The sequence below is a fragment of the Phaenicophaeus curvirostris genome, chromosome 3 (genome assembly GCF_032191515.1).
Source record: "Phaenicophaeus curvirostris isolate KB17595 chromosome 3, BPBGC_Pcur_1.0, whole genome shotgun sequence".
In the NCBI taxonomy this organism is placed as follows: domain Eukaryota; kingdom Metazoa; phylum Chordata; class Aves; order Cuculiformes; family Cuculidae; genus Phaenicophaeus; species Phaenicophaeus curvirostris.
Window position 1 is genome coordinate 68,398,262 of NC_091394.1, and position 144,179 is coordinate 68,542,440.

A 144,179-nucleotide genomic window follows, 5' to 3' on the forward strand; every position below is an offset into this window, starting at 1 on the left:
GAGCAGTAGATGTTGCCAGGTAATTAAGCCTTACTGGTTAATTAAACAATGTAGAAACAGGAGAAAACTACGTAGCAATACCTTCATGCATTACTAAAAAGCTCTGAGAGTGGATGCCTCTGTTGTTTAATAAGTTATAACACTTTGTGTAAGAAGGAAAAGGAGTACTGTCTCAGGTCCTGCCTAGAATATTAGAAGGGTTGTTAGGTAAACAGCATTACTGGTTTTGAAACGGCATTTGACCACATCACTGTGTTTCACTCTTTACTCCTACTTATAAGTTTCCTAACTGAGCTGAACCTTCACAGCTTTATGAATTCATCTTTGAATAAAGCATAGGTGCATTTTTTCACAACTCCTTCAGGCAAAATGCTCTTTGAAGTGAAGGAGAGGTTTGCATAGTAAGGATAAGAAGAAAGAACAATGTAAGAGAGGGTAAGAATGTGAGGTCAGATCTCAGGCTGATTATTTTTAGAAGCACATACTGAAGACATGAAAGGATAAAAGAGTTTTAGCATCTACTAAAAACAAAGGGCCACATTTTTTCTACAGTGATTACGTGAATGTAATCTTGTTTAGTCAGAAAGTCATGCACTGAGGTTAACACATTTTAAAAACCAATACCACTCTTCCAGTTATTACTAAGTGAGGGAAAAAAACATCACAACTTGCAAAATGAAAGGCAGAGCAAAATAATAGTTCAGTCTTCTCATTTACTACTTTAGAAAGTGAAATAATAAAAAAAACCTCTAGCAAATACATTTACCAAACTGCAGCATTTTGGTATTACTCACAATACATATATAAACACCTTTGGTTCTTTTGTGCAGAACTACCATTACACAATTAAAAAAAGAGCTAACTTAAAGAGAAAGATTTCTCAGTTTGTTCTTCTGCTCAGTAGCAGATAGATGGGCAGCCATAAACAGAATGATCAAAATATATAAAACTGATATTTCTCACCTACCTTCAAGCATGAAGAAAAATTACTCTCTTATTGTTAATATTCTTGGAATTATTGAGTTGCTATGGGAAAAAGGTAGAATAAGCTTGTTTTATTATTTTTATATTCATTGACAGTGCATGCCTGTATTGAGTCAGCCAGTTTTTCTTCAAGGCTAGACAGTACTTCCTAGTCCTTATTAGCATCCATCTGGAGTAGGAAGTATTTTCTTACCTTTAAGAATATCCTCCCATTCACAAAAAAAATCTTTCTACTGGTCTGTAGAACTGCAGCTAAAAATGAGTACTGGGAAAGGAGGAATTTTTTTTTTTTCTGAAAATGAAGCCAAAATAGTTTCCTTGCAAATCCCTACAATCATCTTGCGTGGTGTCCTACACCTGTAGAAAGTCTTCTTTCTGCCAACATCACTCCTCAAAGAATGACTGATAGCAGGGTAAGGACATCAGTCATCTGCACCACAGCAGCATACAAATTCAGCCGTTTGCTGTTTTCATAGTGTTTCAATGATCTGTAGGAGTAATGGGGATGCTGCATAGATAAACAATGTTTTCTATTAAAATGATGTTTCCTCAAACTGAAAACAGATGGAGTTTTAGAGCTCCAAAGACAAATTTTGTGACGGCATCTAGAAAGAAATAAGTTTTCTTAAGCAAACAAAATAAGGGAAAATTCGTCTTGCAGGGTGTGAATATACTATTTTATTAGCAAGTACGGCTGTTTGAATTCAAATAGGAACAATGCAGAGATCCTGTAAATTACTGTATTAAGTAGAATACTTCATGTTGATCCATATCTCCACAGATACGAAATGGTCATCTCAGCCCTACTGCTAGAACTGAGGAATCTGTTATATACAAGAATAACTACACAGTAATTGCATGTGACTGGCAATTAAAAAACAATTACCTCAAAGAATGTCAGTGGCAGCATTTGCTTCTAAATTTTGTTTCTGTTTATGATGAAAATAATAATAATTTTGTTCACAATTATGAGATATTTATGCATCAACCATATTAACTGAGCTGGCATACACGCAACTATAGGCTAAAATGCACAAGAGATGACTGATTAAGATAATGGCGATTAAACACGTCAGTTGGTGGAAATAACATCTGAGATTTCTACAGAGGACTTATAGGGAAGCATAGAACTGAAAAGAACTAAAGTGGCAGTTCAAATCCAAGGTCCAAAAAGTTTATGGTCTGAATGTAGAGAAACTGAATGACCTAAGACAAATCTAATCATGCATAATACACTGTAGTTCTAACGTGGAAATACTAGTGCAAGGGAATGTTCGTGCTTTACCAGGAACTGTGCTGAACTCAAATGTTTGGAATGAATTATAGAATCACAGAATGGCTGAGGTAGGAAGGGACACCTGGAGGTCATCTGGTTCAAGACCCCGTTTAAGTACGGCCATTCAGCACTGGCTGCCTAGGGCCATGTCCGTCCAGACACCTTTTGAATATCCCCAGGGAAGGAGACTTCGTAGATTCTCTGAGCAACCTGTATCAGTGCTCAGTCACCCTCTCAGTGAAAACCTGTTTCCAGATGTTCGGAGGGAATCTCCTGTGTTTCAGTTTGTGTCCATTGCCCCTTGTCCTGTCACTGGGCAACACTAAAAAGAGCCTGGGTGGATCGTCTTTGTACCCTCCTTTCAGATATTTATAGGCATTCACAAGATCCTCCTGAGCCTTCTCCTCTCCATGCTGAACAGTTCCAGCTCTCAGCCTTTTTTAACAGGAGACACACTCCAGTCCCTTAACCATCTTTGTGGCCCTTCACCAGACAGGCCAGTATGTTCATGTCTCTCTTATACTGGGGGATCCAGAACTGGACCCAGCACTCCAGGAGTGGCCCCACCAGTGCTAAGTAGATAGGCAGGATCACTCCCTGACCTGCTGACAAAGCTTTGTTTAATGCAGCACAGGATGCCATTTGTCTTCTTTGCTGCAAGGGCAAGTGCACCAAACTTTGAGGTAACTCGATGCTGTAGGACTGGTCAGTAGGGAGGGTAGGATTAAGTTTAAAGTAAGATCTAAAGGTGGATATGCAGAGTGCTGGCTTGTAAGACACAAATGGGGCTTGCTTTACAGTGTCTCAGCCACAATTCCATAAGAAAAGTTCTGCCTTTGTCTGCATGTACTGCGGGCACTTTAAAGCCCATCTGGTCACATATTTATCTGAAATGCAAATAGTCCCAGCTCCCACAGTCTGGCTGAACAGACTCCACCTATTCCAACTGCTTATGTTGATTTTATGTGTGACACTGGATGGACATGAGAACTTCAAGTACTTTGAGGTGCCCAGGAATCTTCTTTTAGAAGGTCAAGTCACATTTGTATGCAACTTTATCTTAAGATGGTCTACGGGGGAAAGTAGGTACAACTAGTAAAGTCTCTACTGACTCTGCTCTCCCAATTTTTTTTTTATGGTGTGTAAAGTGTATACAAAGGATAATATAGTCATCCAAGCCATATCAGAGATGCAAACGAGGAGCTGGCCTCATTTCATTCTGCTTACAATACAGAAATCAGTGAGGGGAACCATAACCAGAAGGAAGCAACAATCAGAAACAGAAACTGTTGGTGGCAGGAGGAATTCTTGTAAGCAAGCCTTTGGAAAGAAAAGCTTGGAATTTGGGTGAAGAACATAGGAAATAGTACAATCTGAAAGATCCAGAGAAAGTCAGTCCAAGAGACTGAATTAAAGATATTCAAAGTGATGGAATTCAGTGGGTTTCCTAACTGAACTGTTAGTTGCAAGAATTTGCAACATCTTTCTGTTCTATTGCTAATTAATTTAGGTCCACAAAACCTGTAACAAATCAGTATCCTAGAACCATGAAAGATTTGTGTCGGCTTAGTGTCAGTTAGATGGAGACAAAAATCATATTAAATAATGCAAACATGGGCTTAAAGCTCAGTTTGCTTTCCTTGCTTTCTCCTTTTAACTAGGCCTTTCAAAGAATCAGTTCTCCAAAAGTACTTGAAGAAAAATCAAAGAAAGGAATCAATAAGGTAGGGGGAAACAGCAATGCCTGCCAGCAAAATACTCTTTCTCTCTCATTACTGCCTACAGTAAGTAACAACTTTGCTTTTTTTTTGACAAGACTTGCTACCACCTGATACATTTAAAATCTAAATGGCCTTCCCAAATGGACATAAATAACTACTGAACAGAGCATTTAAAATATGATCATGAGTTAAAGACTAAGAAGAGGCACATAAAAGATGTGGATGTCCACACATACAAAATAAAAAAACATTTATTTGAGGAACTTCTCCCCACCTATTTTATCTTAACCTTATTTTATATATTATCTGTTGAGAAAAGAAAATTGAATACACTTAAAATCAACAAACTCTGCAAGAATAATATGAAAGTGGTATAAGAAAGACAAAAAAAATATCCATCACACTGCAGTCATAAAGAGTCTTGTAATCAGTGTGGAATATTGTCTTCTTAAAACTTCCTTTGGTACCCAGAATTAAATGAAAGCCAATCTCACACATTTAAATTTTTATTTTGCAAGGGTTTATCTTTCTTCATGCAAAAGGAAGATTACAACTCAGGGGACACAATTTCAACTCTCCGTTCTACTTGGGAATTTTTGTGTGGTTTCATTTCCATTTTTCATGTCTTACACTGCCAGCATCAGAAAGTTTGAGATCAAAAGTTTTCCTTTCTTGCTGGCCATTATTTTCATAAGTAATAGATTCTATATCCAAATAGGTTTTTTTCAGACTGAGTATCTCAGAGCAAAGACCAGCTTAATTTAGGCTCTGAGTTCAAAGTGTATTATACTATTGGACAAAAGCAGAAACTTTCACTTAAGTTCAGTTTTGAGACCAATGTATGCAAATCTTTTACATCAATATGAAAATTCACAGTTAATGAAAGAAGACATCAAAACATTAAGTTCTGTCTAATCACATACTCTCCAGTGGATCAAATAATAGTCAAAGATTGTTACATTTCTAAATTCTACAATTTGATCACATAACACCAAGTATTTCATAATACATTGTGAAAATTATTCTAAGCTATCATTTGTTCCCTCTATTTTTGTAATTAGAAATGGAAGCATGCCACAGCCCAGCTGTTGAATTAGTTCAGTATGATGCCATCAGGATGATATGCTGATTCCTCGAAGTGAAAGCATCAACTAATACTTCTGCATTTCTTGTTAAAGCTCTTGTGTATTTGGCGACTTTTTATAAGGATGTGGAAAAGAAAACATCACATCAGATGGTAAATCCAAAATAAAAAATAAAATGCATTGTTTTATTTATTTTTTACATTATAACTCACAATAATTATTCAAGTCACTCATATGGAACTGTTCATTACCAAGAAAAACATGCTCTGGACAACAATCTAGTCTATGCCAAATGTGTTAAGACTTTTCCATACTTATTCACATGAATCTGGAAGTATCACTGAAGTTGTATCATATGGTGAAATGAATCTTTTATCCAAAGATCTAACTACATAGCAAAGCAAATTTGTACAGAGAAAGCCATCTCAGGATAGCCCAGACCAAGAGCTACCACATTTACCACAGTAACTTTCAGTTTGTTGGTGGTTTTCAGTAAGCTGATCTATACATATAAAGCCACTTATTATAATAGCCTGTTTGGGCGTTTGGAGGTTGAAGAGCTGATTTTCACCCCGTGTCATAAACAGACGTAATCACCAATCCTTCTTAAAATGGGAAAACAACATGGGACATGCAAATATTTGGCATTTGAGAAAAACAAACAAACAAACACAGCCTCACAAATCATTATGAGAAAGAGGGAATTCTCACCATGGCCATGCTCCAAAAGCTACTGGTAAGAGGAGATAGGTGGACATAGGGCAAAGACACAGACCATCAGGGGTTGTGGCTTTGGAAAGAAAAATACTAAGAAATAACTAGTGGGAGTACAGCTACAATTAGAACAGGCCTGGATGATTCATCGATTGAGGTCTTTTTGTTTAATTTAATGAAACACATCCAATTTAATGACACCTGGATTAGATGAAAATACATGTTCATCTAAAACTAGATGAAACTTAGAGTTTTCCCTCTTTGCCAAACTACTATGAAAAAATGCTTTGTATTATGAAGGATTTTTACTACCATGTCCATGGCTACATATTCCCAAAGAGAAGAACTGCAAAAATGCAAATTTATCACTTGCCAGCAGATAAGAGATGATATGCACTGCATAATTTGCCTAGGGTTTTGTTTAAGAATAGAATGCTCAAAAGATCATATTCAGGGATGGAAAATGGCAAGAAGATGAGTATTTTAAGTGGTAAATAAAAAAGGAAACAAATACATCAGAATATTTTATTCTGGAATAAAATCTACGTTATTAAATAAATACCACTGTTACTATGATTTAATATGACCTATTCCTCTGCATACTGAAGAAAACCATGATAAAATTACAATGTAAACATAGATTAAGTTGTAATGTCGTTTTAATTTCTCATTTTAAAAAAAATTCTCCTAAAAGGGTGAAACCACCTTAACCCCTCCACTGTACCATTGTACATACATGAAATTTTAATTTTAATTGCCATACAGGGCATTTGGAAAATTCCAGAAGTGTAGGATATTTCACCAGTGGTGTGTCAGTTTGTTTGTACAATAAATACACACAACCAATTTTTAAATGCCTACCTAGCAAAGTCCATCTTCTAAGCAAGCACTTATGGAAGAGAAACACATAGACTGCTTTGTGGAACTCTCATGTAAAATGGCTTTGCGAATCAGTTTTACAGCATTGGTTTGTTTTTCAGTAATCTCACAGCTTTGGCTTGCCCTATGCCTTAGAAAACAAGATCCTGTCCTATACCAACAAGCTAAAGAGCAGGCGTGTGTTGGAAATGAAACACAAACAGTGCAGGGGATTTACTAAAAGTCAATCTGTTTGGTTTACATATTCTTTACTCTGATTTTCCCACACATTTTTTAAGAATTAACCTGCTAGTAGAACCCTGAAAATTAACATCCCAACATTTGAAGATTGTTACATAGGTTGCAAATGCCAATATGTGGAAATAAGAAAATAGCAGAGGTACTACATGCAGTGAAACTCTAACCACATCTCTAATTAGGACATGGAAGCAGGTTATATAGAAGAACTGTGTGTACTGTTGTGCTGAGTTTGGCTGGTAGAGTTAACTCTCTTGATAATAGCTGGTATAGGGCCATGTTTTGGATTTATGCTGAAAACAGCATTGATAACACAGGGATGTTTTAGTTATTGCTCAGCAGTGCTTACACAGATCCAAGGCCTTTTCTGATTCTCACGCTACTGAACCAGCGAATAGACTGGAGCTGTACAAGAAGTTGGGTGAAGACACAGCTGGGACAACTGACCCCAACTGACCAAAGGGACCGTTGCACATGATGGAGCCCTGCTTCCCTGAACAGCCTGCCTGCTGATGGGAAGCAGTGATTGAATCCCTTATTTTGCTTTGCTTGTGTGTGTGGCTTTTGTTTTGCCTATTAAACTGTCTTTACTTCTGCTCACAAAATATCTCATTTTACCCCTGAAGTTCTCTACTCCATCCCACCATGGGGTAGTGAGTGAGGGGCTGTGTGGTGCTTAGTTGCCAGCAGGCATTAAACCATGACAATCGTGTAATTTGAAAGTTCAGCATAAAAATGCAGAGTCATAAAAGATCAGGATTTAATTCTTAGTGCATAGATTTGGAAGTACTGAATTTTTGAGACCTGAATCTTGCAAAGTAAATACATCTCCATTAGATGGAAAAGTGTAGCCGGGGCAGTGACATTACAAAAGTAATCCTGATTTAAAAGAGAAAATGTAAGCAAATACATAATTCTGTGAATATGTAAGCAAAGAACTTAACAATCGTCATGTTTCTTCGACTCTGAAACTTCAGCTTCTCAGTACTAGCTTTAGAGATACTACAAGCACACCTTAGTTTGTTAAAGAATGCTGTTTTGGTCCAGTGTCTAAACATTCACCTATGTGGATGAGCAAAATCTCAGGATTTCTTGAAAACACAAGCAAGAAGAAAGGGTAACATGCAACAGTTCATATTTCAGCCAGACTGAAAAGCAACAAACAGGAATGCTGGCTTTCATCCTTTTGTCCCTTCTAAATTTGAAGCAGCGGTTACAAAACCATGAAAGGATTTGAGTTCATTTAAATACTAAAAACTTCACTCCTGTGAGACTTGTATAACGGACCTGCTAGGATTTCATGTAGCACCTTAGAGGCAGCACAACCAAATTCTACAAACAGGGCTGTATCTTAAGTGACTCTTGATTTTATCTGCTTTTTCAACCAACACAGCCTACCGATTGAAATGTTAGTTCTGTCTTGTCTAAAGACTGGCTACCCATTCTGATTTTGATAGACACCCTTCCCTGTCCTGGCATAGCTGTTCATGTAGCCAGCAAGATGCATAAATAGGATAGGGGGGTTTAGGAGCTGAGTAAGTCCCCAAACCACCTGAGCACATGAATGTCTGGGGCAGCACAAGGAGGAGGAGAAGAAGAGAGTCAGAGTATAAAGGTGAGAAATCATGGTCATTGCATGAGGATTTCCAGAGCAAGCTCAAACATGTCGATGGAGAGAGAGAGGCCTTGGGAGAAGGACATTGTTATACTTGATGGAACAAAACTGTGGGATGAGGAGGCAAGAATTCTCACTCTATACACACAATGAAGTGCATAGACATTGCTTAGATAAGTGTTTAAATATGTAACTTCTAGCTTTTAGAAAGGGAAAGTTATTACTTCTTGTGAAACTTGCCTTGCCTGCTGATAGTAGTGGGAAAGTACTAAAACACTATGTCAAGAGTAAATAGGCGCATGATCAGCGCATGATCTGTTAGTTGACTGGTTTATAGGTACAAGCTAACAACTGTGATTGAACATAAGTTTTTTAGTTACTATATGATTTGTATAGAGAAATATTTGTATAGACCCAGGTTGAGAATAAAGTTGTCTCACTCTGCATCCTAGAATGAGTCTGTGCTATTACAAGATGCAACATCATTGAAGAAGGACAACTGTTTTTGATGGCAATGATGGTTTACTGATGATGAAGGTATGGCATTACTCTAGCAGCAGAATGTCTGGTGGAAAAAATAGTCTTTCTTTTGTTTTTTGCTATCTAAGTGAAGAATTACAGTCTCAGATTAAGTCACAGTCCCTGGCCTCCTCCTAATACTGGCTACTTGGCTTGAGAAACTATACTTAACATCATGGCATCCAAAAATTCAAACTATTCTTTTATTCGTGTTTCAGGCATTATTATATCTCATTTGCTCTAATGCTTCCACTTTAGACTCAGGTTTATGAATTGAGCAATTCCTGTTTAAGGAGAGCAAAAACTGTTCACTCCAGCGCTGCTCACCAATTTTCATGTGGCCCCCAGTCTTGTTCTGTCTAATGTGGGAGTCCCACAGCAAACAAACCTATAAAAGTCTACTGAAAAAACCTAGGTTGCTAAGAAGGTTGATAGCAAAAGCACAACACACCATCCTGATTATAAATTCAGACCATAACCCACGAAAGAACAAAAGATACTCTTGCAGTAATTCAGTTGAGGAATTATCTTAGAAGGAGAGTAATAATTCTTGTCTGCAGTCCTCAATTAATGTTAATTTTAAGAAAAAGCTTATTAGGAATATTTAAATTTTAAAGACCCCCTGTGCACATATATCTGAATTCCCAGAAGCTAGTTATAGTGTGAAATGTGTTAATTACAATGACACTGGGAAATACTTCTTTATCCAATGTTCATTATTAACATGAAAGACAGTGAAGGAGTTTCAATTTTCTATAAAGATTTTGATTCATATGGTGAAAAATAACATTAGAAATGTTAATGAAATTCTGATGATTTCACAGGACTTAGTACTTTTATGACACTTTTGCCCCAAGTGAAAGATTTGTACAGCTTTGCAAAGATTCAGGGCAATGGAGTCAAACTCTGGATCCCAGAGTCACTTTCTAAAGTAATTAAAGATTTGGAGCACTTCACTGTAGGGAATTTTCTATATTGATATAAACACTTAGTCACATTTATTCCACGGCTCCTATTGGCCTGTCTAAACTGTTTATATGGCTCTTAGCCCATTTCCTGCAGCAGCCCCCCTTACTTGGGAGCCCTCCTTACCTAAGACATAACTTCTATGTATGCCTACAAACCCCAGGCAAAATGGGTCGTTGTAATTTATGATAAACTTGTAACTAACTCATCACTCACTCATGTGGGCAGACTCCTCTTTTTTTTACCAGCTAAAACTGAAACACCCCATCTTTTCTGGACAGCAGAAAGAGACCCAAGTCTTTTGGAAACTGCCTGAGTCTTAGGTGCTATTTCTGTACTGGTAATGTCTGGACTTATCATATATATTACCTTTCACCTCTCTTCCTTGTAATTCCTTCTGGAATTTGGTCATGGGTAGTCATGTCTATGTTAGTGTTTGTGTTATATTTTAATTCCTTAAAACAAGCATGTGCAAGGAAGATGCAACTTTTGCAGTCAGGGCCATATTTTCTTGGTCCTTCACAGAAATAGTGGAGAGACTGAACAGCAAGTGTTTGGACTTTATTACTCTTTAGAGGCAAAAATTCCTACCATCATTGCTGCCTCTGCAAAACAACTGATATGGGAAAGGAGCTAAATATATCCTGGTGCCTACAAGCTTAGCATAACATAGCAAATGTAACCTAAGATGTATTAATAGAAATATTCCCAGCACAGGCAAAGAACTAAGTGATGCAGGAAGATCACCTCTCAGGGACAGTTTAAGATTCTGATCATGAAGAAATATCAACAAACATGGAATAGGTGCAAATAAAGGGCACCACAATAACTATAGAAATGGAAAGCATAGTTTCTGAAGACAGTTCAGAGGAGCCTTGTTCTGTTTAGGCTAACAAGCCAAATACTGAAACAGAATACATGCTAATTGCCTATATATATATCAAAGAGATATGAAATAAGGACAATATTTATGCGAGAAATCAATGTTGGTACAAGCACACATGGTGCAAACTAACAATTAATACATTGGGCATATAATTTGGAACAAAAAAATTCAAAATGTTGTGGGGATGTCTGCAGAACAGACTTGCATCTGGAGTAGTAGGTCTACAGCAGAATAACACAGACTCAGGCCTTTTTTTCAGTTTGGAGCCAAGGCAAATTTACGAAGGCATCCATGCAGCACAGCAGGTATGATAAGAGAGGACTAGTCCCCCGTTTCCCACACAGACGCCACAATTATAAGACAACTACTTTTCAGCATCAGGAGTCTTCTGAGGTATGCTGTCCATATGAATAATTATGCAATCAATGTTCACACACCAGCCGAAGAGCCATGAGAACCTTTTAGCTTTGCAGTAGAATGGCCACTCACCCATTCATTTTATAAGCCAGTTCTTGTATCTTTCACTTCTCAGATGAGTAATGGGATGGCAAAGTCAGTTGATGGAAAACTGAGTAGTATGTCTTTTTTCAGTACAAGATTCAGCTTGAAGAAATCTAGGATAGAACTTGACTACTCTAATGCAGGTGTTGACTGTTTACTTGTCTCTCATCTCAAAACAGGAGTTATATTTGGCCAGATGGATTGCATCCTCAGTCTTGTAGACTATATTAACTACTGAGACAAATCTCTATGGACTATACTTGGGAACTTGACAGGTAGCTCAGATGTGAGCACTGTGTTGCAGACACTTAAAGATGGGTGAGGTGAAATTCATAGAATCATTTAGGTTGGTAAAGACATATAAGATCATTGAGTCCAACCATACACCTAACACAGCCAAATTTAAATTACCTACTGCTCTAGTTTTTAACAAAAATAACCACAAATTGCGAAGAGAAACAACAAACTAAACCAAACCAAAAGTTTCTCTAATATGAAATCCTTCACAAACACAAGATAACAATTATGTCTATGGTTTTTTTTATAAAAGCTTTGCCTGCTGCAGATGAAATTATCCGACGACTCTCGTTTTGAACTTGCAGTCGAAGTACAGAAATACCAGCAAGAAAGTAGAGAACTGATACAGTATCATAAGTTAGGTAAAGATCAAATTCTTGCCAGCTGTAAGCTCATTCTAGTTACTCATGTTTTATGTTAAAGATTTAACCAAACTTAGGACTCTGCAACATGATGGCTATCTAGTTCTTCCTGGCATGGCCTCTAATGTTGTAAGCATAGGCTCGCTCTATAGATCAATGGTAAATTGGAAATGCATTTTTATTATGGTTCTAAACTACCTAGAAATATTGCAGCTAAAATTACCGTATATATTTGGCTTTTTGGACACAGGATGATTTTAATCATATATTAATAACGGTTTACATGTTGGATGTTTGGCATGCAGCATCTGGATCTATTTGTCCCATGCTAAGGGGATTCAGAGAAGACAGTATGATCATAATTTCCAATTTAATTTAGGTTTTATGTGTCTTTATTTCTTTGAGTTGCATTCCCAGGTGTGCTGGGATTGGGACAGGGACTGTGATTCTGCGGGTAAGCAAGTCTGTATCAACCAGTTGTCCAAAATAAGAACCAAATTATTTGCATGTGCCTGCAAAGTTCGTACTAATTTCTATGAGATTTATGGTAGTTTATATAGGAAAATTTTATTAGTTGCTCATGGCATATTGCCACAAGCAAGAAATGAAAGTTCTTAAGAATTAATTGTAAAATAATGCCCTGGAGGAAAAAAAATCATGAAACACTTTTGTTGCTAAAAATGTGGAGTGCTCTTGTAAAAGGAACAGAAGAATTCTATTATGTATCAAGGGAAAGGGCTCTTTATCAGGGAGTGCAGTGATAGGATGAGGGCTAACAGTTTTAAGCTGAAAGAGGGAAGACTTAGATTAGATTTTAGGATGAAATTTTAGACTCTTGAGAGTGGCGAGGCATGGGAACAGGTTGCCCACAGAAGTTGTGGATACCCCATCCATGGAGGTGCTCAAGGGCAGGGTAGATGAGCCTATGAACAACTTGATCTAGTGGAAGGCGTTCTTGCCTAAGGCAGGGGGGTTGGAACTGGGCGGTAATTTTTCGGTCCCTTCCAACCCAAACCATTCTATGATTCTATGCTAGAGTGGGCCAAGGCTGGATTTTGCAGGAAGCACATAGAACCACAGAAACTCCAGGCTGGAGAGAGAGGAAGAGAGAGGAGGGGAGGAGAGGGGAGGCAAGGGGAGGGGAAGGGATGGAGGGTGGGAGAGAGGGAGAAAGAGGGAGAAAGAGGGAGAAAGAGGGAGGGGGGGAGGGAGAAAGAGGGAGGGGGGGAGGGAGAAAGAGGGAGGGGGGTAGGGAGAAAGAGGGGGGGAGGGAGGGAGAAAGAGGGGGGGAGGGAGGGAGAAAGAGGGGGGGAGGGAGGGAGAAAGAGGGAGAGAGGGAGGGAAAGAGGGAGGGAGGGAGAAAGAGGGGGGGAGGGAGGGAGAAAGAGGGGGGGAGGGAGGGAGAAAGAGGGAGAGAGGGAGGGAAAGAGGGAGAGAGGGAGAGAGGGAAAGAGGGAGGGAGGGAGAAAGAGGGAGGGAGGAAGAGGGAGGGAGGGAGAGAGGGAAGAAGAGAAAGAGGGAGGGAGGGAGAGAGAGAGAGAAACAGGGAGAGAGAAACAGGGAGAGAGAGAGGGAAAGAGGGAGAGAGGGAAAGAGGGAGGGAGGGAGGGGGAAAGAGGGAGAGAGGGAAAGAGGGAGGGAGGGAGGGGGAAAGAGGGAGGGAGAGAGAAAGAGGGAGGGAGGGAGAGAGAGAGAGAGAAACAGGGAGAGAGAAAGAGGAGAGAGGGAGGGAGGGAGGAAGCGGGAGGGAAGGAGAAAGAAAGAGGGAGAGAGGGAGAAAGAGTGAGGGAGGGAGAAAGAGGGAGGCAGAAAGCTCCGAGAACCGGGGATCTGGGTGGGCGGCAGGCAGCCCTGGGGGCGGTGTCTGCGCGGCGCGGCCAATGGGAGCGGCCGTTGTTGGCGGGGCGGCGGTGGCGGCGTTGCCCCAGCAGCGGCGCTCGGGGCTGCGGCCGCGTTCGGGGCGCCATGGAGGGGCTGGAAGGTGAGGGGCAGGGGCGGCGGCGGGTCCCCGCAGTCCCAGCGCCGCGGCCGGGGGGTCGGGGCGGAGCCGCTTTGTCTCCGCGGGAGGTGCGGGGAGCCCCGGGTGGGTGCGGCGTGAGGGCGGGCGGGGGATCGTGGAGTGCTGCGGGCCGGACGGGACCTTAAACACCACCCAGTTCTAACCCCAGACATCCCACCAGACCAGGCTGCCCAAGGCCCCATCCAGCCTGGCCCTCAACACCTCCAGGGCCGGGTTAGCCACACCTTTCCTGGTTCCAGTGCCTCACGACCCTCATCGTGAAGAAATTCCTCCTTATGCCTAGTCTAAATCTGCCCCTCTCCAGTCACCACAAGCCTTTGTGAACAGTCCCTCTCCAGCTTTCCTGTAGCCCCTTCAGGTACTGGAAGGTCGCTATAAGATCTCCTCTCCCTCTCCTCAACAAGCCCACCTCTCTCAGCCTGTTCTCTATGGGAGGTGCCCCACCCCTCTGATCATCCTTGTAGTCCTTCTCTGGACCCATTCCCACAGCTCCATGTCCTTCTTATACCGAGAATTCCAGAACTGGACACAGTACTCCAGATGAGGTCTCACAAGAGAGGAATAGAGGAGCAGAATCCCCTCCCTCGACCTGCTGGCCACACTTCTTTTGCTGCAGCCCAGGACACAGTTGGCCTTCTGGGCTGCAAGCACATATTGCTGGCTCATGTTAGGCTTCTCATCGACCAGCACCCCCAAGTCCTTCTGTGCAGGGCAGCTCTCAATCACGTCATCCCCATCGTGTACTGAAATTGGGGATTGCACTGATCGAGGTGTAGGACCTTGCACTTGGCCTTATTGAACCTCATAAGGTTCACATCTTGGTTTTGAAACAGATGGCTAAGCTAGGTGTTAGAAAATGCTTAGAACCCTAAGAAAGTGTTCAGTGCAGTGAAGACATGTGAAGTGTGGTTATGTATCTGCTGACAAAGTATTTGCAACTCTGTCCTGTGGCAGCAGATGTGATGAAGGTATCATTGGCCTCCAGAGTGTCCATTATAGCATAGAGATCAGCTTGAATTTATGAAGTTAGCAGCTTGCTATCTGAGCATTTTGATAGGCCTGTCATTGCTGTATTGTGCAAACTGCTTTAACCATATTGCTCAAGAGAAAATACAGGCTTGTTCTGAGTAACTACCACAAAATAGTCGTTAAGCTTCTGTTTCACCAGAGGTAATCAAATGCTTGAATAGGACTGAGCACCATCTAGCCTTTTTTTCTTTATCTCTTCTAGTATAGTTGGGGAACAAAAGTAATTCTCACTGAATACCGATATTCAGTCTTTAGTAGATTTTACAGTCATCATGTTCTGTTCTTACGTCTAGTGACTTCATCAAGACAATAAATTTGGACATGATTTGACATTTGAGTACCTACAGGAGCTCTCTTATTTGATTTACTCATTATGCTTTTCTGAAAATGGCTTTTAAATTTGAAATGTGGTGTCCAGTGTTTAATCCTTTGTCTGGCACTACCAACTCTCATGACAATCCTGTGACAGTCGCGTCTTACCTGCTCAGAAGGGGAAAACTTGCTTTAATTTTGAGTCATCTGTGTGCTGGACTGCAGTTAGGACTGCGTATCATCCTCAGCCCCATCATCCATCAATTAATTTGGCTGTGAGGCAGCTTTGCAAGACCAGCTATACCAAGTGTTCTGTATAAGCTCTAGCACCTTCATAACAGAGGGTGAGAAGAAAGCAAATATACAGATAGCAGCAGAAGCCTGAAAAATGTCATTATTGAAGTAGAATTTGTTGAACTGTTCTGACTTCGCTGACTTACAATTCTTCTGGAAATGGTTTGCATCTTGTTTGTATTTCAGTAGGTGATGGGAGGAAGGACTGGAAAATCATAGGTGTAATTACTTGTTTACTCTGTAAACCTTTTCTTAAGAGTACATTCAAAAGCTGGAGCTTATCAAAGCATTTTTCCATGATGTGAAATGTTCCTTCTGAACACTTGAGATCAGTTTGAGAATAGCACAAATAATAAGCTGTTTCTAAAGCTTCAGATGTCCTTGCATTGATCCCATGCTGTTATCCAGCATCCTTGACTCCTGAAGTTTGTTAAACAGAATAATTTAGTGTTTTGTACTTTTGTGGGTCACTTTGTGATATGTTTTTCTTTCTCTACATATAATAATTCCTTTTTTGCTTAAAATGTTTTGAAGCAAGTGGTTTTGCTTTTATTTACGGTTTTTCAGTTTAAGCTGTCTCTTAGTGGACATTAGCTTAGGCTCACATGAAATTTCTGTAGAAAGGTTTTCTCAAGACAAGAAAAGTATAGGCAAAACCAGTGACAGTAGTAAATTATTTAATTGGGTATTACGCTTTTTTCCCAATCGTTGCTCCAGTTTCAACTCAGAAGAACATTGCTTGTTGCCATTTTAGATTAAATTTGTGTTTAGAAGCACAGTTGCACAGTCATATCTATCTGATGTGGAATTATGAGCTGCTTCTGAAATCTGGCACAGCCTGCTCCCTTTTTGTTGCTATGTAGCAAAATCAATTCCCAGAGCTGATTTGTACACTAGGTCCTGGCAGTTGCGTGTGCAATGGGACGTGACCGTGGTGGAGGTCAGGACTTCCTTCGGTAGCAGTCTGCCAGTGTATTTTTATGAATGTGGAAGACCCCCTTGATCTCAGGAAGCTTGACCTGCACTTTACACCCTCAGAAGCTAGTGCTTTGCTTTTCTGAAGCTCAGTGTAGTAGAAGATCTGTTTTATTTCTGTTTATTTAAGCATGCTATTAATAAGAAATAACTCTACCCAGTTTATAATGATTCCTTCCACAACATGGAGAGTTGAATATGTATTAGTTGACTTCTGGAGCTGCATTAGCACCATTTCAACAGCTTAATAATATTTCCAGTGTTGCAGTTGTATTTGCTCACTGTATGCAAATGTTCAATGAAATGGCAAAGTAGGTTTCTGTGACTTAAATGTCGGGGCTGGAAATAAAAGTTCAGCAGTTCTAGAACTGGAGTTGCTAATGACACAGAAAGAAGAATCAAGCTGGGAAGGTCTAAGGAAAGGTATTCACAGAGGCAGTCTGTTGTGTTATTATTTTATTTGCATATCAGTATTATTATATTATTAGACTGATACTTTAAGTAAAATATGTAACTTTCAAGTTTTGTAAAAGAAAGCAGTGTACCAACACCTTAACGTGTAACAAATTTCATGTATACGTTGAAGTTTAAACTATCTAGCTCAGCGTTTATTAATACCCCTGCTGTTTAGGTGTTAACTCAATTTAGTGGTGAAAATACTTAGAGCAATAGGCTGTGCCTTAAAATCCCTAAGGTGAGTTTAAAAATAATTTCCTGAGTAGTCAACCATGTGCTGAATCCCAGGACCATTTTTAAGGGGTTAACATATGATTATTGCTTTCACTGCTGGATGGCAAGAAAAAAGCTGTCACATTGTTGTTTGCTGCTTTCTGTTTTGCTTGAAGGAGGTGGAGGAGGGGCATACAAGCACTAAATTCCTGACATCATTTAAGCTGAAGCAGTCCAATGGTGGCGCTTGTTTGGCTTGTCTCCAGTCTGGTTTTTTTTTTCTGGGAGGATGCTGGCAACAGCTGCTTGAGCCGACTAAATGCCACTTCCCACACTTGTTCACAGTCCATCGCAGCAGGTCCAAACTGCTACTGCTTAAGGAGTAAAGGGCAGAGGGGCAGCTGTGTCTGAGGGCAAAAGTCCAGCTCTCTGTGGTAGGTAATGGACAGTCCCAGTGTTGTTCAGCCTGTGCTCTGGCAGCCAGGAATACTGGTTGTGGTTGGAAATGGATGGGTGGTTGCTTGCTCAGGAAATAGCCTGCAGTCTCAAACCCAGAGCTTTCCCTTGCAGATGCCAAGGACGGACTACGGTGATTAAGCATTTAGATTCAGCATAGTGTGGGTGTGTCCTCAAGACCTCATAAGAATAAGACTCACTGTGTAGCATCTTCTGCTGAGAGCTGAGATTTGTGCTGTAATAGCCTTTGTCTCTGGACCCCTCACTGGCGCTGATAATGTCTGAGACACCCCACTCCACCCCAAACAGTGCAAGCATTCTAGTTTGGGATTTTATATTAGTAACCTGCTGGCTTTGACAGAATTTCTGAATAAGCTTTTTTTTTCTCTAATAGTGTAGGAAATTATTTCTGTTTTGAAAACAAAAAGTAATATTATTGTGAGTGTTTCTTTCCCTTTAGTGTTCATTTTTGTCTTGCCTCACTGGGTACATGCAGCAGCTTTGTTACTTTGGTAGCCATTTTCTTAAGCTCCGTTTAAAAGTCTTCTGCCGTTTTGGATCCCTTCAGGGATTTTTTTGGGTTTTTTTCCAAGTATCTTTATTTGGCCAGCAGAAGGAAGAACAAATTGTTTGGTGCTGCTCTTAAATCAACAAGTTGGAGACTATTAAATATTTAAATTCAAAACTAATATTTATATATATATATATTTAAGAAGTTGTTTCTCTCTGGTAGCAATTAAAACACTGATAAATATAACTTTGCATTCAGCTGCTGTGTTTCAGTAGGCACACTTGCACCTCTGTTAAGTGACTGAATTTTGACATTTAATACACTTAATAATTTTGGTTAACGTATTTACTTGTTTTAAGGCAATTATATTTTTATTTTTGATAAATGTTTATGTTTTGTGAAGAAATTGAAATGTTTAACTTAAGGAAAAAATCTGAAAACTAAGTTTAGGCTGATATGATAAGGTAAGTGCACTATCAGAATATGTTTTACCTTTAAAGGAAAGGAAGCAATAGGCGTAGACAGGAATTTATGTGTCAGATTAGTTTCTTCAGCATTTTAGGACTAACAGATTTTACACCCTTTTCTGTACCTATTGTAGAATTCTTGCATTTTTATCTTGAATTGCAGAAACTAGACTGATCTATTCATTGAATTCTATTGGTTGAAAAAAGTGGGAAGATGAATGTATTTTAGCTGTGCACGCACTTGATGGAGTTATTATCAAAGGCAGTTGTTGCATTTCAGTGAAGTCTGGTTCCAGGAGTATGTTAAACAGTTGACTAAGGTCATGAGGAATCAGCGTACTTTTAAAAGAAATTTCAGGGTGGGAAAGCAAACCAGGAATCAATACATTATAAATGAAGTTTATTATCAAAACTATTTTTAACGCATTATTTTGTTGTTAGCCAAGTTATATTCTGATAATCAGGCAGATTTAGATTGTGATTTCTGTCCGATTACATTTGGGTAGTAGAGTATGTAAATCCAGGAATTGGTTGAGGGTCACTGGTGCAAAACAGTCTTGGTTTAAGACTGGCTTGAGAAGGCTAGGCTTAGCTTAACTGCCTGCTTACAGTCATCACAATGCTTGTAGCCTAATACAGGGAAATAGTGAGCTTATGATGCCAAAACATAATTGCGTAACATGTACATAGATTTAAAGTCACATGCTTTCTATTTGCTTTAATTGATCTTAAAACTTGTTAATAGAAGACCAGATAATGTATGGGCAAATCAAATCAAATCAATAAAATACTGCTGCTTAGTTGCCTCTTTTTTTTTTTTTTTTGTGGCTACACGCACATTACAGGGGAAGCTCTCATAGATTTTTCTAGATAATCAATAAGACTGAGTGCCTGTGTGAATTGCCTGTGCATCCACACTCAGTGTGGGAACAAATGGAGGGAATTGATTGGAGGTCTGCATGTAGTTGCAGGGCTATGATCTTGTTGGAGTTACATGTAAGTGGTAGATCAGCTCATGGGACTGCAGTGTCTTGGTGGATGAATACAGGCTCTTCAGGCAGAACCAGCTGGACAGCAAGGGCGGAAATTTCCCTTTATGTGGCAGAGCAGTGGGAATGCATGGACCTTTGTTGTGGAGCCACCTGAGAGCTTGTAGATCACAGTTAGCAGGCAGACCAATGTGGGAAGTGTTGTGGGTGTCTGCAACAAGCCACCTGATTGGGAAGAAGATGATGCCTCCATCAGTTAAGTAGAAGGAGCTTCATATTCATAGGCCCTGGTCAGTCAGCGTGACTTCAGCCACCCCAATACTGCTGGAGGGACAAATTGGCAAGGTACAAGCACTCTAGGAAGCTTCTGGTATTCATTGATGACAGTTTCCTGACCCAGATGATTGAGGAGCTCAGAAGGGGAGGCACTCCTGCTGGGCTTCATGCCTACAAACATGAGATGTGAAGGTGGAGGGCACCTTTACCTGCAGTGACCATGAAGGGATTGAATTCAGGATTCTGGGAGGAGGGTACTGGGCAAACAGCAGGATCTCAACCCTGGACTTCAGGAGACTTCAACCCTTTGTTTAGGGATCTGCTTGAAAGAATCCCATGATATGATCGTAGAGAGGAATCAGGAGAGCTGATTATTTTTATGGATGTGTAATGTGACTTTGGCATGTTTTCGTATTAGAAGTTACAGTTCATATGAGGAAGGGAGGCAAGAAGGACAGTTACTGGAAAGCAGAGTACACCACAATGAGTTGTGCATGCGCTGCTACTACAACTGTTCTTGACTGCATGTGATTCATTTCTCAGTCACAAAAAAAACCTTCACAGAATCCTCCTCCAAGTTGTCACATTGAGGCAGTTGGACTCTCCTTAATGTGTTATTTTCAAGGAATTAATACCAAACTCACCATCATCAGACTCATGTTACAGTGCAATTACAGTAATTTTGATAAATATAATGCACTTGCATTGTCAGGCTGAAGAGCCGATATAAAAGTGTGTAGAGGTCTTATTCAAGCTTTTCAGCTTAAAGGAACGGAAGTTACACTGCTTTTTGTTAACTTTTGGAAGCAGAAGTGACAGGTTTATACAAGATTAGACTGCACTGTCAGTACAGAAATAGAAAAGAATTCATGAGGCTTTCCTCTAAAATGAGGGGTATATAGATAAAATAGATATTTGCTCTTTCTTATACATTTGTGAATAACGTAATTGCATAAAAAATTCAAAGCATGTGAATGGTTGAGTAGTAGCTTACTATCATTTCCTCTTCCTTTCTCTAAGTCTTCCTGCAAACTGAGTAGCATAGGTGAGAAGGGATTTACTTGGGTAGAGTAAGTCATGCACGTTGTCAGTTATCCAGCAAACGTTAGCAAAGTGTGGCAAGTACTGCCTGTTGTTAAGCATTATGGTGTTTTTGTCCAACTTCCATTTGCATTTTGGAATTCGCTTTGGCAAAATAAAGAAAACTTGAAAAAACTTACAGCCTCTTTTTGTGTCTTTATTAATATTTTTTTCTGCTTTTATACATTAATGGTTTCATTATTTAATGCTTTCTAAAAATTATTCTTTAAAAATCATTGCTTTAAATTGTACTTGGCTAGTCAAAGAAGTGTTCCTTACCGATGTCATCAGTATCATTTTTAGGTGATATTTGTCATTAGTCTGAAAAGACTGTTGCTAGTTAACATGTTGATTAAAAAATGTAACCCAGTCAGTACTGATTAGGGAGCATATGTTGGAGACTGACAGTCCTCAAAGAACTAGATGTTGTGGTTTAATAATACAGGTTCCAACTAATGTGGGGAATGCACTGCATTTTTTTTTTCTTCATAACTGAAGTATATGGAACTCTTAAGTGGAAAATACTTCGGGTTTGGAGATAGTAAGGGAATTATGCTAAAAGCAATGAATTATTCTAAAAGCAATGAAATCTACAAGTAGTAATTTTCAGCAGTTGCAGATGATTTGCTCATTTCAAATAGGTACCTAGTGCTGAGGCTGGAAATTATACTAGGGACTTTCTGCAAGTTTAATGGTTCTAACTATCACAGTTGTCTGGCCCAAGTCATTGCAGCTGCAGATAAAGAAAAGTCTTTGCTTCGCAGTTAGATTTTGCAGTGTGACAAAATACTGTTACAGAGACAGTAACAGATACAGAAATGAGGTTTTGCAGACTTGTTTCTTTGAAGTGTTTTGTACTTTATATCTAAGTGCAGACACATAGGTGGGGATACAAAGCCCTCCAAAAGAGAAAACTGTAATAAAACTTCAGTTCAGCAGTACTGAAGACTTCTGCTCCATTTAGGTACGGATTCTATTTACACAACTACTTAATTCGTAAGCATGACAGCAAGAGCTTGCATTATGCCTGTGATTGTGTCAGATCAAACTTGTATGTATTGGTGTGTTCTCACATTGTACTTAGAAAGATAAATCTGAGAACTGGCACTTGCTACTGTAAATTAGTTGCTGTATTTGAACATGAGAGGAGAGAAAGAAAAACAAGTTGTTCCCTGGAAATCTCGGTTTTAAAGGAGCCTAAACTCATGTATAAGAGTATTGATAGCACTGTGCTATGTCTGTACAGCTATGCTGTCAGACTTCAATGCTGACCCAAACTTTACAGGTAAATTTCAAGAATAGAAAGTATGGGTGGTTAGACTGTGACCATATCCAAAAGGAATGTGCGCAATAACTTATGTGTCAGAAATAAAAAAAAAAAAAAAATATTTTGGAAGGTGTACTCTGGAAGTAGCTAGAGGAGGAGGAGCTCTGATAGGGACAGTTTAGAAACTCAAATGTTGAGATTATTGTAGTACTGCTAATGAAACTTCAAATCTAGTTGTTAATTCAGATATCCAGCATCTTACTAAGTTGAACTCTTGTTTTTATTTGAGATCTTGTCTCAGGCAGACAGTAGAATAGGATATAAAGCTATATATCATAGTTTTGGCATCACTTCAGCTGAAATACTTCTTCCTTTGGTAGTCACATAACCACTGTGAACATGTTTCTCTTCTGTAAGTGTGTTTAGATTAGATAACAGTAATAATTATGTCTGTCATTTGCCAAGTTAACAACATCCATGTTTAATACAAGTGCGTAAACTGCTGCTGCTTAATGGTATTAAAAATGGTAAAAGGAAAAGGAAGTGCAGCTGCTGAATCTTAGGTCTTCTGTGTTTCTATATAACTAAAATGGAGGTAATCCCTGTATTGTTGCTAGACTTAAAGAAGGCCGAAGAAAATTGCTAAGACACCATCTTACTACCAATCTCTATTCTCAGACTCATTTGCCAAGCAAATCCTTCTTCTGTCTTTTTTATTTCAGTGTTGCCTTTTTTTTTAACGTCATCCCCCAATACATCCCTATTTAAGAATCGTTTATGTTAACTGTTCTTGAGGAAAAAAAACAACCAGTCAGTCTTTGACTAACTGCATTAAGATATCATTCATGAAAGCATTAAAAAAAAAAAAAAAAAAACAAAACCCAACCAAACCCCCCCGAGATACTTCTTTTCCAATTTTCACATTTTTATTCCCATGTTTTATTTTAAAATTATCAGATTTCCTGTTCATGTCATTGCTAACCTTTCTGTAAGGGAGGGACTCCTAGAGAGATGGTTTTGTGGTTTGGTTTTGTTTATGGTGGGGATTTTGGGGTTGGGGTGGTGGTGTTTGGTTGTTTAGCATTTGTTTTTACTTTAAGAGTGAGGAAGGTCACTGAGGAATGATTAAGAAATTGGAGGGATAAGTTTACAAATCTCAAGGACTGTAGGCTTCCAGTTTTCAACAGAACTTAAGGAACTTTCATTTTTTTTAAATAACTTCGTTTTGTGTTTGGGGTCAGTGATTTGTATTATGGGGGAGGAGGTATTGGCAGTAGAAACAGCTCTTGGCAAATGTGATTGATTACCTACCAGCAGCAAAATAGTGTAGAAGTGCTGTAAGGATATCCAGCTCTGTAACTGTAGCTGGCATTCATTAAGCATTGGTATGTCCTATGTAAATACTGCTCAGTCAGGTGAGCAACTATCAACGTGAATTTAAACACAAGCTTGAATTCCAGAGTTCAGTGAACAAAAGAAAATGGTCAAAATGTAGCTTCTCTTCTTTTACTAAGGCAGTTATTTGAAAGCACTCATCTGTCCATAGTATAATTTTACACTATACACCTGATTTCAAGATCACAAATTCTGATTTATTTCACTAGATTTCTTAATATTTCTGTGAAGTGCTTCTCACTTGTTTCTCCAGAGCTGAGAGTTGTATTAGAATAATGTGATAAAAGGAAGTTGAACTCTTTAGCAGCAGTGGGTTTGCAGTGATGTCTGTTAGCATGAAGAGTGTTGAGAACACTGAAGAATGGAGTAATGAGACAAACAAAATAAATCTTTACATACCTCGTATTTTTGAGTGGGAGAACTGGGAAAAGCTTAGAATCATGCTGCTTCCCCTTGTGAAGGCCAGTTCCAGCCATCTAAGCTATGTATGGCCAGTATGCATATTATTATTTGTGGGTGATGTTATGCTCAGGCTTGTGGATTTAAGAAAACAGGCCTATGGAAAAAAACATAATCAGACATAATTGTTTAAAACAGAGAATGAAAAGATACAGTTAATGAAAAGTAAGTTTCTAGTAAATGTTGATAACATGCAAGCATAATTTAGATACAACAGTAGAAAAAAACCCCAACATTTCTCTGCACATTTTCTGTCTTTCCTACTTCCCTCTACTTGTGTATATCTGAACACCCATGCATTTAGATGGCATAAAATGAAGCTTAGTTATGACTTCAATTGTAGAACTTGGTTACTGTCAGTACAGTCCTGCTGTGTTATGACAAGGTGTTATTTATGTCTACATGGAACAGGTATATTAGTTAATTAAAGATAAGAGCATAAATGTCTTAAGCTGCAGATCACTTCACATGATTTCTGTATATTAAAATGGATTGTGCTCTGTAGAATATTAATACTATTAATACATTATATGTAATTACATACTGATGATGAATTTCAATTACTTGAAAAAGACAGAAGTAGACCTAGTAGTTACATACTAGAAATTTCAATCAATTTTAATCTTTGCATTTGGAAAAAAAAAAAGGTTTTCAGTGGGAACCGTGGCTGCCTGAATCTGCATTTGTTTGCCATGAAACATTTTGTTAAATTACTCATTTTTTTTAGGACTGGTCCTATAGTAATTGACAAATATGTACGTTTAGATGGAAAATTGTTTTCCACTGGGGAGGTGCGAACAAAAACTAATTAAATCATTGAAAGTTGCTATGTTCAGGACTTCATTAGTTTAAGCCACTATTTTGCCTAAGAAACAAATCAATTGAAAACGGTGCTTCTCTTAACTCTATAAATAGAGGGACCTGTATTGTCTGCAGTAGTCAGACTGAGTACAGAGAAAGTAACTAGTTAAGTCTCAATCCACACTTACTGCCTCAATATTGATGTATGTGTGATACAAAATCATCCCATTATCTCTGGTATTGTACTAAATAGAATAGATGCGTGTTATTGGGAAACCCTGTGGAATTTTTCATCTCTGCGTGACTCCATTGCATATTATGTACTATATGAATATATTTGATTGCACAGGGTTGGATAGTTTCGTTTGTTGGTCTTTCATCTGGTTCTGTGAATCTGTTGTATGTTAAGTATATTATTTACATTTTTGTTTCTAGTGCTTGAATAGTATCATCAGAAGGGCTTTTGTAAACCATTATTAATGATCTGAATAAAATATATAGTAAAAATAGCTTTAAAGATTTTTTTCTTTTCAAGAGAATGTAGAATAGTTGAATTTAGTAGAGAAAAGGAAGTGATGGGATATGCTTATATTTGCTACTATAACAGGTTATTCTCTGGTTCCAAAGATACAGAAATACCCACTAAATATCTTTATTCTTGATGTGTGTTTGGGCTGCCATTGTGACTTACAGTGAATCTGCCATTTGTGTGTAGACATACAGGCATCTCTTTAAAGGTGCAGAGTTTCATACTGTAAATTATCAGAGTTGATGCTGACATGTTACTGGGCCTGACTGCTTCCAAAAGTATATGGGGACTTATGTATCATCTTTTCCTTTCTCATCTGCACAGTTCTAAGAATGCATGCTTTTATAGTAACAACCATTAGTATTGCTAAGTATATGAGGTTAGCTATTCAGAATGAAATGTTTATCATTAATTTAAACAAATATTCTTACAGAAGTGTGTTGGTTTTTTTAAGGTGAGGTTACAGTGCAAACTGGAGATCTGTTGCCGTGTAGGATTTGTGGAAGGACTTTCTTTCCAGCAGCACTGGTAAGTGGTATGAGCGCTGTTGGCTTTTAGATCTTGTAAGCTGATATGAGAGTTAAGCAATGGTCACAAAAGTGAAATAAAGTAGATCTAGGTGCATGGTTTTGGTACGGTTTTTGTATTTTTCCCCCAAATAATTACAAATTCCACTTGTCTCAGTTTTGAAGCTCCTTAGAAGGAGTTTAATTTTATTTCAGCATCCAATCACTTTCTGAAAATATGTGCTTCTAAATGCATCTTCTCTAAGGTCACTGAATCATTCCTTTCCTCTGCAGATGTAAGCCCTAGCATTATGCAGTCTTAGCTGGCAAATGAAGTGATTTGTTAGCCATCTTCAAAATACTGTGTTCTCCAGTCTTAATAGAAATTGGTTTGTCCTTAAATATGAGTATGGTTTTCTGACAACTTTGATTTGTCTTGCCACTCAGTGCAAATGCTGCCTGACTGCCATAATTTATTATTTGCAAAGCGCAAATACAGATGCCTCTTATTTTTCTTCATCTCCCAAGTTTTTGTGACAATGTATATGCATTCATGAATTTCTATAGTTCCATTCTAAAAGTAACGGCTAGGATAACTGTTTGAGTGGAAACAATCTGATCTTATTCATCAACAGTTGGGCCTTGTTTGCTGATTGGCATATAAAGAAAGAGGGAAATAACATATTAATAACTTATGTTTTCAAGAGAGTTCTGTATTCTCCTTTTGTTTTTCTTCTGCTTGTAGAAAAAGCATGGACCCATTTGCCAAAAAACTTCTGCCAAGAAAAGGAAGACATTTGATTCCAGCCGACAGAGAGCAGAAGGAACTGACATTCCCACAGTAAAACCTCTTAAGCCACGGGTATGCTATAATTTACTCTACATATGAACTTTTTAGGCAAACTGTGTATGCATTATAGAAAGGCTTATTTCTGCTGGCAATTCATGATAATGAGATCAACTAGGATCTGGAAGAAATCTAACATAATATTGTGTACTAAAATAAGACACATGCTTAGCTCAGAGTAAGAGCTTCAAACATATGAAGTTCCTTCTTTTTTTGACTTCTTAGCCAGAACCACCCAAAAAACCTTCCAATTGGAGACGAAAGCATGAGGAATTTATAGCAACTATACGAGCAGCCAAAGGACTCAATCTTAAAGATGGTGGAAAACTCCCTCCACCACCCCCACCATCGTATGACCCTGGTACGTAAGACAATGAAGTTCTTCACAGATTTTTTTAACTTGATTTGTAAAAGTTAAAATTGGAAAGGATTTTATTAGGATTACAGTATTCACAAGTTTTAGAAGATTACTATCTGATTATCCCTGTGCAGATGCTGGCTTGTGACAATGGATCTGGCAGGTTAACATCCCACGTAGCTTTTACTGCCCATTACTTTGTTTTTAATGCATCGAAAGGTAGTTGTGGCTACTGTGTCATAAGCCGTAGACTGGACAAATTGTTTTCAAGACCTTGTTTCCGTACAGCACAGTGGAACCGCTTGGAAAGGGCAGACTGTCTTTTTAATTAGCTGCTGATGCTGGACACCCACAGCCTGTTTACAGTGTAGGAATGCAGGTTGATTATGTTCTAATGCAATCTCTCTCATTTCTTGCTGAATTCACATTTAGTTTCGTGTTTACAGTGTATACGCCAATGTGCATTTGATCCTTTCTCATGAGGTGGAGGTACTTGCAATTGGGTATGTGAGATGGGGGATTTGATTTAGAAAGGAGTGACCATCCTTGGGTGCCCTCAGAACTGAGGCTGGGTGAGGTGTTGAAGCAGTCTGATGTGACTGAGAAGGAAATTGACTTTTCAGTTAACATCTATGATCTGATAATAGGTTGGAGAATATATTTCTTTCTGTTGTCCTAAGAACTAAAACGTTTGATCAGCTCAATGGCAATTTTCAGAAAGATCAGGAAAAATGGAAAAGATCATATGTTTCTTTATGCTTGTCTGTGATCAAGTGGGGATTTGAGTGTCCCCTTCCTTGTTTCTATACAGGAAACATGTTAGTCCAGTATTAGGATTGTAATTGTGCATTCATAGTAGGAAGTGAAGTTGTATTATTCAGCATTCAGTGCACTCTGTCTTGAAACGCCATATGCATTTTAAAGTACAGTAAACCCAGTAGCTAGTGTTGCACTTGAGAAACATAAGGCTTGATTGTTAATAATTTAGTTGCATAGGTTCTGAATCACAAGCAGAAGAGCCCAGAACTAAATCTAGCTTGGAACAGCTGTGAAAATTGTGCTTCTTTGGTTCCAGACACTGCAAATGAGTTTCAAGCAAAGAAAGTTACTATTCAGCCTACTTGAAAGTAGATAGAAGGTAAATGGAAGAGAAAGCTATTAGACCCTGTTTCAATTTGTTCTGATTTTTAATTTTTCTAAGCTGAGTCTTACTGTCTGTAGTTTCTTGGCTTATATTTTTTTCAGTGTTTAAGACTTAAGAGGAGGGAACCAGGAGTGAAGAGAAGATGCATGCATTGGTACATGTATTCTCTTTTCACAAATATGAGAGAACAAAAAACAGAGCAGGGGCAGCTACTGTTGTTCCTTTTCCACTTTACGTGTAGAAGAGAGGGAGAATTGTGCATGGTATCAATGAGTATATCCATGCTCTCCTACTCAGCTCTGTCTTTAGCATACTTACTTCTAACTAGCTGCTGGTCTTTTTCCTTTAAAAGAAAAGAGTTCTGTAGTAGTATTTCCTACTTAATTGCATGCTTTGAGTTTGCAAGCAAGCAGAATTGCGGGTTCCTTGATCTCCTTTTCCACCTTTTCCTTAGAAGTGCAGATAGCTTTATGATATTAAGGATCTTGAGTCAATCCACTTGCATTGAACTCGACTGCGAATATGTACCACACACGTATTTTGGTTAGCTTGTATTTTATAAATCTTAAAAGGAATTCTAAAAGTTCTGGACAGTACAAACTGTACAACAGTACTTCTGGATAGTCAGGTAGCTGACAGGAGCTAAGCATTTTATGAAAGGATGAAGATACAACGCCTGATTCTCACAAGAGTGTACATTAATCCTCTAGCGTCTGATCCATCCACTTTGGTAAACTTTGACGGTCTTCTGTGGAAACTGAGCTGTATCCCAGCTAGAAAGGTCTTTGCTTGTTGTCTAGGGGCTTCTGTATTCATTTTTGGTTTTAATTTGTTTGATCGTATCTTGGTCTGAGGGTATAGATGATAGAGTTCTTTTTGTTCTGAGTTTCTTTCCCTTAAAGTACGTTTGAGTATTCTGACAGGAATGTAGTTTATGCAAAATAAGAGCAATATTTTTATTTTTTTTTAATCACAAGAGATTCCCATGCTGTCGCTTCACTGAAGGATTCCTGTATACATCCTATGCATTTCCAGCATGCAGATATGGGATTTTAATCCCTTATGTAGTCTTTCTGTTTTTTCTTCAATGTTAATAATAATAATGTTTCCTGGAAGTGGTACTCTTTGCAATATCACTAGACTAATCTTGTAAGATAATACAGCCACCAATTACCCTATTTTGCATATCTCTGTAGCTGTCTCCTAATTCTGACTGGATTTCCTCTCATTATTTTTTTGTAAAATTTTTGTTGTTTTTTTCTTCTTTTTTTTTTAAAAAAAGCAGTTTGTATTTCTCAGTCCTTTCAAAATTGCCAGGGGAAACCAATTTTGTTATCTTTTGCTATTATTATGGGAAAGGTTTTAATGCATTTTCATGTCTTGACCAAACTGAACTGTGTATGTGATATTTTTGTTTAGCCTTTTCTCTTCTCCATTTCCTCCCAGCTGTCATCCCTGCCACGTCCATATAATTCTTTGGCTACCTTCTATCCTGAATGGCGTCTCTGTTAGTGTTTCTGATTTCACTTAGGTTACTTCTGATCCTCAACCTTTCTTCTCATTCTTATCCAAACAAGAAATATCTTTTGTGTTACATGTGGACAATATTCTTCTTTCTAGCATTCTGTATTTCATTTTCAGATTCAAGAGGCCTTAATTTCCTCTGGGGTTGGGGCTGGGGCTGGCCTTCAAAAATATTTTAAAACATTTTATTTTTTAAAACACTTTATTAATGTTAGGTTTTTCTGTTTTTAAGATTACATTCAGTGCCCATACTGTCAGAGGAGATTTAATGAAAACGCAGCTGACAGACACATCAATTTCTGTAAGGAGCAAGCAGCACGTATTACTAATAAAGGGAAATTGGCAGCTGATACCAAAGGGAAGCTTCCAACTCGAACACAGGTGAACTACGTCATCTTTATTAACTTGTAATTTCATTCGATATCAAATGAAGCTTGTTAAATAGTATCTTGATCTTAAATGGAATTAACTGTTTTATTCTGTAATTTTATTATTTGTGCTAGACTGAAATTAGACACTAAGCATAGAAGAGGTTTTTTCTTTCTTACAAGAGCTGCAGAGATCCATAAATCAGGTGGCAGCAGGTGCAAAGCCAAAAGCCAATCATAAACGTAATTCAGATTTGTGAGAATGACGGGTAAGGGTAGCAGCATGAAGGAAAGATGTAGTGTTTGTAAAGAAAGTTGAATTTCTTTTGCTTAAGTCTTCTGAATCCAATGCAAATGGACAGACAAAGATAGGTGACTACAGGGCAACTGAGAGCAATATTTTGGCTAATTAGAGGCTTAGAGGAATTCAGACATATAAAGGTAAGAGCTGGAAACAAATGAAGGATTAAAGTGTGCATGTATTTTCATTTGGTCTTAATGTTTTGGTTTTTTTTTTTTCTGGAAGCTGTGATGAGTTAAATGTTTGCAGGACTGGTCCAGAATGCACAGATGAAGGAAAGGTGTGAAAGACAAAAATGATCTGTCCTTGAGTATTCTTTTTAAGATTAACTGTGAATGGAGTGATAATGTTAATCTCATGACAGAGTTGTGGAAAAGGATGAGAAAAGCTGTAGAGAAGTGGAAAATACACAAAGACATGCAGTTAAATGAAAAAATGTTTCATTACTGAGTAAAGTTAATCTTTCCTACTGGTGTCATCAGTATATATAAGAAAGCAGACCAGCAGAAACGTTTGTGTGATCTCATACCAGAAACCGTTTACCTAGTAGGTAATCATGGTCTGTTTTTCCACAGTACCTGAGATAATAACTACCTGTTGTGTTACATAGATAGTTTTATTTAATTGCTTAAATTTTTAGGTTGTATTTTATTACAGTACAAACCTGCTGCAGTTAAGAAGATGCCTTCCGTAGGATCAACACCACCATCATCATCATCACGCTTGCCACAGCCAAGTGGTGTTAGCAAAACTGTGTTAGGTATGAAATTAATGTTACAAATTTTCCATTTCCTTTCTAAATATTAGCTCTCAAACCATGCAGTAACAGTGGTATAATTTTAACAGGTGGACAGATTTCTACAGCATTGCCCAGTAATTTAAACCAATGAAGTAAAAAAAAATTCATAGGAGTTGTTCAGTGTTAGATTTGAGGCTAAGATATTGTCTGTTTCCGTAATACAATTTGGTTTTTAATCAATGTTTTTTTGACCTGTTTTTTTTTTGGTTTTTTACATATATGATGGCTATATACTTCATTGTTGAAATTGATATAGTGGTTTGTAAAAACCCATTTCAGGTTGGAAGGGGCACTGTTTGGCATCTATCTAACAAGACTCTTGAGCATATGGGATTCTCTATAGTTTTATATATTGAGTTAAATTAGGTTTTTTCTGAACTGAACCTGCAAAATCGTGCTGTTTAGTAATGCATAATTGTATCTAATACTGATTTTTTCTCTGACATTTTTATATTACTTAATTCTGTAACTAATTTACATGCTGAATATGATTGTGAATTGATGAAAATACATAGTCAAGCCATGTGTATTGTAATCATGCAAACACGGGTCTTACTCTGATTTCAGATATCATCAGATATCAAATGTATTCTACTTGTATGTACTTTGATGTTCTAGACTTAATTTCTTCAGAAAAAAAAAATTAATTGAGATCCAATGTGCTTTATTAGGCTGGGGAATTATGTCCCAATTGTGTATTTTCTGTAATTTTCTGGAAACATGCTTGCTTTTCCCTAGTATGGAATCATAGAATTATAGAATCATAGAATAGTTAGGGTTGGAAGGGTCCTTAAAGATCTTCTAGTTCCCACCCTCCTGACATAGGCAGGAACATCCCACAAGATCAGGCTGCACAAGGCCCCATCCAGCCTGGCCTTGTACACCTCCACAATGGGGCATCCACAACATCCCTGGGCAACCTGTTCCAGTGTCTCACCACAATCACGGTGAAGACATTCTTCCTAATGTCTAGTCTAAATCTGTCCCTCTCCAGTTTATACCCCTTCCCCGTTATCACCACAAGCCTTTATGAATAGTCCCTCTCCAGCTTTCTTGTAGGCCCCTTTCAGGTACCAGAAGGTCGCTATAAGATTTTATCTGAGCCTTCTCTTCTCCAGGCTGAACAACGCCAACTCTCTCAGCCTGTCCTCATATGGAAGGTGCTCCATCCCTCTGATCATCTTTGTAGCCCTCCTCTGGACCCATTCCAACAGTTCCGACCCGGGTGTGTAGGACCTTGCACTTGGCCTTGTTGAACCTCATGAGGTTCTTATGGGCCCACTTCTCCAGTCTGTCCAGGTCCCTCTGGATGACATCCCGTCCTTCCACTGTGGCAACTACACCACTCAGCTTGGTGTCCCTGCTTGCACTGCTGGTGCAGTGCCCTCTTCTTTAGTTTAACCAGCAGGTCTCGACTCAGCCACGCTGGTCTCTTCTGTTCCTTGTCTGATTTCTGACATACGGGGACTGAGCGCTCTTGCATTTTATGGAAAGCATCCTTAAATATTTGCCAGCTCTATTCTGCTCCCGTGTCCCTGAGGACAATGCTGCAGGGTGTCCTACCAAGTAATTCCTTGAAGAGCTGGAAGTCTGCTTTCCTGAAATTTAGGGTCCTGACTATACTCCTCACCTGTCCCATATCCCTCTGGGCCTTGAACTCCACCAGTGCCTGATCACTGCAGCACAGGCTGCCTCTGATCCTAATGTCACTGATGAGTTTACTTGTATTGGTGACTACCAGGTACAGTATTGCATTTCCTCGGATGGGGGTCTCTATCACCTGGACTAAGAAATTATCTTCAATGCACTCCAGGAGTCCCCCTACAGCTTTCCGTGCTACTTTTCCAGCATATGTTGGAATAGTTGAAGTCCCTGAGTATGATGAGAGCTTGGGAGCGTGAAGCTTCCTGTAACTGGAGGAAGAAGACTTCATCGGTTTGCTCTCCTTGATCGGGTGGCTGTAGTATACACCAACCACAAGGTTCCGTTTGGACTTCCTGTCTTTAATTTTGACCCACAAGCTTTTAACCTTTTTGTGGCTACTCTTCAATGCCAGCTCTTCCCATTCTATCCCTTTCCTGAGATAGAGGGCAATGCCTCCATCCCTCCTACCCAGTCTGTCCCTTCTGAATAGCCCGTATCCATCGATAGCCACACTTCAGTCATGGGATTCATCCGGCCAAGTTTCAGTGATGGCAACTAGATCATAGCTTTCTAGTAGCACAGTAGCTTCCAGCTCCTCCTGCTTGTTACCCAGGCTTTGTGCATTAGTTTAAAGTCACTTCAGCTGGGCTGCTGGTTGCATCACCTTTCTAGTGGGCCCTTTATTACCCATGAGGCGTTTTAGAGAAGTGTCCTCCCTGACACCTGTCCTCCCACCACTTGTTACAGGCTAGTCTAATGTTATCCCCCTCCCCCTTCACATCTAGTTTAAAGCCCTACCTACAAGCCCTGCAAGCTTCTGGGCAAAGACCCTCCTCCCACTCTAAGAAAAGTGGCTCCCATCTGAAGCCTGTAATCCCAGTGCCGTGTAGGCCATCCCATTATCAAAAACCACCAGCCACGGAGCCATGTATTTATTGACTGGATATGTCTGAACTCTGCTATGTCACCACCTGTAACTGGAAGGAGGGAAGAAAAAAAATCACCTGGGCCTCAGATTCCCTCATCCCAAGGCCCTAAAGTCTCTTCTAATCCCCCTGGGGATTCTTACTTGCTGCTTCATCCCCTCCCACACTGAGCAGGTAGTAGTCTGTAGATCTCACTAGGTTGGGAAGTTTCCTGGCTACATCCATTACCTGGACTCCTGGGAGGCAGCAAACTTCCCTGTGAGTGGGGTCTGCTCGACATACCAGACCCTCTGTCCCCTTCAGTAGAGTCTCCTACAACTATGGCTTTCCTATTGGTCCTTGTGGCAGTTGTGGCAATATAGTGTGTACGCTGTTTTGGTCTCTGACCCTGCACTGATGTGGGTGCGCCTTCCTCTGTGTTTTCCTCCACTCCATCCTCCACATCAAGAGCCTCAAATCTGTTGTGGAGCGACACCTGAGGTAGTGTGAGTAGGGGGTTGATTTTCTTCCTCGTTGGTGGACACGCTTCCACTCAGTACCTCCTTTTGAGCCCTCACCTACAACCGTGGGTGGGAGGGGGAAGCTACCAGATCCATTTGATCCTGGGCTTTTACCTGTGGCTGAGTCTTCTGTTGTGCCTTGGAGCTCAGGCACAGTGGTGATCCCACCAGTCTATCTCTAGCTTACTCCCCGTGATGCTCCTCAGCTTCTCTAGTTTCTCTTTCAGGTCTGCCATCAGACAGACACTTGATGCTTGTTCATAGCTTGATGTTTCTAAAATTTTTGTTTTGAATTTTACAATTGAAAAATATATAATGAATTCTGTCATTCTAGCAGCAAAATCTTATATTTTGTTATATTTCCATGCTTGCTTTCAACTGCAAGGTGCCTCTTCAAGTAAAGCACTGTCTTCGTCTGGATCCAGTGGGAGCAAAATTCAAACATTATCACCAGCTCATAAAAACTCCCTGGGAATGGTAAACCCACAAGCAGGGTAAGTTTCCATTTAGTGTTGTCATTTATGGTTTATTTCATATTTATGTTGTGATAGTAGTAGAATTCTCTGGTCTGTTCCCCTTGCATTTTTTTTTTACTGTGAGCTTCAGAAGTGCAGTGTTTTGAATTTATTCTTTATTAATAAGTACAATTAATATTTAAGGAACGTTGGTGTAGGCAAAGATGCATTAAAGTAAAAGCAAAGCAGGTCAAGTGATAAAAATGGATATAAAGTAGAATTAAAAATTATAGAATAAGCAGAAGTAGTTGGAGCCCTGATTTTTTTCTTTGTAAAATAAAAGTACTTAAAAAGGAGATAATTTTATTAATTACACAAAACTAGTGATTTTAATTTATTGTTCTTAAGTCCTACAAGTAACTCACAAGTATGAATTACAGCTGTGTCACACTTCCCTTCTAACACCATGTAGCATGAGGATGCAGTTCTGCCCCTCCTTCACTTACCCACTCATAGACTGTCTTTCAGACACAGACCGGAGGCAGAGTCTATAAGGTTATCCAACTTCTTTTTTGTAATTATTTCCTTCCCTGTGCCCCACCATTGTCCTTGTAGTCATTGGTCTGCAGGTCAGCTTCACTACTGTTTGTAGGCAACTATGCTTTGTCAGGCAATCCCAGCCTCTTATTCACTGACTGATATTTATGTCACATTTTTCTCCATTTTCAGAAGTTGAATTAACATCTACTGATGAGTGGCAAACAAGTAGGTCTGCAAACCACAGTAAAAAAGTCAGCTGGGATAATCTGAAGGCATGTTTCTGACCCCACTGGTGAATCCCTGCTGTTTGGGAAGGCTTTTTCCTGTGCAGAGTTTCTAATTGTGTGGTCTGTATCAGTTTGTGAGGGGGCACAGGCTTTGGTCTTCACTTCTTAACAAGTTCTATTTACTTTTACCAGCCAGTTGCTCACTGAACTTACTACTTTGTGTTCTGTTGTCTTCCATTTCCTTTTCTGAAGCTTGGCAGAAGAATTGTAAAGTGGCCAAGCCAGGTAGCTAATAATATATGGAGAGGTGTTTGCACTTGCTGTCTGTTCTCACATGCTGTTAACCACAAATAGGTAAATTCTGGTTGGCATAGTTCTCAGATAATGATCTCTGCTGAGAGACAGTGAATGTTAGCTTGGCTTATAACCTCACTTAATTGCCTACACAATTTCCAGTTTTTAAGAGTATGGGTGTGACAAATGTGTTTCTTTCCGCAGTCGTTCTCACTTCTCTGTTCTAAAAAACTCGTGTTCTCTTCTCATGTTTGCCATCCAGTCCTTATGATTTCTTCCTAGTCGTACTAATCAAATCTTCTTGCATATGGCTGTTAAATGTGCCTCTTTACTAAGCCAGATCTAACCTGAGGTCTAGCAATTCTTTTTCTTTTGGCTACTTTGCATTAATTTCTGAGAACAAGTTTTTCAGGCGTTATATTGAATCGAAGAGGTGTAGGAGCAGTTATATTATGGAAGAGTTGGGTTCCTCAGATTGGTCACTAGAGATAATTTTGGCCTTGATAATCTCAGCTTTAGTATTGGGATATAGGAGGGAAATATGTAGAGTTCTGATGAAATACCTGGAAAATGATTTTGGAGCAGAGACTGAGACACTTGCAGTCAACATCATAAGTCAGAGAGTGAGAATAATTGATATGATTATGACACAGATTTTAATGTTTTAAAACATCTTGTAATTTAGGCTATAGGTAATTGGGGATAGAATTATTTTATAATATGAAAATTATTTTAAAATTCCATTAAAAGATCATTCATTATGATGCTTTTTTTGCTACATTTAAGATTTAACTGGTAAAATGACAAGCCCATAGCATGAGATCTGGCATACTGATGTGCGTGCTTCAGGAGGAGGTCATCCTCTAAGATATCACGCTCTTCCTTCTGAGTTGTTAGTGAACTGACTCATTGAGCACAGCGTTACATATTTATTGTTTCAAGGCCAGTCTTTCAAATGAAATGTTAAGTGATCATCTGATATTTCCACCCTCCTCTCCCCCTTGGCAAATACGTAAGAGCCTACATACGTTTTTTGACCAGGTTAAATTCCAGTTTTTACTGTACAAAACAAGTTCCCACAGTTTGCATAATTATATTATGCAATATCAAGGATGAATTACATGGATACTGGAGAAGGGACAGTTTAATATGTCACTGCTTCTTTCTGTACCTGTTCTCTGTGATGAATATGTGAAGTGGCAAGAAACAGCTACCGGCTGGCTAATGTAACAGCCAGAAGTGGTTAAAATAAAAAAGCATGCAGTTTCCCTTTTACTCTTTAGGTGGCACTCTTGAACTGCCACCTGAAACCACTGTTACTCGAACGTGAAGCTGCTTTGTGCATTTGTGTTAAAGGTAAAAGCTAAAACGAACTGAGTCTCTAAGGTGTTTAGTTCTGTAAATCCAGGCATCTCGAACTTCATTTCATATCAGGTTCAACTTCAATATTGCAATATAAATTTTTATTTTGTATAAGCAGGAATGCAGCAAAATGTTATGAACTCACTTATTTTAAATCATTTTTGCTATACTATTTCTTTTTTTAATTTGAATTTTCTTCTGCTTCCCAAGTAGAGTACTGAGAAAGCACACCACAGTTTCATCTAAATAAGCTTGGTTAATGAGGCTTACTTTGTACTTGTAAATCAGGATGTGTCAGTTTAGTCTGCTGTAAGAGTTTTTCTGCCTGGACAGAGTAAATGCACAGCCAGTTATATGTATTACTGGAAGTGTAGCTTAAGGGCATCATTTCTGGGTCCTAGAGAAGCAAGTGGGAGTGCAAGAGTAGAGTGCAACTGTCTTGTAGTCAGGAGGAAAATCTCCATTCACTTGCTTGAAAATAGATTTAAACTTTTTGATGTTGAAGAGCTGGGGAAAGAAAAATTAATTATACAGGAATTGTAGTTAGGCTTTTATTTTGATAGTGAATAGTGTGAAGTTCCTAAGTTTGATACATATTTTGAAAGAGTACAGAGTTTAGTGCTGCCTTGCATTTCTCCAGGGGAAGGTTAGTTCTCACGAGCTGTCAGCAATAACCAAATCTTCAGGAGGAAAAACACGGGTAGGTTCCTCTTCCTATTTTGAGGCTAAACAAACTCCAGCACACATGCAAACTCTTTTGCTGAGTAGAACTTGACACCATTGTTTGTGGCCAGCCAGAGGTCTTTTTTATGTGCAGATTAATTGTCTGTACATGTTTCATTTATGAGCAGTAAGTTTTTTGTTTTACTACGATTTGGAAAATTACGTGATGTTTTTCAGTGCGGCAAACAAACCCTTAGAAATTACTTTTCAGTTTTTATTTTATTTTGGGGATAAAACATGCTATTTAATGTTAACATCATTAAAGTTATGCCTCCTAGGAATCGTGCCTGTTGGTGACACATCCAGTACTGCCTTACAGCTGTAATGTAGTATCAATAGCACTGCTAACTAGTATCAGTTAATTTAAAATTCCACTTATTTATTTGCCGTACAGCATACGTAGCCTTTAAAAACATTATCTTTTTAAAATAGCTTGTATCTTGTAACTTACGCAGCTTTCTTCAATTAAGGTACGTACAGAGTTTCTTTGTTGCTCTTTGCATTTCAGAAGATTCTTATGATTATGCTTTTCTTTAGTACACTAAAGGGCTGTCAGCTTTGTGTGTTTTGGTTTTGTTTAAGTGTGGAAGAATAGTGTAGTTCTGTATTTTGGTAGTATTGTAACTGCTTCTAGGATAGTGTCTTTGATGTGCTATGCTGTAAGGGTCTGGAGTTTACAGATAATGTTGCTAAATTGTTAAAGATACAGAAAAGAGCGAAGAAAATCACAGTAGGTTGAAATATGTATCTTGCAGTGTCAGGGAGCTCAGTATTGCTTCTCAGTCCTTGGGAAATACATAAAGAGTATGTATTTGGTCAAATAGGAATTCAGTAAGGGTTTACTGAGTTATTTAGTTTGAACTAGAACATCTGTTTGGGAGGAGGAGTGAGTAGAGGAATTCTGGGGAAACTTACCTTACAATCTGCATTATTTTTGGCTAAATTGTCAAGACAAAAATCTCAGTGTTCCGTGCTGACTTTTTAATGAGTGAATATCATTTAGCAGTGTTGGATTTTTGCTCCATGTTTAGTAGTTTATTAAGGTTGTATGACAAGAATTGGGAAAACACACAGTAATTTTAAGAAATTATTTCTCTTTGTGTGAAGGTGTGGTGGTTTTATTTTGCGTTTTGTTTTTTTATTGTATGACATCCCTTTAGGGGTGGAAAGGTTACAGAAGAGCTAAGCTTCAGATACCCAGACATTACAATCAGTCTTGCTTGGTTTGTTTTTGTATAGTTCTTAAATTTCAGAAAGATCAATAAAAATATGCTAAGTGCCGTCATTTTCCAATTTAGGCTTCATTTACTAGGCTTCCTTTTTTAATAAATAGAAACTTATGTTACATTATTCAGGTAGAGATATATTGGAGACATAATGGGCTCTTTGCAGGTTTCACAGTATGGTTTGAGATAATAAAAATGCCAAACATGACTTCTATTAGAAAAACTAGGTCATCAAGTAATGATTTCTCATAAGTTACACTCCGTATGGTGATGTGTCTTATTTTAGTGGCATTCTTTTATTTAATCAGTGTTTTGAAAATTTGATTTTTTTATATATTCTTTTTGGTTTAGAAATGTTATCCATAATATTAAATTATTATAGTATTGCCTCTGTATATAATACTGTCTATTGTCAATTGGATGTTTTAGTATTAAACAAAGTTGGTTTTCTTTCAGGATTTCCTCTGTTCTTTTCTCATGTCCATAAAAGAAAAGAGAACAGAAGTCATATTATTCTCTCTGGGCATAATGGTCAGCCTTTGCAAAAAAAAAAAAAAAAAGTGAAAAAGTAAAACTTTTCCTTCTTGCTTATTCTACAGATAAGGAGGCTTTTACTTAAACATCTGTTATTTTTTGACATTTTAAGAAAGTTACTATGACTTGTAATTATGAGCCTCCTTTTCTAGATGGGTAAGTTTGACATTATGAAAGCTTTTCCTAGAAGACAAAAGACCAAAAGTGAGTGCATTGTCCAAATTGTGGGGATAACTGGCATTAGGTTTTTGTCTTTCATTGGAAAAAGAATAAAACAAAAGCATTGGAAACCTCATAAAAATATAAATCTATAAAATTCTCTCCTCTAAAGTCAGGAGAACTCTTGTTTACTGGATTATTAAAGTCTGATTTGCACATTATTATTTTTTTTTTTAGTCAGTGGGAGTTCTTTGGTAATGTATATGTAATTTGTAAGTACTTATGTTTGGGGTTTTTTTTTGTGATAACTTAAATAGCAATCTAGCAATCTCCTTATGAGTACCCCTTTATATATTTTAGTAGTAAGATGGACAAGTTAGGCCAACCACTGCGAACTGGAAGAGATGTGCAAAGGTTTTATGACACTGATACAAAACCAAACAGTACCTTCAAAAGACCAAATGAGTTTTTGCCTATAAAGAAGTAAGTATTACATATAAGCGTGGTTTATATGTTTTGCAGAAATGTTTCTCCAAAGCACTGAAATAGCGAAAGTGTAACTTAGACTGCACAGCACATGTCTGTCAGTCTTCAGCATAAATGCTGTGGGAGAAGAGTGTATAATATAATTCGTATAAGTGTCTGTTTCATGCTAGGTAAACAGCTTCATAATAGGACAGGAGAGGTGAAGATTTTTCTCACACTTGATTTCTTCTGTCACTGATGATGGACTAAGGGTAATAAATGTCTCTCTCTTGTAAACCTGAGATAAAACTGAATTCGCATAATGTAAAGCTGAAGTAAATATTTAAGCCTAATAACTGTACAGATATCTGCCTTACAGGCAAATATTTTATGACAAAGTAATTTAATTCTTTTAAATATTTAATTATCTCCTAATTCTGCAAGATAGCTGTGGTGGTCCAAGAATGTAAGCAAGGCAGACCTTGTGATGGGAGGTAAACTCTTAAGTTCAATTTATGTAATATAAAGACTTCTGAATATTCTGCAAGGTTGAGATCTAAGTTTGGAAGAAATTGTATTCCAGTCTTCTTAAAAAGGAATAGATATTATATTGTGGTTAACCATTTGATATAATTTTAAAGATGCCAAATTCAAATAGGCTGAGTCTTCATAAACAATACTTTAAGGCATATTGCAAAAGATAAATTAGTAATGAATTATGTGGCATGTACATAGAAGGTAATGTTTTAAATAGTAGAAGTGTGTCTTAATGCTGTTTTAGTGTTGTAACCAATGCTGCAGTATCTTTAGGACAGAGCCAGGATATTTGAACTTGAGTTTCTATTTGAAGAAGCAAAAGGAATGAAGGGAGGGGAAGGTCTTCTTAGACTAACAGATTTTGTTGTTGTTCCATTGCGTTCTTGGTTAGAGCTATAAATCTTGTGAGCCATCAAAAACTAGGTCAGTTTTTCCTTTTATAATACATTACCAAGATGCTGAAACTTTGGCTTGCTTGAGTTGCTAAATATGCTTACAATAGCCCCCATCCATAGAGCAGTGATTTGATTTTTCTTCTTGAGAGAAGTATTTTAAGACTATAGACTCTTATTCTGCTCTTCATAACATCACTGTTGTTCTTATTCAAATGTCACTGGATTTGTGAATTAAATTTGCTTTCTTTGCACGAGGTTATTCAATATGTTATGTGCCAACAGCATTGGGCAAGTGTGAATAGCATTGTTAAATTCATCATAGCAATGTGAATGGTTACAGTTTATGGCAAAGGTTTCTGGACTTTGGCATGCATGCTATTAGTCATAAGGAACTTATTTATGATTTTGCACAGAACTATGAGCTGTTGTGGGTCAGTGATAACTGTCAAGACTAGCTGAAAACACCCTGTCCAGGAAGTAAGCTTGATATTTCAGTATCTTATAGCAAAATAAAACCAAATTGTGAATGCATAAATAGAAAAAAACCAAGCTTCTTTCACAAATTTTCAGTTTTGCATTTTGCAAGTAGTTGTAATTCAACTAATTGAGCAACGTGAGCTGCTTTAGGAAGGGAGTTCCCTTCAATATTATTTCTTCTGAAATTGAGAATGAATAATAAAAGTCTTTAAAATTATGTCCAGATTTGCAGAGCTTAGTGGCATTGGTACACAGCCTCATCTGCTGTCAGACTCCATTAATACTTCTTGTGATACAACTTAGAACTTATACCTTTGTAAGAACAAAACAAAAAAATTGAACCAAACAGAAAAAAACAACGTAACAGGACAAGTAGGCATAGCAGAGGTTGGACAGATCAGGAGAGACCAAGGTGTGGTGAGAAAAGTTAGGGTAATCAAGAATATCTGACTTTGTTGTAAGACATCTGTCTTTAGAGATCAGACTGCAGCTGAAGGATGCAGTTTCAAGATTGGTTATCAAGTATGAAATCTGATATTAGATCTGGGATGAATAAAGTAGTAGTTGGTGGCAACCTGCTACTTCTGTTGATTTACTCATCAAAACAGCAGAAATCATTGCAGTTAATTATAAGACATATTACAGTTTCTAGTCTGAAAAGCAGATTTTTCTGCATTTTTAGAAAACTAACTGGGAAAAAGTCTACAGAAATTATGCAGAATGCCATGTTTAAACGTTTCAAAATTAAGGTGTCCTGTTAAACCTCTAATAAACGAAGTTTTGTCATGGGACTCTGCCTCCTTCAATAGACAGGATGGACAATGCACCTTCAATGTGGCTTTTCAATATTATGGGTTATATGTTTTTCCATATTATTTGGTTGTTTCTTTGGTTTAATTTTTTGTTGTTTGTGTTTCCCCCCCACCCCGGTTCAGTGGTAGCCTGTATGCTGTACTAGAAACCATACTAATCATGTTTTAAGACACAACTTTCTGGGAAAGTTTCTCTAGCATGCACCTAGTATTAAAACGTGAGGTGAATTTTCAGGGTACCTGGTAGGATGAGGGCACATTATACATATTTTAGGGAAGGGAACAGTTGAAATACAGGAAAGAATTGTGGACAATTTTTCATGTTTATTTCTTTCAAATATATAGAACTCCTAGCATTATGGTGGAAAAAGATGGATTCAAAGTACAACCTGAAGAGACCTCAGTCGAGGAAATTCATGCTGTTCATTTTGAAAAAGCAGGATGTTTATCCCAAGTGGAATTCCAGAGAAAACTGAGTCATTAACACTTGAAAAAAACTTGCTTTAAATTACTTTGAGTTGTCTGAATAGGAATTGAGGCAGAATTCTGTTCTTTGCATCATTGTCTGATCATCCCTGATATGTGATAATGCATACCATTTCTGTGTCTGCAGCTCAGGGGGGTTTTTTATGCACTTTCCTAGATTCTGTAACAAGTAAAGTGACAGTCCAGTGTGTTCTTTCTATTCTTAAGCTCTAATGAATTTTACTCAATTATAAGGTAAAGTCTCTCTTTGGTGTAAAATGTGATGGAAGAAATAACACAAGACAGAGCCTCCTTGCTAAATAAGAGGGCAGATAGGAAAGCTAACAGGGAAAGCCAATGTTCTGCCCAGTGAGCCAGTCTTTGGTTCCACTATTCCTGTCGAGTGTAAAAGCCATTCTTGTTAAACTTGAATACTTTATTTAGATATAATTTCACTTGATTTAATCTTAGATTTAGTTCTTGATTTCCACTTTTGTGCTTAATCATTTTATCACTTTTCCACTGAAGTATTTTAAATGATGGAAGACGCTGAAAAGCTATCTTTACCCTACACTCATAACATGAAGGAAGAGATGTTTTATGCAAGGTGTCTAAAATTCAGGTGTTATTATATTGTTCCTCAGTTTTGTCAGTGTTGCATTTGAAGTTACTGGGGTTGAATGCATTCCCTAAAACCAAGCCAAGACCAAATTGTTTTGTAATTCTGGAAGGAGCAGTTAAGTTCATGTGAAAGGAACTGAAAAAAAACCCAAAACACTTCAGTTTCTGTTGCTGATTGGGCTCTTGGTAACTAATTTTTTAAATGGAGTCTTATTTTAATTTTTTTCTTATGCCCATGACCCGGTCCCAATTTAAATTTGATTTATGCATTGGTATTCAAGAATGAGAAAAGAAAATCTTGCTGGATCATGCTTAAGATGTCGTAGTTGCTGAAGTCTTGCCTAAGAAGAAGAAATCCTAGTAAATGGTAATTCCTTTGAGCAATGATGAAAAATTCTCTCCTTGGTCACTGATGATAAAAGGATGCCTTCCTATTTCATTCTCGGGGTTTTCAGGGGATACCAATATTTGTCTACTTATTAAAGCAAGGAGTGAGAAGTTCTGTATGTTTAGGATGTGCTATTCATTGTATACTGGCTTCTAATGAAAACCCGTGAGTCTTGAGGAAAGCAGCTTTCACCGCTATGTGGACATACTGTTGAAGCCAACTTTAAGAACACTCTGACAGGCTAAGAAAAAGGCCCTAATTCCCAGCTGGATAGATTGTCCTTCCTCTCCTTCTACTAATATTAATAAAAATAATACTTAAGCTTTGATGAAAGAGAATCTAGACCATTATCTGAGAAATATGCACCCTAAATAAAGTCTGTGACTGTGAAGAAAAATGTTCTTTTGTTTAGTGCATATTGGTCACAAAGTTGAGAATACGTTTTCTACATTTTTCTTAAAATACTAAGACCTGCGGTCAGCTGCTCTCTATTTCTCTGAAAGCTCTGCCAGTAATAAAAAGTGACTTGTAGTCAGTCAGGGTAGACATTAGAACATACTAAACAACAAGTAGTGCAAGAGCTGCATGTATCTTGGCGCTATAGCGAGTGAACAGGGAGAGACTTGCAGATCTGTTTAGCCTGTCATCAACCATGCAAGTTCATATCAGAGCTCTTCTGCCTGCTCTTACTAGAAGATAAGTTATATTTCTCATACAGTTAATTGGTGTGTAGCTTGTTGAACTCATTTTTCTAAATAATTTCTAAATGCATATTCTTGTATATATTTCTGAGTGTACATAATTAATCAGATATTTTTTCTGTTTTAGAGGCACAACAAAAACACGGACATCAACCCCTCCTAGTGTGGCGAGAACCATGAGCACAGGTGCTCTAACAAACAAAAGAAAAACTAGCAATTCAGACAGTTACTCAAGGTAGCTTTTAGCTTTGTGGATTTTGTCAAAAATAGAACAGTCATTAAAGGGGAGTGCTTACTACAAAAGAAGTTGGGGGAAATATTGTTCTCTGCAGATAATAGATAATTCATGGTCAATATTATTTGGCATGTTTATTATAGTCAATATATTTATGATATTTATCATCCAACAGAAGACCTTTTCATCAGCTGTCTTAGATGTGCACAGAAGGCAGTGTTAGAAATGTCAAAAACCTATTAGGAGCTGTTGAAATATTAAGTCTTTCAAATGAGAAATGAGTGGTTCAGTTGAAATTGACTGAAATTTGCATATTAAGCACACAAATTTTCTAATGTCTGCCCTTTTAAGGGGCAGCATAAAATTTGTCTTGCTGTTTTAGCCTTTCTTCTTTTGACAAGCTAAGTTTTAAGTTTACAAACACTTCAGTTAGATTAACTAGTGAATCAAATATTTGAATCTGGGAGCCACAGTATACGAAGGATATAAAGCTACAGGAGAGTGTCCAGAGTAAGGCCACAAAGTTGGTGAAGGGTTTAGAGGGGAAGCTGTATGAGGCACTGTTCAAGTCACTCGGTCTGTTTAGCCCAGAGAAGAGGAGAGACTGAGGGCAGACCTCGTCACAGTTTACCACTTCCTCACAAGGGAAGGAGGAGGAGCAGGTGCTGATCTCTTCTCTCTGACAACCAATGATAGGACCTGAGGGAATCCAGGAAGGTGTGCTACTGGAGGTTTAGGCTGGATGTCAGGAAAAAGCTCTTCATCCAGAGGGTGGTGGAACACTGGAACAGGCTCCCCAGGGAAGCAGTGATGGTGCCAAGCCTGACAATGTTCAAGAAGCATTTGGAGAACACCCTCAGACGCATGGTGTGAATGTTGGTGTTGTCCTATGCAGGGACAGGAGTTGGACTTGATGTGGGCATTTTTTGTTTTCTTGCACGGAAGGGAAGTTGGTTACTTGGAGATAAGTAGGGGAGTCTGGAGAGGGTTATAAGGTGTATCACTGTAAATAAATAAGAAGAGTAAACATGAAAATGACAGTAATAATAACAGCAGTTCAGTGCAAGGATTAAAATAATTTTCCATCAAGTTATACTGAACTGAGTTACAGAGCATGTTCTTTATCTGGGAATTTTCAGGCCTGACGGTAAGATTGGATATGACAGCGGAGACAGCCCATCCTCAGTTAATGGAGGAAGTTCAAAAAGCAGCGAAGGGAATTCATCTGCACAGCTATCAAAGTTCTGCCATGAATGTGGAACAAGGTATCCAGTGGAATGGGCAAAGTTTTGCTGTGAGTGTGGAATTCGAAGAATGGCTGTGTGAACACACTCTTAAAAGGAAAAATAAAATCAGAAATCAGAAGAATCTGCTGTGTACTGCTGCATGGAAAGCTAGAGCACTCCTCCCAGTTAGACTTCATGCTGCGAACATGTTGAAACATCATATTGTAATTTTCTGAGTGCAATCTTCTGGTTATGTGGTTATTTATAAACAAATATATGTACTTTATATAAAAATAGCAGGTACCTAAAACTGTGCCATTCAAGGAAATACTCTTTAATCTTTGTGGAAATATTTAAAATTAAGATAAAAACCTGTTAATTAACTTAGGTAGCAGAACTTCAATGTTATTTTTCTTGTAAATCCTATGACATAAAGGATTATTCAAATCACTTATGTTGGATAATTCTTATCCATAGGAAACTAGACATGAACTTGGGCTTCAAAAGTTTCTCTGTAGAGGATTTTCTTTCATATATGACAGTAACTTAAGTACTATGTTCTAAGTGAAAACAACATGAGGAAGCCCTTCTAAATTCCTAGTTAAAAGTGCAAAAAGTCTGGATCCCTTTAACTCTTATGTCCAAGTTGGACTTTCCAGTTACTTCCTAGGATTTTTTAAAGAATCCGCATGGAAAAACTACCTGAGAATTCTGTTCACATGTGAGAAAAGCAAAGAGTTTTGTTTGTGGCTTTCCATGTTCTGTTTTCCAATAAGAACATGTTCATATTTTTATGTATTTATAAGGACATAATTTTATTAAGTTCTTTTTGTTCAGAAATACTTGTCTTTCTCGTGTGCTCCACCATTATTAGCATATCTAAAAGGTTTCCAAAGGTCCTGCTCCTATTTTTCTCCTTCAGGAAATGAGGGAAGAGACAAAATCTAATGTCGAATTCTTATTTTGAAAATGGCCTTCTTGATGTATACAATATGAAAAAAGACCTCCATTAAAATGTATGTTATTAGAACTGTAGAACTTGATGTAAGTAGTGACTATTTTTATTCTTACACCTGTGCAAATACCACAGCTCACATAGGAGTGCATAATGGAATAACTGTGCTCCTTACATTTGTGTGTCAATACCTTATGTGGCTTTTTTTTTTACAGTCTTGTGTATTCTTGGGCTCTGAACAGCAGCCTCTTCTCATAGCAGACATCATATTAATTCATTGGGAAGAATGGTCAGGCCCTGGAAGTTGTTGAGTTTTGGGGTTTTTTTTATAAATTGCAGAGGACGTTAAAACCATTCACAAGCCAAACCACTTAACTTGTATGCAGATGTAGTAATTAGTTTTGTAAAGTTTTGCTTTGAAGTGCCGGCACCATCTTAGTTTTGCGTGGAAGAACAATCTGTAAGAACTTCATTGTGCCTTTCCCACAATAAATACACTCTTTTTGTCAGAAATGGTTACTTTCAGCTTGCAAAAACTATTAGTATTAACTTATATAATTTCTTTGTAGCTTATGCAAAATATAATGTAGTATTCCATGGTAGTATTAGGATCACTGTTTGCATTTTTAAAACTTGTGATTACTGCCAGTGGGGACAATGATGAAGAAGGCATGGTTAAAGAAAAGCATTTCCAAAGCAGGTACCAGTCTTGGAGACTTAAGAAACTTGATGTTGTAGGCCACAAGCTATTGATGTTCTAGAGTTAGGTCAGTGGTGTGGATTTGTTTTACACTTTTTATACAAATTATTTTTAGAAATGATCATTCAGTGTAATCTTGTTTTATTATAATTTGGATGGCCTCAAGCTCCGCCAGGGGAAGTTCAGGCTCGACATAAGGAAAAATTTTTTCACAGAAAGGGTCATTGGGCACTGGCAGAGGCTGCCCAGGGAGGTGGTTGAGTCACCTTCCCTGGAGGTGTTTAAGGCACGGGTGGATGAGGCACTGAGGGACATGGTTTAGTGTTTGATAGGAATGGTTGGACTCGATGATCCGGTGGGTCTCTTCCAACCTGGTGATTCTATCATTCTATGGATAAACTGGCTACTGAGCATAGTAGGATGTATCACTAGTAATGATAGAACTGACAATCCTAGACAAATTATGTTCTAGGTAGTTTAGTTTCTATCATCCATATTTTGACACATTCTTATCTGGACTTGGAAAAATTGGAATCCTGTGTTCTTTGCATAGATAAGCCTGCTTGAGAAGATTTGCCCTGGATTTGGGCCATGGAGATCTGGAGACTGAATTACTGCAAGCTGAGTATCCATCAGCAAAGATACAAGTCCAGAATAGAGTTCATCAGTTAGTGAATCTACTGAGAATCAATTCCTTTGTCTGACTTGGTGAACTTCCAGTTCTTGTTTCTGCTGGAAAAATTTGTTTTACCATTTATTGACAATGCTTTCTCCAAAAGGGAATTTCAGTAAGGAAATAAATATCTTCCAGGTTTTCCAGGATTGCTGTAGCAAAAACACATTGACTGTTTCCCCTTTGACTTGTAGGTGGCAGATTTCCTAGTTTTAAATCAATCCATATAGAGTTACCATAATTTTTGCTTTTTGAGCTGTTTGTGTGACTCCTTGCTTCCAGTGCAGCATTTGGTAAATTAAAGCGACATCATTTACTTTGTTTATACTTACATGCTTTAGGGCAAGGACTAGACAAGGGATTAAGCTAACTGAAAAAGGAGTTTTAAAAGAATTTCCTGAAGTTTTAATTTGGCCTTACAAGAAGGACTGTTGAAATGTAAATGACTGATAGTAACATTGGATAACATGTATGTGTTTGAATCCACAATAAAGATAAGCAGACAATGAAAATGTGCAGTTTAAGGCTGTATAGTGAGACTGTCAGAGGCCTGACATATTCCACTTTATCAACTGGTTTTGTTACTGATGAAATATATTTCTAAAATCTTTGATGTTACAGAGCATAGACTGATTACACAGGTTATCAGCACAGTTCACTGTTGTTCCATTTCAATGGAATCTTTGTTAGGAAGTAGTAGATTTCTTTTCATAATGACACTGCAGAACTGAATATTGGAAACAAATTTGTTATATTTAAAGAAAAAATGAACTGCTAAGGGAGATGGACTACAAACTTTGAATTTTTAAGTACATTAGACATGACAGGAAGCTCCTGAATTAAATTTATTAACAACATAGGTACAAACCCTCTCACCCTAATCTTCCTACCTGCATTTATGCCTTGGTTTTCATTGGAAGAAAAAACATGGATACATATATTGAAATGGGAATGTTTCAGGAGGTCTCAAGAATCAAAATGTTGATGTGAAGATGAAACTCCTAGATGAACTATGCACCACCAATGAGTCTAAACTTAGCTAGTGTCATCTTCTGGATGCCTTGTTGACAGATACTTAACTTAAAAGCCTAAATTCCTTAAGAGTTGATGTGTAAAATTAGGTTGGAATGATTACTCCATTTAGCATCTGTCTTTCCAGTTCTCTGTGTTTATACGTATAGATGGTTTGCATGTGAGCACACATGTATTTTGTGAGAACTCATAAGTTATACAAATGTAAAAAGCTGTTTCGTTAAAGAAGAGTTGATATAAAACAGGACTGAATACTACTGGAGGGTTGTGAAAGCTCAAACAGTAGACTAATGTAGTTACTGTCTATACAAAGTGAAATTTATTGATGTGATTATTTCAATGACTTCTGTACCGATGTCTGACCCTGTGACAGACGTTCTTTACCATCCACCACTGTATCTTCCTCATGTGACTACTAAGGCTCTTCCATTCAGTTAAAAAGAAAAGTCAAAGCTAAAATAATATCTAAAGAAATAAGGAGAAGGCCAGTTTGGAGGTCTGGCCTGAGGGTGTTTGCATTCCCATGCTGCTTTTGTGAATATCTGTTATTCAACTGGGGTCTCTATATATGCAGCAGTTTAAGCATATGATTATGTGGAAAATTAAACTTACACAATTTAACAATCTTGAAATTAAACAATCTTAAACACTGCTGCCAAGAAGCAGGCGCGAGGAGGTACTTTACCACCATTTAAGCTTGTACCTATGAATTGAACGTATAGGCAGAAGTTTTCAAATTTGCCAAAGGGACTGGAAGAGCCATTAAACTCTCCTGAATGGATTTGAGAAGCTGAGCCCGAAGGGTTTCATGGTCAGGAAGGAAACAGTGGTGCATGGGGAGCTCTCCATGGTGCTCTGGGCACCAAGCCTGTCCCTGCAGCTCTGCAGGCAGCAGCTGCTCAAGCCCTTCCATGCCCGCTGGAGGGAGTGAGGTTCACAGGCTAGTAACTCACTCAAAAATGTATTTTAAAACCTAACCCAACCTTCAAGCATCATGGAAGTTCCCTGTCATCTGAGAAAGACTGGCTCCTAATTCACTGTTGCAACTGAGAGTTAGTGCCTGAAATGCAGTCTGCAAAGAGAACGGTTTCATGATGCGCACTTACCTCATCAGTGGAAGGAGGTCTGACTGCAGTAGGTTACGTGTTAGCAAACAAGGCATGTTGCAGTGCACACTGATGTAGACTATATAATTGCTCTGAGTATAAAATGAAATTGTATTGTCTATGTATTGCAATGTACTCAAAAAGCACTAGTTTCCATCACACAGATTTTGCTTACGTGCAAAGAACAAACTTCTTATAAGGTTTTGGTTTTTTTAATCTTGACTGACAAATTTGTGTTTTGTAAAAGCACTTTTTGCAACTTTAATTCTTTTCAGTTTGACAAAGCTATGAATAGTTATATGAGTTTTATGCTAGGGTAGAATTTTAATCTTTGGTGAAATTGTTTTTAGTGGCTGGTGAAAATAGTTCTATTGCCTTTCAAGTACAGCTCATTTCAACTTAAGATGGTTTGTCACTGGTTTGTTAGGTTTTGAGGTTTTTTTTTTACCCACTCGATGAGTAAGGTGTGAGCTACCCAGTTGTGTTGTTGGAAGAAATGTTAGGTGAGAGATTCTTTAGCTGTATTCAGCAGTTACTTGGTTGACATTTTCTTTCCAATATTCACAATATAGGGGATTACTTTTGTATACTAGTTCAGTGTGGGTTGTTTGTTTTGGTTTTTTTTTTTGGTTTTGTATTGTCACTCCAGAATACACATTTCTGGAGGATAGTACTTAGCCCCATTCCATTTCATGTTGCCAGAAAACGGCTTGCTTAGATTTTCTCTTAGTGTTTCACCTATACAAAAATAACAGGGAAATCTTATTTCTCCAATGTGAACATTAGCTTTCGAGTCAGCAAATCAAATATTCAGTTTAATATACCTGAAGATTGAACTTAAGTTCTAAATAATTGTGCATGGTTTACCATAGTACTGTATTTGTATTTGGATTTCTGGCAGAAACATGAATGGATTTGAGTCTGATCTCTAAAGTGCTGAGTATTCTACAACTGTTACAATACCTACTTTATATGATTGCTCTAACTCTTGGTGTTCATCCTTCATATGATGCTTAGTATGTATCTTTATAAGTTTGTTTATTGGTGTTCCATGTTTTTACATGAAGTGTTTGTGTGTTTGAGGTAATTAATTTTGTCAGCATTGCATTTATTATTTTTGCCTTGCCCCTTGGTACATTGAATATTTGTGTTTGTGATGCTCTCGTGTTTTTTTGCAGAATTCCTGCATCTTATTTGGTATATTCTGTTTATTTTAAAGTGTCAGTTCTGTTTTAATTACTAAATGTAAATCACCACCCACTGCTAATTTGCCACTTGTTAACAATAAAGCAAATATGCCAATAAAACTTTGATGCACACATTTTTGTAGCCACATGTGAAATTGTCTTAAATAAAATAGCATAGGGATAGGTAACATCATTTCAGCCTTATTAGTATTGTGATGTTTTTGGTCTCAAGTACACTACACCTGATGTGAGAACCATCTACTGTCTTTTGTAGTGGTTGGGAGAGAACTGCTTAGTTATTCTTTTCAAAGTTTAGGTGTTTTTAATTCACTTACAGGATGAGATTTGGATTCCTCAGTCACCTTGAAAAATATTGTGTCAGATATTTAAATAAGTGTGATCCACTTACATAAATATAGTTCTGTATCTTTTCTTTTTTCAAATGACATGGAGAGTTTAGTTTATATAGAGCCTATCACTGTGATTTCTATAGTAAACAATTTTTTTTTAATAAGGCTGTAAGTTATAATATATAACCTAAGCTTAATCTGGTTTTGTTCTCTTTCATGAGGTTAGAGCATGGGGTGAAATGATTAAGCAAGATAAAAACAGAAGCTACATTTTTCCTGTGAAGTTTATTCACTTATGTGAGCAGAAATTGTAGTAAGAGTTTGGGTTCCTGATTTTTTTGACTAAATATGGATGAGTAGAGACCAATTCCTCTCTTCTTTCCTCGTTTTAGGGGAAAGTTCCTTCTTTGGGGCTCTTTTGTCTACTTCACCACACCCTCTTCAGAGAAAACATTCTCCCTTCCTTCTGGATGATACTCATTTATCCTATCATCACCAAGATTATGTTATGTTCCTCATGCTGGCTTCCTCTTTGTTCTAGTTTACCACGAACCATTTCAATCAAATGACAAGATTAAAAAACAAACAACAAAACCTATGTAGCTGCTGAATGTAAACCTATCACAAAGCCAACATCTCTTTTGCTTAGCACAAAGCTGAAGAGAAGGAACTGGAAGGAAACACATAACCAGCCACACATAACTTCTGCATCTGTTGCTAAAGAGCTACCACTGTAAATACCTATTTGATGGTGTAAAGTGAGATTTGAAAATTCTCTTCTAGTGGCCTTCCTTGATCTGGCTTCCTAAATGCCAGAAATTCTTCTTTCTTACTATAAACCACTGATCACTAACATTCTTGCTGCTAGAAACGTGCAACATTCTCTTGTTCACAGGTATTAGTCACCTCTTTCTGCTTTCTCATAATCCTTCGCAACAACAGTGCTAAAATTCTTTTTATTTTAAATACCCAAGTTGTTTTCCCTTCCCATAAATTCTATGTGTTCCTGAGTCATGGGTTTCGCCTACTTACTCTTTGCAGTGGCCAAATAAATAAATAAATAAATGCATAAATGAAAGTGGTGGGGAGGCAAGAATGGTGGTGATGCCCTGTGAGGTTTTCATCTCTTCACCCATTCTTGCAAAGCAGTTTATTGTCTCATGTGTAATCTCGACAGAGACTGGATAAGGTTCTCAAAGGCAAGGAACAAATTAATCACTCAACTTAAATTTCTGCTCTGGAATTAATTTTGGCCTTTCCCCAAGGATAGGCCTAATATTGCTTGATTTGCCTCAAGATTTAAGTTCTGGGCAGCTGCTTAAGTCATTTAAGCTGACTGAACTTCCAATTTTGTGCTAGCTAATACTGCATCTGAATGTTTTTATATTAATTCCCACTGACCTTTCCTTGCCAAGTGGTTATTAGGAAAGAAATCTTGGCATTGCATTCAGCTGTTCCTTACTTTCCAAGGAAAAGCAACTGTTCTTCAGTCTCAGAGACACATTTAATACTGAAGTCTCCTGGGACTTCTTTCAGTAGAAGGGATTTCCAGAGACGTCCTTACAATAGGGGTTACATTCTCTTATCTGTAGTATGTTACTGGTAAGTCTGTTTGCCTTTCCTGTTATGTAAGAGTTATGAGATGATTTTGTTTGGTTTCGTTGTTTTGGTTTTTTTTTCCCACTGTTCAGAGTTAAAGTTGCGATCTCTTTCATCAAGAGCTAAAAAGAATATCTAAAAATCTAAATCACAGTTTTGCAAAGATACTACTTTTGCCTCGAGAAGTTTTTTCACCATAAATGAGGAGGCATTAACAGTATGCTTGCTTTGCTCTTAACCCCTTACCATTTGCAGTAGAGCACACTGGTTTTCTGGATTCAATACAGCAGATCTTATTCCAGTCAAAGGAGATCCATACAATTCTTCGAAGTGTACACCCCCATTGTTTCAGGTCTTTGTTCTGAATACCAAAAATTTCTCAAAGTAGATCCACAAAAAATTTCCTTTAGCACAGATAAAACAATGTTATGTTACCTTACTCTGAATCAGGAAACAACAAACTGACTTAAGATTTGCTACAACGTTTAGTCCAAGGCAGTTACCAGGTATGGAAGTGTCTACCTAAACTGGCCAGGTTACAAGCAACTAAAAGATAAGTAATTTATAGTGTTAAGTCCCAAGCAGCTGGAGGTTACATTACTGGCTGTGCTTTTACTGACTAGCTGTGAAACAAAGCTAAAAAAGGAGTAATGACACCCAAAATGTCAACAGCTCAATTCCATAGAAGACAAATATTTTATTACCAAAGGAGTTATAATATCAAAGTAAGGAACTTCAGAAGAGTTATAAACAGCTATAAAAATACTTCTATTTATCCAAAATTAAATATGAACACTTTATTAGATAAATGCCAATATATTATTCTCTGAAAATATTCACACACTTTAAGTCATGTTTGTCTAACATGTTAAACACGTTATAAAAAATAATTGCATGTAAGAAATCACAATCTGAAGGTAAGAAATTCTAGCTCCTCCTGAACATAACTCTAGGATAGCTAAATACGTAAGGCTAGTGCCGTTTCCAGTCAGCTGAACAAACTTACATTCAGGCACTCCCTTTTTTGCCCTCTATAGGTCTTGCTGTCTTGCCTCTACTTCAGCCAGCGGAGGTGTGCTACATCTCTCAAAAATCAGCACCCTTCTAAGTTTTTAGGAAAAGATAACCTTTTCCCTGTTTTTGCAAAACTAGGACAGTTTGCAGACCCATTAGGTACCCTTACTGAAAACTTTATTGCTTCAGCAGAACCGACCCAAGATCAGCTACTTGGTACATTGCTCCTTTCCATCCTTGATGGGTTTTATAAAGATACAAGGAAATCAGCTACTTTGCCATAGTGCTTTCTTCACCTGCAGCTTCTAAGATAGTGTTATATACTGCAGGAGACATGTAAGTACATTGCTTTCATATGACAGTATTATAAACTTACTTGAAAGATCAGAAAATTCAAAGTAGCTTCCAGAGCGCAAAGGTGTGACAGCCTTTTGCAGAGTTCTTTGTTTCAAACACTGTTCTTCCATTTCCACTTCTTGGAATTCAGCAGCTTGGTCTGGCTGTTTCTGTTTATTCCATCTCCAGGAATAAGATACAGTAGCTTTCCATCAGAATTCTGGCATAAAGTGTTCATATAAGCGAGCAGAGTTACTCAAAGAGTGCATATAAAATGCGAAGACACTATGTAATGCCACTTTGAAAGAAAATAGCAGGATTCATTTAGAATCACCTGGAAATTATTTTTTCAAATTTATTCCAGCAGGATCGAAGGCGAGATATATTTTCTTTCAGTTCACAAAATTCTTGGTTACATTTCTTTTTGGACTGTTCACCTGTTTCTGTATCTTCTTTATTATGAGTATTTACCCACGTGCAAACCTGAAAAAGAACAGTTTGTATTGTTAATTGAGACGTGATTATTCTTTTCATACAGATATCTTTTAAAACAAACTGATTCCATTACATCTCAATAAATAATGGAGGTAGCATATATAGTAATTAAACATCACAAAATATGCCGCGGCAGTACACAGCCTGTATCACTCCAATGTTCTCACTCTGAGCACATCCTTCTGCTGCTCCTGCCCACTGGATTGGGAGAATGTGGCTTTTACACACAGCAAATATGGACAGCGGAAACCACTGTGTGCAACCGAGAAAGTACGACTGTCTCTATGTGTAGTACCTTGAGACTGGCGGAACAAGACAGACTTGTTCTCAGGGCTTAGTGATGTGGCCTAGTGTTCAGGACCTCACCCAGAGAAAACGAGACCATGATTGTTGTCCATATCGTCCATATTATGTCCATATGAATGACTGATCATGATTTTTACTAAATACTTTAATAAGTCTTTAAATAAAACCAGTCATCCACAAAGTTAGGCAGGAGTTTCAAGGGTGACACTTTGACTGGAATACCTTTTACAGTAAGGCAAAAGTTGGATTCATCACCAGTGGCTAAGAGAAAAAGAGACACCAAAATTACTTTGAAGATCTGGTCCTAGATTGTAAGAGTTTCTCCATCTCAAGAAGAAAAAGAATGTTTTAAATGCAGCCTTCAATCCAGCTATTTTAGCCAATCATAAAGAATTATATCCTCTGGTGCCTATGCAGAGCCTTTTTGACATGGGTCTATTCAGAGCCTTTTTGACGTGGGTCAATATATTTGTGTTCAATAGGTAATTGGAAGACATGCTTAACACTCTTCCTTTGCCATGGTAGTCTATAAATCATAGTGCTAGATTTGATTAAGACATCAAAGAGCTGATTCTGCTAATGACTAAAAAACCAAATATTTTCATATCTAACTGTTAAGTTTGTTAAGTTTGAGATGTTTGGGTTAAAGTAAAGATCAAAGGGATTGTAGAAAGAAGAAAAACTCTCTAATTGTTTGTTGAAACAAACAAAATTAAACATTAATCTTAGGTAGAACCCCAATGAGAAGTAACAACTATGATTTTATACACTAGAGATGTTAAAGGCCACCTCCACACAAATGTAGTCTTTGTCTTTTACCAAAGAACTTGCCCAGATGCTTCAGTACTGAACCAGAACATGTATCTTCACTATAGACTTCCAGATCATTTTCTTACTTAGTCTCTGCTCTGGGGTTACTGTCTATTACAAGACATATTATACAGAGCAAAATTCATCATACATACAATGTGCATGATAGTTGTACCTTTGAGAGACAGATATGACAGTCTGTATTGAAGAGCTCTAAGGAATAAATCACATACATACTTCCCATAAACTGTGGACCTTCACTACCACTTACCTTTTCTTTCTTATATCTTTCACACTTGCACTGTAGGACTTGTAACGTTCCACATGAGACTAGTGCTGCTTTCCATCTGAAGTCTTTGCTGATTTTTTGCCTATGAAAGAATCTGAGCATATTGCATGCCATACTCTGTAGTGATTCTATTTCCTGTAAAGAGAGAAAGAAAAATATGTCCTGAAAAGTCTGTGCACCATTGATTCTTTATAATATTGGTTTGTCTTAAAAAAAAAAAAGTTCCATCAGTTATGATTCATTTCTTTTGCTTTCATAGTGCCCATTGTTTCCAATAAAAGAGATGATTAATCTGACCTACCTGTCATCATTCAAAATACTTAAAGTATCAGTCTGTAGTAGAAATCATAATAGTGTAAGGAGAACTCATAGCCATAATAAAATCAGCTGATGCACTTAAGAAAACAGTGAATAATTTTTCTAGTCAGTCCTTTTATCACGTCATGATAAAACCTGCAGCAACAGCCGACAATTGTGCTTTCTGTCATTTGCTTAATATTTTAATTTTTAAAATATCAGTTTACTTGACAAATGGATTGATTCCAAATTCAGAAAAAAAGGAACAACCTTGAATATCATGATTTGACTAATCAAAAGGGAATATTACTCTCTATCACAATGTTATTCAAGGACTGGACTGTAAAAAGAACCCATTTGAGTTTGTATTCTCTAAAGTACATTCTGAGAAGTTAAATTTTACCTGAGTATCATTGCAGAAAAACATTTTGCTATTTTCATGTTTTTTATTCTTGCAGCACCTGTCACGATACTCTGCAGACATATTTACCTGTAAAATATCATATATGTTTAAATATGGAAGTACTTTTAATCAAGTAAGCCAAGCTTCCCACTAATAGCTGGCATTGTCATCATTAAATTTTTCTGTAGCATCTGCTCAGCTGTAACATTGTTGTACACTTCTGAGCTTTTCCTTGACAAGCAGAAAACCTCAATCCAGTTACTATTTCTAAAACTATTCACAGAATCACATAGAATCACAGAATGACTGAGGTTGGAAGAGGGCTCTGGTCCAGCACCTTGCTCGAGCAGAGCCACCCAAAGCAGACTGTCCAGGACTATATCCAGACAACTTTTGATTATCTCAAAGGATGGAGACTCCATAATCTCCCTGGACTACCTGGGCCAGTGCTCAGTCACCTGAGCACTGAAAAAGTATTTCTGGATGTTTAGAAGGAACCTCCTGTGTTTAATGTGGCCCCGCTGTCCTTTCCCCTGTCACTGAGCACCACTGAAAAGAGCCTGGTTCCATCCACTTTCACCTTCCCTTCAAGTATTTATATATATTGATAAGATCCCACTGATACTTCTCTTCTCCAAGCTGAACAGTTCCAGAATTCTCAGCCTTTCTTTACTGGACAGATGATCTCCAGTATCTCCATATTTCTCTTGTACTAGGGAGCCCAGAACTGGACACAAATCTATTAATTTTAAACTTTCGTATTCTATTAAATTACTTGGTTCTTTGGCATTTTAAACCATACAGGAGGAATATTTAAATCTTACATAGGCATCAAATACAATCTTTGTCAATGTTGGTCTTAATAAATGACCCAGGCATCTAAACAGATTGTAGTAGCCCCTTTTCATATGCACTAACAGAAGATGTCCTAAGCAATGTCACTTGCTCCCTGTGCATGACCATAATCTTTTATCAATAGTTCATTCTATGCGGTTTTTTAATTCCACTTTCACACTTGTTATAAGATGACAAACCCAACTCAACAAACTTCCTTTGCTTTCTACTTTAGCCTGTATCCAGATAACCTAATAAAACCAGAAAGCTTTTTAAAAAAGGCAGCTCATGAAAATATTGTGTTAGATCTTGCTTAGCTGTGCATAGGAACACAATAGACATCTTAATTCTTAAATTATTTCTGCAGATTTTTGTGTAAGATTGCCTGTATTTCAGGCAACTTGATCCAAGAAGCGTTTTCAAAATCAAGAGTTTAGGAAGTCAAACATTAACTGACAAGAGTAAATAATTAAATAAATAATTAAACAAATAAATAAACAAATAAATTAATTAATAAATCTGGAAGATAATGTACATCTCTGCTTGTATTATACCACAACAGACTGAAGTTTAGCTGCAGTTACACAGCACCAAGATTTAAAATTATTTAAATAAATTATCACCTTAAAACCTATACATCTGTGGCTTCACTTGCTAACTGCTAAGGGCTTTACCCATTCTCACTGACTTCCTCAGATCATCTTTAGTATAATGTACAGTAGCCATTTCTGAAGGCAGTTTATTGGCTGTGATAAAGCAACCTGGCCTTAGAAAATGCATTAGTGAAAATCAAATTAACTGAGGGAGGTCTAGTATATAACCCACTAGTCATCTCCGTAACTGCCTCCAGGCATCAGGATGAGGGACTGAAAGTTATTGACTTTGGCTCTGCAGTTGCAGGGAAGTGCGTTGTGAGCAGTCACTCTCACCCACATAGCAATGTCCCTAATATTTTCTGTTAAACAATTTTACATGGAAGACAAATTAATCTCTCTTAAACTGGGAAAAAATGAAGACAGGAAAATGAAGAAACTTGCACAGTAGCTGCTTGTGCATGCCAGTTCGAGGAAGTAAAATCTCCAGAGTTCAGTACATCCCCATTACCTTTCATAAGCATTACACGATTAAGGAGTTATTTATTTATTAATATGGATAACAGCTTTTGTTCCTCTACAGTCTCCTAAAAAACCTATATAATACTTAAATATATCTGGAAGAATAGCATTGTTCTGTTCAAATCCTTGACAGCACACTGGGGCACCAAGCTTTGTCCTTGCAGTTGGGCAGCAGCAAGGCATTGTCACCTCCAGCCTGGGACACCCAGGCTGTTTTTCCTGTCACATTCCTTTCTTTTATAGGTCAGCTATCTTGTAACTGCTAACCAAGAAGGTTTAATTTTGTTCTCTAGGAAACACTTGTCTTTGTTAGAAATAAGATGACAACTGAAGGGCTACTTATCTGTTCGAAAAAGACCATGAATAGTTGCCCTAACTCTGGTGCCTTGTTCAGGATAAGGTCATTTATTTACGGAGAAGTAGCTTTCACTTTCATTTTTCATAATCTCAACAAACACAACATGATCAAGGATGGTGGTAGATGGTAAGTGTTAAGAAATACAATGGCTCCTGATTTCACCTTTGGAAAAATACTGTATATCACTTGTATTTCATGCAAAGAGATCTTGATTTAAGACTGCAACAGAACAGTGAGTTCGCGTTTAGTGACAAACTGTCAGAAAAATCCTAGTTTCATAGGAATCTCTCTGCTAATCCAACTGTGGAATGTGCTTTCTCCCATGAAAGTGTTCCTCACTGATGAATTTAATTGTAAATAATTCATGATGAAGAGTTGGAAGGCAGGTTTTGGGCATGGACTGGTAAATTGTTACAATACTGTTTTGCACAGCTGTAAGAAATCCAGCTGATAAAGCCATAATGGAGGAGGTTTACAACTGAGAAAGGTAAGTTATTCTCTGCTGACACCTAGGAAAGTTGTTTCTTTGTTGGCTAAACACAATATATTAATAGGTAAAATATATATATAAAAAAATATTGTTGCATGAATTTTCTGCCAAGAAGTCTACAACTAGTAGAACAAATTACTGACCATATAATGCTTTCTTCCATTGATAAGAAGATATGAACAGAAGCAGTCATGAAATTCCTTTGGAAAAGAGTACTTTCTAATGTAATATACTATTTAGGGCAACATGGTACAAGTGTCTAACTACATAGTGCACAGGCACAAATACCTGTATCACAGTATCAAATAGGCAGCATCCACAGATTTCAGAGACTGTAAAGAGACTGAATTTTCACACTCCCTCAAATAAAGCCACGATTCCAAGGAAATATGTGATTTTAAATAGGACATTTATTATATGTTAACATCAGAGCTTTTTATTATTATCATTATTTGCTAACATCTAAGAATAAGCAACATTTTTTGAAAGCCCAAGTGCTATTACCTACCAGCTCATCAATGTCGTGGCTTAGTATATTCTCATACTTCACACGGATTTCAGTTGTTCTATTTCCCATCGTACAATTTGATGAGTTCACTGGAGACAGAACAAGGAGCAGTGGCACAACCCGAAAGATAGATCTAAAAAAGGCTAGATTACAACAAGAGCAGTTAGGTACATATTAAATGCCATAGATTGTATGCTGTATTAATGAATACATTCCGTAATTTCTTAGGATATTTGTACAACCAAATTATTTGTACTTCAAGGGAAGGATTCAGCTTCCATTAAAACACTATGTGCCCAAACTCCCTCATACTCAAGTATGATTTTCCCAGCGTGGTTAAGAGCCTGCAGCTACTGAGCTGACCAGCTACATAGTGTCTACTTGAGCTGAATTCGTCTCCAGGCTTTGCTACAAGCATTGATGAGGTCTCTCCATTGAACACAATTGGACTGTAACCACCTAGTACATACATACACGAGTGTCTTAGTCGAACAGGTGTAGACATTCAATTGTTCTAATCTGCAGCTGAATCCCATCTCAATTGTCCAGTTTTCATATGATAAATTCTACATGAATGTGTCTTCGCGTTAAAAGTGTGTTTACATACATTTGCAGTCTGACCTAATGTGAAAATCCATACTACTGTCCATAAGATAAGATAACATGGCAACACGCCCTACTCTGCAAGATTTTAGCTGTGTTTCGGAGCAAATCTCACTGCCTCTCACTTTGTTTCTCCCTTCAGTGGGTCATTTTGCTTTGCTCAGACACCAGGTCTTCTGCCTCAGATGACACCCAGGAATATACAAGTTCTGTGAGGATGGGCAGAGAGAAAAGACCTGGTGTAGTTTGAGCTTAAGAAGAATCCGTTTTCTAACCTTCTGACTTTAGCTAACTCATGTTTTTCAGACAGTTTTCTCCCTAGAAATGATAATATGGGGAATTGGTATGCAGAAAGGCCAATGCTTATACTTATTCCAAATAACCAGAGCCATTCTTGAGCTGGTGAAAAAAAACCGCTGCACCTGCAGAGAGGAGTGGACAGGACAGGTGACCTCAAACTGACCAACAGAGTATTCCATCCCATATATGTCACACTTGGTATAAAAATGAGTGACCACAAGGGCCTCGCTCTCTTCTGTGATGGCTGACATCCAGTGAAGACCTCATCTGTCTGTTTACTCCTGATCCTGGATCCATGAGTTCCTGAATCCATTTCCTGAGTCCAGCTCCCTCTCAGCCATGGACCCATTACCTCATGTCTGCTCTATGGTATTTGTGGTGACGTACAGTCATTGAGGGGAGGGGGCGGCAATCTCATATATTTGTTTATGTTTTATTACTTTCTAATTATTCCCATCATCATTAGCATTATTTCATTAAAACTGTAATTTTAGTTTCCAACACGCAAGTCTTCTTCCTCTCCTTTTCCTTTTCCCTTTCTCTGGGGGTGAGGGAGGAAGGGAAATAGAAGCCCAACTGCATGGTTTTAGCCAAAATTGGCTAGGCAGGGGCTAAGCTGTGACAAGACCGAAATATCAAAAGAGCCTGAAGGGACGACAGGGTAACTGGAGGCTGCAGGTGACTGGCCTGATGCTGGGAATAAGGAAGACGGAGTGAAGGATGATATTGGGATTCGGAAGCTCACACCTGGACTCTGGCTTACACCTACACTGGCTAGGATGAGGCTTAAATAACTTAGAAAATAAAACTTAAATGATTTAGAAAAAAACAGACCTAGAAATTCAGGTTGGAGGATTAGCAAAGGTCATATCATGTTCCTGGACTAGTATGAGCTGTTCCTACCCATTTCTGCTACCCAGTAAGAACAAGTACCGCATACAGAGTAACTGCGGGGTTGCAGCCAGGAAAGGCAGAAGGGATGCCCTGACCGTAGCTGCTACTTTCCTTCCCCTCGGGAAAGGACGGGAGCACTGGGTACAGCCAGTCCAGCACTCAAAGATGGGTGTCTCTGGACTTGGACATCACTAGTAAATCCCAGCCTCAGAGAGAAATCTTGAATAACTAAGCAGAAAGCCATGAAACTTCATCATAACCTTTACAACCATCTACCATTCAGAGAAGCACAATTCCTCACAGCCCCATCCCAGCTGACCCCTGCCTCACACTGCTGTTTCAAAGCAGAATGCATGCCATTTCTCCTGACTACCAAAGCCTTTTTTTCTGTCAGATTACTTGTGAACATGCTGTGATGTACATCCTTGTCCTAGAAAGAGGACTGGAAATTTTTTACCTGTACAAGCTGAACTCAAAAACCCTTCCTGTGGCAAGCTGCCTGCCAATTTTTAATGGAAATTTGATGGCCCCAAACCCAAATTTTCTAACCTTTTCATATACTGATCAGCTGAAGCCTATTAATATCTCACCATAAAAAACCAAATGGATCCTAACTGGATCCTACATGTAGTAAATATACAAACTAGGTAAGGTAAGTCTATTAGGATCTTCAATCTCCAAGTGGACACCTGACTTCCACAGAGATTTACCTTTGTAAATCTCTATACTAACTATATCTGTGCCAAGCGCATTAGCAGTTTGTAAGACTGAGATTTGATATTTTAAAAGAACTTTACAAATAAATGCAATAAGAAGTCAATTACAGGACGTCTTTTTTCCACTTTACCATTGCATGTCTTGATTCCAGTGCAAAAAAGAATGGAAATGCTTGTTTCCAAGTTAGCAGTTATAAAAGCAACTTGGATATGCTGCTTCAAAAACATGCTTCAAAAGACACAAATAACAATCTTCTAAATTAAAATCTATCTAACAGACTCCACCACTTAAAACTTGGGTTTGTCCAGGACCAAGTAGAGGTAAAGGGTGAAAACCACTAAGTCCTACTGAATGTGGTTTCACTTATTTTATTTCTACTTTCTCTGTATTGTACTGATTTTGAAACTCCTTAAAATGAAGAAATTACAGAATCAAAGCAGATAATTCTGCAAGAGATGTTGCATGCTGATGCAGTCCCTGAACTCATCAGGGATTGCAGTGAAATCTATTCAGATGTTCCCAAGTGAGCCCTCTGGAACCCATTAGATAGGAGTCAGAAAACGTTCCAAGAGCTTTAGAATGAAAACTGAAAGGATTTTTCTTAAGAAATTTCAAAAGACGCAGAATTTATGGCACTCCATAATACCGAAACTGCAAAAGAAAGGGAGTGTGCATTACTGGTAATAACCCATCCTTCCCATAAACTCCCAGTAACTCACAAGTCATATCCAGAAAGCCCCAAAGAGTTCTCCGAGAAAAGGCAGGAGGAGTTAGCATTCCAGAATTCCCAAATGTAGGAGAGCCCCTCTTGGTTTTGCAATCAAAAACTCAGCGCACGCAGCCCACAGCGGCTGGATCCCGGCTGGCAGTGCGGTACAAGGCTGTCGATTCCACGACATGGTCCTCAAGCTCAGCATTTGTTTTATGAGTGGCTGATGCCTTGCAGTGCCAGCAGCAGGGGACTCGAAGGGTAAACTGAATTAAAAGCAAGCGCCCCCAATTCTCCAAAAAAGGGACTGGAAGAGCAAAAACCTTGGTGAAGAAGAAACTGGTGCTGGTTCATAGTGTTACAGTTGTTGAACACACACAAACGAGAGGCGCATCAACAGGACTCTCGGATCTTAATCAATAATGACCTAAGTCATAGATATTTTTATAGGTTAGAGATATTTCACAGGTTAGAGATATTTTATAGGTTAGAGATATTTCATAGGTTATATATATTTCATAAGCTATAGAAATGTCACAAGTTATAGATATTTCATGACTTAAATACTCTAAAATGCGACGAAGCAGCCACCCACCCTGCGTTTACTGCGTCTTGACACCGGTCCCCCCGCAAACCTCCCGCAAATCTCCCCCGTCCCCCTTCTCCGGTCTCCCATCCCGGAGGGGAGCGCTCGGCATCGCGGTTTTTTGGGGTTTTTTGGGGTTTTTTTGCCGTGCGAAGGTGCCGAGGGGAGAGCGCCGAGGGTATCCCCGGCGCCCCAGTTCCCGGCAGCGGGACGGGATGGGAACCGGGCGCTTTTACTTTCATTCTGAGGGGAAAAGGGGGAAAGAAAAAAAAAAAAAAAAACCAAACAGAAAACAAAACAACCTTGGGGATTTCCCCGTCCGTGAGGGCGGGTTTAAAAGCGCAGCGGGCGTTGGCAGCGCGGCGGAGCGAGGCGGCGGGGGCGCAGGTGCGGTGCGCGCTCCTTACCACGGGGCATGGTCCGCGGGGAGGGCGGCTCGCCGGGCGCTCACGGCGCGGCCATGTGGGGCTGCGCTCGTCCCGCGGAGCTTCCTCCGCCGCCGCCGCCGCCCGGCGGGGCTCTCGCTTCCTGCGGGGCTCAGCGCGGGGAGGCGGGCGGGCGGCGCGGCCCCGCGGCCCCGGGCATCCCGGACGGGGAGAGAGGGGGGAGGGAGCTTGGCAGCGCGCGTGGAAACAGCCGCTCATCCGCGGGGAGGATATCCTTAAAAAAAAAAAAAAAAAAAAAAACCAACCACAACCCCCACAGCCGCGTTACCGGAGTGGCTCGTTCGGAGGAGACAGAGGCTGGATCGCTGAGTGGCTCCGCGCTCGCCCGTCGCTCGCTCGGGACCGCCCCGAGCGCCCCGTCCCGGGAGCGGCTGCCCCAGAGCCTCCCTCCCCACCGCCTCTCGCGGCCGAGAGGGTTAAGGAGACGCGGCCAGCGGCTCAGGAGGGTGTTTTAGAGCGCCCGGTGTTTTCAGGAAGGTGTTTTAGCGTCGAAGGAGCTCAAGTTCTAAAAGGCAGAGCTGTAGCCGGGTGTGTTTTCCCAAGTCAATTCAGAATGCAGGTGCGCGTGGAAAGGCTCGGAATCAGATAGGGCGTGAAATGCCTTTGTGGCATCCCCTCCGCGTCTCCCGCCCGACGTACTGTCTGAGTTTTTGAGCTCTGCATCACTTTTCCTGCTCGGCGTGAGCACAGAGAGCTACGTTGCATAACTCCTCTCCCTCCCCATAAGAGTGCTTATTCAGGAGGGATGTGAATATTATTGTTTACTGGGGTGGGAATAGCCAGGAGCAAATATATCGAGTTGCCTAAAGTGTATACTGCTCGGGATGGGTTCCTCCCGGTCTCTCATTCTGGAATTGTACCACCTCATTCATGTACGTGGAGACACAGCGCAAGGTGGAGTGTGATCTCTACCATGGAGCTCTGCCTTGCATTTGTTATACATTTCTCACGAGTTTTTCTTTAGAGAAAACGTAATCGAATCCTTCAGAAGTACTCTGACAAGATTCAAAGAGTGAGGGTGTTCTCCACACCTTCAGCTTTGAACAGGTTTACCTTGGTAATAATTTCACATCACTACCCTCCTGCTTGCACAAGTGACAGTGATTGATATCAACCCAGCTCCATAAAACGAGCAAGCACCTGGCCTCGCTTGTTCCCTTGACGTGTGCCAGGCTAGATGTGATGGATGGCTCAGATCTTGAATTCAGACAATTACTTTGCCTCACTAAAACGTACATGATCTAGTTCTTAGATGTGTCTTAAATTGTCGCTTTTTTTTCTTCATGGTCTTCTCTTCTCTCTTCTTCCAGATTTTGTCCTTAAACATCTCGCTATGCACATTTGAATGATTAGCTGTCTCAAGGGTCTGGCTTTTAGACACTGGCACTTTCAAAACTCAATTGTTTTGAAAAAGCTGCACTATAAAGCTCTAGTCATGCAAAACTGTATCAGTAAGAGCGACTTAACTTCTAGGTAAGTAGTTCTTCCAATTTGTTATGGTAGCGCATGTGTGCTCACAAAATGAGGGGGTTTATGCAAATGCTAGTAAATTGTCAGAGTGTAAAATTTAAAGGAAAACTTTATCTGCTTTGGTTCTGATGGTTTTCTGGCTGAGAAGTTAGGAAGACTGGTGATTGCTTCAGTTTAAATTTTTAAAATTAGTGTGGCTAATGGAAGAAGTCAGCACAGTAGCTTTACGCTTTAATGGGAATGCCACTCTGAAAGGTGATTGTGGAGCGTTAACACGGTATGTTTCTTTGATAGTGGCAGGGGTTTGTCTGCTGTGTTTTTAAGAAGAGGGAGAGTCTGACTTTTGAGTGTATGTGGAACTATTTCTTAAGTCAAAGGGACAAATAGGTGGTATGATCTGTAATTTGGTCCTAAAATATTTTTAATCTTTACATGCACTTTGCTTCCAAAATGCTTTTAGTGATTTAGCAATGTTTTGGGTTTTTTTTCTCCTGAAAAGATTACCTGCATAAAGATCAATTGCAAGTTCTTAGGAGACTATGTTGAGCAGATGTAATTACCTGTTCTTTAAAGAAAGAACAGACAACAACCAGTTGAAATATTAAAAGAAAGAACTTAAGGCTGATTATGTGAATATCATCTTAACAGCCTGTTTTAATTAAGAACTCATGAAAGGAATCTTGAAAATATGGAAGTTTATCCTATCAGAGTCTTAGCCAGCCTAAATAACCAATATCAATTTGCTCATTCTGCAAAACGCAGTTAGTGCCGAGCTGTAAGTAGAGACCTCTCCCTCTGGAACTAAGTTAAGCTGTGGGTTGACTGTGGCTGCAGGTAAAACCTTCAGGGAGAGAATAAAACTGAAATATTTCTGTAGAGTTTATCAAGCGTTAGATGTCTCAGTTCTTTTTAATACCTTGACAATTTATAAGGTTGTCTCTTTAATAAGAGGCATATTAGCTTTACTATGTTAATAATTTGACTAAGTAAAATTACAAATAAATTACAAATAGTGTAATGCAGGGAGCTGGGCAAGTGTGTGCAGTTTTGTCTTTCACTCAACTTTCAAAAACACTGTAAAAGAAGGTGCTGCAAATTACACAGCAGGAGATTTGTCTGTTCATATTCCATGATTCTGTTCAGTGCATTTTCTGAAGATAGTTTCTCCAAACATCTTTAAATTAAAGATCTGATTGTCTCCCGACCTAGTTATATTTACTCTTAAAAAAACATCTATTTTGGCGTTACAAATTAGTCTCCACTGGAATATCAGTATGGCAAAGCACATGATTTCTTGCTAAGATTAGGTTCTCCAGAGACTAAGTACTTCTGGGAATGTTGCTGTCTTTCTGCAGCTGTTGTTTGTCAGCTTGAAGAGATCATTTGTTTATGACTTTAGGCTTGTCTTTAGGCTGCATTCAATACCATTCATGAATGATTATATTATTGGATAAAATTAGTTGAAAAGTTAATTTTTTTTATTTTGGCATAAAATGTGTGTGCTGCAGACATCACAAATTGGTGGAACTTCTGAAAGCATGGTCACTGTTATTGATGTTCTTATTTTTAAGAATGAATGTGTCTGATAATTAAACTATTCTCATGTAACTATGGAGGATAGGGCGAAGAAGAGACATATTCCCTTTGACCCCATCCTCCAAAAAATACCAAAGCCACAAAAGGATCCCTACTTAGCTGCAATTCAGAGTTTATTGTGCACCCAAAACTCCTGTTAATACTTAGTTCTGGGAAGCTCTAACCATCTGTCCTTTTTAAGTAAGACCCAAGGACCTAATTTTGTCATTGTACTAGAACACACATTTTGTTGAATTATCGTTGTTACTTTTTATGTACAAATCATTTGTACTGTCCTTGGAGTGTGTGCTGAAAAAAACCATGAACTGGCTAATAGACTGTTTTTTAATGCAGAATTATATCTTTCATTCACTCACATGTAATATATATATCCTTCTGGTTTTGGTCAGAATTCAAAGTGATGTTCCCAATGGAGGTTAGGAAAGAAAACAATTATTTCTGGAAAACTATAAAGATAAAAATTGTGGCAACACAGGAAGCTCATAGGAAATTTTTGTTAGCAAACTGTGAAAAAGCTTATTCCTTCAATGGAAGGTGGTAATTATTTTATCTTCCTGTCTTGCAGTACAGAAAGATGCTAATAAAGATTTTATCAAGAACAAGAAATAAAGGGATTTTGATAAACCAACCTCTGGGAAAGGGGAATTTCCTAAGAGCAGCACTACTGATCTTGAGTAGATAATGTGGTGTAAGGCAGCAGCAGTGGGAATTGGCTGCTCACTCCTGGCTGCCAGGGGCACTACCAATGTTTTCAGTCATGAATCCATCCCAGAGCCCAATGCGTACATCAGGGTTTGTCCATGCTGGTCCGGCAGCATGAGGAGGCTTGTACCCCTCTAGGCTTCTAGCCTGCAGGTTACTATGTTGAAGCCAAGGCACAAGAAGCAGCCCCTTACCACCACCACCTGGGCTCTCACTGCCCCTCCTTTTAAAGCTCTCCTACCTGCTGTTGCATTATTGGAATTGAGGTTTGATAGCATGTAGGAAAAGGGGTGATAGTTCAGTTCATCGAGGAGAAGGCTGGCTTTCAGAAATCCACTCTCAAATATCTATTTTTAAGTGAAGCAGAGTTCTCTAATCCTCTTCCAAGAGCTCCAGTCCCCACTCTTCTGGTAGTATAACAGACTGCATGTCAGCCTGGCAGTAGCTGGGAATTAAGTGCAGAATGCTGCTTTCTCCTCCCAGTGATGCTGCAGATGATGCATTTAGCAGGCACGTGGGGAGCATGACAACTGTTTGTCGTCTCCATTTCTTGACATGTGGGATGTGCCTGCAATCCAGCCCTTACTGTGTCCATGGGTCACATCAGCTGTTTACGTCAACTCCATGACAGTGAGATATTTCTGTGGGGTTGTCCTCTTCACCAGGTGAAGGTTTCCAGGCTGGTTGTCTTTTGGTGCCTCAGACGAGGCTCTCAGGTGTGGAAGAAATGGGGTTGCTCAGCCTGGAGAAGAGAAGGCTCCGAGGAGACCTTATAGTGACCTTCCAGTACCTGAAGGGGCTACAGGAAAGCTGGGGAGGGGCTGTTCACAAAGGCTTGTAGTGACAGGACGAGGGCCAATGGGTATAAACTGGAGAGGGGCAGATTTAGACTAGACATAAGGAGGAATTTCTTCACGATGAGAGTGGTGACACACAGGAACAGGTTGCCCAGGGAAATTGTGACTGCCCCTTCCCTGGAGGTGTTCAAGGTCAGGTTGGATGGGGCCTGGAGCAGCCTGATCTAGATGGATGTCCCTGCCCATTGCAGGGGGGTTGGGACTGGATGATCTTTAAGGTCCTTTCCAACTCAAACCATTCTATGATTTCAGCTGGCGCAAATTATGCAAATCCTGCTTCTGTTCTAGTTAGCCACAGGAGAAAGAGGGGAGTGGGTTCTATCAATGCATTTTCTTTTGCTTCTCCTACTTCTAAAAAGTGCAGTTTCAGGGTGGGGGAAAACTTTGGTAGCGGCAAAAGTCTTTTAGGTGTTCAGCAGAATTGAAATTGCAACTCTGAATTCAGTGCGATACCTACCTACCAGGTCCTTCTGGTGCCAATTAAATCTATTCTTTCCTCTTTTCTAGAAGCATTTCAGAAAGCTTCCGGGTCCAGAGAAGTGGTCAGGATTGTCAAGGTTGAAGTCACTGCTACTAAGCCTGAGAGCACAGCTTGGATGAGTGTCTTAGCTAAGAGTCTTGGGGGAGTATGCAAAGCCAGGACAGGGCCAAGCTGGTAAACAAACTTATTAGTTATTAAGGGATTCCTTTCCTCCCTTTTCAGCCCTGCACCCAGGGTGTGCGCTGGAGATGCACGCCCTGGTGTGCCAGCCTGAGAGTGCTGAGAATGAACCGGCTCCAAATGAATGATGAGGTGGCCAGTATTGACAGGTAGCTGGGGTGTGACAACCTGCCCTTCCCAGGTTATTTGCACTGTCTGTGAGCACAGGGGAGTAGAAGGCTACAGCATTTTGCTTTTTTCTCCAGAAAGGTTTTGTGAGAATACTTCACGGTTATCTTGCCCCACCACAGACAGAAACTGAATATCATAAATCTGGCAGATTGATAGATCTTTTTTAAAAGAGTATTTTAAAACCCCACAAACAGCGAGAAGGTGAAGTAGGCATGACTTTTTCTGTGCAACACTAATTATGAAAACGTTGGAGATCATCTTTGAATAAATGCCAGGGCTAACCTGTTTCTTTTTCCCTAGTCAGCTGTCCTATCTGTCCCTCAGAAGCCTGACAGAGTGAAATCAGCTTGGTGATAAACTCCTTCTGCAGAGGTAGCCTGAAACACAGATGAGAGCCTGGTTGTCAAGGCAGGAGATGGGCTGATGGCTGGATAAGACAGAGACAGAGTCAGTTTGTAGCTTTCCTGTGCTGACAGCCCCAGGGTAGCAGCTTGGATGAAACTCTGCTCATGCCCTGGGCGATGTTTGTCTATCAGGGACTGGGCCGCTGCTCAGCACATTGATTTCTTACTGTGTATTGGCGTCGTTGCACTCAGAGCAAACCAGGAAAGTAGTTGTTAAGAATAAAATGACAAAACAGTACATATGTGTGTGGTGCTATCTGGCACCATGGGTGTCAGCCACAGCCAGCTCCTGTGTAGGTTTTTCCTTGTTAGATAGCATCACCACGTTTGACTGGTCCTTTTTGTGCAGGGGCACCAGACAAATGAGAGGAGGAAGAGAAAGGGGAAAAGTATGGAGGCTGGAAATTACCCTCATCTTCCACCCAGACAGCTCTTTGCATGTTGCTGTGTAGGTGTGGCAGGCTACAAGTGAGATGATTGCCACATGCTATGTGTCAGTCCAACAGAGTTAGCAGCTAAACAAAATGCAAGGTGTCAGGTGTGCGATGTACATGAAAAATGGGCAGGCTGGAAAGGGACCATGCAGAGATTTTTGGCACAAGGCTATAACTGAACAGTCGGGAAAACCTAAAAGTGCATTCAGGAATGCAGGCTCCAATAGAATGAAATTGCTTCAATGATGCCTTGCTCACTAGGGGAGATCTGGCTGCTAGTAGTCTCAACAGTATTTATGCTTTTTAAGATTAAATTGTCCTTTTTTTACATTTTGGAAGTATTCCTTGAAGTGCAGACTGGGATTCAAATATACCACTTACTTTTCAATATCTCTGTGATATGACGTATCTCTGAAGAGTTAGGAGATTTTACACAATATTTTGCAACTAATTTACACAGTACAAGTATGGGAAAAGTAAATAAAATGTGCTTCGCTAAGGCACTTCTCTAACTCCTGTTATTATCAGTGTATCTCACAAATCATTCTTTACTAAAAATATCTTCACTATAAAAGCATTGAAAGCCTTTTTATTTTTTTCTTTCAAGGCTATTTGGAGGCAAGAAAATGAACTATAGTAGATTTTTTTACGCTGGAAAAAGCCCCCAGGATGACTGCAATGCTTAGTTTTAATTATACCTAAAATTGATGATCCAACAGATTCTTGGCTGCTGTTTTATTCTTGTGTCCCCTTTGCTTTTAAAGTGAAGAAAGGCATGTCTGTTCCCAGACTGACAATATTATTGTTAGATTATTTTAGGAAAAGTTAAGTAAACACAGGCTGGTTGACTTCTGAAGGAGGACAAGTGCTGAAGAAAAATACATGTTATGATGCATGTAACTTGTTCACTCTAGCTACCCACAAGTAGGAGAAAATGTGGCATGGATCACATAAAGCATATTTAGTGTTCCAGTTAAAACTTGATATGATCTCACATGTGTAGCAAATGTTTGTGCTGGCTTTTGCAGGTACCTGTTGATGCCTGCTGGCTCTGCCTGTGTGTTCAAATGTTAGAGTGCCCTTCCCTCTCTGCTGAAGGGTCCTTGCAGCAGGATGGGAAAGAAGGACCACTGCTTGGAAGCAGTGTGGAAAGCACACTGCAAAGTCTCGGGGAGAGCACTTCATTGCTCCAGATAGGTTGACTCGAAACAAAAGGTGTTGCATATGATGGAAACATTTGCTTGCTGTTTCTCATGTAATTTATTACTTGATTTGTCCTTTACGAGCAAGCAATTCTTATTTTTTTCCTCCTTTTCAATAACCAATGAAGATTTTGTTTGCTTTCCATTTTCTGTGCTGTCTTCAAGACAAGCAATTTCTTGCCTTGCAGTGTCATGGGTACAAATTGATTTCAGAGATATGTACTTCTGAGTAAGTTACACAAAAACCGTAATATCAGTATAAGTGCCAATGACAGAGATAGTTTATTTGATTTGTAGAGTGTTAAACTGATAAACCAATAAGTATAATGATAACTGAATCCAACGGCATGCACCAGTGATTTTATGCAGTTAACTGCTTCAGCTAAGTGCCACTATCAGTCATTACCGTCATTTACAATGTGGTGGCTAGCACTCTGAACTGCCACTACTAAGTGTCGTCCTAATCAGTCCTTTGACATGAAAAACGAAGCATGCAGATGCAATTATTTTTTATTTAATAGGTCATTTGCCTCTTGCCCTGAAGAAAATGACTCATTAGGTAGGAAGTCATACTCAACAATTTCACAATGTAGAAGATAATAATGGGGCACAAATACCTGCTAGAACAATTATTATATACATATATATTAACTCTAGTGGAGCTTCAAGTCAGACAGGTCAGTAAGCCAAGAACTTCTGAGCTCTGCCCGTCAGGTACCGAGTAATACTGATGGTCATAAAGCACCTGGTATTTTTTGATTGAAGTGAATAATTGTATATCTCAAGATGCTATGTTATTTCAGCTGCTTTTGTGGGACAAAAGCTCAGAATGTTTGAGCTCAGCATAAAAAAAATCTATTCAACAAATACACTTTTTGCTTTTGACACCCCCCTACTGTGGTGGAGAAGAATGCAGTTTTGATCTTACCTGAACTCACATTTGAGAATTCTGAGTAGGTCTTCAACAAAGGAAGTTGTCTAAATTCAGCATTTGCAAATATGAGAATATATCTTCAGTCTCATCTCGACATCCACAAATGATCAATAGTTGTTCCAAGTCCTTATTTTCCTTCTGTCTCCTAATGTACATGTATGGAGCCCAGCTTAGAGGCTGGGAGAGGCATGTTTTGCAATGCTTGTTTAGTGTAACAGATTTTGGCCAACACACACCAGCTGAAACTTGGCAGTCTAGGTAGGCTGCAAAGTTAAATTTTGTGTAGACATGTTTATCTTTTTGTTAGCTACAAAACACGTTTGGGGGATTACATCAAATACTGTGCTCTGATAAGAGGGGCTGTAGTCTCACCAATTTGAAAATCTAGGTGGCTGACATTTTACAGATCAAATTTGTGCACTGCAATGGGCATGAAACTTTCCCCGTAGCTCATTGCTAGCTTAGGTGATATCCTTAATGGATGCTAGTTTAATAAGGCCAAATATGTTGTGTATTTCTAGAAGTTTTAATAAATATTCCTATAGCTGCTGGTTTATTTGAGATATAACACTCAGACCTCCTGTTGTATGTGACTATCTGAAAGTATATGTCCTTCATCAATGGATTAGATGACTTTTCATAGTAGTGCTTCCTTCCAAGTACAGCAGACTTTCCTAATGTGCCGTATTTTACATGTGTCTCCTTGTGGACCTAGATTATGCATGCTTGGAAAGAACACAAACCTGTGCAGAAGTGGACCAGTTTCTGGAATACCTGTTACCTAATTAATCTCAATGTTCTGGTTTACAAATCTATTCAGGCTACTGCTTTAAGGAGTGCTGTCCTAGTGTTTTTGGTTTAAAATGTTTTGTTATGTGAGGATGTGAAGTGCTGACAGTGAAGGATGCAAAATATTTATACTTTATTGTGCATCAGATAATGGACATGAGAGAAAGAATTGTGAAATCTTGCAGTGTGCAGCTAATCTGGTGGCAAAGCTAGAGAAGACCAAGTGCAGTTTGGTCTCTATGCCTTTGCAGGTGGTTTTGTTCTGTATGCAGTGCTGTGCTACTACCGCTTCATGCAGGAGCAGGGTTTAGAGGTATGTCTGAAGTGTTCTAATAGAGCTGTATGATTTTTCGTTATGGTTTTTCCTAATGGAGCAGAGCGAGAAGCTGCTTGTCCTTTTCTGAACAGGAAAGGTCAAATGTGAATGATACTACAGTGTGCTCATGGTTTTGTCCCCTGGTTTCTGTGGCCATAACAAATTGTGATAGATTGCATTTATGAACATGTGTGAGTTTGTGTGAGTGTGCATGAATGAGTTTTGCAGAGTTTAAAAGGAATACAGCTGTTGAAATGGTGTTTTCTGGAGCTCTTTTGCAGCCTTTTGTCTCTCTCAAAGTTATTCTATGGCTTTGAAAAATAAGAAAACAGACATGTATGCTCTAAATATTTGTTCATTGAAGGATTCTGGAATCACTGGTCTGCTGAACACTTGTTGGTGGCCTTAAGACAGCTGGCTAATCATGTTGAGCAGGGACTGCTCCAGATGCTGTCATGCAGTTCTGCAGGGTGGATACAGATCTTGTGTGACTGCTGATGAAAGCAGGGACCTCTTTGCATCTGTTGAGATATGATGTCATATGATAAAATCATTTGAGAAAGTGCATTCTAATAAGGGAATGTAAGTTTAAATAAGGGTGTTATCCACTGCAATAAAATTATAGCCACTCAAGGCTTCCTTCGCAATTAAAAAAGCAACTAAACAAACTTGAACAAACCATTGATTTTTATAAGATTTTATTTGCTGTTTTTGCTATCCACTCTACTCTCTGGATTTTTTTTAATTTGTTAGACTTCATCTTTAGAGGTAGGACATGGCATCACTGTGGTCCAATATATGAGATGTATTTTAAACAGATTTCTTTTTTTTTTTTTCTCCAGCCTAATGAATGAGGGTTATTTTATATGAGTAAAACTCCAAGGTACTAAAGCTTTGCCTCTATTGTCATGATTTTGGGTATAGCCATGTCTGAATGATATGGGATGTTTTAACAGCTATTCAGGGTTGAAAACTGGTGACAATGTAGACCCAGAATTTCCATAGGCTAGCCCTTTATTTCTGAACCCATCTCTGCAGGAAGAACCAGGAGGAAGGAACAGCAAAGAGACTCCAGGGTATTTTCTCCTGAGAGGAAGTCAAATACTGCTGTTACAAGTAACTAGAAGAACTAGTGTAAACCTGCTTCAATTCTGTATATTGCACTAGCTTTGCAAAACAGAATTCCCGGTTATTCTGGGGGAGGATGGGTCCTTGTCCTTCTGACCCGAAGCTATAATCCTCCAAGTTCTTCTCAAGCAGGAAAGGATTTCTCTGACAAGCTTCTTTAAATAAAGGATTAAAAAATAGCAAATTGCACTGAGGGGCATAAATAAAAATGGATTTTAGTACTTCACTGCAACCTCATGTACCAGAGTTGTTTATAGACTTCAGCTCATAACATGAAAACCAAAAGCAGACTCTTTCAGTCTTGGATATGCTGCAAGATCGGCATCTCTCTGTATGAATTCTTGGGAGAAAGAAGACAGTCTGTCAGCACTGGGTAAAAACTATGTTCTTGTTCAAAAGATACAGGAGTGAAGGGCACAACACTGAGTAGCTAAGACTTCCAGGAAAAAGAGAGTCAAAAAGTGAATCAGCAAGCATGAAGAAATAATATCTAAAATATCAAAGACAAGACATCTGTTATGAGATGCGGATTTCTTTCTTGTCTTCAAGTTCAGCCAAGACTGTTCTTTCTCAGGCTACTCTGTGGTCTACTTCTGGGAATGTGGTGATTAACATTATCTTCCTATTCAAGTACTTTCACTCAGAAATGGTGATAGAAAACAATCATATGTAATGAAATAAAGTATATAGTGTCGGTTTTTCTTAATGACCTTCATTAGCATAGACATAGTATTGTAATATGTTAAAATTTTTCATTTTCTGTTCCCATTCTTTTTTTCTTTCCATTTTTTTTAAACTAGGGTATCTGTTATACCCTTACATAAAAGATTAACAGAATTTTTACTGATTATTTTAATGTATTCCCATTTTTTACATCATGTGAAGTGAAAACTTCTAGATTTTATACCAACAGTCTTAATTTCAAGACTTAATTTCAACAAGGGGGTTGTTTCAAGACTTAATTTCAACAAGGGGGTTGTTTATTTTCCTCTGATTCTAAGCTATTTGGAAATAATTTTTTAAGAGAGACATGGCTGTAATTTATACTATTAAGAGCTATCATCCTTTTCCAGTAACAGAATTCATAGCAGCAACGAAGAAGTGGGATGTTGCGTCAGCCAACATTTTAGGCACCTCCAAATAAGAATTGAAATTCTTTGGAAATCAGAGCTGTTTGCACTGTCTGCAAACTTGAAAGACAGGGAAAGTACTGAGGAAAGAGATATGGTACTTACTTTTGGTAGGGATGAGGGGGGAGGGAAGAAAGAAGAAAAGGGGGCTGTGGGCCAGTCAGCTACCAATTTCCAGATAAATTCTGGAATTAAAGTTCCAAATACATGTAGGTACTTGAAAGATCAAAATGAGATGAATTATAATCAACAAGTTGTGTCAAGCCATTATTATTTCTTTTTTCTGATAGCTTAACATGTCTCTTGGACAGAGAGGAAACAGTAAATTTACTCTATCTTGGCATTATTATGGGTTTTAATACTGTTATTTAGGACGTGCTCATACAGTAAATAAGGTAGAGAAATATGGCTAAGGTAATGTGTAAGTAGCTGGGTGCAAGGCTTAGAATTCATATTTCAAACAGCTTTCCACTGAGAATACTGTCAAAGAAGTAGAATAAGTATTGGGTAGGATCTTGAAAGGGTCTGGTTCCATACTAAGCTGTGTTTTTCCTAGGTTGTGGAGAGTGTGCTAGTGAGTTTGCAGATGCCATGAAACTGTATGGGATGCATGTTGGAGGACTGGTTAAATATTGAATATAACTTTGATGAGCTAGGGTAGTTTTTACAGCAGGAAAAGAAAAATGAGCATTTCAATAGCGAGATGTAAAAGATCTGCAGCTGGTAGGAGTAAGCCAATACAAAAGCAAAATACAAACCTTTGAATGAGACTTTAAAGCAGACAATGAATTGCCTTTTCCTATGTCATGTCTTTTTGTGCTTTTTCGCATCACAATATATATGGACATGTGTAGACAGAGTTTTTTTCTTCCATCCTTTATGAACTTTGCCTTGAACAATCTTATTCTGTCCTTCATCTTCAAAATTTTTTTGTGGCTTATTCATTTCCTGTTGTATAATTTCTTCTTGAGTTCCAGTTATTGAAGACACACAACTTTGTCATGTGGATCTATTTTTAAGTTCCCTCATTAATTTTTTTAGATGGTGCAATTTCTTTAATTTTTCTGTGAAGAAGTGTCCAACTATTCTGTCAGTGAAATAGAATCTGGTCCTTGAAACCAGGGTCTTCTATCTTGGTATCCACTGTTCTTCTTCTTCAGATTTTTTTTTCCTAGACATGCTAAACCAGCATGTAATGATTCTGCTACTTGACCTACACAGCTAATTCCTTGAGAAGCGCTGCTGACCATTGGAAATCTCCTTCTCTCATTCCTTTCTTCACCTTCTTTGTCAGACTGCCCCCCAGAAATCATTAATAGTATTTGTTTTTCTTTCCCAACACTAAGAGTCAGATTTTTGGACAACTACGTGGATCACAATTCTAGGTGCTGGGTCACCTCACCTTTACCTGGTCAATTCCAGCATAACAACTTCCATTACCCCTGTGCCAAGGAGATGCTCCTCTGGCACAAGGTAGCAGCATGTGTTTTCAAAGACTTACTCTGGTGCACATACAGCCTGCATGAACTATCCCATCCATTCTCATTTATGTTAATTGGTGTGGGTAATCACACTTAATATTTAATATGTTCGGGGTCCTCAGTTTCCTACATTTCTTTCACTTTCATTTACAGATGTCTGAAGTGTTCTGTAGAAGAATTGCATGCTTTTGTTTACTTGCCATCTCATATGACATATTTTAAGGAATAATCATGCGAGATCTCTTTCTCACTTCTGGGCAGATTTAATTGGCAGGTCATCAAAAAAAAACATTTCCATGAAAGGAGGAACTATTAGTGGTAAGGCACTGTTGAAATACAGATCTGGAAGAAGGGGACAGGAACATATTCAAGAAAGACAAAATTTGACAAGAACTGATGCAAATACTTGATATTAAGGGGGCAGAGATGATCTGATGCTTTGATCCTAACAACTAAAAGGCTCTTTTGCCTATCAAAGGCAGAGGATAGGATTAGTACTTAGGGGTGAATCTACAGACTGAGCACAATGGGAAGGACCTGGATAAACTAATGGGTGATTGATGCCAGAACAAATGCAAATAAATAGGCTGCAGGTAATTTCAGGCTAGCTACCAGAAGATGGCTCCTAAGGAAGAGATAAAACGCATTTCTGGAGCAGTTTCTGCTAGAAGAAGCATTTAGGCTAGGTTTTGGCAAAGATGAAAAGAGGGAAAAAAAAGTTTAATAATAATACGAAAATAGTCATGCTAGGAGGTTGTAGTAAAAAGGTAAAAAGGGCCAATAGTACCTTTCAGTACTGAGCTTTGGAAATTATTTACAGTGCACTGAAGTCTCTCATACTCACTTTCATTTTCTTTTTTTGATACAAACATTTTTATATCCCCTACTTAATTAAAAGCACAGATTGATTTAGCAAAGCTGCATGAATGTACCCGTTATGACTCTTTGAAGCTGTGAATTAAAGAGTAGTTTTCTGGGGAGAGAAAACAGTGATTCTTTGGTTCTAATGATTATTTAAAGGGCTAACTGGTAACTCCTGGTTGTGCTTAGCTTATTCTTTGTCCCCAAGAATTGATCACTCGTCTTAAAATCAATGGTTGCCTATGAACAAGCAATTAATATATAATTTGATTACTTGTGTACAAATAAAATATTGTCTTGGCCATTAATGATGGTATCAAGCCTAAAATTATGATTCTATCACAGTTTTGGAGGTTTTAACAAGACACATACGTTGGTTTTGGCATTCCTGTAAGCCTCTTGCAAATTTCAGTTAATGTGTGGAACAATTTGCATAATGTACTTTGTGTTTATGTTCAAGTGTAGGATAAGGAGTAACACTTGGGGTTTTGTTTTGGTTTTATCCTGTAGTATCATATTTTAAATAATGTTTTTACCAGGAAAAAAAAATATCCTATGCACCTTTTTCTGGGAGCTGTGGTTGGCTGAGTACCACCAATACTGGCAGAAGCTGTGTTTACCACTGGTTTCTTACAGTTTGTCTGGGTAGCAGGGTAAATTTGTGGCAGATGAGAATTTGCTGATTGTGAGTTGCCTCAAAATACTGAAATAAGACATTGTAAAGACTAGACACAAGAACCCTAATGAAAGCATATTGTTATTATTTATTAAGCTTCATTTGTGCTTCTGCAGGTTCATGTTAACGCAGATTAAATTCTATACTAGTGGTAATAATTTCTCTGAAAATGACAGTGAAAATAAGACACATAAAAAATGTAAGAGAAGAAATATTACCACTGGTTCATACTCAATTTAGGAGGAGCATGAATTTTCAAAAGATGTTTATTGTTTCTGTCAGATTTCACTAGTACAGAAATTTCAAATAAAAATTATTAAATTCTCTCAGGGGAGATTGTACTCAGCGTTTTTATTATTATTTGCTTTATTGCTGGCATGAGTTTCCACACAGTAACAAAGATTAGGCTCTCCAAACAGTTGAACCTGGGATAATCCAGTAGCCTGCAGTGGACTGGATTGGAACTGCTTAGACATTTTCAAGCCTAGGGGAAATGTGGGAGGCATACGAGGTGTTCACTGTTTCTCCAAGAGCATCCATATATCTTACTTTGGCTGCACTTTTCTAGGAAGCAGCTGTTGTATTTGTTATCTTTGCAGCCGTGGAGGTGAAATTCAACATTCTGCTGTCCTGGAACTATTTTACTGCTTCAGTGGAGTGATGATTCTGTGTAAAATCATCCACCACTGTTACAACAGTCTTGTAGGTGATTCTTTTTTTACTATTTATCAATTGTAATATCTATTACCACTATATAGGCAAAAATAAAACACATCATATAGAATTAGTTGGGTTTGCTTATTAATGAACAGCAGGAGTAGTAAATGGCATTTTAAGTGCTACAGAACACTGCTGTTATGCAATCACTTTCCTTTTTGTATCTATAAGGCTTTACAACTTCCTTTTAAAAAAGTAGTTTTCATATGAAAAAACAATTTCTTGCACATGGCCTGTACTTTAAATGCAGAGATGAATGTGACACATGGTGGAATTCTAACCTTAACAAAGTAACGGTTATTCTTTTATATGCTGCATCAATTACAACCTTGTATAAGTAGTACACAGAAAACTTCATGTAAAAATGAAATGGCAAGATACTTCCTCACCAGTCAGACACAATGTGGGAGCATCTTGTAAAGATTTAAGTCTAGGTGATGCTTTTTTCCCCCGTGGTTCTTGTTTCGTTTTGATTTTTCTTCAGTTTAATGAAGGAAAGGAAGGACTTGAGATCATGAAGGGCCATCAAATAAACATGAGCACTTAGTAAGATGATGTCATCTTTGTATTTTATGCATCTATGGAGAGCTGAATAAAAATACGAAGGAAGAACAGGGAAAGAGGTATTACTAGTATTCAGTATGTGGCATCACTTATTCTCTTACTGGATTGCAGTGTCACTTTTTATGTCACTGCTATGAAAGAGATATTTTAAAAATAATGGGAACAGCTCACAAAATAACCACAAGAACTAAGTATAAATACTGTCTTCAAAAAGAGTTCAGTTGGTTTACTTTATCCCAGAAGTAGTCATAATTTCGCTTGATGCTGAGTGACAAGGAAGATCTTTGGTTAGAAAAGCATCTTGCAATTTCAGGTACGGTGCAAGCAGGAGCTAGAGGTCGGCCAGCAAGATGGATATGACACAGACAGGGCTGGGGAGGTTCTAAGAAGAGAAAGCTTTGCTGAAGTGGTATGAAGAGCTAAGAGTATTGTGCTGATGAATAGGGTGGTTTAGTGTAGGAAGACAGTGCAGATAAAATAGCCATAGTTTAGAATTTAGAGTGTAGGTCCTTTTAATTTGCTTAATAAAAGGGTTTATTTTATTAGCATATAAACTTTATGTCCAGGAATACATAAATGTGTAACCGGTATATCCTCTTCTTAGGGAAAACATTGCCGGTGACTAATCCTCCAGGTGAGGGAGCTAGAACTGTCTTTAAAATGTTAGCAGCAAAGCCTGACAAGCAGCACAACATTAACATCAGCTGAAGCGCTTACATTATTTTCTGATCAAGCCAGTAATTTAGCTCCGATGCCGTACGCAACAAGCTGCTCCTGTATGGACTTTGCCCACCTTCTCCTAAGAGAAGCCCCTGGGCTGTGCACAGCACAACAGCGAGGGAACCGCTCTGATCCACTCCAATGGTGATCCCCACCACCTCCTCCTATTTTTCCTATATACCCTTTGTATACTGTGCCAAGGAATTGTTAGCAGTGCAAAGACACAAGTGTCTTACTGCTGTTAGTTCAGATAATTAGCAAAAAATGCAGTTCCTTATCGGCCAGCATAGTTTATTGTGCTGCATACCTGAGGCAAGAAATACAGGAGGCAAACTGCGGGCTGAAACTGGAAATAAAATATGCAAGCCCCTTGCTGTGCAATAAAAAGTAAGAACAGCTTTTGGATCATTGAGCTGGATCTACAAAGATGTACTTCCTAGTGACTTAAACACAAACAAAATAACAAACCCACTTATTGGAACTGTCTAGGAATATGTGGAAACATGGAAAAAAGCCAGACATAAAATCAGTTAGTGAATGATAATGGATTTTAGAATAACTTGGAGTTTTGAAATCTACTGCAATAAAAAATAACTGGTCTACAGAAGAGTTGGGGATGCTAAAACATATTGCTGGTACAAAGAATTTCCCTGCCAAGTAAGAGCCCCTTAAGAAGGTCACCTGGAACTGCTGGTTGAACAGATGAAGCTTGAGCCAAATCCTGCACTGGAAACATGGATCTAATGGAGCAAGGGTGTATGCTGAGGGAGGCCTGTGAAGAAGCCCTTCCAGGGAGATTCCTGGGTCAGAGGAGTGTCCAACATAAAAGACAGAGGTCTGTGAGTATGAAAACCTGCAAGTACATAAAGAAAATGAGAAATTATGGAAAACTTTTAAATGGCCAAAGTATCGAAATACCTTTGTTTTCAATTCAACAAAATTAAGCAAGGATAATTTCTTTTTGCAGTGAAAAATGCTGGTTTTCTGCATCATTGGATGTTGCAAAACAAAAAAAAAACCTCTTCTTCAGGCATGAGGAGGAAGGATTTCAGGATTTGGCATGTATGCTTGTGTGAAAGAGATAGAGAAAGTACAAATCAGTTCACTGTAAGAGGCCAAACACCTTGCTTACTGCACACAATAACTGGTCAGTGGCTACTTAGACTTGTGTGAAAAGCAAGCTGCTTCACTGCTAGGACCCATGATGGGTTTGCCTGTGTGTGAAGTTAGTCTTATTGACCTGAGCCTGGTGTCTGATGGACCCCTGGCCAGCATTAAGGTGTGGTAAAGATTGGTTAAAAGAATGCATGAAAAAACTTGATTTAAGGCAAGGGATATGTTCTGGATTGTAAAGTATTATTTGTCTGGGGTTTGTGCATGGATATACAAACACTTGGTGTATCAGGCCCTAGGATGGAATTGTTTGCGTGTCTTCCTCTTGTGCTGGTGAGAGTAATGGGGGCTGTGGGAGGAGGGTGAAGAGCTAGGAATTGTCTCTTTTGTTTGAGTCCTGAGAACTTCACTTGACCTATGTAAAACTGATCTACTCGTAAGCATGGACTAAATTTGGTACCTTTGGTTTTGCCAAGGCGAAAAGCTTCTTTTTGTTTAGGAACTGCTTCTAATGTATGTTATAATGCTGGTGTCTCCACCACTTTGCTCTTTGGTCTGTCAGAAGCAGCCAAACAGTGCAACATGATACTCCGGAGGATTATGCAAACAAAGGGAATATTTGCAGATAGAGAATAATATTGACATTTGCATGTGGCTTACAGTGTCCCTTCAAATTACACTGAGCAAGGTTATAATATAGACTTCATTAGCTTTGCACATTGTATAAATTATGACTGATTCTTAAAAATGCAAAGTGCATCACTAGAGAGCTCAGAAACAAAGTAATACAGAGCTAAAACTTGTAAGAAAGGCTAATATTAAAAGGTAATGCGAACAACTGGAACATTGTATAGCACCAAAATGCATTTAAATTATGTAGTTCCCAACAATTAGAACTGCACTCAGATATTTCTTGAGCCTGCTTGTTTTATTGGAAACATCCCTTAAAAGTCAGTGCAGTAAAATTATCCTCTTTTTTTTTATGTTAGCAGTCATATAACAGAATAGTTGTGTAGGAAGAAATATCTTTGAGGAAGCATCTTAGCAAGTGTCTTAATTGTTAAGCAAAAATAACTTTATGTCTGGCAAGGGAAGAAATACTTGTCAAATACCAGTATAGGGTGTCTTTTAAGATTACTTTCCTATAAATATTATGAAATCATAGAGAAAACATATTCAGTAAGGAATAGATTTCTCTCATTTATTCTTTTTATGGGAAAAAAATTAAAATGTCATATTTGGCATATGTCTTTAAAAAAGAAGGGCAAAAAACCCCCTAGGAATTCAAATGTTGAGAACCATACCAGTATAGTTACTGACTTCTTTTTTTGTTTTAAGTGACAGAGTCAAAGCAGAGGCTGTGCTGACCTTTATCAAAGAACAGATCCACAGGGAAAAAAGGGGTTTTTTTGTGCCAGACAGGAAGAAATCCTACTCAGCTGTTAAGGGTAGTGAAGGAGGATGTTTAAGTTACCTTTTATCACAGTGAATGAAGTGAAACCTCAGGCCTGTTTTTAATCCAATAAGCTACCTATCTATTAGTGTTTCAAAGTAATAGTTTAGTTTTATTGTTTTTCTTTCAGTATTTGTTTTTCTTGCTGTGCACATAATCCCAAATTTCATATTTTCCTCATATTTTTCTCATTATTATACTACATAAATATCCATTTCTGCTCCATATGGCAAGGCTCTCTGTTGATAACTGTATTGCATTTCAAAAATCTTAAGTAAGCTTTTTGTCTGCTTATGTTAAAAGCTTTTCTGGTTCCCAATACATATCTGGATATCATCAGTTGTTATAGCTAATCCAAAGAGTGAAAATAAGGAATCTCTGGTGGATGTACCTGTAATTACAGTACAGGCAATAGTAATACAGCAACTCACTATGTAAATGCAAATTATTTTAACATATGATAGGTTATTAACCTGTGAAATCTATAAACCCCATATGCAGTATTGTATGCATTTATGTCAAGAAAAAGAAAATACATATCATATAAAACAACTCATCCTGGCTTTATCTGAAAAAAATTTCCAGGGTAGTAGGTACCTGTTAGGAGCTTCTCTTGTTTTCTTGTTTTTCCTTACAGTGGATGGTGTGACTACAGATTTTGTCTGTCATTTACTAAAACTTTTCTTATAGACCCAGCCAAGACACTATGGTTGTAAAAATTATTATTAAAAAACTGTTTAGAAGGCCACAGCCTCAGCTGTGTTCTGCAGTGCTCACATGCAAGAGAATACAAATGAAACTCATGTAAAATTGAAGGCAGAAGAACACTGTTACATGAGAATATGTGAACTCCCTGAATCAAAATGGAAATGACATTGCAATTCCTAAATACCCAGCACGGGTGACAATGAGCAGAATACAATGAGGGAAAGAAGCCTAGCTCTCCCACACTGACTTATGAAATCTAACAGTGCATTTGTCTGTGAAACTGAAGTGTAGAATTAAAAACCCCTCCAGCTAAGCAATTAATGTTAAAAATGTTTTGGTACAGGTCTGTCCTGATGTCTGTAGAGCATCCCATGTGTCATGCATCCAGTAACTGGGAGATCACTCTAGTTCACATTTTGTGACTCTTCTGGAAATATTGGGGATGGGGTTGGTGGGATGTGCTGTCCCCTCTCCTGAAATGAAGCCCTGCAGTGCGTGATTGTCTTTACCAACTCCACTCTTCTCCTGGTCAGTGGTAACTAGGGAGCTGCTGCTGCGGGAGCCTGGACAACACCAACCAGTGTCAGAGACAGAGAAATCGAATTAGGCAGAAATTAAAGAGGAGTCAGAGGCTAAGAATGTGGCAGCTGAGTAGTGCAGAATGCCACAAAGTGCTAATGCACTGGTGGTTAGACAGCATCAACGTAATCGGAAAGCGAGTCCTTCACAGCCTTTATCATGCACCGTGCTCTTTAAAGTCTTCAGATACAGCCAATGTAAAGCTTCCATCCTAGCTTTCAGGGGTTAGTCTGTACTGAAAGTGTAGTTTCCAACCTGTTTATCGCCAGTCACGGCAGAACTAAAATCCAGTTTGCAGAATGGGGCTGTTCCAGGGCTTTGTAGGTTTTATAAGACAAATGGGAGGCCTCAGGTTGGTAAGAGGTATTGTAAGTCTTTCACACACACAGGCTCTTCAGGATAGCTTATGATTTGTACTTAAATTAGGAGTTTCCAATATAATGAAATATTGTGGAACCAAAACCTGTAATCGCTGCCACAGTATATTTTATGCTGAGTGTTAAATGTCTTAGGTTCCTTCAGTGGTGCTGCATGCAGATAGTGTTGGGCAAACATCGATTCCCTGGTTATCTGTATGATGGATACAGTGCATAGTGATTTGCATGGCACACTGGCAATCAAGCCAGATCACATGGTACCTGTAATTCGGGTTAAATGGAAATATGAATGCCCATGCCAGTTTTGCCCAGGCTTGTTGAAACAGGTGGATAGTTGCTCAGAAGGCTCCAGAGTATCATCTGATCTGCTGAATTTGCAGAACCAGATTTACTTAATTTGGAAAGTCTTTAAATTACACTTGGTCATAATGGACTCCAGTTAAGACTGTGGCAAGGACTGGCAGCTGATAAAGATCTGATAGAGGGTTAACTGTAGAAGTTTTAATCCAGATCAGGCCAAGAACATATACAATACAAAAAAAAAAAAAGATATTATTCTCACTATTCTTGATTTGGTATGATTTGACCTCTATCATAATAGCTGCTGTAATATATTGGCATCTAGCGGAAGGCTTGTGTAACTGCAATTTAAATTTTGAGCAAACTCCTCATGGTGTTCCTGTATGGAACCTTACATCATAGCCACCAGAGTATCCCATGGCTTGAATAAGATGTGTTTCTGTACGTAGTCTGTGGCGATGCAGATCTGCAAAGAACATATGTAGCTGAAGATCTGTATTTCTGACAGAAGATAAATACATACTGTTGCAAATATATTTCATGGGGGTGGCTGGGGACAGTGTAAATCCACTGCCTTTAGCAATTGAAATTTATGAACTGACTGTTCAGTGGTTAGCTTATCACAAGTAAATTATTTGACAGGGAAAACATTATTGCTGTACGAAAATAGATGAACTATTACAAAATATTTATCTCAGTTTACCTTCCAGGGAAACAAACTTACTAACAAACAGTTGCATTGCGGTAGAGATGTATGGTTATATGAAATAGGAGAAATTCAGGATGTGTAGTAAAATAACCTGTCTTCTTTATATGGTAGTAATAACCAAATACCAAGAAATATATGTATATATTACTTTAAGTATGTATATATAGATACCTCATAAAATCAGACAGAACCACAGAAATTAAGTATGAAAGGGAGTTGAAGAGAATATCTTGTCTGTTTGCTGAAATAGGTGAGCTCTTCATAAACTTCTCTTGATATACAGCAGAAAAGCCCCTCTATTTACGCTGTGAAGAGGAACAAAAGAATCTGGGCTCCTTCCAGGAATTTTCACAGGAGTAGTACAAACTAATAATGATCGTTGTGATGAAAAACAAGACATCAATACCTGGCAATGGTGTTCATACAATCAGAAACTTTCCAAAGTTATTGGTATTTGACTGCATGGTATAAAAGTAATTTGAAAACTGAATAGAGGTAATAACACTGAATACAAGTCTGAAAATTTGAAATGAACAATTAAGGTGAACTTATTTTTAAAAAAAAAAATATATCCACCGAGATAAGGATAAGGAAAACAAGCTTTAATCCAAAAGAAGATAAAGGAATACAAACTGTTCTAGAAGGTGTAAACAATGACTGAATAGATTTTTTTAGTGTACTCAGGAATGAAGGAGGGCTAATAGGCAAAACTTCAAAAGGATAATGAAAAGTGAAGATGAATATTCTTTGTTAGTCGTACATTCATTGATGTACATACTAATAAGACATATTGAAAAGCATGGTTTTAAACAAATTTCCCAATAAGCATTCCCTAGAAAACTGTAAAGTACATATTTATTGAACATAATCTTTATGAACTCCATATGCAGCATTGTGCGTATTTAATAATGACATTTGTTAATGATTGGTGGAAACAATCTTAAGCTAAAAAGCCATCTTTACGGGTGCATATAACAAAAGAAGATACCTGGTAAAGATGGAAAAAATTATTTCATCTGTTTGTTTTCAAATAGATGTCTCTTTGTTTTGGATCCTTACTGCAAATTAAGAAAAAATACACTAATAAAGTGAAAATAAACGATGAGCCAACTGAATACGTGACATAAGTTCTGCAGTGGGTTCTTGATTGTGGGGCTGATGTTTGCAAGCTGAAATTACTGTTGTACAATATTGAAAGTCAAGAGAATTCCTGCTTTTTGTGCAGCTCAGTTTTAATTGTAGAGCTATGACTAAAGCCACCATAATTTATATACATGCATTTGTACATAGAATTTTTTTTAACATAGCATTTACTTTGTTTCATGCGACTATTTACCTATCTGTAGTAATAAAATACTTAATAACATACAGGTATGACACGTGCTTTATCTGGCAGCATGAAGTTACTTTTATACTATAGTATTCTATATCTGTTGAGTCACCTAAAGTTATAATAGCCTGTAGGATTTTCATCTCATATGAGTATTTTCATGTTTGGTTTTAAATATTAACATCACTTTTACTTAAATGTTATGTAAGACATTTTTTCCTACCTTTTTTTAGAGTAGTTGAAAGATGGAAGTAGGAACGTGAAAGATAGTTTCATATTACTTCAGACTATTAATGACTTCTGATATATTTTTTTTAAAAAGGAAACGATAAAAGTCTATTTATATAAAAAAAGATTGAAATAGAAATGCAGAGTAGTATACACACAGCATTTGCAGTAATAATTTCTTCAAAACCTTCTGTGGTTGTCTGAGAAAGGATTTGCCTAATTACTGAATAACCTAATAAATATATGAAATCAACTTAAAATTTTGGGTAACGAAAAGTAATAGACCACTTAAAGGCTTTCTGTAGCAATGAGTCTGGTTTAGCAGAGCTTGCACACATCTTTTTTTTCACAATTACTTGTTGCACTTAGGTCACATCAAATGGATCAGGAATAAGGGCTTCTTTCACTTTTCAGAGGAGCATGTCCACAACCGTATTCTGTTGGTTTGGCATAGTTATAGCACTTCTAAAACTTGCTAGAAAGCTACTGACTTGGAATAAGATGTGAAAATATGCAATTACATCCCTCAGACCAAAGGTATGCTTCAGTGCATTTTCCTTTCTGGTGCTTTTGTCCTGAAAGGCAGCACAAACGACAATTACTAGCAACACTAGATACTGACTGCTTCCTGAAGCATGTTCAATCTAGAATCTGCTCTTGCATTAGAGAACCCTGTAGTTTTAGATGCTTTTTATTTATCTTCAAAGGTACTGGAACTCGGTTGCGTGCTTCAAAACTGCAGCTGGCAGAAGATGATACTTGCCAATGGACTACTCATTTAAAAGACACATCTTAAAAATCATTCAGTCCTCAGGAAAATTCACATATCATATGAAGAGAACTTTGCAAATTTTGGATGTTGTTCTGGAGTATTTAACAAAGATGACCAGAATGGGACATCCTGGAGTGTCACAAAATGTAAATTTGAGTTGTTTAAAAAACTGGCCTATCTGTACTACAAAAAGCATAGAGGGTGGAAAAATAAGGCCTTTTATTGTTACTATGAGAGATGCTCTTAGGCCCTGAATAGGAGAGAAAGAATATCAGTCCCCTCGGAACCTTTCAAATTTATTAAAATTTCCAGCTTTTTCTAGACTTTTGCTTTCTAAACCTAGAGATTTCTAGGTTTTAAGGTAGGTCTACTTGACAGGAGCATGTCTTGTTCTATAAAATCATAGAATGGTTTGGGGTAAGGGACCTTAAAGGTCATCTAGTTCCAACCACATGGTTGGGTAAGGAAGGACTCCTTCCACTAGGTCAGGTTGCCCAGAGGCCCATCCAACCCAGCCTTGAACACCTCCAGGAATGGGACTCCCACAGCTCCTCTGGACAATCTGTTCCAGTGCCTTGCCACCCTCACAGTAAAAATTGCCTTCCTAGTATCTAATCTAAATCTCCCCTGTTTCCGTTTAAAGTTATTATGCCTTGTCCTGTCACTACGCTACCTGATAACGAGTCCCTCCCCAGCTTTCCTGTAGCTGCCCTGTAAGTACTGGAAAGCTGCTATAAGGTCTCCCCAGAGCCTTCTCTTCTCAGGCTGAACAAGCCCAGCTTTCTCAGCATATCCTCAAATGGCAGGTGCTCCAGCCCTCTGATCATCTTCATTTAGCACACTCTTATCTTTGTACAGTTGAAATTGATTCTCCCATCAGAAGAGAGTTGGCAGCAGAAGTCAGCTGAGCAAAACATGTCTTGTCCACAGGTTGCTCCCAGCCCTTTGCTTTGGTCATATAAAACAAGCTCCCACTGGCAGCACTGTTTAACTACACAACTATATTTCAAAGCAGTATAAGATGCTGTCCCATGCTCTTCAACAGTTGTTTTATTCTGTTGAACTTCCAGTACATTTTCAGGCTTACGAAGTTGGAGATGTGTACTTACGCTGCTGCACACTGCAGATGAATTCAAGAACATGAATTTTGCATATTCATTTCTACAATGTTATTTGCTTATGGCTTTAATTCATACCAGACAGCCTCTTCCTTAACTTTCTGACATTAATTCTAGCTCTCATGAAAGAAAGGACACTTTAAATACTGGATATACAGATACTATAAATGACCGCTGGCGGCACAGCCATTTCAGGAAATGCAGCCATAGCTGGGAATGTGTTGCCTTTCATATTTTCCAGCAGCAAATGTTCAGATTGTTTCCAGAGCCCTCCTGGGATATGAACTGCTGAATGACTTGTGATTTAAATCTGCAGAAAAGCAAGATTTACTTATTTTCTTTTGTGCCCCAAAAGTAAACTTTAACTAGAGGCTTTTCAGAAGTGTTGTCCAACCTGGCATTCCTCTGACATTGCTGCAAGTGCTGTTCTTCCTTGAGTGGTCTAGTGGTGAAGCCGTGGTATTTTGGTGAAATCGTGACCAGTACTATTGGTGTTAGTGAGTATCTGCTCTCTGCTCAGATACCCATTGCTCTCATGTTTGGCTGGACAGAGTTTGGGCTGGAGGATCCTACCTGTGTCAGACAGCAGAGGGACGAGGGGTTGCTACAGGGAGAGGGCTAGCAAAATCCTAAACAGAGATGGATTTGTTATCACGGGATGGATCTTTTTCTAATAACTGCTGCCAAGGAGAAAACAATCATTTCTATCAATCCTTTACTGCCTACTGAAAAAAAACCAAACAGAATGGGAAATATGTCCTGGCAAGGTTTCTGGTGTATCCAGGTCCATGATTCAGCATTTCATAAATGGATAATTATTTAAGTCTGTCTTTTCCTTTGTAATCAATACTGAGTGTTAACTTGTCTTTTTTTCTGTTGCCATCCAATTGAGGCCAAATAATTTGCTTAAGTATTACTATTAATGGCACCCCTAGAGGCTTTTCCGTTATTGTCAAGAGCAAAGCACTGTAAAGATATACATGGCCAGATGATTAAGGATCCATGCACACAGTATGTGATAAATTTGTCAAAAAATAATTTCATAATAAAAATTACAATAAATGTAGGTATCCCTTTAAATATGCTATCGGAAGTCCATTGGCGTATGAATTTCTTGGAACACTGTTCTGTGAACAGAATTTTCATTAAAATGCCTGTACCTTTGTGTGACAGTAATTCAGTCTGAAAAACAATCTGTTGGGTTTTTTCCTTCTATTCACACATGCCCTTGAAGTATTTTTTGGCAGCAATGCTTGGAAGATAGCCCCTTCACTAGTATCTGAGTCTTTGCACTGCAAGCAAAGATAACAGCGTTGGAGCCATATGCTCTAGTGTCTCCCAGCTTAGAGAGCAAGTAATTCTTGCTACTCACATGGCCCCTCTGATTAAGTGCCTCTTGCTCCTTTTAGGACACCATTTGCTGCTCTGCAGTGTTCTCTGATTTGAACACGTTTGTGTGCATCTCAATTTATCTCTCCCCCACTCAGCCTTCTATGTACTATAATATGGAAGAGCAGACTTAAATCCACAGCAATTTATTATGATCCAGTATTTCATGGACAGAGGCCAAGACTACTGCTGACTCTAGTAACTTTAGTAGCAAAACACTAAGGAAATATTACCTAATTTTTCAGCTACAGATTGATCTCAATTAGAAAAAAAAAAAAAACCAAAACAACAAAAGCCTGTTGTGACTAGAGCAGTCCTCAGCCACTTTTAGCACAAACAGGGTTAAATGTTGAGTGAAGGGACATGCTTTTCATTTTCTGTCATGGAAGTACAACTGGTAACTGTGATGTTTGTGTATCTCAGGAGGTGAAAAACAACCAACCAGTGATGAGCAAACACTGACAGAAAACATAAAAGCAGACACATAATTCACAGGACAGACAGCAAGAGATAAGACACTGCATACGAATAAGCGAGTGTGAGAGCAAGCGTGTGATGAAGGAGAAGATTTAACTGCTTCACTGAAAGTGCAATTACACAAACAGCTCTGCTGGCTGCATTTCATCAGTAAATACTACCCAGTGGCATAAAACTTAAAAAAGAGACCCCAACAAACTATGAAAATGGCAGATTTGCTTCCAGGCAAAATAAATAATGATCAGTTAAAGTTACCAATATATAACATCTGCCGTTTAAATAATGAGCTTGGTTTCTGCTTCTTCCTCAGAATGAGTATTCTTGGCTCAGATTGAGAGGTTTTGCTCTACTTTCTGAACAAGACTATGCGTTCTTCCAGCAATATACTTTTAAAAAGGTGATGGAAAAATAGAGTACTGATATTTCTTAATTTCCATAAATACCCTATGCTGTAATAGAACAGAATCAATAAGTGGTTTAGTTTGCAAGGGACCTTAAAGATCATCTAGTTCCAACCACACTGCCATGGGCGAGGACATCTTCCACTGGATCAGGCCACCCAAGGTTCCATCCAGCCTGGCCTTGAACACCTCCAGGGATGGGGCTCCCATGATTTCTCTGGACAACTTGTTCCAGTGCTTCACCAGCCTCAGAGTAAAAAAAATTCTTCCTAATAGTGAATCTAAATCTCCCCTGTTTCAGCTTAAAACCATTACTCCTTGTCCTATCACTACACTTCCTGAAGAAGAGCACCCCCCCCCACCCCCCGCAGCTTTCCTGTTGTTCCCCTTTAAGTTTGGAATGTTGCTATAAGGTCTCCCCAGAACCTTCTCTTCTCTAGGCTAAACAAGCCCAACTCCCTCAGCCAGTCAGTGTATGGGAGGTGCTTCAGCCCTCTGGTTAGACATCTAGTAAAACATCTTTATGGGCTGTCACTGCAGGTATGACCTGAAATAAGAACAACAGTATGCCAGGTTCTGAGGACTTTTTTGGTGGCTGCAGAGAAAAAGAGGCAAGATATTCCTTCCAGATTTGGATAAGAAAGAGAAGTTGAAGGGAGTTTGTTACAGCAAGAAGTGCTTCAAAATTTTAAGTTGATGCAAAAATATTTTTTTGTAAACTTTTCATTTTTTCAGTGAGCTGTAACTTCATCTTTCCTGGTGGATCTCTGTGGCTGGTTCCCAGGATCAGCCTGGAAAGGCTGTTGTGTGCCTTAGCTCTCTTACAAAATCTTTGCATGCAAGATCAGCATTTGAAGTCTTAGTGAGCTCCTAACTCTCTGAGGACCTGGATGCAGGAAGGACCTCCATCCTCTACAACAGAAATTCTGGCTGTTCTCAGCTGTGGCAGGTTTGGGCTGTGGATGTATTGTAGGGTGGACATGACTGGATTTTCAGAAGTGACAAGCTCCTCTTTTGTTTTATCCTCTTACAAGAATTTTAGATCCAAACACGTGGAAGTTCAGTTTCCACCTTAGTCAGTACTTTTGCCATTGATTTTGGTATTGCATGCCCATACTGCCCTATTCGTTTCAGTAATGGTCGCTATTTCCTTGCTAATGTATTTGGCTTTTTAAAGAACAAACTTGAAAATATATATTTGTTAAGGAGTAAGAATACTTGCCCCAAAGTCACAAACCCGCAAGCAAAATATTTTATTCCCATGTCCCAAGCATTCTGTGAAGGACAATTTGTGAGTGAAATGCATAAACTTTTTTTTTATAGCTCAGATTGCTGAGCTATCTGGACCACTTATACTGGCTTTCTGGAAGTAGCTGATATCACTTGAGATTAGTAAAGCCAGTCTGGATTTCCTGAATTATCTGTTAATTAATTTTGACTGCCTTTAATGATCCAGCACTTGTGGTCCAAAGAAGTAATACTAATTACAAGCCATATAGTTTTTAAGCTGAAGAAAGATTTAGTTACTGTGTTACCCAGCCATTATAAAACTTGGCTGGATTTTTCTATGCTGTCTTTCAAAAGAAACTGAACTCCTTCAGTGAAGGATTCTCTATGCAAATTTCAGGATGACCGTATATGGATATTTAGTTCCACAGGTTCCATTTGAATGTTTAAGTAGTAGTATAATCCAGTGTCTACTCAAATACTCTTCTCTGGAATACTTTTTTTAAATATATTTTTGTTATAGTAATACTTTCCAGCTGGTGATACTTACATTGTCTGGATCTGATTTAGCCAAATTACAAACACACACATGCTTGAGTCACTAGATCTCCATTCAGGAGTCTCATAGCTTAGTTTTCCAAATTATGTATCTGAACTATTCAATTTTTGGTGGTGTGACTAACATTATATTTCATAAATTATTTGTGAAACAGACAAAAGTAGTTGAATAAAATATAGCATTAACTGCAATGTGACTAAGAACTTTAATTCACAGAGCATTTATGTCAGAGAAAAATATAAAGGCAAAAGGTTGATGTAGTTCCACACTGTTATATTGTGCTCCTACGCTTCCCAGATGGGTGGGAAAGCATGATCAGGACAATAAATTCCATGGCAATATCTTCATTTAGGTGAATTAAATTATTTCAACACATTTTTACAGTGTACATATATAATATATATTATATCTTCAGGTCACACTGCTTATTTCCTTTGTAATGTTAAGGCACTCATCTTTTGGAGGTATCCAAAACAGCGTAGTCCCTCCAGAGCTCTTTATCTACTTGTGGCCATGTATTCTGCTTGTAGAAGAGTTCATTACTCTTCTGGAGTCAAAAGGAGCTGGGAAGCCATTCTGTAAACAGCTAACATCTTGCCTAGAAGCATGAAAGCAGAGCACCGCTTTTGCTCACTTGCTCCCTGCCTACCTGCAGGCCCTCTTGCATGTTTTTAGCCTTCCAAATCTCATTGCTACTCAGCCCTCCACTCGAGTGGATTTCAGACCCTGCATTTTAAACCAACTCTAATTACAACCTAGAGACCTATACAATTGCAGTCATATTTAAATGCCATTAAGTGACTGAATAATTTAGCGGTGCATACAGCAAAGGTTAGTTGATGGTAGCATTAATTCTGTGGATATTAGAAGTATTTTAGCATTTTCTGATTAACTTTTGAAATGCCTTAAAATTTCTCCTCCAAGTCAGCCTTAAGATCTATAGAAATATAGAATCATAGAATAGTTTGGGTTGGAGGGGACCTTAAAAATCAGCCAGTTCCAAACCCCCTGCCACGGGCAGGGTCACCATCCACTATATCAGGCTGCCCAAGGCCCCATCCAACCTGGCTTTGAACACCTCCAGGGATGGGGCAGCCACAGCTTCCCTGGGCAACCTGTTCCAGTGTCCCACTACTCTCATAGTGAATAAATAGCTCCATTTATTTTTGTATGTCTCAGTTTTAGGAAGACAGCTCTACCTTTCATTCAGGAATTATGTATTTTTGCTCATGTGCTAACAGGACCAGAAGAAACCACCTCCTCAGGTGCTTGTATTCATTCTGCTTCAGTAGCCAATAGCTGTGTAACAGCTTAACCTGGAAAGATACACGGTCTGTGATTTAAGCCTTCATTGCAAAACCAGTCTAGAACTCCAGTGCACCAAGGTTGGCATAGAAGTGAACATCTTTAACATTCTGCTTTCTGACTAGAAAAGTTACACAGAAAGAGTAAGTCCAGATATTTGCATGAAAACTTAAGGAAGTTATTCCATTTGGGCTTACTGAAATTTTCTCCTGCAAGTTGAGAGCATGGAAGTGACTTACCGTATGAATACACCTGGAATTCCAGGTTGCATCTCTGTAGCATTTCTCTCCCCAGGAAAGCCAATTTGTCCACATCTGGCATGATGAATGCAAGCAGTTTCATCATTTGCTTATATGTTTTACAGCACGTTACAGATATGAATAAATCTGCTTTGCGGAGGGAGGAATCAAAGCAGAGAAAAATGAAGTAACTTGACCAACGTTATATGGGAAGTCAGTAACAAAAGAAGACTGAAAAGCTTCTGAGACTTTGTTGAGTGTTTCTCAAGTAGCTCCTGCTACAACCTCAGATGAGTAGTTATAGACACCCTGGGGTTTTAAATAACTTCCATAAGTGTATTCTGTGATGCCCTATCCCAACAGAGTTACAATGCTCAGCTCTTCTTGAGACTTTGAACGAGCCTATAAGATAGCATTTATAAAGGTAAGTGCTTTCAGTAATTTTGCTTTGATGGCTGCTATTAGCCAGTTTGTGCAGTCACCTAAAACAAGGAATAGCTGCTCAATTGTCAGCAATGGCTACCTTTTGTACTCTTTGTAATGTTTCTTTCCTATAAGATTGTTTGCTAATAGTTTTGGCTGATAAGTTCCAAAGTTGTATTTAGTACCTTGCTCTAAGTTTCTAGGTAGGTACACACAATGAGCAATAGCAGCTACCTGGAATAAGTTTTCCCTGCTTCTCAGTATCTCAAACATTGTGTAGAAATCCATTAACTAGACCTTATGGTTGGTTTGTGCTGCAGGAAACACATTTTTCTCATGAGTTGAAGGAGCCTATGCACAGCATAGCAAAACATTGTAAAACTTCCAAGATATTCAAAAGACTAAGACAGTTCTCATCAAACTCCCAACTCAAGAAAGTAATATTTAACATGTAGCTAAACAGACTCTGTCTGGGAGGCCCAGAAGGGCAGATTTCAGCAACTAAAGTAATTCCTTAAAAAGTCAGTTCTTAGTTTGATCATATGGAAACAGTTAGCTTTGAGTTTCCTTTCCATCCCAATTACTTGTCAGCCTCTTTGGTAGTGAACGCTTGCTTGATGATAACTTCAGGGGTATCTGCACAGATCCAGCCTCCTCTTCCTGTCCCAGCTATGCAATCACTTCAATCTCTGTAATTCGTTACACCTTGCAAAGGCTGCTGGGGGTGATCTCATGCATAGGACGAAAACTACAAGAATTGTCTAGCAAACATTCATATTCTACCTACACAAGTGTCGCTGTGCCCACTGAATGTCTGACAGGAAACAAAAGATTAAAATATGTGTCAATGTATAAGTGTTTATGCTATACTGGCTAGGTGGTTTTCCAGGTTCTATAGTATCATTTTAGAGATTTTGAATGTTTAGATGTGATAAATGATCTTATGAAAGGTGCCTTTCAGAGTAGATAACAGTACGAATAGTTATTATGAAAGCACTTAAACAGTAGTTGCTAATCTAAGCACTGCTAAAGTGGTGATACAGCATTGAGTCATTACAGTCACATCAGTTAACAATCAGACAGCCTTGCTTAAGTGAAAACTACAGGCTAGCTTGTACTGCAAGAGAAATAGTAAGGGAAACAAGAGCATTTCCACATCGGTTATATATCTCTATAGCAAAATGGTTTTGAAAAATATTTTAAGAATAGAACAGAACCACTTTCATCTGAATGTTCTATAATATGTGACAGTGAGGGATGCTGAGGCCAAGATAAATTCAGGCTGTTTACATTCAGGGACCTTGGCAACCGGAAAAGCTGACTTATATTAGATTATCAACCAAGATCTTGTAATATTAAGTTAAAGAGAATTAAAGTTTTCCTCAATTTACCTAGATATGCAAACCCAAGTTCTTCATGTATATTTTCTATTATCAAAAGAAAATTAACACTATGCAGTGTGTATCTGTAAGTTGTTTAGAGAAATAAGGTGAGTTTATAGGGTGACGCAATGTCTTTTATTGAAACAGCTCACAGAGCAGTAGTGGAAGAAATGGATGAACTTTGCAGGACTAAGCTAATTCGGAAGTCACCAGTGCTAGAACCCTAACTGGGTATGAACGTTTGATGTACAGTAGCACAGACTTTATTTTTTTCAGCAGAATGAAACCTTTGTAAAAATACTTCATCTTGGGTTTGCCCTTCCTTATAAAACATGTTATCTGCCAGAAGTGCTGGATGAATACTTAGGTGTTAAGGGCATCTATAAGTAACAGATTATGTAACATTCATAAATAATTTTCAGACAGTAATAGTCAAGCTTCTATCCTTATTTATTCTGTTCCACTGGCTTAATTTTAATATTACACAGACTGAAATATTTGTCAATATTTCCACTTATTTCTTTGTAATCTGTCCAATTTCACTTATGTTTTAAAGATGGGACTTAAAATATCTTTAATATTTTGCTTTTATATGATATTTGTATGATAAATATATTGTCTCTTAGGGTAACAGAGTTGTACTTCATATTGAGGTGGAAAAAAAAATGTGGGAAAACAGATATGAAGTGCATGTAATAAGTCCAAAGTACTGAGGTAAGGCCCGTTTATAGCTGCATAGGCAACATGAGAAAGTAAGGGATTTTCTGAGTAGATTTAGACTGATGTGATTACAGATAAGTAACTGCAGATTTATGTAGGATGTGCACTTGTTTGTGGAACTGGTTATGCATGTACATTTCTCTTTCTGCATATGGAATATGCAGACTGCATACAAGCAGGAATGTTTTGCATTGGTAGGGCAGTTTGAGAATCTAGGTCAGAGTGAGTAACTGAAGTCCATATCGACGCCAAAATATTGAGTAAGTGATACTATATTCTCTGTCCACAGTTTTTCTTCCAGAACACTTGGTTCAATCCACCCCAAATAATTAAGCACTTCCTTGGAAAGGGTTATCAGCATTGTAATCATAATTCTGTCATGAAAATAGTCTCTTCTGATTCAGAAACGTAAACATTCTTTAAAATTAAGAGGAAATTTGATATGGATGAATAAACAAAAGCTATTAAACTAATTACAAACTGGAATATATTTTTGACAGTATGAAAATTACAAGTGAAATACAATTAATGATTGGAATAGTAACAATCAAATTTTACTCAGTATGCTGAGTTTAATTTCCTATCTTGTAAATCACAGACAAACCTTGCAAACTAGCCAACTGCAACATTGATGTGATTAATCAGTTCTTATAAATATGCTGGTGCTGGGTGGCCAGTTTTAAACAATGAACATAGAAAACCTACAGAATCAGAAATTAAGAGGCTCCATCTCATTCAATATGACTGAAAAAGAATTTTTTTCCCCAAGCAGAGCAAAATAGCCTTGTGGAGGTCATTGTAGAGGATCTGTACTACAATCAGCTCCTGCAATATTTCTGTGGCCAACATTGTGATCTCTATTACTCCATCTGCAAAGCCTATGATGCTGCCTCTTCAGCTGTGCACGATTTTAGCAGGGAGTTCCAACCTACCTCTGCACCCTGTCAGCAGGGCTGCTGTATCACAGTGTGCAGTCTAATCCTCCTGTGATCCTCGGTTATCCTTCTGCTCTGCCTTCACAAGCAAATGTTTTTCCACATGGAATGAATACAAAGAGAAAAATGTTTAGTCTTTTTTTTGTTTGTTTGTTTGTTTTCCATTTGCACCAAACAATCCCAAATATGGACTCTGCTCAGACTGAAATTCCAGAAAGGAGCATTTACAAGGATTGCCTTTGCAAAGCCATTATGGCCCTGGAATCATAGAATCATTTAGGTTGCAAAAGACCCTTGAGATCATTGAGTCCAACTGAAACTTAACTCTGCCAAATCTACCACTAAACCGTGTCCCTAAGCGCCACATCTACAGGACTTTTAAATACTTCCAGGGGTAATAATATCATTCCATGGTCAATTGCAACATTGCCTTAAGAATTGCTTCATGAAACATTTATTTGTATTCATGAAAAGTGAGATGGCAGCAATTTGTTGCATATAAAAATACACTTACCAAGTGTAATTGGTACTGGTGAATCTGTTATAAATGTTTTGTTGATGTAAAGCTTATTTTCATACAATGTAACATAATACTTAAAAAGCATTGCCAAAATATTGAAGTAATCTATATTTTTTCTTTGGAGCAAATAAGGGTAGAGGTTTTTGCTGACTAATCACTTTTGTGTAGTATAAAGAATATTTTTTTGTGATTATAAGTAAATTGAGTTTTATACTTAAGTCTTCTGCAGCATCTCTGAAAAGGTATTTTTATTTCCAAGTAAGTCTTTGATAAAGCAGTGGGCTTTTTCCTCCACTTTTGGACTACTTCTGTGTCTTAAGAGGAAAAGCCTCACCAGGATTTACCATGCTGGAGTCTTGAAGGACAGAGACAACTGGGACAAAGACAATTATGGTCTTAGCAGAACAGATGCAAGTGATGTTGTTTTCCACAGACTACTAAAAGGCTTTTCAGTAAAACATATTGTCACTGAACTAGCAAGTGGCCCCAGCTTTTTTCACAGCTCTCTTTCTAGAATGCCGTTATAAACTGAAGCTATTGCAGTGCAGGTATTTAACCTAAAAGAAACAAAATGTTGCAAGAAAAAAGCTGCAAGCCTACCAGGAAAAGAAAGCTTCTTAAAGACTGGTGCCTTTCAGTATCAGAGAAAGCTGAATTTAATGTGAGTCCTTAATTAATTAATTAATTAATTCCAGTCACCCTGGAGCATATTTATTCATGCTATTTCATCAGTTATGTTCACAAACATTCATTTTAATATAGTAATTATCAATTCAATAAAGTTATGCGCTCCCTATCACAAAGTTCCATGTAAACAAAGCCCAAATAAATAAAGGTGGTGAAGAACAAAGACACCTAGCAAGGCTAAGGGAACAGATTTGATCAAATGAACATTAGAGTGTAATCAAAAAGACAAATCTGACATGTCTGTAAATATGAAGATTTCTTTCTCCATTGAAGACCTTTGGGAACTCCTTTTTAGTCTTTGGAATCTTCTTCATCTTCATAAAATCACTGTTTGTATATAACAGTGTTTCTTATATAGTCTCTGCCACTGAAACTGTGTTCCAATCTAACACTGAAACCTCAAGAATCTGAGTATTCCTCCAGTGTTTATTCTATACTTTGATCAGCTTCTGTGCAGTGGTGTCACTGAGGCAAAAGAGAACCGTATTCCCAAGATGCTAACATAGGTTAGTTTAACTAAATCTCTCACTTCAGCCTACAATACTTGCCGGAAAATTATATTGCTGTGGGACTTTTCTGTTCATAATGTAGTCCTTGTCAGGAGCTTAAAATGTCTAAAACAAGATAATTAAAGAATCCTTAAAAGTGTATTTCAGTGTTCTTATCTTCATGTTTTATAGGTGGTCTGAAATAATTTCACCATACCCTTCTGAAAAAGAGTTGAGAAACCAGTCACGTTAAACCCTATTTCTTCTGTTGTAAACTATCGCCCTGGTTATACTCAACACCATACTCTTTGTTGAGTTTTGTAGCTCTGTCTCTGGAACAGTGATCAACACTTCTCTATACTAGCATGGTGTAGACTATTTATAGACCTATTTTACAAAGTTAATTTCTGCAAGGAAAAATACACCATATTTTGATTGAAAAAAGACCTATTACATTCTTTCCTTTTCAGTCTCCTACCAATGCAAGTTCATATCTCCAGGATACTAGCTGCTTGCTCAATAATTTGTTGCATAAAAATCTAGGGCTTTTCATCTCTGAAAAAACTCTGCAGCAGAGCTAGCACTTTTTCCTCCCACTCTTAAGACATTTTCCTGACTTAAAAATTCTTTCTAATTAGCTGTTCAACATTCTATCTTCCATCTCACTTCTTCATAAACAGCAATAGTTTTTACAAAACTTTTCTCATTAGTAACTATCTTTAGCTCTCGCCTGTGTGCTTCCCAAAGGCAGTGAAAATATGGATTCCATTTTTTATCTGCTTTCCTTTTTTTTAAGACCAGCACAATTTTACTTTCATATTCACAAAAGTGTCTGGAATATAATGTAACACTATCATGACCTCAGCTTCTGAAAAAACTCACTCATGCAGCAGAAATGCTTTTTTTATGCCAAACTCTACTTTCTTTACGTAGCAACACACTGCTGCTTTCATGGAGTAATTAATCCATGTTTCCGTGATCATCCCCATGTGTTCATAAACATATTCTTGTCCCGAATGGTGTTCTTGAGGTACTCATGTTTCAGTTTACATGTCGGCAACAAACCAGAATTTTGCTGCTTCTGGAGATTTAGATCAGATTTTGCAATAATTTGCTATGATTTTCGCTTTATAGGGATATGGAAGCACTGCAAACAAAGCTCTGTGAGTGGTGTTTTTAATCAAATGGATTGTTGTTTCATCAATTTGGAATTGTAGATAGTTACTAGTATGCAGCTACTCATACCAATATAATAACAATGAAAATTGTGAGAAGGATGATGTCTTTTAAAAAATCTCAGCACAGTAATTTCTGTTAAACGTATCCTCATATGCAAATACAAAGAATGGTCTTAAATTTCTTCATTTTAAGAGGTTAAAAATTCCTGAAGTTTCTGCTTTTATTGGTCTTACCTTTAGTCTCTCTGTCATATGCTTTCAAATACTGGCATGCAGCACTTGGAGAGTACCTGTTTCTGAGAAAGAGCACTCGCTCAACCTCATTTCCCATAATGGCCATAATCAAGTCTTTCTTATTTGCACAAATAGAGTTCATGACTGTGTGAACAAATTGTATCCTAATGTGTACATAGAGTCAGGATTCTTGGTGGCAATCAGTACAGCACTACAGAAACATTTGGAGAGCAAATGAACGTGTGCTAAGGATCTGAATTTCATACCATATGCATTTGGGGAAGTTTACAGCTTTATAGGCTGTGGACTCAATATTTTAGGATTTGGAGGAGCATGGTTTGGGAGCAGATCTTCTGGTCTGGTTTCTTCTGAAAAGAATGGGGGCTGAGCATTTGTGTGAATCTATCTGATAAGTGGGGATGATCAGAAGATTCATCTCAGAACTACACTCCCAAACTAAAATAAGACATTAATTTGGGACACTCAGAGCTAGTCAAGCATCCAATTGCTCTCTTCAGCATACTTGTCGTGCTCAAGTCAGGAATACAATTATTCACAAGGGCAAAATATTCCAATGGTTATTTGCTTTTCTTTGCCCTATATAGGGTTTGGGGGGCTTGGTTTTGTTGTTGTTGTTTGGTTGGGTTAGTTTTTTTTATCTAAATATTCTCTAGCGTCTTTTCTTTTCTAGAATGAAAGGGAAGTGTCCTAAGGGACCTAGAGTACTGTTATGATTATGCTTCTCTCAGCTGAGTTTCTCTATGAGTGCTTTGAAAAATAATTCTACCTAAAATAATGGATATACTCCTTAGCAAAATTGTGCAATCCATCAGTTCTGCACAGGTTTATGGATTGAATGGAAGATCAGACAGAAGGAAGAAACAGAAGATGACTCTAAATAGGTGATAAACATTATTAAATCCCTTCAGTTCTCACAGTTTGAAACTTGCAAACTGTAAGATGTGTCATTCAGCCACATATGCACTGTCAAAGAGCTCTCAGGGAATGTTAATCTGGCACTGGAAGTTACCTTCGTGATTCTGCTCTGAGATAGGAAGAGAAGGCTGATCCAGAGGGGGAACTAAAGGCATTGCTAAATCACCACCTTCCCCAACTGCTTATTTTTCTGAGATTTTTTAAAGAACTTCTAACTGAAACATTGTACTTGGAAGCAAAAAGGAGAGGAGGGCAAGGAGGGAGAACAAGATGTTTTTGTAGATGTTTTTCTTTGTATGTTTTAAAATAGATTATGTAGTGTAAACTAAGCTTATATTTTCATATATGGTTCATATGAACTAGGAACATCCTAGCTTCTACCATTTTTTCTCTCCATTCAGCTATAGGAAAAGAAGATAATGTTCATAGCATAGTTCTTGATTTCAAAACTGAAGCAGGCTACACTTTTCCTCTAATTTAATGAAATGACGGTCTGCAGAACATTCAAGCCTTGTCCTAGTATGTGCTTCATTCTTATCCTGAATCAAGGCCCATAAATGGTGTTCAGAACTGTTCCATATCATTGCATGTACCTTTTTAAATTATACTAATAGACCTCTCCAATGACATGGAAACTTTTATATTGTAGCACTGAATACACGGGTGGATGAGGTGCTGAGGGATATGGTTTAGTGTTTGATAGGAACGGTTGGACTCGATGATCCGGTGGGTCTCTTCCAACCTGGTTATTCTGTGATTCTGTGATTATGTAGGAAGTCCATAATATTAAGTTCATAATCTTATAATTTAATGTTATAATTAACAAAGAAAATAATTTTGAATTCCTTAGTATTTTTTTAACCCAGATACCTCTCTGTCACATACAGAGTTACTGGGTTTTTTCCCCTTGTCTTCAGAACTTCTTAGAAGTACAAGAAAATCCAACCAAAAAAAAGCCCTTAAAATGAACAAAGTCTTCCTGGAGACATAGCGAATTTGGGCTCATTCATTAGCTATCTTTTTGAGTGCTCACCTTTGCAAAGAGCAGACAATGTCCAAGGGAATCACTGTTGAGTTTCTTAGTTTTTCTGAGGCTGGTACCCATAGGAAAAATAGAAGTTTCTGAAAATGTCCTGATTTTTTTTTTACCTGTGAATATCAGAGTATAAAATAGAAAGTTAGCTTTGCGGATAAATGTATCTGTGCCTGTGCATTCTCAATGTTTGGCTGATTTCTGGACAAATCAGAAAGCTGGGCAATCACCAGCGGCATGAGGTTTAATAAGAGCAAGTGCCAGATTTTGCACCTGGGACTTGGAAGCCCTGGATATACATTCACACTAGGGAGTGAGAGCCTAGCGTGCAGCCCTGTGAAAAAGGATCTCAGGGTTCTGGTCAACAGCAAGCTGAACACAAGCCAGCAGTGTGCCCTGGCAGCCAAGAGGGCCAACCACGTCCTGGGGTGCATCAAACACACTGTCATTAGCTAATCGAGGGAGGTGATTTTCCTGCTCTGCTCCACATTGGTGCAGCCTGACCTTGAGTACTGTGTGCAGTTTTGGGTGCCACAATATAAAAAGGATGTAAAGCTACTGGAGAGTGTCCAGAGGAGGGCCACAAAATTGGTGAAGGGTTAGAGGGGCAGCCAAATAAGGAGTGGCTAAATTGGCTTGGTCTGTTCAGCCTGAAGAAGAAGAGACTGAAGGGAGACCTCATTGCAGTTTACTGTTTCCTCATAAGGGAAGGAGGAGAATCATGCATTGACCTCTTTTCTCTGGTGACCCATGATAGGACCTGAAGGAATGGCAGGAAGGTGTGTGAGGGGAGGTTTAGGTTGGATATTAGGAAAAGGCTCTTCATCCAGAGGGTGGTGGAGCACTGCAACAGGCTCCCCAGGGAAGCAGTGAAGCTGCCAAGCCTGACAATGTTCAAGAAGCATTTGGAGAACACCTCCTGTTGGGGTTGCCCTATGCAGGGACAGGAGTCAGACTTGATGATCCTTTTCCCTTCCAGCTCAGGACAAACTATGATTCTTACTTCAAAGTCTGGAGTAATTTGGCAACGAGAAAAGGAAGGAATCTGTCTTTAATAAAGAAATGTAATAAAATCTGTAAGACCTCGCTGTAAATGTCTTCTGTAGCCCACTGATCAGGAATAAGTAGGTTAAGAAATAAAGAGTATATTCTGCTTTTCCTGTGACCTGTCTACTCTGAAGAACTACTTTTCTGTCAGTTCTGTGTCGGTTATGTTTTGTGTCTGTTTTGGTAGCATTTAGTCCAATTAAAGCACCTCGACTGAGTCCTCTAAACACTGAGAAGTGATGTCTCATGCCCAGAAAAAAATGTTTATTTTATAAGACTGTTATAATTATTCCTGGGGCTAGATTTACAAGAGGATATGAGGCACCGAGATTTCTCCTGAAGTCCCTTGTATGGCTATGCAAACCTTGATAACCTTCTACAGTACAATTTGACTTTAAGGTACTGTTAGATCTTGATCCAGCTCTGTCATGCCTTGATTGTTGATCTGTGTCTCTGAAACTTTCATTAGTTAATTGTACAGCAAACAAACATATATAAAACCAAACCAACCCCGCTGTCTCATCTGTACAGAATGACAAAGAATATAAATTGGATTGTTGATGATATTTTGCTTGAAGCAAATTGTGACTAGGAGCTGTTATCTGGAACTCTGCTGATCTTTGTTATTTTTTGTTACATTAAGAATGTAATGCAGAAGTCAGAGTTATTTGCATATATTTTGCAGTTCTTCAGATGCTAATTTTTGTTCTACAATTGTCTTACCATTTTCATTAATATTTTTAGTAATTATCTTACATAAGCTTTAGAAATTATAATCTTTGTCTTTTATGTCATTACAATGCATGAACTTGCATGTTCAGTAAGATCAGAATCAGGATTTTTTTTTATTCTAGAAGCAAGTAAAATCTTGTTGCAAATAACACAAAGACATAAAAATAAAAGATATGTACTGCCCTAGTGTCTTTCTTCTGCCACTCCTGTCTAAGTCATGAAGGCTTCTTGCTTTCAGGTTTGGCTACCATAAACAATAAATCAGTTTTGTGAAAGCTTTATCATAATTGCGAGAAATGGTAGGACTGAAGACACATCTTACACCAGTTTATGTAATAATCTTTGCTAGATAGTAACATGTAAATAAACTACAATTTTGAATGAAACACAAGTCACCTAAAATGTATGCTGGATAAGATGTATGCATATCTGCAGAGAAATGTAGTGTATGTCAGAAACTGTCTGCCAGTGGTGATCTCTGGTTTGGGCTATGCTTATGCTCATGACAGGAAAGGGAACTGAATTTAGACTCTGGGACTACCTCTCTAATCAGTGCATTTCGTATGGCCCATCCTTGGGCTTATGCACCACTCAGAATTGTTTGTTCTCTAAAATTGTTAACATGCTCCAGGGAACAGTTTTATCCGTATCTGTACCAAGAAGCTTTCTGCTCAGGTGCAGAGAGGAATAGCACAGGGCATGGGAAGGCAAAAAGAGTTCAGCCATTTGGATGTAAGCCATGGTGTTGCTTGCACTTCATTTAATTTACTGGTATAGATGTAGCTCTGGACTTTACATTCAGCTCTCTGAGTATTGTGTGCTACTGAGAGGAGTAACATATGATTAGGGGCTGACAGATAAGATTGCTTTTAATGATAGATTTGATAGGGAAGGAGCTACAGAAAACAGAATATCAAAGTTCATAAAGAGCAGTTTGTAAAATCCAATAATTGCTACTAGTTACACCGAGGAAATACATAGCAGAGCCCTCCTGGAGAATGGAAATGTGTTCAGTTTTGAACACGAGACCAGAGGACAAGTATATTTTTTCATAATTGTACTATACTTGTAGGTAAGGAACTCTGCCACCAGGATAGAGTTTGGCCAACTTTTTCTTTAGACAAATTGATTTGCCCACATTTTCCAATAAGTTGGTGAATATGGAATTGTTTCCCTGGAAAGACAAAAAGAAAGATTGTTCGTTTTATGTTACAAGACTGTGGGTTAGCTTGGTCTTATTAGCATACCCCGTAGTCCCTAACATACAAATAAGTAACATACCAGCACTAACAACATGCTTTGGATCCTCCAAATTTTTAATAATTAACAAGGTGTATGTACTTTTGTCAATAACCATAATATACATGACTTATTTTCCCTGATTAAATTCTCTAACAGTAATAATATATGTTGGACAAAAACATTCAAAGAATATTCACAATACACAATGGTTTTATCAAAGTATTTCTAAACGTTTCTAAGCAGAACTGTCTTTGATTTGTGTTTTTGATCATGATAAAGAACATGATGTTCCCTTTCAAACTGTAAAACTCGGAATAGTATTCAGGTATTTTCATATGGTGCCAAACAGCAGCAAAAAACTTCCAACCTCATTCTCAGAAATGGTCAAAATATTCAGACAGAAATGTTAGGAGGGAAATATATAATTCCGTTCATAGGTGGAACAGAAGACTTTTATTTAAAACTGTTAACATTTAGAAAATTTCTAAGTAATTGGGGAAAAAGCCTTTTCACACTGAACAGAGTTCTGTTTAAGTTTGCCATAGGCAGCTTTGCCTCTAGTTAGTGATACAGCCTTTTTGCTTTTGTCAAATATTTCATACCAAATGCTTGATGAATAGTTTCTATGAATAATTCCCAGCTGCAGGTTGTTTAGAAAGTGCCTAGTGATCTTTGTTTTCTTGGATTATGTAACTGAGTTTATCGTGCATTACTCACAATAAAAAAATTAAGCCCCAATCTGGAATCAGGGTGCTATAGGTAGGGCCAATTACACGTATACTTTGCCCATAGCAACTTGTATTCTAACACAAAACAGGTCCCAACAAGCCACGAGAACAACAGTGGACAGTATGGAACACACTGCATGTGTCAATAAGCATAACAGCACTAGGAACATGCTTTCAGGCCAGCCTGATTCTGGCCCTCTGCCAGCAGTTGATTTCTATGATGTAAGTCCGGGATAAATGTGTGTAGCTTGGAACTACTAAATCATTAAATATTATTTTACAGACAAATAAATCCAGTGTGCGTGTTCATTGATAGATACACATGTATAGTGGGGCAGACTTGAACTCACTGTTTTCCCTTTGGATGGGCAATAATGGCATCAACTGTTGGCAGAATGTCTGCACCATTTGATGTAGAATCATAGGAATGGTTGGACTCGATGATCCGGTGGGTCTCTTCCAACCTGGTTATTCTATGATTCTATGATCAGTCCTCCTCACTCTCCCATTTGGCATTGCAATGTGTGTCTCATTTTGTTCCCCCAGCCATGGCAGTGCTGGCAAGAGGCAAAGCAGCAGCCCTAGCTCCTTGGCCACAGGCAGAGGAGGCTGAGGCTGCAAATACTCTGCTATCAGCATCTCCCAGGGTTTGGACATAACAACAGAGACCTCTTTGTATTTAAGACTTAGGAGCATTTATACAGACTGTCACAAACTGTCCTCCAAACAGCTGTTGTCACCATGACTGCAAGTCAAAATCATCCCATGGGTAGTAGCCAGGTCTTGTTCCTGAAAATGTTTGAATCTATATATTCAGCAACCCTAAAATAACTTCTATATGGAGAAATTAATCAGCCATATGTGTTCCTTTAGCGCTGTCACAATCTGCTTACCCTATAAGTAAGCACAACGGTGCTGACAACATAAGATCAGCACAACAGTGATAACTGTTAAGGGAAATCATCTTGCTGAGGGGTGGAGGCACGAACAAAGTTGTTGTTTTGGCTAGTGGCTTTGATGTTACACATGAACTTTTTCCTCTTAGAAGACTTACTCTCTTTCTGACACACACTGCTTGATCAAAGGTGGTGTCTGAATCCAGTGAAGAACATCTGCTCTGCTGGCTCATTTGTCACATTGGGCACAGTCTTGCACTGATTGGATCAGAATTCCCAAAAGCGATAGAAGCAATAGAAATTTGAAACAACATTTGTCAAATCCTCCAAATGAAGCAAGTTTGGGGTGGACCAGTGTACTGAATCTTCAAAGCTTGCCTAAGTAGTTTCTGCAGTGCGAGGCAGTAGTCGTCGCTGCACAGTCTTGTTTTTGCTGACTCCGAGTTACTTGTAATTGTAAGCAAGTGGCAAGCAATCGCACTGGCTAACATAAGTCATTTTAGTGTCAGAGCAAAAGTTTGTGTAGATCTGTATCTCAGCACGATGTTAAAGGAACTGTTGCTGCTAAAGATTCTTTTCTACATGAGAGGTAAAACAGAGCCACTTCTCATTGCCAATATCATAAACCAGAGAGCCCCAACTTCTGAAATTAGTATTTTGCTTTCTGCAGATGCATTTTCTTTCCCAGATCTATAATGAAAGCAATGTAGTGCTTTACTTATTTGTTTTTATTGCTTAAGGACCAACAAGTTTGAGGAAAACCATCATAGGCACATTATATGTTTTATAGCCAGTTAGCATAGCTATAGAGTATAGAATCATAGAATAACCAGGTTGGAAGAGACCCACCGGATCATCGAGTCCAACCATTCCTATCAAACACTAAACCATGCCCCTCAGCACCTTGTCCACCCATGTCTTAAACACCTCCGGGGAAAGTGACTCAACCACCTCCTTGGGAAGCCTGTTATTGGGGTAGGTTGACTGAGTATTGGTGATTGCCAAATACTAAATCACACAGTAACGTGATTTTGCCTTATTTCTGTGTGATGCTTCAATTAGCTACCAACTTCCCCATGTTCCACCCCAAAGTATCATGCATTATTGTATGTCATTTACCCATATATATAGATACATATACATGTTGTCTTTTACATATGTACACACCTGTATAAAATTCACATTTTAATTTGGGTTTGTGAAGCATGAAAGGTGCTACAAAATATTGTCATTGTAGCAGGTGACCCTGGCTCTCCCAGCTTTGTTGAGATCTTGTACTTCATTTTGTGAAATATTAGGAAGGTTAACTGAACCAAAAGAAGGAGATGAGAGAGCAATGAGGAGGACTGACAAGTAATGGTAGAAGAATCTTGACCAAAATGTGCAAGGAGGACAGGAATGAGTGATAGAAGCAGAGGACGATAAAAGGTTCTGCTTACCTACAGGTAAGAAAATCAAGTTCATAATCTAGAAACTGCAGTGAACGGGCTCTAAAAATGTTAATAGCACCTGTTTAGTGATTCAGTAAAACATCTGAAATCCTTCATGGTTGTGGGTGACTATGCTTGAAAAATCATCAGGCTAGACCTTCAGTCAGCTTAAATGGGAATACGACTGCATTTAAAGGTCCCTGTGGTCTTCCACAAGCTTGCTTAGGTTTGCAGAATCATCTCCCCCACCCTGAAGTTCCTCCCTTCCTTTTCTGCAGTTGATGGTGGAGATATGCATCCCTAATAAATAACCCTAGCAAGATACTGATGAGAGCTGCTGAGCCAGAAGATGGGATAGTAAGTCACCACTGGTGATTTTGTCAGAAGGATTTTGCTGAAAGAAGCAAAAAAGCTGTTGTGAACTAACTGATTCAGAGGGCATCATCTCTGAGCTGCATCATAATCTGGGACTAAACTGCTGCAGTTTTCATACAAATACCTTATATGCACTCTTCAACCTTCCTATAAATGAGCTATAGGTAGAAGAAAGTAGATTTCAATAAGCTGGTAAGATGTGTGACTATCTGCCTTTGTATTCTGCTTTTGCAAAGAAACAATATTGTCTCAAAAGGTGTTAAAGATCTTACGATGGTGATTTTCTCCAGCAAGAGAAATGATTTATAAGAACGTCTGATTTTATTGATCCATGAATAAATAAGTGTCTGCATTGGCTCTGGTTTAAAGATGTGATATATTCCAATGAAACTGAGCAAGAAAATAATACCTTTTGCCAAAAAAAAAAAAAAGCTTTACTATTTTATATAACACTCTTAGAAAGAGTAATTGTGATTCCCCATTCAACTTCTGTAATTTTTTTCTGCTGCCCGGTGTTGACAGAAGCACTTATCTTTTATGTGGACAATCCATATACCTGGAACATACTGTTGGCTCTGATCTCCCCAGGCACACAACAAATAAAGGCATCATTGCCCTGCCACTCCACAAGGAATGTGGTTGGTGTGTCTCAGCAGTTTGCTTTCTCTGATTCACTGAGGAATAGTCTCATACTTTTTTTTTATTTTATTTTTTTTAAATGAGAGCATTTTTCTGTCTTGTATTCCTTTTCCTCTCAAGCCCCCTTTGCTATATTAGTTCACTGGAGAGCACAAGTAGATGAGCCAGAATCTTGTCAGTGAGAATTTTTTTCTAATTCATGCTGCAAGGTACCCTTCATCAGCATTTATATCCAGGGAAAGTATTCATAGCAGTGTTTGACTGTACTGCAAAAGAAATAGAGGTTTGGGACGATACTCGGGATGAAGGTGTCTTGTCATCTTAAGGAGGTTTGTGCTGAGGTAAAGGACCCCCAGGAACAGGCAGGTAGGGGCTATCTGTAGTGGGAGAAAGAACCAGTTCTTTGCTGGAGCAGGGCATGTATTTCTTTCTCTTTCTCATGACCTTTCTAGCTGTTCCTTTGCTATTCATTGCACTTCCCAGTTATGACTCAGACATCTTGCTGAAACATATCAGAGAGCTCTATCTTTGCTGTGAAATGCTGTGCATTGCAGGATTCTTCATTGCACTTGTAATGTCAGCCTGTTTTGGACTATCTTTAAAGTCCCTGACAACTAAGGACCAGAAGGAAGTAATAAGTTTCAGATATTAGTAGCTGTCTTTTTGTGTATGCGAATGTTAATACCCTTTCTACCTCAGGGGGATGGATTACTCTCTCTTCACAAATTTGGCAAAGGTTTTCAAACACCAAGCACATAAACAGGACATTCTTTCATTCCCCTTCCTGAGAAGAGCAATTGTTCATGTGAGTCATCTGTGTATTATTTTCTCTAAGATGCAGTTAGGATGTTTTGATCTATAAGTATCTTTATACATATCCAGTTTTTCCAATAAGATTTTAGATTTTATTTACTTATTCATGTTCTGTGAAGGGGTTGGTTCTTATTACTGATGGATTAGTGTGCATTCCAGCTTGAGGTGGAGTAGCTGGGTGGAGAGAACAGCTATTGATACTTTCATAATAATTTAGAAAGCCAGTGGTTTGTAGCTACAAAATAAACGAGTTCGATCATACACCTTAACCATGCTGAGTTTGAATTTACTTGGAACCAGTATTGTTCCACTGCTCAAAGAACATTATTGTATGAATAGTCCTATGGATCAATAAAAGTAATTAAAGAGCATAGTGCTGTTGATAGGAAGCTGGCAGAACCTGATTGTTTTCTCTGAAATTACCACCTGCCTCTACTGAACGAGCTTTTCTCCCTTAAGGAAAGCTACTCTGATCTGTTAGAGCTTTGCTTCAGTTCAGGTGATAACAGTAGGCATTTTCTTTGCAAGTGATATGTTATATGGCAGAGATTATCATTCTGGGTCAGTAGGCAGCTATGTTAATTATTTGCATTGGACTCACTTGGTGTATCAGTCATGCAAGACCAATTATTTAGACCAATACATTTAGGAATAACTGTGTGCATCACTGGAACTGCTAATAACTGCAGTATTGTATAGGGGAATTCTCACTATTACACTTCCTGACGTTTAAAATAATATTGTGGCTCATCTGCCTGGGCCCCATGCCTGATCAGCGGAGTCTGTTCTATCTTCTTATTAAATTTCCAATGTTTTCCTGGACATTTCCATTCTGAGTACATGTGTGCATTCAAGGGTCTGAGTGCAGCAAATAGAAAGAGCCACTGGCAACTCACCTGAAGCCCAAAGCTGCTACTCTGACCAAATAAGACCATCAGAGTTAGCCTGTAGTGTGAGGCAGTGGCTCACAAGGTCCGGCTGAGTCTAGAACCACATCCTAACTCCTTCTCCTTTCCTACTGATAGTACTAGAAAGAGCAGAGAACTGATGCCCTAAGAGCAGTGTGACTAGGACATATGTGTCTTCTGTATACACGTTCACTTTTTTCCTCTGTTGAAGGCAACAGCATCTCTCTTTCAGCCCTGACAAAGTATAACTTCTATTTTGGAGAGCTAACCACGTCTTCCTCAAATAGCTACATGGAAGCACAGGGCGGGGAAAAAGAGGATCAGCATTATGGAATTCTGTTCAACAGTAGGTATAAAGAATTGTTAACCTGAGCTTTTTTTTTTTTTAGTTTCTTATTTTTACTCTGTCCGGGAAGTACCATCTTGGGTGTTTTAATGAGTTCTTGGGCAGAATATCCCACAGTGCAACACTTTTCAGTGTTCATGACAAGCAGTTTTCATTGCCTTTCAAAATTTCATGCCATTGTTAACTTGTAGCCCACTTGATCTTTATTAAATTTTCCCTTCTTAGCTCTTACATATTCCTTCCCTTCTTACATATTCCCATATTTCTGAGGAGCCTCAAGGCAAGAAATGAAAGCTTCTTAGATTCAGAATAAAATAATTTATGTTAGGAGGTACATAGCTTTTCAGCCTCATAAGTGGTTTATCTGTTTGTTGTCCTAGTTTCAGTTGGGATAGAATTAATTTTCTCCGTAGTGGCTAGTATAGTCCTGTGTTTTGGATTTAGTATGAGAATTATGTTGATAATATACCAATGTTTTTAGTTATTGCTAAGTAGTGCTTATACTAAGTCAAGGACTTTTTAGCTTCTCTCTCTCTACTGGTGAGCAGGTGTTAAAGAAGCTAGGAGGGAACATAGCCAAGACAACTGACCCAAACTGACCAAAGGGATATTCCATACCATATTATGTCATGCTCAGTATATGATTGGGAGGGTAATTGGCCAGGGATGGGATTATTACTTGAGGACAGGCTGAGTATTGGCCAGTAGGTGATGAGCAATTGCATTACATCACTTGTTCTGTATATTCTTGTATTATTATTATTATTTCTAATGTTAGTATTAGTATTATTTTTCCTTCCTTTGTTGTCTTATTAAACACTCTTTATCTCAACCCATGAGCTGAGATTTTTCAATTCTCTTCTGCCATCCCATGGGGGAGGGAAGAGAAGAGGAAGGAGTAAGCAAGTGGCTGTGTGGTACTTAGTTGCCAGCAGAGTTAAATTTGTTATCAGGGTCTATCTGGACTGAAATACACGTACAGTAATGTAAATTCACATTCCAGAAATAACATGGAATTGAATAGACAAATTAAATAAAGATTTGATGAAGGTAATATAACCCTGAAATGCTACCACCTAATCCAACTTCCTGTGGTCCTTGTTAAATCTGTTACTTAATTCATATCTGTAGCTCTCTTCTCCTACCTTACTTGTCACCTTGCTAGACCAATCTTTTTCCATGACAGAGTGTTTCTTACAAATGTGTGCACTTTGTTCTTTCTTTTGTCTCCTAATCTCAAATAAAAGTAAAAAGTACTCTGGCAATATATTGCATTGTTTTTCAGAAATTCATACTTACCTGTTATACTGCGTATTTCTGAACATTGTGTTCTCTTTCTACTGTACGCACATTCACCTTGTTTTGCCTTCATAAAAGTCAAAATGATACATATATATCCAACAGTATACATTATTTACTTTGATTCATTCTCCAGCTTCCTTGATATTTCCTTGTTCTTTGACAGCACTTAAAAAGCTATCAATGCCAAAGGCTTTTCTGAAAAAAAAATCATGAAAAGAAGTATTTCATTTGGTTCCAGTGCTGCATCTACTTTATGCATTATTTTCTAATTAACTTTCCAGGTAGGCAAATGCCAGCAGTGCAAGATGAGATTTGGTGGAATCTTTTGTCTTCCTTGAGCCATGTGAAACCTAGCCCTTTCTTAAAAGTAATAATTAGCTCAAAACTTACGTAAAAAAGCTTCCATCATTGCTCAATAATAATGAAAGACAGAAGAATCAGCCAGTGCATATATACACATAGGACTGGAAAAATTATGATGACCCTAGAAAACTTGTGAAGACCCTAGAATTTTGACAATTTGCTACTGTAAAAATGACACTATTCTTGATCTGCCTTAATAAAGTCTGCTTTATGTAAAAATATAAGTTATATTTAAAAAAAACACCCGCTTGGTTAAGAATCTGCTTTCCTTTGGCAACTTTGCTGTTTCATTTTCTCTTATTTATAGAAAGATTTAGAAAACAAAACAAAAAAAAAAAAAGAAGCTCCACAAAATGTGAGGTGAACTTTGTAGAGTTCTTAGGATATCCTTCTAGCCTCAATAACCTGCATTCCTCAGTTGTTTCCCTGTGAAGCTTTTATCCTAGTGATCAAAAGCACATATTCATGATTAAATTTATCCTACGGTGTATCTTTTGAGAAAAAAACATAGAAAAGGCATAAAAAACCTTCTCAAGGGGATGAAAACTAGGATCTTCATGGTAGAAGGTTGATGTTATTTTGAGGGGAAGAGTTAAAACGAAACTTAAAATAACTTTTGGAACTCTCTCTTGTGATGCACGATATTTTAGATTCAGAACAGCTAGTAAGTCCTATGTTGTAGGACTTTAGAACCTAGTTATCTGTGGATACAGTCTCTTTGATTTTCTCCCTTACTGTTTCTAAACATGTGGAACTTAATGGTGTAATTACATTACGTTAAGTGAAAACAGATAAAAGTGACTTTGGTTCATGGCTTAGTTGATTATCAGGTGGTAACATTTCAATATCAATTGATCGGAATGCTGCAGCATTTTTTTCAGATTGCTTCTTTTATTCATCTCACTCTCATCTTGGATTTAAATTGTTGCAAGATCCAAGAGATGTATAGACTGAGGAGCTTAGATCTATACAGAAGCTGCAATGGGTCAAAAAACGTCAGATTGCCTACTGTCACTAAATCAGCTATAAAAGTTGTTTAAGCACAGTAGTTGTCATAGCTGGGGATTAATTTTTCATCCTAGTGCACCATGTATTAGCAGCAGTAGTGGCATGTCCATGTCTTTGTATGTAGACATCTTTGTTTCTTTAGATCTCAAGGTGCTGGAGATGAATGCAAAATAATGCACTTTTAATATGTTACAAAGAGCAAAGTAAAAAATAATCAATAGAAAAGCAAACTATTCCAGTAGAAGAGTTGTCTAGGCACGCTCTGATGAGGACATCATCTGTGAAATGATAATGGAATGGCCCAGATAAATTCTCTGTAAGGGAAATCTGGTATGGAGGCATGACTAAACAGAGTAGTAGAAGAAGCCCTGCTCTTGGGTGGATATCCAGGAATCTTGAGCATAGCACTAGGTATTTGCTGGTGTTAAACGATGTTAGGACTTAGATGAAGAATATAAAAGATGCCAAAACCAAATAACAACCAAAGACATTACCTCCTTTGCAAAATACCGTGTCTTATTTGTGTGAATAAAGCACCATGTTTCCCTCTTTCCTCCAAATAAAAGTATCATTGATAATTTTGTATTGCCACAAATACAAAGATTTTTGCAATAGAAATGGTAACTAGAACACATTTAATTGAACCACCCTGAGCAAAACAGTGGTGTATACAATTTATCTAAAAAAGATCAAGAGAAGGCATTGTAGAAAATAATAGGATCCTGTATTATGGAGCTGTGAGAAGTTGTGTCTTTCGGTTTTTGTGTTTTAGAGCAGTACCATGTGTCAAAAATATTGAGCCAAAGAAATGGAAGGCCAAGAATTTTGCAGCTTGATAGTTAGCCAGTTGTATAGATGACTCATGATCCATTGCTTGTCCCAGTGGAAATTCACAGTAAATAGATGAGCTTTACAAAAACATCTGAGGCTGGTCCAAAACAGGACACCCCCACCCCAGAGCTTAATGCCCTATTCTGGCAAGTACGAAATTTTGGCTTAGTTTGCTGCTGTCTTAGCAATTGCAGGAGAAAAGTTGGCTTTCTCTACTTGTGAGTGAGCATTTGAGTGCTGAACTGTTTTTATAAAACAACTAGTATCTTTCTTCCATATGAACTTTGGGCAAAATAGAGGGAGTGATTATCTCAATGAGGAGGTCCATGCCTTCAATAGGAGAAGGTGTCTCCCATAAAAAAGCAAAGTTCTTAAAATCCCCTATCTCCTACTAGGAGCACCCATGTACAGTGTACTAACCTTTCTGGATTCCATGCTCAGGCTCCAGTTTAATGTTAATATATTCCAAGTGGTAATGCCAGTTAAAAAAAAAAAAAAATCCCTCATAAATCCCTCTTTGCTTACTTCCACCTAATCATTCTTCAGTTTGCTCATTCATTTTGCAGTCCTCTTCATTTATGCTTATGCCACACTATATGCAAAAATCTAAATGGTTAAAAGAATGGAAAATTCTTCAGTGGATTTTGCCTCTAATGATATTACAATTTAGAACAGGACTCATAGGCACCTTGTCCTTCCTGTGTCACAGACAAAGCCATAAATGACATGAGAAGGCAGGGCTGGTGTTGTGAAGCTGAACCTACACTTGCATTATGATTTCTTAATGGAAGAATCACCAGTAACAATAACTGTCCTGGTAGAGGGAATTTTACAGCTGTGGCATGGTCTACCTTAGCACATTTTGCAGTGAATGTGTAAAGAAGCCTGGAACATCTTCTGTTGTTGTAAAAAAAAAAAAAACACATTCAATATTAAGAGCTTGCTTGTGCATTCACTTCCATGCAAATCAAAATCTCTGTTGCATCCCGTTAGCTTCAGGTGTTATGAATCATGTAAGTAGGATTCTCATGTGGCTTCTTTTCTGAATATGTAGGTTAACATCAAAGGACTTGTACTATAGCATTATGTTAATTTACACAGAAGAAACCAATGATGTTATTCAAGCCAAATATGAACATTTCCTTTTTAATTTCTCTAGAACTATAAATAACCTAAATGAAGTTACATCTCTTCAGTAGTATCTTGTTGCTGCAGAAGCTATGTAGCTTTAATGAATCGAATGAGAAGAAAAGGAAGCATGCTGCTGCACATCTTATGACTCATGTTTTAAACAGTTACATTTTCTAACTTAATGTGGAACATGACATCTAAATGCAAACATTGGGATTTTGCAATCCCATTTTTGTCCCCCGATCTTTTCAGGCCTTACTGATAGGAGCAAGCAAAGAAAGTTGTTTTATTTTGGTTTTAATTTTGTTTTCTTTACAGCTTATGTGTTTTATATGCTAAACTTTTAAGAGTTTCAGTTATTTCATCATTTTACATTTCATGTGCTAAATGCTGACATGTACAACGTAATTATACTAGAACCTGACTGTAGAAAAAAATCTGTAGGGTGACATTTCCATATGATAAATTACTATTTTGGTTTCATCTTTTAATTTTCAGAAAAGAAAAGGTGCTGCATTAAATGTTTGCCACTCTGAATGCCAATCTGCAATATTTCATTCATCTGTCAAATTATGCTGCGTGGATAAACTCAGGATTAGAGATACAAAAGGGATTTTTTTACAGATTCCATTTCACAATCCCTAATCCAAACCATTTAATCTCCTGCTGTTTGTGCTCTTCTTTAAAACTATAAGAATATGTATCTGCATTGCTTTTGCATGGGAAAATTACCTACAATATGTTAACAGGGCATTCATCCTTTGTGAGAGGGATTATACTTCCACACATATTGTATAGGCATTGGTAAGTTTAATTGTTCAATTTACTAGTAAAGACTTGAAAGAAGCATTCCAAAACAGGATGAAGTTCTACCCAGGCTGTATGTTTACAGTTACTGTCAGAGTAATTAATAAATAACCATTTCCTTGTTTATCCTTTATTTATGCTATGTTTTATATTTGTTTTCTCTATATTTCCTGTCCAGTCTTATTACTAGCAAAAAAGCAGGAGAGGGAGCAAGACAGACAACAGTTATTTGCCCTCATTAAAAATGTGGAAGCATGATTACAGGAGAGTAATAGATCATTATGGGAGTTATTAAACACTAAACAGGTTAAACAATCAGGTGAAAGGATTCCAACTAAAAAACCTCCAGGCTTTTTTTCTTGATTTCTAAAACAAAGACCTAAAACTATCACAAAAACAGTCTTCCCTACCACTGTTGTCATGTCTGGTCTTGACAGCTTACTTTGCAAAGATTCCAAAGACCAGGATGGCTTGCCAGAAGCCTCTGTCAAAGTGAAATTCATGGCAGACTTCTGGCATGGAATCTACTTTGAATGAAACCTGTGTCCAGAAACTTTGCCCTCTGTAAGCTCTACAATGGGCTATATCCTGACGATATCCACTTCCACAATCAAAAAGGGATGAGGGAGCCCCTCTAATAAGCAGTCAGCACCAGTCCAACTGCTTATGCTTAGAACAGATGTTTGAAAACATCTGAAAACCAGAAAAAGAAACCAGACAGCCATACATTCAATGACCACTATGCTGACACTTTTTTTTTTTAATGAGACATTGAAAAAATCTCCAGAGAGAAATGCTGCTGTCATTCAGGATGTGCGGAAGTGAAGAAAAAGTTAGACCAAGCTATATAATTCTGCCTTGAGTCTGAGAAACAAGTGTAAATGAGCACTTAAATGGAATGTATTCTCAAAGATTTCTTTACTTTTTAAAAAAAAGTTAACTTACGCAAACTATAAAGCCAATGTAAGAGCAGAATGGCAGCTGAGGGTTATTCTGTCAAATCTGTATTAAAAACCCAAATTCCTGCCAGCCTAGCTATTTGATAATATTTTCTTCCCTGGGTTTTTCTCTTCCCAAAAAAAGCATCCAAAAATCTGAAGAAATAGTAAGATGCAGTATCAGTAGCCAACAAGGTCCTCAGTGAGAATCTTTCTTTCACTGCAAGTTTGATATGGAGAAAATTATTCTTCATTTATGATTACAATCTTTGCCTTCTGTTGTTTGCTGTTACTCAATGTTGTCATAGAGACAGACAAGTAGATGGCGTTTCTGCCCTTCATATAACTCAGTTACTAATGTTCATTGCAATATTTTTTAATATTTATGTGACTTTTTAATGTAAGAAATTGCAAATGCCGAATATCATTTAGCTTATCTGGAGGAAGTTTATGCTACTCACTCTGTAGGATAGACTAACTGGAGTTCTGCTATATGGATTTGGATGGAAAAATGGCCACTGTGCATCCAGGCTGAAATACAAATTGCATGGAATTGTCAAGTGCCTTTTCTAATGTTTATTCATAAGTTTCTACAAAAGTGGTACCAGAAACGTATGTATTTCCTGAAAGAGAAACCTCTTCCCCTCAGCCTGGAACTTCTGCTGGCAGTGGACAACAGAAACAAGTATCAGAACATTCATCCAAGAGTCTGCACGCATGACAGGGGAATTAGAGTGCTGTTAAGAGAAAGAATAATGATAGCATTTGTTATTTGTAAAAATGAATAGAATTTTGGCCTGGTAAAGAGACCGAATGTTATTTTTAAAGTATATATGTTGGGGATGGTTACTTGAAAAAACTGCCCACCTTTGATGAAGACTTGTTTCCAAGGAAAATACACTGACTCTGAAAGCATCCAGAAGATGGGCCATATAGTTCCAGCTGAGCTCTGTTCCAAATGACAGACAGAACTATTGACCAAATTGTTAATATGAAGGTCCTAGATTGGCTTTGAGAGAGGTCGCCAGAAAAGATTCAGTATATGCACTATTATTAAAGCAGCATTACCACAAAGGACAACGGTATAAACCAGAAGGTTTTTTAAACAAGTCAGTGCAGGACTGGGTGACCTTCTAGCATAGCAGTTGTTGAGATGTCGTATATGTTTATAGAAAAAACCCAGTATATTTGTCAATAAACATTCCAAATTTATAATTAACAATAAAAGTATTGTTTCTTAAAGCTGTATTTGTTTAGCAAAGAGCAAAATGTGTCTCCCAAAAGACTCAGGAGCTGCTTTCACAAAGGCTTGATTTCTCAACGAGCTACATCATTCCAGTCCTTTGAAAATTGGCCTCCTAGTTCTCCATTTAAAGTGAAAGAGAAGAAATGTGATTTTAGGTTTTTGATAATACTCTCTGCTCATTCTTTTGAGACGTGGCACATTCTGAAAACAAATCCTCTACATTAGAAAGAATTCCTCTTTAATAGAAATTAGACTACAGACAGAGATCAAGTGAATTGGGTGTACTCATAAGGGGCATGAAGAAGGAATCAAGGGGAAATCTTAAGGGAGGAATTTGTCACTATACCAGCATGATTCATTTTGCTGTTGCCAATGTATCCAAATTTTTAGAGTTAATTTAAAACATGAGTGGCTGATTGCATTCTAGATATGTTAGAGCATAATCTATAGGATTGAAAACACCAAAATCTTCTTGCTGCTAGTGACAACAAAACTCACAGGTCTTGTCTAGCTGGTACAGTTAAAATCCTGAGAGATCAAGACATTTATAAGCTTTCTTCCATGTTAATAGGAATGGAAATAGGGCACAACTATAAATATATATATTTATTATTTTTTACTGAGATATTTCTTACTGAGATATATAGCAAAAAAAGAACAAGAAAACTGTGGTTAGTGTTGGCTACTTTGAACTCTTATTTATAGTGAGTATATTTTTAGTTTAGCTAGTCAGGCCCTACCCAGGATACATTTCCTGAAAAAAAAAAAGCTTGTTTTATGCTTCTTATTTCTAAAGCTGAAAGAAAATGAACAAACAGCAGTTTTGGCTTCTAGCTTTTATTAACAGTTGAATATATTATAAATATAACCCTAGGTGACAGAATGCATTGAAGTATTCCAGAAACGCATATATAGTCAAGCCTCAGTTAACTGAGATGACTTGTAAAAGGAGCTGACTGAATAAACATAGACTATATTTAAACTAAGATATATATACCATCAATGAAGCTGCTGCAGAGAAAAGAAAGAAAAAAAATGGAGGAGCCATCATTAGCTTCAATAGCTGCAAATAATGACTGCAAAGATGGTTGCAATTCTTCCTGGTACAAGCTGAATTGTATGAAGTCAATGCAAATGTTTGTTTATATGCAGTGCTATTAAACTATGATTTGCCTCTGGGTAGCTGCCTTAACCTACAGGCAGGCTAGTTTGGAAGGATTTTAAAGAACTGAAGGACACTAATAAATATTGTTCAGGAGAACAAACATCATTTCCTGCCAAAGTCCAACAAAATTCTGTGAGGACTCTGTATATAAAAATATCTTCTATCACACATGATGCTTGGTGCAAATGAAGCTTCCCTTGTCTAAGATGGTCACTACTGCCATCCAGCACCTTCACACTAGATAGGTCATCACCCCAAAGGGTTTCAGCTTTTGCTGTCAAATAGCTGCTTTGATAATAGAAGCAACAGTGACTTTAGATCACTTAGTTATTTATTTTTCAGATGTGTTTGTATAGTTTACATGCATGTTTAAGCAGACACTTCTGGGCAATAGTAAGTGTGTAACAGGAAGGCAAAGAAAGGGAATGTACACAGGGCAATCCTTGTTGCAGAAGATAAAAGTGATGCATATCCTGGCTGCTTAATGAACCATAGCACTGCTTGCTAGCCTGCTCTGCCTGCATTTAACTACTCCTAAGTGATCATGAATTGTGCAGTGAAAACCCAAATTTAAAATAATGTGGCAACAATGTCCTTAAATTTCTTAATAATTTAATCATTATTACAAAATTTTAAGAGAAAGCAATTCCTAGACAACTCAAAGGTTGAAATGGATTTAAGAGAGCTGGTACCTTTCCGCAGGTCAGGGTAAATGACGTTGTCAGCACAAAAACATTTGGAACTGTGGAAGCGCTTTGTTTGACAGTTTCTGCACTGTGGGAATAGCACACGAAAGATAAATTCAAATGCAACTTCAAAAGCCTGGGACTAAAATTAGTTTAAAATTCCTTAACATTCTGTTCTTAATTGTGTGGTTCTTTGTAGTACAATGATTTGGGCACTCCGCTTAGAGTTGTGCAAGTTGCGATAAAATTGATTCATTAGAGAAAGCTTATTCATTCAGCAGAGAATAATTCCATTAAAATGTAAAAGCTTTTGCTGAAGCTATGGTGTGTCTTGGGGGAACTTTCTGTGATTTCCCTCCCCAGGGCAGAGGCCCCACTGCTTTTGGGATTGGCAGCTCTGTTAAGGGGATGTTTCTGGAAGGTCTCCTCATGGCTGCAAAGGTGAAAACATCTCAATCTGCATTTGATGGGAAAATGTGAATTGTTTGATATCAATTATACAGACCCAAAGGGCTCCTGTTTCTTCTCCCGTTTGTGAATGGGCAGAGGACGGGCGTTGGTGGGTACAGCACATTAACGTTGTCCTGGAAAGAAAGAAATGAAAGGGAACATAAAGCTACAGAGGAATAAATGGAAAGCTGTGAATTTCACTATGAATTTATGAACGAAAATGTATATTTCTTGACCTATTTCTGAAGTGATAAAATCATGTGCTCCCCCTTTCCAGTACTACATGCAAAATACAGCTTATTCAAAAAGTAGTTTACTGTTTCTTTTGTGAAGGTAATAGCTAAAATTTAAGCAAATTACCTGTAAGTTCCTGACAGGCAGAGATAGATATATTTTGATATATTTACAGGAACACAGAGGGTTATGAACCCAACGGGTTATGAACCCAACTTTCCATTTGTGTGTATGTATGTATTGGTGTTCGTGTGACTAAAAACCTAGTTATGCTGGTAGCAACTAATTTTCTGGCACACAGACAGAATGAATTGCTGCACTTCTGCTGGGCATGCCTAGGTTTGAAAATTGAGTCTTCTGCTACATTGTGGAACTGGAAAATGTTCTAATTCTTGGATCAGTTTTTAAAAAAATTGTCCTGAAATGCAGTTGTCTGCTCTCTTATCTTGCTTCCCTGAATCAGTAACAGATTTTTGGTTTTCAGTGTCTAGAAGGTAAATAATGTGAAGTTTTCTCACATTCATACTCTGATGCCATTTAAGACTGAAATACCATTGGAGAATTCTGCCTCTACTCAGTCAAAATTGATAACACTGGCTCAGTTGCTGCGTGAAGTGATAGGCTCCATGCTTATCATGTCCAATATATACAAGGTGAAAAAAACCAGAAAGATAGCTACAGTACGATGGGTACACATTTCTTTAGAAAGCCATATATCATGTTACTCTATTTTTTTTTTAATTCAGGAAAGCATTCAGACTTATGTTTCATCACACCTGACTGAAGAATGAAATACACTGGTACGACTTTCTCACAATCAAATAATTTAATACAGTAAAAAACAGGTAGGATTTGAATTGCACTGTGGATTTGAGAAACATTTAAAATTTAGCACACTGCAGCAGCTTTTAAGACTTGGGTAATCTTGCCTTAGCATTTATTTATGTTAGAGTTCTTAGCTTTTATTACTCTCATTGGCTCTGAAAATCAAAGGTCAGTGCTAACAAAACATTAAAATACAGTGACGAGGATGCTGGAAACTTAATCTCAAATGGTGCATAAGGACAGGGAGTTGAAAGATATTGTTTGTGATTATTAATGAAATCACATTGGTCCAAACTCTTAAAATAAAATATACAATTATTTGACAGTGCCCCAAAACTACCTTAGTTAAAAGACCACTATTCCTAGCACAGGCTGAAATACAGTTATGTATTTGTCTTCAGGAACTTGGACTGCTCTCTTGGTAACTTGCTGTGCCACTACAGTGTGCAATAAAAAAGAAAGATAGCTTTATATAGCATTGCTTTTTCTCATCTTCTGAGAAAATATAAAAGGAGGTCATATGTGATAGTTCTGTTAGTGTTTCCTTGTTGAGGTTACAGAGCTATTTTTTATATTGATTTCATGTAAAACCACTGATTAAAAACATCAAACCCAAGCAATTTAGCTTACATTAAAGTGATTGTACTAAATCTCTGGTCTTCTGCTTTCCCTAGGACTGAGCAAAACACTTAAACACCTCCTTCTTATAACATTGATTTATTCCAGAGAAACTCTAAAGTAATCGCTTGCTCAATTCCTTTGCTCTTCATTGCACATATGCGTATTAACAGGCTTGGACTCCTGTTTCATTTCAAGCTATGACCAAGTTTATTGTTACAAGCTTGTATTTATACCTTACTGAAAATGTCAACAACGGTCCTGCAAGTCCTTTATAAAAATTTCCGCAGCATGTTTTTCTCCTTCCAAGCTCCTTGTGATGACTGTTATTGTTTTCATACCTTCTTGGGTTTGCCACTGATGTTGATTCTTCTCAGGCTGGCGGCTCGCTGATTATCAAGCACTCTGCACTCTTGTTCCAGAGGCCAAACAACACTCTTGGTCATTTTTTGCTTCCCATCTCTTCTGACACATATGGAAATAAACTTAGGTATGTATGAAGGTACATGGGCAAGCACTTCCACTAGAGAAGGTTTTGTATGCCTTTGAGTCTTTGAGAATCCTTTCTCCTGTTCTTGAAGGGAACAGCCATAACAGCTGTCACAGCACTCTAGCTGTGCCCAAATTTGCCAGTCTTTTTTTACTACAGCAGGGGACCAAGGGAAAATATTGCCTCTTGCTCCTTATACTCTTGCAGTGTAAGGGCACAGTGTGGATATGTATGAGATGGTTTCTTAACAGTGTCAGTAGTACAACTGCATCCTCTGTGGTGGAAGTGTTAATGTTCCAGTCTAGAATATCACATAAACTAGAGAGTAAAAATCAATTAACTTGTTAATTTTACTAGGAAATATTTCTATTTTTAATAAAAATAGATACCTACAGATAGATACCTGTAGCTGTCTGCTTGTAAATAAGAATTTTATAAACTACAGTAAGAAACTTAATGAGAATCATGGTTAGATGAAGCCATTTGTCCAACATAAATTTATATGCTGCATAGTCAAGACAGGCCAGATATTCTCAAACAATACCAGATGACTGTCAGATCCAGAGGTGATATACTGTTCTCTGTGATCCCGAGACATCATCCCATGAGTTATTACTTATTTTATCTGAACCTGTTCCTGCATGAATGAATATAACATAAATAAAAACATTAATAAAGCCAACTGAACAATCAGGAGGCTCCTTTTGCTGAGGGAGATTTAGTATTCTCCTGTATTATCTGCATGACCTCCCATCCTTGCTAGGCGTTCCTGGTCCCAAGAGTAACACTCACACTGAGATCAGGTGCCACATTCACCTTCTGGAAATCAAGGATAACTCTTTTTCTTGGCAGCAAAGTAAAACTGCAAAGTGACATTTCTAGACAGGAAGTTGGTTTCTTTTGGAAAGAGAGATACTTCTAACACATTTTACACTGGATGCCTGCTCTGCCCTTTTAAGCAGCATGTACTTTTACCATAAAAACATGACTTATATGTCAGAGGCAATGGAGAAGAAAAACAAGACAGCTAAAACTCAATGGAAGTGATCTGCTTCTTGGCATAAACTTATAACACTGGAATGCTGCCCATTTCTTCACCGTGGACTGATGAGACCATTGTAACACACTAGAAAATGGTGCATGTGACTGTAGTAACAGTTTCAGCCTAACAGGATTTAAACAGAAGGACCATGGGGAAACAATTTCTCAGAACAAACCTACTACAGAGAAGTACTTCTTAAAAATGAGTGATGTATTTCTTTCCAAAGTATCAATAAACTAATATTACTGATTTTACTAGGCCAAATGTTTTCTTTTATCTTCAGGGACATATTTATTGAGAAGGTTATTGTCTTTATGCCAGCTAATGAGGTTGGCATCTTTTAACCCTTTGATATCTACCCATTCTAATTAATAGTATATTTTCATTGCTGGAGCTAAATAGACATGCCATCCAACAATACATTCTACTTATCAGTTTCTCCAGACAGATTATTCAGTTGACTGCAGTAAAGGGTAAACATGCACTACTCACTGGGCTATTCTTGGAAAGGTAAAACTAAAATGCCATGAAGAATTTCTTCCTAATGTCTAGTCTAAATCTTCCCCCCCTTCAATTTATACTCACTCCCCCTTGTCCTGTCACTACAAGCCCTTGTTAACAGTCCCTTCCCAGCTTTTTTGTAGGCCTCCTTCAGGTAGTGGAAGGTCGCTCTAAGGTCTCCTCGGAGCCTTCTTTTCTCCAGGCTGGACAACTCCAACTCGCTCAGCCTCTCCTTATAGCAGAGGTTCTCCAGTCCTCTGATTTTTTGTAGCCCTCCTCTTTACCCATTCCAACAGTTCCATATGCTTCTTAAGTTGAGGATTCCAGAACTGGACACAATACTCCAGATGAGGTCTCACAAGAATGGAGTAGAGAGGCAGAATCAACTCCCTCAACCTGCTGGCCATGCTTCTTTTGATGCACTTCAGCATACAGTCGGCTTTCTGGGCTGCAAGCGCACATTGCCAGCTCATGTCAATGAGCACCCCCAAGTCCTTCTCCGTAGGGCTGCACTCAGTCACATAAAACCCCATCCTGTATTGAAACCACAGATTACCCCAGCCTAGGTGTAGGACTTTACACTTGCCCTTGTTGAACCTCAAAATGTTCATACAGGCCAACATCTTCAGCTCATCCGGGTCCCTCTGGATGACATCCCGTCCTTTCGGTGTGACAAATGCTGAAATCTGAAAACCTGCTGAGGGTGCACTCATTCTCACTGGTGGAGATATTGAACAGCACTGGTCCCAGTACAGACTCCTGAGGGACACCACTTGTCATAGATTTCCATCTGGACATCAAGCCATTGACCACTGCTCTCTGAATGTGACCCCCCAGATGATTCCTTATCCACCTAACAGTCTACCAATCAAATCCATATCTCTCCAATTTAGAGAGAACTGTGGGGAACTGTGTCAAAAGCTTTACAGAGGTCCAGATAGATCACATCCATTGCTTTTCTCGTGTCCACTGCTGTGGTTACCCCTTCACAGGAAGCCACTAGGTTGGTCAGGCAGGACTTGCCCTTGGTGAAGCCATGCTGGCTGTTTCTAATCACCTCCCTGTTCTCCATGTGCTTTAGCATAGTTTCTAGGAGGATCTGTTCCATGATCTTCCCAGGCACAGAGGTGAGGCTGACAGGTCAGTAGTTTCCACCATCATCTTTTCTACCCTTTTTAAAAATGGGCACAATGTAGCCCTTCTTCCAGTCACCAGGGACGTCTCCTGATTGCCATGACTTTTCAAATATCGTAGAGAGTGGCTTGGCCACCACATCTGCCTATTTCTGGGTTGCATCTTGTCAGGTCCCATAAACTTACATGTTTTCAGGTTCCTCAGGTGGTCACAAACCTGATCCTCCCTTACAGTGGGAGGGGGTCTACCCTCCTGGTCCCCTTCATGTTGCCCATTGATCAAGGAGGGGTGAGGAGAACAACTGTCAGTGAAGACTGAGGCAAAAAAGTTGTTGAGTACCTCAGCCTTCTCTTCTGTTGATACGAGGTCACCATCTGCATCCATCAGTGGGGGGACGCTTTCTTTAACCCTCCTTTTCTGTTTTATATCCCTGTATAAACCCTTCTTGTTAGTCTTCATTTCCCTTGCGTAGTTCAGCTCCAGCTGTGCCTTGGCCTTTCTGACCCCATCCCTACACAACCAGGCAGCGTCCCTATACTCTTCCCAGCTTCCCTGTGCCTGCTTGCACGGCCTGTGCAGTTCCCTCTTGCTCTTCAGTTTGACTAGCAGGTCTTCACAGAATCATCGAATCATAGAATCATAGACTCATAGAATAACCAGGTTAGAAGAGACCCACCGGATCATCGAGTCCAACCATTCCTATCAAACACTAAACCATGCCCCTTAGCACCTCGTCCACCCGTGCCTTGAACACCTCCAGGGAAGGTGACTCAACCACCTCCCTGGGCAGCCTGTTCCAGTGCACAATGACCCTTTCCATTTAATTTTTTTTCCTAATGTCCAGCCTAAACCTCCCCTGGTGGAGCTTGAGGCCATTCCCTCTTGTCCTGTCCCCTGTCACTTGGAAGAAGAGGCCAGCACCCTCCTCTCTACAACCTCCTTTCAGGTACTTGTAGAGAGCAATGAGGTCTCCCCTCAGTGTCCCCTTCTCCAGACTCAGCCATGTTGGTCTCTTCCCTTCCCTGCCTGATTTTCTACATCTGGGGACTGAGTGCTCTTGTGCATTATGGAAAGCATCCTTAAATATTTGCCAACTCTGTTTTGCTCCCTTGTCCCTGAGGACCATGTCCTAGGGCGTTCTTCCAAGTAATTCCTTGAAGTGCTGGAAGTCTGCTTTCCTGAAATCTAGGGACCTGACTATACTCCTCTCCTGTCCCATATCCCTCAGGACCTTGAACTCCACCGGTGCGTGGTTACTGCAGCCCCTTGCTGCCTCTGATCTTGATGTCACTGATAAGCTCACTTGCACTGGTGACCATCAGGCCTAGTACTGCATCCCCTCGGTTAGGGATGTCTTTTACCTGTGTTAAGAAATTATCTACAATGCACCCTAGGAGTCTCTTGGATTGCCTAAAGCTTGCCATGCTGCTTTTCCAGAAGATGTCAGGGTGGTTGAAGTCCCTGTGTAGTATGAGAGCTTGTGAGTGTGAAGCCTCCTGTAGCTGGAGGAGGAAGATCTTCATTGGTAAGCTCTCCTTGATCCAGTGGCTCTTCACACTCTATCCATTTCCTGATATAGATGGCAACGCCTCCACCACTCCTTCCCAGTCTGTCCATTCTGAAGAGCCTGTAGCCACTGATAGCCACATTCCAGTCAGGGGATTTGTCCCACCAAGTTTCAGTAACAGCAGCCAGATCATAGCTTTCTAGGAGCACGGTAGCTTCCAGCTCCTCCTGTTTGTCACCCAAGCTGCATGTCTTTGTATAGGCACTTCACCTGGGCTGTTGGCTGCATCGCCTTCTTAGTGGAACACCCCTCATTTCCCTTAAGTTGTTCTGTGGAAGCTTACTTGATGGCACCTACTATCTCAGGAGCCTCCCGCTCATCTCCATGAGACTTCAGCTGTGCTGCAGCATCCCCAGCACGTCCCAGGGCAACAGGTGGAGGGCCACACAGCACCTAATCCCTCTAAACCATTGTGTGTCCTCCTGCAGCTTGTCATAGGCAAGCCTGGTATTCGCCCCCTCCTCCTTCACATCTAATTTAAAGCCCTGTAAATAATGGCAAAAAACTTTGATCCCCTATCTCCTGGGCATATGTTTCTCTAGAGGCAGTAATCCCTACAGAAACAATCTCGTTATTTTGTTCTATTTGACAGTTTTACAGGCATCATAAATAACATGGAATGACCTTCATATGAGCCATTCTGACACTCTGCTCTCTCCTGACTCAGGACAGACTGAAGATGCCAAGTTCAGCACAGCTTAAAAAAACATTCATGTGAACATGCTCACAGCTTAAAAGCAGTCAAAAGTAAGGCCCTATTTGGGGGGTTCTTTAGATATATGTTTTCCAGTATAAAAAAGTCAGGTCATTGTAGTTGAAATCTATTTATTAAAAAAAATGGCTGGTGGAGAGAAAAATAAACATGTTTTGAAATTGCCCTATATAGTCATCTTGTAAAGAATAAATTCCTCTTTCCTTCAGGAATTACTTTTTCTTTAGAAACGTATGCTGAGTAATGTAAAACTACATCAAGTGGCTGAAATCCAGTTAAAATGCAATGCTTTAATAATGAAAAACAAATCTTTTGTTTTGTCTGTTTATCAAATATTTTTCAATTATCTTCATCTTGATCGGCAGCAAGACATTTTCCCAATACTTTGGATGTTTTTTACGTAGAGGACTGAAGCACAAAATCATGGGATAGTAGAGGTTAGAAGGCACTTCTGGAGGTCCCCTCAGTCCAAAACCTCTGCCCAAAGCAGGATCAATTCAAGCATGTGCTTAGAGCTGTTTTCTTACCTATGGAAAATAAATTTGCTTGAACATATATTCTTTTATATATAAAAGTATTTGGGAAAATTAGAAAAAAGATAATCAAGTTAGAATAAGTTCACATAACAGCAAAGTAGAAAGCCAGTCAGTCAACACCCAGATTTCATGCACAACTTCTCCTTCACGCACAAAGTAAACAGAACCTGGCGTTTTGTCTTGTAGAGTGCTGCTGCAGTTAAAGAAAGATTTAATTTCTTAGCAGTGAAGGTTTAATTACTCAGTAACACCAGTGTTCACTGGTCAGCTCACTTAGACATATGGGCTGCAATTTCACTGATTTTCTGTGCTGCTGGTGTTCCATAAGAAATAATAGTAGGTTGTGCATTGCGTACACATGGCATGTTGAAGGACTGACTCCAGTTAAGACATGTAGGGAACCAGAGAGCAGATTTCCACAATCTGACTGGCCAATACAGTGTTCCACTGGCCACTGTAAACTGGGTACACACAATCCCTGGACTTAAGGCAACTCAGATACTACAGAACATGCCAAAATGGGGTAAGAGAAAGTCAATGAAATCTTGTTCTGATTCTGCTCTAAGTTCTATGGTGTGAACTATAATCACACCACACCATAATCAGAAGTTTCACAATATCAAAATGCTGGATTTAAATACATCTCCTGAAAGCTGCTGTGCCTATACTCCATTTTTTTCACACCTATGAGGGTTTTAATATGTCCAAACTCTAATGCAGGGGGCATCCAGAATGTCAACTTCCAGTGCTTGGGATCTATCCTTGAAACTCCACCTGCTGAGGTTGTACTTCCAGTTTTGTTTAAATCAACTATACGTTATGAAATAGTATTAATTCATTGCTGTGCCATATTCCAGCTTGGGAGATTTTTTAACTTTCTTCCTTTGAGCATCAGATATGTTCCAAAATACCAAAATAACATGAAATAAAAGGTTTCCCAATGTTATTCACTTTCATATGATTTATTTTATTCTTTATTCTGCTGTTGTTATTCTATGATAGCACCCTTTGTAGTGTAAAGTCTGAAGGGCAGGTAAAATATTTAGACTGTTGTCAACAACATTTGTCTCTAGAAATAGCTGAAAAGAAGTCAAAATTGTGGAAGTTTTACTTACCTTAAGCATGTAGCCTTTGCCATCTATATTATTGGTTTTGCATACATTTTTCATAGCATATTCATCTTCAGGAAGATAAGAAATAGGTTTCTGACATAACCATTATATACCAACAGACCAGAGCAAGGTGATTTTAATATAGCATCTTTTTGTAAAAGTGAAATAAATACATTCCTTGTGCTCAGAATGTGCAGGGAGGCCTAAAGGGAAATAAATCTGAAGAAGTCAAAAGTTTTCATTCAATAAATATTTTGGAAGGACAGGTTTGGCAGTGCCCTAGTCCCTGAAGGAAAGTAACAATGTTAAATTCTCACAAATGGCCCCAAACTTGCCTTCAGTCCACAGAAAGGAGAAGCACAACCTAGCTAACAGAAAAGCATGAAGATGAGGTGACAAGTGAGGAAGCCTTTGAGGGCCAGGTCACTGGTAAAAAGCCAGGAGGAACAAGCCATATATACATTAAATGGGGTAAAGTACGCTGTTCTTGTTGGTGAGATCAGTGAACAAACTGCATACCATCTGCAACGCAGAGGTACAAATAGCTCACAGAAAATAGCCTCGTCTAAGGAATAACCATCTGAACAGGTTCTGGAAGTACAGTTACACTGACTGTAAACAGAATTTTGTAGGACTGAATAGTGATCTTCCATTTAATAGAAAGAGGAATAATAACAGCCAAGGAGGATAGCAGTGCTGGTCCTTTCAGTGGTCTGGCTAGCTGCAGAAACACTGCTGGACAATTCTGGACAGCCAGTCACACCTGTCCCCCTCATCAGGTGGAAAGCCATAGTTACATGGAGCTTTGTCGCATTCAGTTAGAAGTGGCATGAAATGAAAATTAAAAGCTTCAGGACAGATGCTTGAAATGTTACAGGTAAGTCACTATTTACTGCAGTTCAGGATGAAGTAGAAAGTCTCATTGGCAGGGGAAGAAAACATTCTGTTGAAGCAAATATTAAAACACAGAAAAATATTTGCCCTGGCAAATTTCACCAAAGTATCTGAGTGGGCAATTGAGTTCATAGCATCAGCTGAAAGATGTGTGCTCCGATATCCAACTTGGTGGCAATAGCAGAGGCTGGATGGGGATGCAGATCCTTGCAGAGACTGTGGGCACACTTATTCTTTGCTCTTTCATCCTCGAAAGAAGGTGGAGAATGAAGAAAACCAAGAAACTGAGTGAGAGATAAAAGAGATGGCAGATAAAGCTTGAGGTAGCAGATAAACCTCTGAGCGAGCACTGAACAGCTGCGCACACGCTTTACACAGAGCCAAATCTACAGCAAAGAAGAAAATGAAGGGAAAGAGCCGATATTTTTTAGTGGAAGTTTGTTGGACTGCAAATAACATTTGAGGATAATGTATAACAGATGGTAACTTAATGGGAAGGGAGGCAGGAGGCAATTTACAGTATGCAAACAGTTCCATGAAATATCAGGGCAAAAGAAAGCATTGAAGGCATTAGAGGTAATGAGAAAATGATACAGAAAGTGAAGAAGCTATGGTCTGTTTGAGGTAACTGAGCACTGGCTGGATACATTCTGGGCAAGGGATAAAAGAAGGTATGCACTGGCAATAATGTATATGGGAAAAGGGACAAAATGTACAGAACATTAGCACAAATGCACAGAAAAACAGTAAATCCATCACAGAAGAAGTGCCTGTAGAGTGCTCCAGAGTTCTGTATCTGAATCCCAGCAGAAGGAAGATTAGAAATCAGAACTATATAGGGATGCACCTGTGTGTTGAAGAAAAGGAATGAAATTTTATTTCCACTAATTTGAAATTGCCAGCATAAAGGAGAAAATAAGAAAAAGATGGTACTGTTTTCACTGAGAAAGTAAAAGGCAGGCAGCTACATGCTACAATTATATCCCTGTGAAACACCTCTAATCTCTCTTAAGGTGCCCCTTGATGCTAGGATGTTTTGACTGCTGGGCACACGCATAACTGTATGAAACCATGACACTATTGAGGTACTTTAAGCCTTTGGCCATGCTTGACTCCTGATGGGATCATCAGATCAGGGCTTCCTGTAGACCTAGTCTTCTGAGAGAAAGAGAAAAGGACGTCAAATCACAGTCTCCAATTTCCCAGAGAGGTTTTTTAAGCACACAGTGCTAGGGTGTGCTTAGGTAGCTTCGCTATTAGGTTTTCTCCATTTGTATGAATACATGAATCCATATTTACTGAGCCAGGGAGGGCAACTCTAACCCATTTGTCAAGGGTTGTGCTAAATTAGGAGTAAGCATTACAAATGAACATTTGCATATTGAACAAACCAGAAACCTTAATGGAGTAGCCTAACTCCAGGATTAAACTCCAGTAAGAGAAAGTATATGTAGGAGTCTTCAGCTGAAGCGTACAACACTGTAATGCCTAATGCCTGCATAGGAAACCTAAGTACCACTAAACTAGAGTGACAGTGTCCAACTATGAGCACTCCTCTCCCTGAAATCCATAGCTAAACAGCTTCTCTGGTCTATATGTAATATATAAGGAGAATAATATAGCATCCACAGAAACCAGCCAATGAGGCCAACAGGCAATGCAGATGACAGAAAATAGAAAGGGAAGTGGAGTTTTGTAAGTATTGTATCTGGATGTGAATCACACCGAGGCTGAAGCAGCAGCAACTTGAATCCAGGGGTCACAGCTCTGATTCTTCCCCCGAAGCACTGTTGAAGGTTTTTTTCAGGCCAGACGTGAAGAAGGACAAAGAACTCCTTTTTTAATTGAGAGCCCAGAGATTAGGGGAGTTAATTAAAATGTGATAGCTTGCTTTGCCTTCCTTTCTGCAAGACAGCATTTCAACAGCCTGGAGAAGAATAGATACAATAAAAAAAAAGAAATAGATAAAGCGTTGAATTCTTGTGGAAAAGAGACCAGTTTTATTTAACCTTAAAAAATTGAAATAAATACCTGGGAGGATGTTTATTTGGCAAAGGAAAACATTATGAAATTAATGAGAATGAATGTAAAAGCAGAGAGAATCATTGAGCTAGAGTCAAGATGGAAACACAAACACGAAGAAAGAAGCATTTATAAAATTGATTCCTTATGTCTGTAGCTAAGAATATTTTCCTGTGTCTGTTTTATTCTTTTCAGCAGTTTCTTAGCTGAATGCAGAAGGAAAGTAGTAAGCCCTAGTGTGTGTTATTAATATCTAACTCATACATACTAATGGGTCCGTATTTGCCTCACTGCACCTACAAAACTACTGCTAACAGCAAATAATTGTGTTAATGAGAGGTAGTGCAAGCACATTAAAGGCCATACAGACCTCTGAGAAATGAAGCCTTGAGAATGACACAACTGAGGTACTACAGGCTGAGTTTAGTGGTGTTAGACTTGTCCTCTAAAATCTAGAACTAACTTATCTTTCTTAAGATGCCAAACATCATTGCTGCAACAGTTTGAGTTACAGTGCCAGTCTGAAAGTAAATAAAAAATGGTCTTTATTAACAGATATATTTCTCAATACTAACTTGTAGCTATTCAATTGGTTACTGAAAACTTTTTACCAATATTTTTTTTCTCCTTTGGCTCTGCAATTCTTTAGCATCCAAGCAGATTAGGTGGATACCACTTTGGCATGAGCATCTTCAGCAGGATTATTGTGAGCAATGAATGCACAGTTTTCACGAATGTTCCAACCTAGCCTGCTGAAACTCTAAATGCTGGAGATGAGCTGGAACAGTGTAAGAAAATCAAGTGCAGTCTGTGATTGAGTATGACTATAAACAGCTGAAAAACCACTTTAAACAGCTTGTCAACAGCAAAATTAGCTGAACTGTTTAAATGAATTGCTTTCATATAAAGGTTAGACCTCTGTGAGTCTGTGATGTTCTGGTGCAAAACACATTTCAATTAACTAACAAAAATCAAGACTTGTTATTAAATGGCACAATATGCATGAACTCATTTTTTAACAGGATCTGGGTGCTCCTTTAGCTAAAGGGTGGTTGTAGACTCTTCGTTGAAAATGTTCCATGGCTTTATAATAGAAATAAAAATGTTGTCAAATTATTACAGAAGTGTATATGGTGTCCAACTTTGGAACTTTCTCAAAATAGGTTAAATTATAAGCGAGGTAATGGCTTATCGCCTATTAAGACTGATAGTCTTTAAAGTTAATAACAGATGAAAACTTACAAATCATTTGCAATAAAATGTGCGCTTCCTGTACATCTCCATACAGGATGGCATACCAAGGAGCCACTGAAGGCTAGCCAGCCTGGCATAACCCAGCTGCAAACAGGCCACTTCTGCTGGAGTGGAGCTTTTGCTTACCTTTGCTCATTGTGCCTTGCAATCCTAAGGACTTAGAGATTGACACCTGACCCCATTACATGTCCCTTTCATTATTTTCCCCATTTTTCTTCAATCACTGTGTTATGTTTTGGTGTGTTTTGTCTTCTCCAACATCAGAATACTGCTGTAGGTTTTTGGATCTAAAAGTACTTGCATAGAAAGAAGGGGTCATGGTTGCCTTGTATGGTCTTCTTGGACAAACAGAACAGCACAGTAACTGAGATAAAAATTATTTTGACACAAATATTGAATAATGAAGTATTCATATCAATCTTTTACAATTTGCAGAAGCAAATAACTCAGGACCCCATAGTCCTGCATAACAACCGTCAAATAAAACTAGTAGACACAAAATGCAGCAGCTTACTTCCCATTCATGCCAAAAGTAGTTTATTACAGTGATATATTATCGGTCTGTCTTCCTGTAAGATTCAGATACTCACAAAAATTTGTAAGCCTATATGTCCCATAAGTAATTTTCCTACTGTACATAATACAACACAATATCCTTGTCAGGCATTCTGAAATACTGGCTTGCTGGCAAAATGGTAGAGTAAAAATATCAGTAGATCATAAATCTGTTTAGTCACATTTCTGCCTGATCGCATGGAATAGTTAAGATATTCAGTTTCTTAGCTATGTCACAGAATCAGTCCTTTCTGCAGCCTAAATACACCTTCTCTTGAATTCCTCCTATTGCTTAGATGGCCCCAGATGGCCCCATAGATGATTGCCCAACCCTGTGTGCTCTCTTCTTCCATTTTGTGCATGTTACTAAAGTAAAGAATATGACAACCTGAGTAAATATTCCTTACATAAATGACAGAAGGTAGAATAAGGAAATAAATCTATGCCCTCAAAGCCAATAAAACAACTAATTCTAACCTGGTGAAGTGAATGAAGGTTAGTCTGCAGTGTTGCACAGTTGAATTTACTGCTCCACTCAGGGCTTCTTATACATCCTGGGCACGTGGCTTATCAGTTTTTGTGCTTCATTATTAACTGTGAAATCCCCTTTTAATTGTCATAAAGGACGATAGCTAGATACACATTTGAAAGGTAAGTTTTTCAGAGTTCTCAAGAAAGAATAGTGTCCTCCAAAACACAAGGAAAAAGCTCTTAAAATAAAAATATTCAAATGAAATAAGTAAGTATGAATAAAAAAAGAGATAGGTTCTGGGCCCTTGGAAGTGTTAACTTCAATAAAAAAATTGTGATTTTGGAAGCAGTCTCTGTCTAAGTATTATTTCTCTATGGCATATAACCAAGATTATTGTTGAAAAATATCTTTCACTCTCTCAGTACATTAAGATAAAGTGATACAGCTTATATTGGTATTTTTTCATTTTAAAAGCATCAGAGCACCAAAAAGGTATTTTAAAATGATGTGCATTGACTTGAATATTAGTACTAAGATTTTTTCTATACTGCCTGCAAGCAAAAATCACAGGACTATGGTGTTTCCATAGCAACTGTATTTTAATAAGGAGAAATTTCCAGTTTGATAGAGCTGAACAACTAATAATGTCAGCTCCCCAATGTTGCAGAATCTCAGATGTCAGGAAGGGTCAGCATAAAACACAGGGCTAAAATTGATTCCTTGCAACATTCGTCTTTATTGCTAGTATAATTTTGGGAAAAAAACAGTAAAATATATGATTAAAACAGTAATCTGATTTTCACACACTTCTCATACCATAAAGCATCAACATTCACAATTTATCAATTTAAAGCTTATTCATATGTCTCCATAAGAAGCATCATGCTTTTTACTGTAAGCTCAGTTTTCACTTTTGAGTTTTACTCTACAGTACTTCATGGGAGTTCTGAGAATAGTTTTGAGTTAGTGGATGTCAGTAGACACCAACTGATGGTCAATGTGTGCTGATGTTAGTTAGAACACCAAAACTCGTTAGCAACTTTTGATGTAAAATCACAATTCCCTTAAGGTCAAGAACTGCATCTCGGTGAGATTTCTTTATGAATTCAGAAGAAATTACAAATTGGCATCTGCATCTTAAAGTCTATGGAAGTTCTTCTAAGGGCTAGACAGGTCTCTGGTTTTCTTTTAAGGCCCTTTCTCTGTGCCTGTGGTCTAACAAAAGCTTTCCTGGAGGTTTCCAGTTGCTTTAAGCTGGAGAAACTTTGGCAAAAGTGAAGCTAAAGAACAAATTGGATGCGATGATAGGAAACTTCTTTCCTAGGTTAATAGTGCAGTGCGTGGCCAACGTGTTACACGATCTTATTCAGCTCCACCGGGGTACTGGCTTTTTCCAAAAAAGTGACACTAGAATTAATTCATGTCTTGGTATGAGTTGCAACCCCTCATAAAAATGAAAATAAAATTAAAAGTAAAACAAGCCTGTTGAAATATTTTTCAGAAGTAAGCTACTGTTGAGATAATCTATTTCCAGAAATTAAGTTCAAGTAAAATATCAAACATCAAGGTGCTCGTAATCAAATCAGAGCTGACAGCTTAGAAACTTGTGCAGAAATTTCTGTTTAAGAGATCGCTTTTTTGTCTGTGTTTCACCATGAACCACATGGCTCCATCTATGCTAGCATGTAATCATGCCGTTGCCTGGCTTGGATGCCAAGTGTCAAGGAAAGGCCTATGCACATACTGTAGGAGCATCTAAAAAGGGATGGCCATTTGCAGATTCCCTATTGGCAGCATCTGCTTTTATTTTCCAAGCTGTGCTTGGGACTGTTATGATTTGCTGGCTAGCTTGGGCCAAATCTGACCATCCCCATGCCCCTACTAAGCAGACAATGGACATCCTTCCCTGGGAATGTTGTCCAGTACTTTTTTTGGTTCACACCCACCTATTTTATTGTATTAGCAAAACCAATAAGTAAACGGTGGCCAAACCTCTGTATATTGTTTTGTTAGTGGTGTGCTATAACCCGAAGATTATATAAATCTCCTTATAAACTGTGAAAGAACAAAATATACCCTAGCATCATTCTAGAGCATATTTAGGACCTACTAAATGCAACTGGTGTGTAGTAATTTAACCTGGCTTTTACTGCAATCACATTTTAACTTGACCAGTGTTGAGGGTTTTTGAAACTTTCATCACCTGAAAGCTGGTACAGTGCAAAATCTCTGTAAATTTAGTTTTATGCAGGTATATGTCTTTTCTTGACAGGTAATTTTAGTCCTCTATATTCAAATCTCTGATTTATAACCTTAACGTAAACTAAGGAATGCTTATATTTTACATAGATAATATGTTAGTGTATGAAAATTAAACCATCTCAAAATATTGCCAACATAGCTCTTTGCAGTCATTTCTTCTACTTTTTCATTAGTTTAATTTCCTTATCCACGCAGTGACTATTAGCCATATTATACACAATCAATTAATCAAAAAAATTCATCTTAAGCCATGAATATGACAAATGATGACAGCACAAAATGATAAAAACATGTAAATGAAAGAATTAACACAATAATAGCACACTGTCTTGAATAATTAATTAGATTTTTTTAAATTAAATTGTTTTACATGCAGAGACTCAGATGCCATTAATTCAGCAGGAATATATGGTTTAAGTTATAAATCTGGTTCCAGATATTCTATTTGTGTTTACTTTGAATTTTACATGAATGCTGATTTCATAGTGCTTATCTTTGTGGCATATCTGCGTCGTGTGGTAGGGTGGGGCATGAGACATGATGTTGGAGATTAGGTTACAGCGGGGATAGAGCATCCAGCAGAAGCCATGGAACATATTTAACTAGGACATCTCAATATCAACTTTAAATCAGCCTCACCTTGCAATCCTCTTCCTAGCTGAGGTCTTCATAAAAGAGAGGGTGAGTAGGATGCCTGTTATCTCCATTGTGGTGTTTATCGGACGTACCAGAGTGATGGAAGTGGAGACACTGATCTTCCATGTCCATGCATGGGAGCTAGTGCAACTGAGGATTGCACAATGCTGCAAACAGGCATAAAGGGACAACTAGACTTCTGAGATGTCTGAAAGCCACTGGCCGTCTCCTAATGTTCTGACAGCCTGATGCCAACTTCTGTAACGTTTTCATCGTTCAACCATTAACTCATGGGTATTGTAGTGAGAGTGTCAACTTTTTGGGAAGAAGAGCAAATGGATTTAAATGGTAGTGGCACTCCAGCAGTCTAGAAACAATCATTGTCCTTGCCTCAGAAAGAAAAGTATGTTTACCTTCTCTTTTAGATATATTATTCCTAAATGGATATCTTAGACTTAAGGCTAACATCCCCCACTCCTGCCTTCCCCTTCAAAATACATAAATCTGTGAGGTTAAAAAATATCACCCACCTCGCTGTCCCCCACCCCACCCCAAGCACCCTTCAGATGCTGTGGAGCAGAAGCATTGTCAGTGTCATGCAGAGGGATTGTGCAGCTCCTGACAGCTGTACCCAGGCTCTGCATCCTGCCCAGATGCTGCTTGAGTACCGCTCTGCATCCTCCTGGGAGAAGCTAGAAGCCAGGCCAGCCTGCCTTTGCCCCTTTACTGTCCCACTGTGCTTGTGCATGCAGGGGCTCCTAAATGCCCCAGTCTCAATGCTAAGAAATGGCTCTTGATGCAAAAGAGAAATGCTTTTACCCCTTCTTGCACAAAAAATCACGAGAGGCTTTGTATTCAATCAATTGTAACATTAGGATGTAATAACACTCTCCTTAACTGTGATTTAATCTATATTAATATGGTCTGATTAATAGCATTGTTTAAACAAGATGAAAATTTATGACATGAACAGTTAGAAGCAACATATAAATGGCGTTTAAGTGGTGAATGTGACTTATGAGTACAAAATATATCAGATTTAGAGAGCACAAAATGCACGAGATGGTACCTGCTTTATAAATCTTATAAGTTAAGTACAAGAAGGAAAAAATGTGTGATGTGATGGATGGGAAGACAAAGGGTAAAGGCCATGTGATTGTGGGCAGCAGTCTTAGATCTGCAGGACAGTGACCTTGCTAGAGAAAAACACTGAAAAAGTAATGCTGAAGAGGAGGGGATATAAGTAGAGCCTTTCCTGACATTTATAACTAGGTTGCAAATATGACACTTTTATCTTTTCCAATTCCTTTGTAAACTATGTTAAAGCTGCTAAAACTACTAAACAGACTATGCTGTAGTTTGAAACATGTTTTAATATTAAACAGAAGATTCAGTTTTAAATCACATGACAATATGGAAGTAATTAGAAGTGTCACGTTCACTGGGCCTCCTCCTTATTGTGGTATTTGCATAAAAATATTGGACAAACTGCTGGATAGAAATTGTATGCAATCGTTCTTTGCAGAATGTATAAACTTCAAAATAGCCAGACACAGAGAAACCTTGCCATTCTGGATATAAACTAATGTAAATAATTGAGTTCTCTCAGAATTAATGTCTATGTTACCTGCAATGATTATCATAAGAAATACATTTATTACCAAGCTTTTGAAAATTATAGTTTACTTAGTTTCGTAGAATAACTGGGTTGGAAGAGACCCACTGGATCATTGAGTCCAACCATTCCTATCAAACACTAAACCATGCTCCTTAGCACCTCGTCCACTCCTGCCTTAAACACCTCCAGGGAAGGTGACTCAACCACCTCCCTGGGCAGCCTGTTCCAGTGCACAATGACCCTTTCTGTGAAATTTTTTTTCCTAATGTCCAGCCTAAACCTCCCCTGGCGGAGCTTGAGGCCATTCCCTCTTGTCCTGTCCCCTGTCACTCTTGTCCTGTCCCCTGTCACTTGGGAGAAGAGGCCAGCACCCTCCTCTCTACAACCTCCTTTCAGGTAGTTGTAGAGAGCAATGAGGTCTCCCCTCAGCCTCCTCCTCTCAAGGCTAAACAACCCCAGCTCCCTCAGCCATTCCTCATAAGGCCTGTTCTCCAGCCCCTTCACCAGCTTTGTTGCTCTTCTCTGGACTCGCTCCAGACCCTCAACATTCTTCTTGTGGTGAGGGGCCCAGAACTGAACACAGTATTCAAGAAGCAGTCTCACCAGTGCTGAGTACAGAGGGAGAATAACCTCCCTGGACCTGCTGGTCACACCGTTTCTGATACAAGCCAAGATGCCATTGGCCTTCTTGGCCACCTGGGCACACTGCTGGCTCATATTCAGTCGGTTGTCAACCAACACACCCAGGTCCCTCTCCTCCAGGCAGCTTTCTAGACAGACTTCTCCTAGTCTGTAGCACTGCACAGGGTTGTTGTGCCCCAAGTGCAGGACCCGGCATTTGGCCTTGTTAAACCTCATGCCACTGGACTCTGCCCATTGGTCCAGCCTGTTCAGATCCCTTTGCAGAGCCTCCCGACCCTCCAGCAGGTCGAGACTTCCACCCAGCTTAGTGTCGTCAGCAAACTTGCTAAGGGTGCACTCAATGCCTTCATCCAGGTCATTGCTAAAGACATTGAACAGGGCTGGACCCAGCACTGAGCCCTGGGGAACCCCACTTGTCACTGGCCTCCAGCTGGATTTCACACCATTTCCCACCACTCTCTGGGCCCGGCCATCCAACCAGTTTTCCACCCAGGAGAGTGTGCGCCTGTCCAGGCCAGAGGCTGACAGTTTCTCAAGCAGAATGCTGTGAGAAACTGTCAAAGGCTTTACTGAAGTCCAGGAAGACCACATCCACAGCCTTTCCCTCATCCAGGAGCCGAGTCACTTTGTCATAGAAGGCAATCAGGTTAGCTTGGCAAGACCTGCCTTTTGTGAACCCATGTTGACTGGGCCTGTTCACCCAGTTCTCTTGCATGTGCTTCATGATAGCACTCAAGATCACTTGTTCCATGACTTTCCCTGGCACTGAGGTCAGACTGACAGGCCTGTAGTTGTTTCCATGTTGTCTTCCATGCACTCCAGGAGCCTCCTAGACTACTTCCTTTCTGCTGTATTGTACTTCCAGCAGATATCTGGAAGATTGAAGTCTCCCACA

The 144,179-nt window shown here is 38.5% G+C and overlaps 2 protein-coding genes and 1 long non-coding RNA gene across 4 annotated transcripts; 1 reads left to right on the forward strand and 2 right to left on the reverse strand.

Annotated features, from left to right (window-relative positions):
• The first annotated feature begins 13,914 nt into the window (after positions 1-13,914).
• Positions 13,915-52,117, forward strand: ZC2HC1A (zinc finger C2HC-type containing 1A). 2 transcript variants are annotated; one of them, XM_069854264.1, is made up of 10 exons: positions 13,915-14,023; positions 26,026-26,099; positions 26,823-26,939; positions 27,150-27,285; positions 30,183-30,331; positions 31,277-31,379; positions 34,874-34,982; positions 40,369-40,491; positions 44,997-45,104; positions 46,244-52,117. In XM_069854264.1, exons 1-10 carry the CDS (start codon positions 14,008-14,010, stop codon positions 46,428-46,430), a joined length of 1,122 nt encoding a protein of 373 aa, XP_069710365.1. In that variant the 5' UTR covers positions 13,915-14,007; the 3' UTR covers positions 46,431-52,117. The 2 variants fall into 2 exon arrangements, with proteins under 2 accessions (XP_069710365.1, XP_069710367.1); XM_069854266.1 differs by lacking the exon at positions 40,369-40,491.
• A 2,159-nt stretch (positions 52,118-54,276) lies between these two features.
• IL7 (interleukin 7) lies at positions 54,277-65,426 on the reverse strand. Its single transcript, XM_069853122.1, has 5 exons — positions 65,404-65,426; positions 61,188-61,330; positions 57,883-57,969; positions 57,165-57,317; positions 54,277-55,765 (listed from the first exon to the last, which is right to left on the reverse strand). The coding sequence occupies exons 1-5, from the start codon at positions 65,411-65,413 to the stop codon at positions 55,613-55,615; spliced, it is 546 nt and encodes a 181-aa protein (XP_069709223.1). The 5' UTR covers positions 65,414-65,426; the 3' UTR covers positions 54,277-55,612.
• Positions 65,427-87,544: 22,118 nt separating this feature from the next.
• LOC138718619 (uncharacterized) lies at positions 87,545-105,189 on the reverse strand. Its single transcript, XR_011337122.1, has 4 exons — positions 105,076-105,189; positions 97,197-97,276; positions 89,544-89,627; positions 87,545-87,799 (listed from the first exon to the last, which is right to left on the reverse strand). It is a non-coding gene; the product is annotated as an uncharacterized lncRNA (long non-coding RNA).
• Between the last annotated feature and the right edge of the window lie 38,990 nt (positions 105,190-144,179).

Coding starts and splice junctions, on each gene's coding strand:
- ZC2HC1A (XM_069854264.1), top strand. Junction 26,940..27,149: donor TAAAACCTCTTAAGCCACGG/GTATGCTATAAT, acceptor TTGACTTCTTAG/CCAGAACCACCCAAAAAACC. Junction 34,983..40,368: donor ATGGTAAACCCACAAGCAGG/GTAAGTTTCCAT, acceptor TATATATTTTAG/TAGTAAGATGGACAAGTTAG.
- IL7 (XM_069853122.1), bottom strand. Junction 57,970..61,187: donor GCCACGACATTGATGAGCTG/GTAGGTAATAGC, acceptor GATATTTTACAG/GTAAATATGTCTGCAGAGTA. Junction 55,766..57,164: donor AAAGATATAAGAAAGAAAAG/GTAAGTGGTAGT, acceptor GTTCTTTTTCAG/GTTTGCACGTGGGTAAATAC.